General features: G+C 39.9%; 2 pseudogenes; both read right to left on the bottom strand.

Annotated features, from left to right (window-relative positions):
- Positions 1 to 6,898: 6,898 nt before the first annotated feature.
- On the bottom strand, positions 6,899 to 68,094 carry LOC139360939 (centriole and centriolar satellite protein OFD1-like; annotated as a pseudogene).
- Positions 8,673 to 9,144, bottom strand: LOC139360918 (ankyrin repeat domain-containing protein 37 pseudogene; annotated as a pseudogene).
- Positions 68,095 to 144,179: the final 76,085 nt, after the last annotated feature.

Here is a 144,179-nt window from a genome sequence, read left to right on the forward strand (position 1 = left end):
TAATTAAGAAGTGTTACCTTATTAAAATGAGCACCATTTTAAACCATTTTTCAGTGGTCTGGGTAAACAGTTTCATACCAACTATCTAAAATCTCATTTCAAACTGACCATACACTTCTAATCTTTTATTTTTACAGACTTGAAGATGTAATTTAAATTAGGGTTGGTATTTCATTTTTTTCTTATCTAAATCTTAGTTTTCTGGAATAATAAAGTTTGATGTTCAGCAAGAAAACTGCTTGAGTTTAACACATTTTCAAAAGAAACTTGCTTCTTCATAATTGTGTTCCAGACATTATGTGACTATAGGTACTATATGTGATGGTAAACTCTGTCTTGTTCATTATGAAATAATCTATATAACTGTTGGATACATCAGTCCTTTTCACATGGGTTGCTTAATACAGGATTAACTATGTATATTCATGTTAAGAGTTAATTTGTGATTTGGCTGTTATAACATATATGGGCAGAAATGTATTCAAAATTGAGGAAGGAAGCACATTTTTATCAGGAGGCTATTAAATTTGAACATCAAGTGTCATGTATCAGTGGATTTCTTTTTTTTTTTTTAAATTCAGAGAAGATCTCATCTGTGTAAAACAGCTATTCAAAAATAGCTTAGTGTTTTGTGTTCCAGGTGCATGACAGATTTAACTATTCTTTCCAGCAGTGGTGGTGCCATCAGAGTCCAGTGCTCTAGAATAGGCAGTGTCTCAAGCCTAATTTTACTTTTCTAATTCTGATAGCTATTACCAGAAATTTTTGAAAGCTTTGTTTAAGTAGTCTAATATTTTAATATAAAGAGAATTAAATTTTGCTATGTATAAATTTTTGTAACCTAACAGTGAATCAACATTTTCAATCAGTGCCAAGGGCTCCCTATAGTTCTATTCAAGTGTTGGAATAAATATTTGTAAATAATAGTCAATACTTGTGCATGCTTATTTTAAAGATATTTAGGTGAAAATAGTTGTGGATGTACTAAGACTAATGAAATAAAATTACAGCTTCATTTACTTGCCTTTTTACCATACATAAATCCTATCTTTCTTTGTCCTCAGTATGGTGTCACTATTGAATAATGTGCATAGTCAGGATTTGACATTGGTATAGAAATCAAGTCTGTGAGTGCTACTTGTTTAATTTCTGGAAGAATCTCTTCAGCAATTTAAGAAAATATTGTAATCCACTGGGCTGTATTGGGCATAAAACTGCTACCAGCACCTCTGTAGTTCTCTATATAAAGCAAAAATTTTTCTGACAAATTTTGCAACAAATAAATTCCATCGACCTATGTTGGGAGAAAAGCTGAGTGTTGGGAGAGAAGCTGAGACAGCGCTTGGAACATGTTTGAGGTCCAGGGTCTAAAACCCCTTGTGGCCTCTGGAATGTGTCTGGACTTGCTGACTCCTTGCTTCTAGCACTCCATTATCTGAAGTAGCCATATGTTTCAAAGAAAAAGCTAAACCATCATACCTGTAGCTCATTCACTTGATAAACTGCTTCCTTTCAACCCCCACATCCTCACAAGTGTTTCTTTCTTTGATCACCAATTGATAACGTGGGCTTCCAGAGCTCGGGTCCTTTGCAACCTCCATACTAGCATTGGCCTCCTGGTACCACTTTTTCTCTTAACTTGCCTTTTCTCATTCCTTTGACTCTGCTGGACTTCATAGACCCCACGGCCTGGTGTTGGATAAGTGATACAGGGGAAAAAATATCCTTCTTTCAGTTCTGTCTGGCAGGGACCTAAAGAACCATATATTGATTTTATTGCTCAGCTCCAAGAGGCTGTGTATAAAGCCACAACTGATAAAACACCTCAGGATGTTGTAATACAGTTTCTTGCACATGATAATGCTAAAGGAGAGTGTCAAACTGCTATTAGACCACTGAGAGGAAAGGCTTGTTTAGCTGAATATAGAGACTTACGATGGCATTGGAGGTAATTTCATAAGACTACTCTTTTAGCTCAGGCTGTGACGGCATTGAAAGTACGAAAGAATATGCCCCATTTCTTAGGCTCTTGCTTTAATTGTGGGCAATTGGACACACAAAAATGGAATGTAGAAAAGGAAAAAAAGGCAAAAGCTCCTACCATCAATCAACAGAGAAGTCCTGGTGTATGTCCCTGGTGTAAGAAAGCAATCACGGGACAAATCTGTGTCATTCTAAATTTAGCAAAGATGGACAACTTCTTTCAGGAATCGGGAAGATTGTCCTGCCTCAGGCGCCTCAACAAACTGCGGCATGTCCGGCACAGCCAGTGCCCGTACAAACATACAATCATTGTCCCCCGCCACAGCAGGCAGTTGGCCATAGACCTCTGCAGCACAATTCCCTTCTCCTTACTTCCTGGGGAGCCACCAAAGAAAGTCTCCACAGGAGTTAGGGGACACTTACCCTCAGGAACAGTCTATCTATTACTTGGAAGGTCTAGTTGAAATTTAAAAGGTGTCACTGTGCATACAGGAATAATTGACTCTGATTATACCAGAGAGATTCAACTAGTTATCCGTTCCTTGACTCCATGTTCTGCCTCGCCAGGAGAAAGAATTGCTCAGTTGTTGCTACTACCCTACATAAAACTAGGAAGCAGCACAATGAAAAGAACAGGAGGCTTTGGTAATACTAATCCAGCAGAAAAAACTGTATATTGGGCTAATCAATTGTCTGACAAAAGACCTATTCGTATAGCAACTATTCAGGGAAAGGATTTTGAAGGACTAATAGATACTGAAGCTGATGTCTCTATTATTGCTTTAAATCAATGGCCCTGACACTGGACCAAACAAAAGGCTTCCATGGGTACTGTTGGCATAGGACTGCCTCAGAAGTTTTTCGAAGTTCCTTAATTTTGCCATGTTAAGGGCCAGATGGCCAGGAAGGGACAATCGAACATACTATTATACCTATTCCTGTCAATTTATGAAATAGAGACTTATTGCAACAATGAGGTGCTGAAATATCTATTCCTATGGATCAATATAGTAATAATAGTAGACAAATGATGGAAAATATAGGATACTGCCCAAGAGAAGGACTAGTAAAAATAAAAATGGCCAATCAAAACCTTTAGAAGGACAAACAGATTGGACTGGATTAGGATATCATTTTTAGGAGTGGCCATTGTTGAGCCTCCAGCTCCAATTCCTCTTGTTTAGCTAACTGCCAAATCAGTTTGGGTGGAGCAATGGTCACTGAACATGAAAAACTGGAGGCTTCAAAATAACTGGTGCAGGAACAATTGCAAAAGGAACATATAGAGCCTACTTTCTCTCCTTAGCATTCTCCTGTATTTGTCATTAAGAAAAAATCTGGTAAATGGAGAATACTAACAGATTTGAGGACTGTTAATGCTGTAATTCAACCCATGGATGCACTGCAACCAGGCCTGCCCTCCCTGATAATGATTCCAAAATACTGGAACAACACCTGACAGGACAAAAGGAAAATAAAAAGGCTGGACAAGATATATGGTGGAGGGATGCACATACAAAGACCTGAAAAAAAGGAAAGAAAATTATATGGGGAAGAGGATATGCTTGTGTCTCTCCAGATGACAATCAAGTGCCTTGTGGGTGCCCATCAAACATCTGAAGATCTATCATGAGCCACAGCATCTAGTAGACCCAACTGTACCATACAAATTGAAGGTTTAAGGATTGCTTTCTTGCTATACTGTTGCATAAGAAGGATAAGCCTCGATTTGCTTTCTGTATGCCTTCTGTTAATAATAAAAAGCCTGCTTCTTATGATCAATGATACATTTTACCCCATAGTAATTAACCAAAGAAGCAGATGCTGAGTTACAAATGCTTCAGCAAAAAAAAAAAAAAAAAAAAAAAAGCCTTTGCTTCTGCTTCTGTTTCAGTAGATTTACTAATATGGGGGTGAGGGTATGTTTTTGTTTTTGCAGGAGATGAACAAACCATGTGGGTGCCCTCAAATATGTATGACCATGAAACAGGAGCCTGGAGGGACCCATGAATCCCAACCATGGACCAGGTTCCCTTAGTATGAGCCATGACCTAGTTGAATCTGAATGCAAAGATGGAACGAGTACCGACTGAAGTCATGCTGCTATCAACCCCCTTAACATGGGGACAGATCAAGAAAACTACACAGGAAGCTGAGAAACTGCTGGAGTGCCAGGGTTTTACCTTTTGCTGGGATTCAGAGATATAGCAGATGCTTAACAGACCAATGCTTTCTGACTGAGCTCCTCTCTATCCCAAATACAAGAGACCCCAATAGGTAGGCAGGAATATCATTGCTCCTATTCAGCATGAAGAGGTTACAGAAGACGGACCTTCATTCTTCTGCAACCCTTAAAATTAAGGGTCCTCTTGTAAAAGGAAAAGGGGAAATATATAAGAAGCATTCAAACCAGAGCAACTCCATTTTGAATAAGGGCTAAGAAAAATGAAGCTGGATCACCAACAGGCAATTATGGACTGCACAGCCTGCAATCGCCTTGCTCAATTAATTTAAAAACAAAAATAGGATCTTTTGGATTCAAAGTTATGTTACTTTTAAATGTCATCTGGAGGGTAGAGATGAAAATCTCACCCTTGATATTGTGAAACTGAAAGAGCAGTTTTCTGAAGCCTCTCAGGCTCATTTGAACCTACTCCCTGGAACTGATATTTTGAAGAAGACAGCCAATGGGTTGTCTACAATCAATCCTCTTAAATGGATTAAAACCACTGGAAGCCTTACGCTTATGGAGTTTGTTCTAATAATTACATGCTTATGCTGTCTCCTTTTAGTCTGCAGATATGGAAGCTGCTGTGGAGAGAAAGCCACCATTGAGAACAAGCAATGATAGCTGTGGCAGTTTTACAAAAAAGAAAAGGGGGGCATGTTGGGAGAAAAGTTGAGCATTGGGAGAGAAGCTGAGGCAGCGCTTGGAACATGTCTGGGTGCCAGGGTCTAAAACCCCTCATGGCCTCTGGAAAGTGTCTGGACTTGCTGTCTCCTTGCTTCTAGCACTCCCTTTATCTCAAGTAGCCATATGTTTCAAAGAAAAATGTTACACCGTCACAGCTGTAGCTCATCCACTTGACACACCGCTTTCTTTCAATCCCCACATCCTCACCACCTGTTTCTTTGTTTGATCACCAATAAATAGCATGGGCTCCCAGAGCTCGGGAACTTCGCAATCTCCATATTAGCATTGACCCCCTGGTCCAACTTTCTCTCTTGTCTTTTCTCATTCCTTTGACTCCACTGGACTTCATAGCCCGCATGGCCTGGTGTTGGGTCTGATCACCCAAACATACCTACAGTATTAACAAGGCTTAAACTGGGGCAAACTACAAGCAATAAAGATCCGTGTATAGTTGGTTATTTTTCAAATTGAAGGTTCAAAAGTCTATTGAAAGATTTACTCAGGAATCTAAAGAAATCTAGCTCTTAACAGCTACTCTCTTGAGTAGCAGAGCTAAATATGTTACTCAGGATTTTATTCCATAATCTGTTTGAACTCCTTATCTATCAACATGATTCTGAATTTGGATTCTCCACATCTGACATTTCTTAGTGAGGTCTTGCCTTTGTCACTATGGACACATGACCATTCCTAAATGAGGTGCTGACTCTGAATCATCACCCTTCATTTATGCATGGCAGGAGAACAGTCAGCAGCTCAATGAGTGTGCTATTTGTCACACTATTTACTACTTTCTATTTAAGTAGCATTTTGTGCAATTATTTAAGTCACATGAATCAACAGAGGAAAACTGTAAATAATAGATAAGATCACAAGAAGCCTCTAAATTATTCACAGTGATCCTGCCACAAAAATCTAAGACCCTCTACAGGTTTGAGTAGAATTTTTTTTTTCCAGTTCTGCCTTATAAAACTTGATTTTTAAGAGATAAAAATGACATCAATTTAGGGGAGAAGCCCTGTATTTATAAACTAATGAAATACTTAAAGCACATTCATTAAGTATGAGGATGAAAGGTTTCACAATAAAGATGCTATCTCAGTATGTTCCTGCTGCTATGACAAAATACCTTAAACTGGGTAACTTAGAAAAACCAGAAATGTATTTCTTATAGTGTTAGAGGCTGGGAAGTCCAAGTGTTAGAGGCTGGGAAGTCACTGGCAGGTTTAATGCCTGGTGAATGCCGGGTCTCTGCTTCCAAGATGGCTCTGTGTTGCTGTGTTCTCCAGAAAGGAAGAATACAGTGTCCTCAAATGGTGGAAGGGTAAAAGAGTTTAGTTAGTTCCATTGAGCCCTTTTATACAGTCACTAATCCACTCTTAATTGCCTTTGAAAGTCCCCACCTTTTAATTCTATCACACTAGGGGGTTTGAATTCCAACATGCGAATTCTGGAGGGACACACACATTCAAACCACAGACATCAAATGTAAAGACCAGAGGCAATATCATACTATTTCTAATGCCTAGAAAAATCTGTGTTTTTATGTTCAGGGAGAAAACAGAAATGTGCTAGGAAAAATGACCTCCTGTTTTACAGATGGCATCCCTATTCTGGAGAGGAAAGAGCACAGCTTTTGTGGAGAGGAAAGAGCACAGCTTAATCTTGCAAAATGTGGGCCCGAATTGACCAATAAGATACACTATACTCATTTAAAAATTTAAGACAAAAATAAAGAGGTTAAGAAACAGTTTTTTTTAAATTATTATTATTGTAATGAATGAGAAATTATATGACTGGAGAAGGGGTATCACTGGACTAGATTATTCTTGGTTCATACACTATAGTACCAAATAAAATTATGGGAAAAAAACACACACACTGGAGTACATGCAGATTTTTATTGAGAGTTTTGTCTGATGACAGATAAACATTTACAGAGAAGTAGATATTATGTAACTTCTCATCGTATGTGAGTTAGAAGCTGGGCAGCAAAAGTAGTTACCAAAAGTCATCTTGTTCTTCATGAGAAAAGCCTATTAAATTAAGGGAATGACAAAAATTATAATGTAAAAAATTTAAAAATTTGTGTCAGGTATATCTGGTATCCTCATAATGTTTTCAATTTCTTCCCTGGGGAGTTTCTGCCCTAGCTTATAAATTATATTAGGATCAGTTTCACAACTTAAGAAACTCAGTTGTTTTTATAGTCAGTAATTCTGACTGACTCAATAACTTCTTACAGGCAACCTCAAATTTCTAACCATTTCTCTTGGCTTACAAAATGAGAAAGTAACCCTCTGTGTATGGAACACAGTGTGTGGGGAAACCAAGTAAGTTTCGACTTTGTCACTAGATTGAAGCATGTCCATAGGGAGCCCTTTTGGACCACATTCTTGAGCTCCGATTACACAGTGGGGAGAGAAGAATTTTGAAATTAGGTATGCATTAATTGTATAAAATACTTTTCTCTAAGAACTATTTTTGAAATGCAAGTAATTTAAAAGCCTAAAACAGCAGTGACTTAAAATGATAATTCAGACTTATATAAAATATTAATATTAGTACTCATGTATTTGTTATATGATAAGTCTTTTCTTTCTTATTCCTAAAACAATGAGCCATCCCAACCTTTACAAACTTTGACAAATCAAAATCTCCTAAATATTTTCCCTTAAGCAAAAAGCTATACATTGGCACCTTATCTGCCAAATCCTGGTCTTATTCCCACTGGATGATTTTTATGTGTTTATCTAGAGAATTCTCTAAAGGATTTTCACTGTAAGCAGATTTGTCTTTCATTCTTGATTACTCATTCCTAATTCATTTTTTATTTTTAATCATTTTCCAATTCAATCTTCACTGATTCTTCAATCATCCTCTATAGAACAGATGGGTACTAAAGCAGAAAAATACACAATTAGATTTGTAAAATGTTTAAGTGTTTAAAAAATGCAGTAGTATAATCCAGATCCTTCTAGTATAGCCTGTATGCCAGTAACTAATGTTTAAAATTGCAGTCACTGCTATCATCAGTGGAAGACAAACAGGTCATCTCAATCAAGGAAAGGATTAATTTGCCTCAAGTGTCCTGTGTTTTAGACTTGAATTAGCCAGGAGTCCAGGGAACATTCATATGTTGCAGTAATTCAAGCAAGACTTAGCAAGTGTGTTAAGTGGACAGAGTAATCCATCTGCTAAGGCCAGAACCGGGACACAGAAGGGAAGAAGAGAACCAGAGGAAGGAAGGAGGCAGGGTACACCCCTGAAAGCAACTTTGGACTGGCAGTCACCTCCTCTCTTCGGTTCTTCTAGTGCCAGCTAACTGACATTGATAGCCTCTTCTTTAAACCCTGTTTTCAAAGCAACATTCTGAAGCAAAGCACCGTCTACCATTTTTTCCACCTGAACCACTGCACTTTTAATTACCAGGAGAAAAACATCTTGTAACAATTTTATTTCCTTGAAGACTACTAGGTGGTCAGCTGCAGTCCCTAGAGGCATTAGGGGTCCACTTTTGGTCTTGGTCATTAGAGTATATTCGGGACAGCAAATCCATCTGCAAAAGCAGTGGGCCGACCAGCTTCTATAGAAAGCTTCTCGCATAAAGAAGAGTTCCTTAGGAGAACACGACAGTATTTTCAGAGGCCTCAGCTAGTCTCCTTGCAAGGATTTCTCAAAGCATTTCATTTGAGAATAATATAACACAGACCACTCATTGGCTTTTCTTCAAATTTTCTTCTTGAATAAAATAACTTAGTGACCGTAAAAGAAATCAACACTTCCTATTCCCACTGATATTTTCTACACTTCCAAAACTTCATTTCTGTCTGATCACAAGATCACAATCATCCCTATCAAGTGTTCACTTGATTTTATTGTCTGCATACATTTAATTGTTTTAAGAAACTTGCCAAGGTCTGGAAATTCACACGACCAAGCAAGGTCTTCAGCTGTTTGCCCGCTGTTATTACATAAATCAATTTGGGCATCACTGACTACAAACAGGCTAAGGCACTCCAGGCTTCTAACTTTTGCTGCCTTGTGCAGTGGAGCTGCTCCTAAAACATCCTGCTCATTGAGGTCAGGGCCCAATTGCAGCTGCCAGAGAAGAAATCAACAAGGCTGCCTCCAGCAGTTAAGTGGACAGGTGACTGCTCACAGGGATCCATGGTTGTGTTTACTGATGCCCCTGTCCCCAGCAAATGCTTCAGACCATCCACTTCCAGGTTGTAATCGAGCAACATTTCCTGCCTACGCAGATGACAAGAGTCCTTGGAAGTGCAGAGCAGTGGGACACTTGCTGCACCACAGCACGTAAGACTATGCAGCCCGGGAGTACTCTTAGGGAGAATTTAAGTAAGGAGAGAATTTAAAGACCACTGGGGCTTGCTAGCCAGCCCATGGCAGCCACAGCCCAGTTCCCACCATGCCAGAGCAGCCCCTAGTCTACCTTTCTTACAGCCTTGTTTTAAGAATCGGATGAGAATGGACAAAATTTACCTTCAAAAATGATTCTTTATTATCAAACCCCTAAGCTGCACATTCTAGGCAGCCTTTCTCGCTGCTTGTATGATGAGGAGAGGACTGGATGCCTTTTAGGGCACCTGCCACTCCTCTGACTTCGGACACTAATTGACTCCCCTCTCTGAGCTCAATGTACTTACTAAACGTGTACAACAGACCAACTACTGGAGAAAATCCAGTCATATTTGTTACCCTTTCTTGATCCAGTTTTTCTAGTTCTATTCATTCCCTTTCTAAAGCTTCTTGTAAGTTACTTTGCCTTCTATCTTCTCTCTGCCTTTGTTCTTCCACTTGCTGTTTCTATATTTTTTCTTCTTCCTTCTGTTCTTCAACTTGCTTCTGATCTACGCCTAATAGGACAGAAAACAGAGATGCTTCTAGTATCAGACTCTGTGACCTGATTCAAGTCACTGTTCTCTTTTCATTGACTTCAAGTCCCCAACTGTACTCCTAGCCACTGCATCCCAATTTTCTTGACAGGGATGAATATAAGTCACCCTCATCATGGCTGACTCCAACTGGCATGTCTTCCCTCCATGTCACATGTTTTCATCTTCTTCACAGATCTTTCCCTATTTCCCAAAACAAAGACTGCATTTCTGCCTCTGCCTTTGATTATAATCCCTCCCCTGTCTTTAGGACCCTGACTGAGCCATTGATCCCTATATCTGTACACAGCAGTTTTATAACTCTTACTCCCATAAAGATGCTCAAGTCTCTACTATGCCAAAAAAACAGGGCAGAAATCACACCACTGCCCTCCCCCAGCCATTCCAACCATCTCACTATTCACTACCTACTTCATCCAAACAGATAGCAGCCCTTCTTTGGCTTTTAGGGATTACTTAGATGTGGATCCATTCCATATGTTTTCCTCTACTCCTGGTCTCTCTCCCTAGACTTGCGTCTACACTTCTAATACTTTCCTGCCATATTCATGTGGAAATCACTCAGCACCAGCTTTGTCCCAGGCATGACTGTCCCGGTCCTTTGATCATGCCCTTTTTTTTTTTTTGAGACGGAGTCTCGCTCTGTCGCCCAGGCTGGAGTGCAGTGGCCGGATCTCAGCTCACTGTAAGCTCCGCCTCCCGGGTTTTGATCATGCCCTTTCTATCCTCCATTCACCCAGCCAACCAGTGCTGGCATGTTTGCACTCCCTCTTCTGCAGCTACAAGAACCTTCCTCACTGTCTCCCTGGAATACTGAAGCAGCCCAGTCAAGGCTTTCCCTGAAGTCAGTCTCTGCCTTCCAGCAACCTGTGCTCATCTGCACCAGGTATTTCCTGAGGGGAAGATGTGGATCTTCTGTATAGTATATCTGCTCTGGTATAGTCCAATGCCATGGTAGTCTGGTCTCTGATAATGTACCTTTTTTTTCCAGATTGATTTCCTAGACCAGCACCAACTTTGTAGTAGAAATATTTCATCTGTACCAACCCACTCACTGCAGCCTGGCCATGACTGTATCTTCCTTGCTGGGCATTTGCCTTCACTGCCTCCTCAGCCTGTGGCACTTCCATTTTCTCACAAAGCCTGATATGCTATTGGAGATCCAACAGAAATGGCAGTTCCTCCTTATTCCTGAAATGAGAAGTAACCACTCCAGCAACTTACTTCCACAATATCATGTACCTGGTTTGTGAAAACCTATACATGCTTGTTTCTTCCACTTCTATTCCTTCCAGGGAAAGTCCATATTTTAGTAAATTGTCTGTGCCCCCTGCATCTTGGCACAGGTTCCTACTTCTCAAGGGTTTAATTAGACCTCAATCCAAGAGACAATTATGCTGAGCTTTCTCTGCTGGTTCTGACTCATAACCTATTTTTTTTTTAAACGCAAGCAATGCTAATAAGCAGAAAAATTCATAGGTTCACCACAGGACTCTGACTCTTTTGATGTGACTTGTAAAGTCATCAGCAGGGACTGAGTTAGTTTTATGAACAGGAAAGGAGCAACACAGGTTTTTCTGTCTGTCCAACTGCCATTTCTTCTCAATCCTTGTCACTGATTAAAATACCAGAGGAGACCGTTGATCATTTCCACAGGCAGAAATGTAACTTCCTCCCTAGCTACAAGAAGAAAAAAATGTTACTCCTAAATGAGATTGCTTTTTAATATGGAATACTAATCTCAAAATAGGAATGTTGTTTAAGTACCTCTTTATTAAAAAGTAAAGAGGAAGAGCAATCTACTTCTCTGCTGTGTTGTATATTTTGTACCTGCATGGTGATATTCAGAAATCTCTTTGGACACAATGGGAAAAAAAAAGGAAGTATGTCCACTGGGCATCTCACGTTAGAGATACCAAATTTCAGCCTTTTTCAATTCCTGTTGTGCCCAGATGAAGAGGTGAGTTGACGAATATAAAAATTTCTCAATAACAACAATGCTACTCACTATGCTGCTTAACAATTTTTAAAGCCAGGATTGTAATCTACATTTCATCCCAAAGGCAGAATACCTACATAGTCAGTTGATTTTCCTTATCCTTTCATGTTATTTGTATTCCCTTGCGCAGGCCTGTGACAAATGACTGCCTGTCAGAAACTCCCTCCTGTGACCATGACCCCTACTCCTCAGCTGCAGCCCCTCCCTGCTGCAGTCCTGGGTAATGGCCTCAGGAACTAGAAACACAGAAAGACAAGGGCTTGATTTGGTTCACTGTTGTATTCTCAGCCCAGAGGAAAGTGCTCAGCAGAGACAGGTTCTAGATCAAGTCTCACTGAGTGCTTTCCAAAGCAGATTTACTCTGGAATCCACAAAACCAAAACCTCTCAAAATCCCTTGACTCTTTCAATAATTCTACACATTCCTGAGTGCCATGACTACAACCAGGAAACTGCTAACAAGAGATTTTGGAGCTGATTTGGGGATGATTTTTTTCCACTGTTTAGGAGGGACTAAGAGGTGGCTTTACTTGGGAAAATTCCTTTCAGATTTGAGCATTAAATAGGTAAAGTCCAACTACTATGCCAGACACTGAGGAGTAAATGAAAACAGTTTTTGGGCCGCGCGCGGTGGCTCATGCCTGTAATCCCAGCACTTTGGGAGGCCGCGGCAGGTGGATTATGAGGTCAGGAGATTGAGACTATCCTGGCTAACATGGTGAAACTCCATCCCTACTAAAAATAATAAGTATTTCCTTGCAATGTGTCCTTTTCTCAGCACTGTCTTTACATGATCACACGGGAATTACTTCAGAAATGTCATTAACAACATGATAACACTACAATACTGTAAGCCAAGACTTTGACTAATTTACACCTACAAAAAAACCTTCAGCAATACATGAAATAATTCACAGAGTACACAGACTGGTATTCAGTAGACAACCCTGCTATTAGTTAAAATAAAGAACTTACTTGAGTGATGATATGAGATGGGCATAGCAGCTGAAGCAGCGTCCACATGAGGTACGTCTCCAGCAGGCAAGAGCTCGTTCATTTCAAGCTGCCTTGGCACATTCCCTGCATCTGCATGAGGCACAGACGATTTTTCTATGACTCCTTCCTTAACAATAACAGCAAGACAGAGGAGGGCCATGTGGGGGCAACTGACTAGAACTGCAGCCAAAGTAACTGGGTATGCCCTTTTCTAACAGGATTCTGTGAAGTTCCCAAGATAATGATGTTCCAATATATTTGCTGTCAGAGTGTTATTGTATTTGAAAGAATTAACTTTGTTTACAAAACTGGATTTCCCAACAGGAACATCAACAACCCAGTTAGAGTGAAGAATTCAACTGGCTTGTTGATAATCATTTGAATTGTATTGAAATATCAAAGATTTAACATCAGGACTTTAACAAATATTCACAAAATTTATTAAGCCCTCTCAATTAACTGTTCAAAATATTACACTTCCAGATTTGAAGACGATGTTTACAAAAATAACCAATAGGTTATATACAAATGTAAAGATTTCTCAAGCTAGAAAGAACCTTAGAGATGAAAGGCTCTACATGCTTATTTTTACATTTACAAAGAGGCTGCAAAGTGAGACAATCTAAGCCAGGGCCATAGCCAGGACACTAGTTTCTGGACTCTTAATATTCTTTTATCTCCACTCTTTTAATAAAAATGAGGTTTTCTAAATTTGAGGCAATGAACAGAATCAGTAAATTTACAGAAAAATAACGTCCTTGTATTCCATATAAAGGAAGAAACAAATTTTTTTAAATTACTTACTTTAAATTTCATAAGTTAAAAATTCCTTTATGAGCTTAGCTCAAACTTTGAAATTGTTGGTCATATCCAAATTTTTAAAAAGTAAACAGACAACTCTAGAGAGTTAAGGTTTCACTGCCCTGTGCCCGCCACTCCGGGAGGCCTAGGTGATTCTGTCACAGGTCTGTGACCTGCTGGCATTGAACAATTTATATATCTAAGGCTCCAGGACACCCCTGAAGCCAAGAAATGATTCTGTCTATTGTTCTGGGGGGAAACATCCTTGTGTTTTAAATTAAATTTCTCGCATGATTCTATGGTGGTGAGGTCAGGGTCAAGCATGAGGGCTTCCAGATACTTTAGTGAGAGGAACACTTAACATTCAGGGATGTGACCATAGTATTCTCTCCAGAAAAGTGGAAATGCCTGGACCCTTCCCAGCAGAATTTATGTAGAGATGTGATGTTGGAGAACTACAGAAGCCTTGTATCCCTGGGTGTGCTATCTCTAACCAGACCTGGTCACTGTCTGGAGCAAAGAAAAGAGCCCTACAATGTGAAGATTCATGAGACAGTATCCAAAACCCTCAAGCAGGTGACAGTGAAAGAAGGAGATGACGCAGGCAAGCGGACCAAAGGTAAACAAGTAAGCCAGACTTAACATGTAGTTTAGGAAGATTTGCTCCAATGAAAAGGTTGCATTTTTTTTTTTTTTTTCAGATTCAGAGAAAGGGACATCTTCTGTCTCATGCTTTTAAAGCCTCTAAGAATTATTTTCTTTAGTAGATCTCCCTTCAAGTTTACAGTGAGAGCCAATGACCACTTTGTCGCTTTGTCACAATCTGTACAGAATGTACAGATTGCTGTACAATCTGACTGCTTTCCATTGCTTTTGGAGACACAGGAATGTTTGTATTTTTCAGGAGCTCTATGTTAAAGTAGCTTTTTCAGATATTCTTTTTGCATGAGATCTAAAATGTGGAAGATAGGTGGTGGATATTTTGGGATTTGGGTTCAGAAATCCCAGGAGCTCCAGGGACAGACATTGCATCGTTCTCCTTAATAATTTTGAATCCTTTAGAGGTTGTAAATGGGATTCCACAAACATTCTTACTCAGCAATTTCATCAGAAAAACAAGCATTTTTCTAAATATGAAAAAAAGTAATGTTATTTTACTTCATAATGTTACTGTTTTAGTATAAACTGAGATTTGTAATTTAAACTTTATATGTGCATATTTTCAAATTAAAGTTTGAAGAACAGGTGTCCAACCTTTTGGCTTCCCCGGCAGACAAGGGCCACATATAAAATACACTAACACTCATGATAACTGATAAGCTTAAAAAAAAAAAAAGGTTCGTGCACAGATTTGTCACCACAGATAAGCAAAACAGTTGTATCATTCAAAAGCCTGGTTGCACACAACTAGTTGAAAGTATCCACTCACATTTTAGATTTTTAAAATGCCTTATATCATTAATGAGCTTAGAACATTGCTCAGCATATATTAAGCCATTATTATTTTATTGTTTAACAACTCTTATGATATAATCTTTTTTTTTATTTAGTAGGAAGCCTGCTGGGATTGTGTCATTGAGATATAGCTGAATATAAAAATGTGTAAGGTGATACATATACACACACCTACATATATTGTTTATGTGTATAGTCAGTTGATAGGTTCTAGGAAGCGTAACAATAATTTGATAGGCGTCTACATTGTGAAATAAAATATAGTCAAGTTGATGAAAACATCAACTTGTATAGTCAATTGATAGGTTCTTGGAAGCTTTAACTTGCAAGTGAAGCAACATATTGCTTAAGGAAACAAACTTTACCACAGTTTAATTGATAAAAACAAAAGATATCCAATGGCATATAGCAACATCGTTTCATTTAAAAAGGCAGTTTTCAAGGACCTATTTTGAACATCAAGTGAAGACTAACTATATGACTGTGTTTGTGTCACATGGATTTTTTGGATAAATAAAAATTATATATATATATTTAATATGTACAATACAAAAATTTGATATGCATATACATTGTGATATAAAACATAGTCAAGTTGATGAACACATCTCTTACCTCACATAGATAACCCTCTTTTGTAATAGGAACACTTAAGGTCTACTGTTGTGGTAAATTTTAAGCATACTTTACAGTATCACTAACTATAAACAATGCTATTTCATGATCTAATGGTAATGTACATTAGCTTTCTTAGACTTGCTCAGTTTATGACTATATTTGTACTTTTTGAAAACATCTCCTCATATTCCCACCCTTGGGCACTAACAACCACCCTTCCATTCTCTGCTTCTATGAGTTTACGTTTTTAGATTCCCCCTATAATTGAGAACATGTGGATTCTTTGTCTTTCTGTGTTTGGCTTATTTCATTCAGCATAATGTCCTCCAGGTCTATCCATGTTGTAAACGATTAAATTTCCTTCTCTCTTATGGCTGAATAGTATTCTTCTGTGTATGTGTGTGTGTCTGTGTTTGCATAAAAAAACCCATTTTTTGTCTATTGTAAACAATACTGCAATGAACATGGGGACTGAAGATACTTCTTCAAGGTACAAATATTATTTCTTTTGGTAGTAGTATGCCTAGAAGTGGTATTACTGGATTATCTGATACATCTATTTTCGTTTTTTCACTGGTTTTTATGATAATTTTATCAATTTATACCTCACTGACAGCATACAGGATTTCCCTTGTATGCATGTCTTTTGTGTGTGTGGAACAGGATAATCCTTTGCCTATTTTTTAATGGGTTATCATCATTATTGTTTTGCTTTGAATTGCAAAAGTTTATTATACAGTTTGGACATTAACTTATTATACATGATTTGCAAATATTTTTCTATCTGGTAGGGTTTAAATAATTTTTTTTTTCCTTTCCTGAGCAGGAGCTGTTTATTTTTATGCAGTCCCACTTGTTTATATTTTCTTTTGATGCTGTGCTTTTGGTGTCATATCTAAAAAGCTGTTGCCAAGACTAATATCAACAAGATTTTCAAATACGTTTTCTTCAGGAGTTTTAAGGCTTTGTGACTTAGATTTAAGTCTTTTATTTTGAGCTAATTTGGGGGTATGATAAAAGAGAGTAATCTAATTATATTCTTTTGCCTGTGGATATCCAGTTTTTCTGGCACTATGTATTGACAAGACTCTACTTTCTGCACTGTATATTCTTGGTGCCCTTGTCAAAGATTCATTGACCTTGTATGCATGGATTGCTTCTGGGGTCTCTACTGTGTTCCATTGTTTTTGTATCTGTTTTTATGCACACATTACATGCTTTTCAATACTATAATCTTTAAATAAAGTTTGAAATAAGGATGAATGATGCTCTCAGCTTTGTTCTTTTACAAGATTGCTCAGGTTATTTCAAGTTATTGGGTTACACTTAAATTTTACAATTGTGTTTTCTGTTACTGTGAAAAATGCCACTAACATTTTGAATCTGTAGACCACTTTGGATAATATGGAATTTTGATAATATTAATTATTCAAATGAAAGATATTTCTATTGATTTGGGGCTACTTTAATTTGTGTCATCAATATCTTATTGTATTTAGGGTATAAATTTTTGTATCTTTTTATATTATCAGTTAAATTTATTTTTATTAAACTTCTTTTATACTGTTGTAAATAAAAACTTTTTCTTTTTTTGTGAACACTTGTTGTTACAGTATGGAAATGCAACAAATATTTGTATGTTAGGCCAGCTGTGGTGCCTTATTTCACTAATCACACTGCTTTCAGAGTCTGAGGCAGGTAGATCACTTGAGCCCAGAAGTTTGAGATGAACCTGGGCAAATGAGTGAGACCCTGTCTCAAAAAACCCCACAGGCATTTTTATGTTTATTATTTATCCTGAGTTTAACAAATGCATTTATTAGTTCAATCAAACAGTTAAAAACAAGTAAACAGACACACCCATGAAAATCTTCAAGATAAAAAAATGGGGTGATATAGCTGTACTTGCTTTGCAGTTGCACCACAGAATAAAATGTCCCAATTTGTAACTGCCTTTCTTTTTATACCAATGGATATGTTTCAACAAAACTAAGCTTTCTAGATTTTCAACTTATACAAACTGGTATTTATATTGGAACTTATTTTCAAAAGATGATTCAAATTTCTCATTATCCTTAAAAGCTAGCTTGTGCATATTTGAAAATTCACTTTTGTCTTGAAGTTTAGCTTCTCCCTAGTAAAGACTAGATTGGAAGGATAAAACTCATGAATGTGAAGTTTTAATAATGGAAAACCCAAGAGCACGAGTGGCAAAAAGCCTTTTGTTACTCAAGAACAGGCTCCACATTTTTTTTTCTCTTTGTTTTATAAAGAATAGCTCTACCTCACCATCACCATGAGGCATTGTTTTCAGAAATTAATAACTGCTTACCCAGTTACACCTTGTACTATCCCATGCTGTGAAGTAGGTACTAGAGTTGTTAAAGGAGAATAATGTTTTTCTCTGAATGCTATACTTGAGAGTTTCGTTTCTCAATAAACATGAAACATTTGTGAAGAAAAATCCTGGACACTACTGAACCAGTTGAGGTTGCAATAGCACAATCTTGAGTGAACACAATAACCTAACTCAGCATATGTGTGTGTCTTATCCTTCATTTTGGAATGTCACAAGTACCAAAACAAACAAACAAACAAACAAAAAAACTAAAAAGAAACAACTGGCTGGGCGCGGTGGCTCACGCCTGTAATCCCAGCATTTTGGGAGGTCAAGGTGGATGGATCATGAGGTCAGGAGGTCAAAATCATCCTGGCTAACATGGTGACACCCTGTCTGTACTAAAAATACAAAAATTAGCCAAGCTTGTTGGTGTGTGGCTGTAGTCCCAGCTACTCAGAAGGCTGCGGCAGGAGAATCACAGGAACCCAGGAGGCAGAGGCTGCAGGGAGCTGAGATTGCACCACTCCACTCCATCCTGGCTGAAAGGGCCAGATTCAGTCTCAAAAGAAAAACTTAAAAACACTCCAGGGCCATGACTGGCACTTGTGGCAGAGAACTATATTAACATGCAGATGTTGAGGCTTGATCCCAGAACTTTGGAGTCAGTTCTCTCTGCTGTGGGGTCCTGGTATGGGTAGGAGTCTGCTCATGACTCACACCATAGGCTGGTGGACCCGCTGGCCTAGTTCCTAAAAACATCCACTCCTTACAGTTTCAACATCAGACTCCAGAGCCCAATGCCACATTTGAATTTATTTCAATGATACTCAAGTGAGAACCTAATCCAGGCAGGGCAAAGTGGTTCATGCCTGTAATCTCAGCACTTTGGGAGGCAGAAGTGGGCGGATTAACTGAGGATTTTGAGACCAGCATGGTCAACATAGTGGAAATAGCATTTCTAATAAATATATAAAAATTAGCATGGTAGGGCACAAGCCTGAAGTCCCAGCTACTTGGGAGGCTGAGGCAGGAGAAATGCTTGAACTTGGGAGGTCGAGGTGGACATGAGCCAAGATCATGCCACTACACTCCAGCCTGGGTGACAGAGTAAGACTCTGCCCCAATCACCTAAAAAAAAATAAAATAAAATAAAAGAAAGAAAGGACCTTATCTGTTTATATTTCAATGCCAAAATATTTTTTAAACAGAATTTTAATGATGTGTGAAATGGTTCCAACTTCAGAAATAACCTCCATTCATTTGCTTTCACAGATTTTGTACATTTGTGTTTTATCTTAATAAATTGAGTCTATTCACAGAACTATGAAGATGCTTATTAATACCATATTGCATGGTCTATATTTCCAGTTTAACAAATAAGCACTATCTATTTATTTGCTAAAAGCTATCTTTTTCCCTCCAGAAAATTTAGATTCTCAAAGATGAAACATCATTTTTAAGTCCTATTTCAAACACTATACAGCCACATGGTCTGCAACAATTTTCCCCCGCAACAACAACAATAAAAAATCCGAGTAAAGCAAGTAAAGGCTGGCAGAGCAAATAACCTGATTCCGCTGTAGCCAATCAATCAGAAAGTTGTACTTACTCCACCTTCTGTTCTGGGCTGGAGAAAAGAGGGATAGAGAGGCTTTGCCTCAACTCAGTGGGTGGTGGCTAGGGCATTCTGTCAGGACAAAGACTGACGGAAGCAACCTGTGATCTGCCCAGACCTAAGGTGCAGAAGGAAACCAGGCAACAATATTACCAATTGCATAAAGATACCAACTACTAAATAACTCTATTAGTGTGAAAATAAATTGTTATTCTTGCAAATAGCCAATTATGATGCAGAAGATCCACACATCTAAGCACCTAAATTAAACTGCAGTGGCAATAATAAAATGCATGAAATCAACAGGCAGCAAAGGAAAGGCAACTATCAGCCCCTAAACACCTCTGTGTACCAAGAAAACATTAGACTTTGCCAGTCAGTGCCACTGACCCTCACAACTCTGTATCATGGGCAGGGGCTTACCTTCCAGATACATTTCACTTTCAAGGCTTCTTTTCGCTTTCGGAAGCAAAGTGGAGGAGAGGTATCTGGAGGAAGTACCTCTGCATAACCTTGAGGCTGCACTGCCTGCCAGTGCTTCCGAGATGCCATTTCTTTCTTCTTTAAGTGTTTTCAGTTGAGGCTGCTCAGAGAAAACTCTGTTCTCTGCAAAAACATGTCTTTCTGGGGAACTGGAAGTAACGTTTTTGAAAGCTTCCTGCAAATGCAGAGATGGTGGGCTCTTTGCTGGTAGAGGACTTTTGGCGGAGTTTTTAATGACTCTCCAATGGCAACTTCTGAAAGCCTTTTCCAAGCTTTCAGCCACTTGCTCAAGCTCTTTGAGCCTTCCCTTACTGTGGCTAAAACATCAAGGTCAGAATCAGAAGAACTACCCTCCAACCATCCATTTGGATGATTTGAGATCGTTGATGCAACCACACCTGCTAGAACTTTTTCCTGTTTAAAATAATTTTTCAAGAAATCTTGATGCATGTGACCATTGCAAGGCACCATGTTGCCACTTGTTAATCCACTGACAGAATGATCGATTGGAGACTGCTTTGAACTGCAGTATACTTCATTCTATAGGGCTGCAGAGTACAGAAAACTAATTTGAAAAGTGAGTGAACAAGCCAGAGAAGAAAATTAATATACTTGTGTATATTTTTTTTTTGAAAAGAGGAGGAGAGTAATAATAAGGAAAAACTTACACATTAAACAGTTTCTGAAGCCATGGTAATAATAACAACTAACAACTCTTGAGAGCTTATTGTAGCAGCTACAGCTTCATATGTCTTTTGTAACATGGTATAATTTCAGAATCCAATTTTCAAATCCAAAATGGTGTGAGAGCCAAAAATTTATTCATAACTTATTTGGTGGCAAACCTAACCAGACTTGAACTAATTTAGTTGAAAAGTCTGACCTGCCTGAAGTGATGTAAACCCTTTTATTATCTTTGTTTATCCCAACATGAATATTCATACAGTTGACTAGAAAATAATTAATGCATTTCACTACAGCTGGCTGTTTAGAACTCACATGCTGTGGATTTCATGTGCTTTGAAATCCACAGCATACAGCTCGGATTTAAGACAAGGAAGTAAGGGCCTTCATTCACAACAACACTGTGTCCAAGGAACTCTCACTGCTTCCATTTTACAGATGGATAACTAAAGCTTACTGAGGCTGGGTCACACAGTTAGCACATCCAAGAGCTACTGGGCTTTCCTAATGCAAAGCCAGTGTGTGTGCCCCACTCTCCTACAATGCCTCTCTATGATGCTACCCAAAAGAAGCATGCCCTCAGCAATGCATGCACGTGAAAGGGTTCTACACTCATTCAACTATTTTTATTAACATGAGACTATGATTTCAGCTGTGAGAAGTTTCACAAACAGAACTGAAAGGAAAGGAGGAACAGAAAACAGTAAAAACAAGTAAAGAGATAAAAATAAGCGAAGTAGTGGTAGAAGAGAGCAAAGGGCTGATGAGGAAAGAGTGCAAATGGGAACCAGAAAGACTCAGAACGAGTATGAGAAATCAGTTGAATTTGTAACACATACACACTTTCTTTGAGCTTTAAAGCAACTAAAGAATAAGGCTTGTAAGCCTCAGTATCCTTCTTAAGAAGTAGGAAAGGGCAGAGATGCATTCACAGTGAAGACATAATCATAAAATGATACCAATAACCATTTCTTGAGTGTTTTTTATGTCTCGGGCACTGGACTGAAACCCACTTCATTTCATCTTTTACATCATGACTCTTTAGGTATTATTATCCTCATTACAAATGAGGAAACTGAGGCCCAAGGAAGTTAGAGTAACATGCCCAAGATCAAACAACTAACTTCAAAACTGGGGTCCGAAAGAACAGTTCTCTGATTCTAAGGGCAACGTTCTCTTTGCTAAACCACTCTGCTCCTCCTGTGCATGCATATGTCTGTCTATCATGGCATCTGTAAAACTACTGAATTGATGTTAACCTTGGGGTAACAAACAGAAAAGAAAATCCTAAGTTGAACGTGGAGACTTCTATGTCACCACCACGCCTTTCCCATTTGGATCCTGAGGCTCCCCCAAGCCATGAGGCACCTATGAAGCAAGTCACTTTTGCCAATGATCCAAATGGTATTACCAAAATATACAGAAGATTTTACTTCTAAGTTGGGATATGTTTCTCTGGCTTTTCTCCTAACACAATATTTACTTAATATTCAATAAATTATGATTATTATATTTTCACAAGCATCAGAAGTTTTATACACACAAAATATTTATGGATTAAAAATGTCCCTAACTTGTCTGAGTTGGTTTCAGTTGCAATTTTAAATCAGCAACCTGAACAGTTAAGCTCTTTACAGAAGCTTTGTATGATAGTGTCTGGGCCTTCAGCCGGGCAGAATGCTCAATCTGAAGAGACTAACAGGAAAAGAAATCAATGCAAAACAGATGATCACAACTTGCTTAAAAAGAAAATAGTTCTCTAATCATGCTTGTACTCATTTTGTCGAGAAGCTTCATGCCAGTAACAACAGTGTCCCTGTTTAAACACACACACACACACAAACAGAACACACAAGCAAAATTTTCACATCTTTTTCAGTCACATCAAAGAATTCTAGAACAGGCAGACAGCAGACACAGGGAATGTTTGTAACATTCCTTAGGGTGAGAATCAAGAGATAACAGTGGGTACAATCAGGCATTCTGAAAATTTTATGTTTAGGTGTGTTTGCTTTCTTTTCCATTTTTTTACTATTACAAATAAAAAGTCATATTATCCCTGGGGAATTTTCTCAGATGGGAAAGAATACCTTTAGCATATTTGGGGGAGCAATGTTTGATGTTAAAGTAAATCTAATTTACACTGGTGTGACTTGTGCCAAGCTTACCTATTGACAAAATGTACTGGTATCATACTGGAACTGGCAAAGAGCAATACTCACTTCATCTTGCAGTTGCTTTTGCAGAGCTTACCTGTGGTTTTCAAACTTTTCATACTCAGCTACAATAGCATTTTCTGCCTTCTGCAGTTCTTTCTGAAATACCTTAACCTCAGGAGCCACCTGAGCTAGACCTATGAAGGTTAAAAAAAAAATCCTAGTCATTATCAATCTTTTCTATTTCATTTAACAAAAACTGGTAAAAGGGTTTTAACGTGTTGTTCCTTTTCTTTGTACTCACCCAATAAATATGATATTAATTCTATTTAATCTCAGAGCTATTAATTCTATTTAATCTCAGAGCTCAAATCTATCTAATCTGAAAGCTCAGAGCAATCCTGACTCTCAGATTTCAGAACAAAGTAATTTAGTGCATTTTAATGAAACATTATTACTCTTGGAGACCTACTCCAAGTAAAAGAACTCTTTTAAATCCTCAAATTCACCTGAAAACCTGTTTCTCTCCTCTACCATGCACAGAGGTGCTCTCTATGCCTTCTACCTATTGATAATGGCCCCAAGAGCCAATAGGATCTGTGCATCTGTCAGCAGCAGTTGGGATCCAGGAAGAAAGCGATAGCTTTACTTCCATTACAGGAAATTTCCTAGAAATACATTGAAATGTAAAGTATCTGAAGATCAAAGAATTACTCTATTTCAATAATCTCAGGCCAATGTATACAAGAGTTCGGAGGTTATATATCAAGTAAAAGAAATATTATAAAGAGTAAAACTATACTGGAATCAAAAGAGGCTGGGTGCTATGGCTCATGCTTGTAATCCCAGCGTTTTGGAGACCGAGGCGGGAGGGTTTCCTGAGGTCAGGATTTCGGGACCAGCCTGGCCAACATGGTGAAAATCCATCTCCACTGAAAATACAAACATTAGTTGGGCGTGGTGGCATGCACCTGTAATCCCAGCTACTTTGGAGACTGAGGCAGGAGAAACACTTGAACCAGAAGGCGGAGGGTGCAGTGAGCCAAGATCATGCCATTACACTCCAGCCTGAGTGACAAGAGTAAGACATCTCCAAAACAAAAAATGGAAAGAAAGAAATAACAGAGGAGGAAGCAAAAGAAATTAGAAACTAGGTCCACAGAGTATAGAGAAGGTAAAATTTTTCATACTGAAAAATAAGGTATCTCATGGTTACAAGTAATGTGTATCAGAGGGCAATAAGTTACTTCCAACTTCTTGATGATTACAGATTTATCAAAATATATTGAAATAAAGTAGAATAAAATGTCTATGATAAATCACTGGCCTTTGTGAATACACAAAACATTAAACATTAAGGTTTCTCAAAAGAGAGGGAAGACAATCTTTTGTTAATTTTACATAATTAAAATTACAAAAAACTATAATGTTGTGAGAACAATGAAGTGTAAGCTGTACTTTTTTAGAATATAGGACAGGACCCAATTGGGAAGTTAATAACCTATATTGGAACTGAAAAATACAGCTCCTTTTCTCACCCAAACATCACCTTTATTCTTCCTTTCATCTTCAATCAGTCAATTACTCCTAATGAGGTAGTCGTCCTTTAGTTCAAGTTGACACCTGAGAATCAGAACGACTAAATATGAGTTCCTCAGTTACCTTTCTGGAAAGACTGATATCAATGCAGGAGCTTATCTATGGCACAGGCATACCTGAGGGCACTGAACATGACATTATGTAAACTTCAAAGTCCCTCAGTACTAAAGCCAATGATGTGACTTCCAAACATAAAGCGTTCACTAAAACCCTGCCTCTACCCTATAAGCTTCAACTATACAAAATGAGGAATCGTATTGTTGTAAGGTTACTGAAATCATCACTTTTCAGTTGCTTTCAACTGACACAAAGAGCAAAGAAGAAAATTAGACTTACAGAAAACACAATAGACTCTATCCCAAAGGATAATTAGACAATCACTTCCAATTCACCTGTACTATCTGCCCACTCCCAACCAACATAAGAACTTTGTGCCCAGGGAGTAGGAACGGTCTTGAGAGACAAGTGGCAAGAGAACTACTTTTGGATTAGAAATGCCCAAAGGCACATTTTCACAGATTCACTTCTCTGTCTCAGCTGTTAAAAGCTGCCCTTTTGGTTCCAAAAGAAAAAGGAAACACTCCTGTGGTGAACAGCCTCCAAAGTCCAACACTTGCCAGAGTCATACGAAGATTCACAAAGCCAGACAGACACCATGCAGACAGCAGAAGCTGTCACAATGGTAACAAAGAGTTCACTAGTTCCATAATTATATATTAGCTAATACACAATATAAAATTAACACACATATTTTAATTTATTTATTCCTAAAAATTTAGTAACTACAGCAACTTCCATGTAGCTGTTCTAGTATAGGAATTGACATAAAAGAAGTGTGTAAAATGCATCATTTCAAAATCGATAAAAAAGCTGCTGTATTTTTAAAAAATAGAATTTAAGAAACCCTTGTATGTACTATGTAATGAAGTATCAACGACAACTTATGAGTAAGACAATAAAAAAGAGGCCAAATAAATGCCAAGAGGACCTGAATTGTGTCTCATGGCACATTTACAACAAATATTCACTAGGCACTCTTTATGTGGCAGATGCTTTTCCATCCACTGAAAACTTACCATAGGGGCATGATGTCCTAGCACTGAGCTATTATCCACTGATACACAAAACTTAGAGTATAGAAAAGCCAAAGTAACCATAGTTGTCCTTATTCTCCTTTCCCTATATCACATTTTGCCTCACATACTTAATTTTAGTTCCCTTCTTTTGATTCTAGCTTTGCAGAATCATGAAGGAATGCAAGGCATATGGTCACTGACAAATACTACGACCACTAAATATAATTTATATATTGTTAGATATCCCCATCTTTGTGGCAGTATGGGAAAAGGTCACTAAAAGTGACTATAATTCAAATTTTACAGCTTATCAACTGTGCAAGCTGAGTAAATCACAAGGTACTCTGAAAATTAAAGCAAATCACAGACCTCAACAAACATTAAAGAATCCCAGAGAAAGAAAAGCAGAGCATGTACTTCTCTACACCTTATCTTTTTAAAATACCCTAACTCAAATGTAGGAAAGTATTGGCTATTGATGACAATATGTATTTTTTGTTCAAACACTAAAATTTGCATAGGATGTTAATCATAGACTACTTCCTCAGTTTTTGTTATGTTTCCACAAACTTAATTTAAACATATCACTCCTTCAAAAGTGCCAAACAATCACTTCAGAAGTTCACTCTTAAGCTCTTTGGTCATAGGTCTTCTCAAGAAAGTTTATATTCTGCTCCCCCATCCTAAGTGCCTCATTCACACTTTTATGTTTTTCTTCCTGGAGAATTTGGGTCCTGAAATTAGCAAAAGTATAAAAAGTAAATAAACTCAATAGCTAATGTAACGAATTTAGGAAAAAACATCAAGTGTTTTTAATTTAGTAGACTAAAACTGCTACCTGACTATTACTACTGGGAAGCAGAAGGAAAGAGCCAGAAGTCCTCAGTGTATTTTATGAACTGATCTAGTTACAGTGTATTGAAACTAGCAGAACCAGGGGGCTGTGGTGTCTGGCTAAGGGGTGTGTGAGAGTCTCAAGAGGTAAGTGGTTTCCCATAGAAGATAATTAACACTTAAACAATGGTTGCAGGTGATAAATGGCTACAATCAATTGTGGAATGAAAGAATGATCCTATTAGTTACAAAGCAACAAAAGTGTATTTATGTACTTGAGTTTTTTATAATGCTGTTTCTTACTGTGGGATTTAATTAATTAGTCCATACATATTTAAGGTAGAATAGTTGTTTTTGACATCTAGTACTATACCGGATGTAGCAAAGTGTGGTTGTTCACAACTATAATTGCAGTTTGTCAAAAGGCTGAGGCAGGAGAATCACTTTAACCCAAGAGTTGGATGTCACCCTGGACAACAAAGCAAGACCCTGTCTCTTCAAACAAAACAAAACAAAACAAAAACAAACAAAAATGAAAAACCCTAAAAAGCAAAAACTATTGATTAAATATTGAAAAATTACCAAAAGAGATGGCAAAAGATAGATGGATGTTCCAAATATGGAAGCCCAAATATGGGCTTTCAAATACTTAAGAATAGAATGATCTTCATAGTGAGACTTCAGATCAACCATAGCACCAATTCCCAAGCCAGGGAGGCGAGTTCACAGGTGCTGAGATCCAGTCAACCTGAGAAGTGCTACAAAACACTGAGTAGTCTAAGAGCAGTTAAAGACTCTAGGTATTAGCTCCCTCTGCTGGTAATCTAGAAAGCCATGGAGAGGTGAAAACTAGTTTATATGCTGATAGAGAGGGAATAGGAGCAGAGAAAATAGAGGTAAAGAGGTGATGAACTTTCTCTGCCCAAATGTTGTTTCTTTTTTTTTCCCATTCTTTTGATCAATTTACATTTTTATTATTGCCAAAAAGAGAGTAAGGCAGGCAGAGAGTTGAAATCAAACCAGTCAAACCTATACAAGTGAGAAAACAACTTTAGAGAAGATGGAGACAAATTCTTTAATGAACTAAGATTCCTAGACCATCTATGGGTGTCAATTAACAGCATATTTCCAGTGGAAAAGAAAGCTTCTTGCACAAACTATATACAGGTGAGCTTGCTGTCAATCCTAGGTAAGATCTGAAAGATGGAACATTTGTGAGCACTTAGAAAAAATGAATAACACACGAGGAGTAATTTCATCCAATGCAAGTAGAGTCAGACCACCATGCTTTGTTTTCTGAGCACAGAATTGGTAAGAGCTACAGGCCTGGAAATATAGAATTCAGTTACTTTACATAAACATACAAAATTATCAGACCTGAAGGACTGAAGTTAACTGCAAACATATGATCTGTTCAAGTATCAATAGCCTGTCCTAATTTTCTGTCTGGTCTCACTGAAGCTCGGTTATAGTATCTCATTCTGCCTTTCATCTTAATGTTCAATAGTTCAAAAGCAAAACCCTAGTGTTAGTTCCTCTTCAATTGTACCTTCTAATACTAGGTGATATAACCTTCATAAACAAGAACTCTATTTGTCAATAAACGATAGAATATTTTGACATATATTTTGTAATTCTTTTAAATCTCATTATTCTGAATATACAAAATAAGGGTGCATTACTTACAATTAAAAGCGTCAACTCTCTGAGTCAGCTCTCCTTCTCTTGCTCTTAGCAAGGAAGCTCACCTGAGGTCGAGTTTGAGACTATCCTGGCCAACATGGTGAAACCACATCTCTAATAAAATACAAAAATTAGCCGGGTATGGTGGTGGGCACCTGTAATCCTTGCTACTCTGAAGACTGAGGCAGGAGAATCACTTGAACACGGGAGGTTGAGGTTCTGGTGAGCTGATATCTTGCCACTACACTCCAGCCTGGGTTACAAAGTGAGAATCCATCTCAATAAATAATAAATAAATAATGAAAATAAACGAAAATCCCAGCCTTGAGTTGGAATCTTTAACTTTGTTGGAAAGCAAAGTTTCAACCTCATTCAACTAGATGTTCTAGCTGCATAAAAATTGACTCCTCTAATTACTGTTAAACTGCATTATCATACCTTCCTAACTTCCCTCATGTAATATATGCTACTTAGAAATAGAACATCTCTCAGTCATTTAAACAAACAAACAAACAAACAAACAAAAATTTAGACAGGGTCCAGCTCAGTTCCCCAGGCTGGAGTGCATGGTGAAATCTCTGCTCACTGCAACCTCTGCCTTTTGAGCTCAAGGAACCCTCCTGCCTCAGTCTCTCAAGTAGCTGGGACTACAGGCACACATCAGCAAGTCTGGCTACATTTTTTGTATTTTTTGTAGAGACGGACTTTTGCCATGCTCCCCAGACTTGTCTTGAATCTCTGGATTCAAACGATATGCCCCCCTCTACCTCTCAAACTTCTGGGACTAGAGGCATGAGCCACCACATCTGGCTCCCTTAACTAAAATTTGATAAGTTCTTCAGGAAGGAAATTGCACAAAATGTACATTCAGAAATGATACTCCAAAGAATGAAATCACCACGCATTTTACTGGTGGTGCTGTTTGAATGTTTCAGTTCATGCGTCATCCTGACTTAGAGTTAGCAAGGTCATATGAACTCCTAAATGAATGGATCACCCTTTTGTGCCGGGAATTGGTGGGTTCTTGGTCTCACTGACTTCAAGAATGAAGCCACGGACCCTCGCCATGAGTGTTACAGTTCTTAAAGATGGTGTGTCCGGAGTTTGCTCCTTTAGATGTTCAGATGTGTCTGGAGCTTCTTCCTTCTGGTGGGTTCATGGTCTCACTGTCAGGAGTGAAGGTGCAGACCTTTGCGGTGAGTGTTACAGCTCTTAAAGGCAGCCGTCTGCAGTTGCTCATTCTTCCCAGTGGGTTCATGGTCTGGTTGGCTTCAGGAGTGAAGCTGCAGACCTTCATGGTGAGTGTTACAGCTCACAAAGGCAGCGTTGACCCAAAGAGTGAGCAGCAGCAAGATGTACACAAACAGAGAAAGAAGAAAGCTTCCACAGTGTGGAAGGGCTCCCGCAGCCTTTTATTCCCTTATCTGGCCCTACCCACATCCTGCTGATTGGTCCATTTTACAGAGAGCTGACTGGACCATTTGGACAGGGTGCTGATTGGTGCATTTACAATCCTCTAGCTAGACATAAAAGTTCTCCACTAGCTTAGCTAGATACAGAGTACCAATTGTTGTATTTACAAACCATGAACTAGACACAGAGTGCTGATTGGTGTGTTTACGATCTCTTAGCTAGACATAAAATTTCCCCAAGTCCCCACCAGACTCAGGAGCTCAACTGGCCTCACCCAGTGGATCCTCTACCCAGGCTGCAGGTGGAACTGCCGGTCAGTCCTGAGCCGCGCCTGTACTCCTCAGCCCTTGGCGGTTGATGGGACCCGGAGCCACAGAGCAGGGGCCAATGCCCCTTGGGGAGCCCACCGTGGAGTGGGGGGCTCAGACATGGTGGGCTGCAGGTCCCAAGCCCTGCCCTGTGGGGAGGCAGCTGAGGCCTGGCGAGAATTTGAGTAGGGGCACCTGGCCAAACTTCCACAGCTGCTGGCCCGGGGGCTAAGCCCCTCACTGCCCTGGGGCAGTGGCGCTGGCCGCCACTCCATGTACCGAGCTCGCTGAGCCCGCACCCCTGCCTGCGGAACTCATACTGGCCCCAGAGCTCTGGGGCAACCCCAGATCCCGACCGCACCTCTCCCTCCACACCTCCTGGCAAGCAGAGGGAGGTAGCTCCTGCCTGTCAACCCAGAGAGGGGCTCCCATGGTGCCATGGTGGGCTTAAGGGCTCCTCAAGCACCGCCAGAGTGGACACTGAGGCCAAGGAGGCCCTGAGAGTGAGGGGTACTAGCACACTGTCACCTCTCAATCCCCTCTCTAAACAGGACACCCCAACTGCTGTTGGGAATTTGTCGGATGACTGCTCTAGCTACTTCCTGCTGGTTAGGGGCCATGAAGGGCCCCTGAAGTTGTAGTGTTTTCCAGAGGGGAGCTCTCTAGGCCAGTGAAAGTGCCAGCAGGTCGGTCCTGGGGTCCTCAGTAAAAGTTGTTAGTTGAGCTCATTTGGGGTTCCATTTGTAAGACCATCTGTAGCTTGATGGCCTCAATTCTAGCAGAAACAAATCTGACAAGAAGGTTAAGGATACAGGGCCCAAAGGCTAGTAATAGCAAGATGGCTGCCACTGGAGGTAGAAAGGGGAGAAGCCATGTTGCCCAACTCCAGGGGTTAGTGTAAGAATTTGAAAGGTGGCCGGGCGCGGTGGCTCATGCCTGTAATCCCAGCACTTTGGGAGGCCGAGGCGGGCGGATCACGAGGTCAGGAGATCGAGACCATCCTGGCTAACACGGTGAAACCCCGTCTCTACTAAAAATGCAAAAAATTAGCCGGGCGAGGCGGCGGGCGCCTGTAGTCCCAGCTACTCGGGAGGCTGAGGCAGGAGAATGGCGTGAACCCGGGAGGCGGAGCTTGCAGTGAGCCGAGATCGCGCCATTGCACTCCAGCCTGTGCGACTAAGCGAGACTCTGTCTCAAAAAAAAAAAAAAAAAAAAAAAAAAAAAAAAAAAATTTTAAAGGTATTGTCTGATTTCAGAAGCCTTTTCCTGAAAACACCAGTTGGCATCTCGTACTATCCCTGACTAGTTAATGTAAAAACAACACTCTTCCCCTTAGAAGGTGCAGTGTCCTCCTTTTTCAGCAGTGAGGAAATCTAGGCCTCAGCGGTTTTGGAGAGTCACTGCTGCTAAAGAGTGTATTTGGGATCATAGAGTAAAAATAGATTTTGTTATTTCTTGCAAATTGAGAAATCTTTTGAGAGTGTGTGGTAGTAGGATAATGAGGTAGATAACCCAGCTATTCTGGATTCCTAACCCTATAAGTAGGGGTATTAGTTGTATTGCTCTGTGCTGATGGACTTGATCTTTGAGGGGTACTGATAAAGTCTGATTTCCTGGGGCAATATTAATGTTGGGACTTAGAAAGACTAAGGTGCAGGTGCCTGTCCACTTAGTGGGGAGGCAGATACAAGTTGACATTCCACATAAGAAGAATATGCCTTGGCTGGGTAGGCACTGTTTTTTCTTTACTACTTCTATCTCTTTTTCTTTCTCTTTGACTTCTTCTTTGTCTCTCTCTTTCCTTTCTGCTGGTCTTTCCCTGCCTCTGCCACCCACTTATGCTGCTATTCTCCCCTCTCCTTCCCATTTTGATGATTTTGGCAGTGTAAGCCTGCCACCTCCTTGAGTTTTTGCACTGAGTGCCAAGCTCCATGATTTCCTTGTGGTATTTAATGGGAGTTCCCCCAGAAGTTAGAAACTGCCTTTCTTTCCATATTGCAGCATGGACATGTAGGATTACATAAGCATACTTACTATCTCTATACACATTTATTCTTTTTCCCTTTCCCAGTTCTAAGGCTCAGGTAAGTGCCACTAGTTCTGCTAACTGGGCACAGGTCCCTGGGGGAAGAGACTTACTTTCAAGTGTGGTTACATCACTAACTATGGCATAACCTGCCCTTTGTATCCCGTTCTCCACAAATGAACTTCCATCAGTATATAGGTTAAGGTCAGGATTAGCTAAGGGGACTTCTAACAGATCATCTCAGGTGGCATAAGTCTGGATTTGTTGGCAGTCATGCTCATTTGGTTCCCCATCCTCTGGGAGAAAACTGGCAGGGTTGAGGGCCACACATGTATGCACTTGAAGCACTGGTCCCTCAAGGAGTTGCACCTGGTATCTAAGCAGGTGGTTGTCTGATAGCCATAAACTTCCTTTGGCACCTAGTAAGTCATTTACATCATGAGTAGTCCAGACACTGAGGTACTTTCCTTGTATTATCTTGATAGCCTCTGACACTAAGACAGCCACCACCACAACTACCTGTAAATGATGAGGCCAACCTTTTGCTACTACATCAATTTCCTTACTTAGATGTGCCACTGGTTGTGGGGTTGTCCTACGAGTCTGAGTAAGGAATCCAAGAGCTATACATGCTCTCCCTGTGACATACAGAGAGAAGTTTTGTCCTGTGGGAAGGCTTAAAGTTAGAACTTGTACTAGGGCCTGCTTTAATGTTTTGAAGGCTGTTTCTGTCTCTGGTTCCCATTCCACTAGATGAATATTTGCCCTCTGGGTTTCCTTGATTAGAGTATAGAGGGTCCTGGCTATCTCACTGTATCCATAGTCATAGTCAGGAAAAGCCGGTAATTTCAAGGAACCCCCACAACTGTTTTAATGTCTTAGGGTGAGGATAAGCCAGCACAGGCTGTATTCATTCCTTGCTGCGGTCCCTAGTCCTCCTGGCTAAGATTAGGCCTAGATATCTGACCTGCTGTAGGCGAAGCTGGGCCTTCAACCTAGACAGCTTGTAGCCTTGATTAGCTAGAAAGTTCAAGACATCTAGAGTAGCCTGCTGGCATGAGGCTTCCTAACTGGTAGCCAAAAGTAAATCATCCACATACAGAAGGATCAGAGTGCCTGGACTTGAGAAGTGACCTAGAATTTGGGTCAGTGCCTGACTAAACAGGTGAGGACTATCCCTAAACCCTTGGAGCAAGATGGTCCACATAAGTTGGGACGTGTGGTCTGTGGGATCCTCAAAGGCAAAGAGAAACATGGAGTCAGAGTGCAGGGGAATACAGAAGAGGGCATCCTTGAGGTCCAGAACAGTGAACAATTCTGCTTCCTCTGGTATTTGTGACAGCAAGGTGTAGGGGTTGGGTACAACTGGATACAGAGGAATTACTGCCTCATTGATGAGTCTAAGATCTTGCACTAGTCTCCACTGAGATTTTTGTACTCCTAAAATTGGGGTGTTCCAAGGAATGCTGCATTTCCTTACTAAGCCTTGAGCTTTTAAAGTTTAACAATATCCTGTAATCCTTTATGAGCTTCAGGCCTTAAGGGATATTGCCTTTGGTAAGGAAACATGGTGGGATCTTTTAAACTGATTTGGACTGGGCGGGCATTTTTTGCCCTTCCACATTGTCCTTCCAATGCCCAGACTTCAGGGTTGATTCCCTCCTCAAGTAGGGGACACCAAATGGGTAACTTGTTCCCCATATTCACGTAGATAATGGCTCCAGTCTTGGTTAATATATCCCTCCCTAATAAGGGTGTGGAACTTTCAGGCATAACAAGAAAGGCATGTTAAAAGAGTAAAGTCTCCCAGTTACAACTGAGGAGGTGGGAGAAATACCTGGTTACAGGCTGTCCTAGGATTCCTCAGATGGTAATGGACCTTGAGGACAGTCGTCAGGACAGGAGATTAACACTGAGAAGGCTATGCCAGCATCCAGGAGGAAGTCAATTTCCTGGCCCTCAATGGTTAAGTGTATTCAGAGCACAATGAGGGTGATGACATGAGCTGGTGCTTGCCCCAGGCACCTTCAGTCCTGTTGTTGGATCATCTGGTTGGGGGCTACTGACCCACAGAACCCTCATCCTCTGGGGCAGTGCACCTTCCAGTGACTGCCTTAGCATAGTGGACATGGATGAGTGGTCAGCTTGTTTCTCATTGGACAATCTTTTTTAAAGTGTCCTAGTAAACCACACTGATCACAAAGCTTACTGGGTGATAGGCCTGCTCCATTTTCTGTCCTCTCTGAACCACCAAGGTTTGTTTGCCTGAGGGCCATGGCTAAGGCTGCGGCCTTTTTCTGATCTCGCTTTTCCTTTTGGGTCTGTTCCTCTTGGTCCCTATTATAGAACACTGAGGTTGCCCGGTTTAATAATGTCTCCAAATTTTGTTCAGGGTCCAGGGCTTGCTTCCGGATCTTTCTCCTGATATCTAGGGCTGACTGGGTAATAAATTTATCTTTTAGAATCAGTTAACCCTCAAGTGATTCGAGTGACAGGGGAGTATATTTTCTTAAGGCCTCCCATGTAGCCGCTCGAGGAAGGCAGAAGGACTTTCTTCCTATCCCTCAGTTATGGTGGACATCACTGAATAATTCATGGACATTTTCCCTAATGCTCTTTAGTCCTTCTAGAACACAGGTCAACAGATGTTTATGATTCCAGTCCCCATGATCTGAGTCAAGATCCCAGTGGAGATCCAAACTGGGGATGGCTTGCTGACTGGTAGGGAATTTGTCCCTTTCTTCAGCTGTCATTCTATCATTTACTTGACTAAGGTACCAAGTATCTCCAAACTCTCAAGCTGCAGCCAAAACCACCTTCTTTTCATTAAAGGGCAGTGTTTGATCTAACAGTAGCATGACATCTCTCCAAGCAAGGTTGAAGGTTTGCCCTATGTACTTATCAGGATCATCTGAAAACTTGCCCAGGTCTGCCTTGATCTGGTTTAAATCAGAGAGGGAGAAGGGGACATGTACCCGGGTTAGGTCAAATTGCCCTCCCCCTACAGCTTGAAGGGGACATAAACAATAGCCTGAAGGTTTTTGTGGTCCTTTGGAGATTTCTTTGTTTATTTCTTTCTGGGCAGGAGAGATTAGAGGAGGATTATCATTAATAGGAAGGGGAGCTATAGGGAGGCTAGGATATGGGGGTAAGCTAAGAGGTCCTCCTCTGGGATGTAAATTGCAAGCTTTGCATAGCTGTGTATTATTCTCCCTCAATGAAAAGAAAGCTTGGACATAAGGTATTTCACTCCATTTGCCTTCCCTCTTACAAAAAAAGTCAAGCTGTAGGATAGTATTGTAATTTGTACTTCCCTCAGGTGGCCATTTTTCCCCATCAGAGAGAGAATATTGGGGCCAAACAGTAGTGCAGAAAATAAGAGCCACCTCTTTTTCAGGGTTTGTGGGTCAAATTGGTCCCAATGACTTAGGATGCATTTCAAGGATGCGATGTTGATCCCTGAGTGTTTCCCATCTGAAAGATAAAACCATCCGCAGTTTTAGTTTGTTTTATTCCTCCCCCTGCCCGAGAACCTGCAACGGTCCCTGGACCCTGCTGATCAGAATAGTTGTCCTCACCAATGCAGCAGCAGAAACACTAGCTTTTCCCCCAGACCACATGGAGGACCAATGAAGGTCAGATCTTTCGTGGCCCTTACTGATGCATTCTCAAAAATCTGCACCCTTGCCTGTCCACCCAGACCACATGGAGGTCTGGACCAAGAAAAATCGGATTTAACGACTCTTACTGACACATTCTCAAAAACCTGAACCTGTTAGGGTCCTAAGCATTCTCCTGTTAGTATTGGGACTTTACCCCTGTCCTATAAAGATGTTATGACCCAAAATGAAGGGGAGGGCAATTCCCTGAGGGAGGGAAGGGATCTTTAGGGTTGGAAGAGTGACATCTTTTGTCCTTGCTTATATGAACAGGAAGGATACAATTTCTGAGGCTCCCCATATCCTAGCTTCAGGAATAGTTTTGTTAGGCCTGCTACTCTGAGGAGGGATCTTAAAATTCCAGATAGTCCGTCTTACAATAGGGATTTGGGCAAAAATTATGTCTTTCTGATTGGTGAGCCCAGGTGCCTAAAGAAGGTAACAAAGTCCTGGAGTTCATACTAGAGCTCATTCTTATAGGAGAAACTAGAAAAGCACCAGAGACAGGGAGTGATTTTTAGAAGCAGTAGTAACCTCAGAGAAGAGAAGCAAGAGGAAGTTTGTCTGGAAGGCATTAGGACCCAGGGGGCAAGGGTCAGGGTAGATAGAATAGACACGTGAGTCTCGCTTGGGTGACATGCCTTTGAGAGTTCCACTCATGGCCGCAGGCTCAACCAACTTGTTGTCAGGACCCCAGAGCTGCATGGCTTTCCTCTCAGTCGACCCACAGGTCAGCCCAGAAGTACAGGAAAAGTGGAAGCTGGTTCTAGGCAAACCAACGCTCCCAACTCCAAAGAGTCAGGGGTTTTAGAGAGCCCTTTCCCAGAAAGCCTGACACCCATGTCTTAAGTCCAGCAGCCGCACTAGTCACTTTTAACTGGCCGACAGGTGCCCGGTATTTAGCCTCTGAATTCTAAGGTAAAATAGGACAGAATAGCAAGCAAAAGGGGTCTGTTGGTGCTTACCGCTTGGCAATAGTCAACGTCCCAGTGCTTGAAGATAGGTGAAAGTCTCACCACGTGATGATAGGTGAAAGTTCCCTTGTGGTCGCCAAAATGTGTCCAGAATTGGTTGGTTCTTGGTCTCACCGACTTCAAGAATGAAGCCATGGACCCTTGCAGTGAACGTTACCGTTTTTAAAGATGGGATGTCCGGAGTTTGTTCCTTCAGACATTTAGATGTGTCTGGAGCTTCTTCCTTCTGGTGAGTTCATGGTCTTGCTGTCAGGAGTGAAGCTGCAGACCTTCACAGTGAGTGTTACAGCTCACAAAGGCAGCGTGGACCCAAAGAGTGAGCAGCAGCAAGATTTACTGCAAAGAGGGAAAGAATAAAGCTTCCACAGTGTGGAGCGGAACCCAAGTGGGTTGCTGCTGGCTAGCTTGGGCAGCCTGCTTTTATTCCTTTATCTGGCCCTACCCACATCCTGCTGATTAGACCATTTTACAGAGGGCTGATTGGTCCACTTTACAGAGAGCTGATTGGACCATTTTGACAAGGTGCTGACTGGTGCATTTACAATCCTCTAGCTAGAAATAAAAGTTCTCCAAGTCCCCATTAGCTTAGGTAGATACAGAGCACCAATTGATGTATTTACAAACCTTGAGCTAGACAGAGATTACTGATTGCTGTATTTACAAACCCTGAGCTAGACACAGAATGCTGATTGGTGCATTTACTATCCTTGAGCTAGACACAGTGCTAGACAGAAAAGTTCTCCAAGTCCCCACTATGTTAGCTAGATACAGAGTACCAACTGGTGTATTTACAAACCTTGAACTAGACACAGAGTACTTGATTGGTGTATTTACAAACCCTGAGCTAGACACAGAGTGCTGATTGGTGTGTTTATGATCCCTTAGCTAGGCATAAAAGTTCCCCAAGTCCCCACCAGACTCAGGAGCCCAGCTATGCTCACCCAGTGGATCCTGCACGGGGGCTGCAGGTGGAGCTGCCCACCAGTCCCGAGCTGCATCTGCTCTCCTCAGCCCTTGGGCGGTTGATGGGACCCGGTGACATGGGGCAAGGGGTTGCACCCCTTGGGGAGCCCACGGTGGAGTGGGGGCTCAGACATGGCGGGCTGCAAGTCCCCAGTCCTGCCCCATGGGGAGGCGGCTAAGGCCTGGCAAGAATTTGAGTGCACCTCCGGTGGGCCGCTACTGCTGGGAGACCCAGTGCAACCTCCGCAGCTGCTGGCCCGGGTGCTAAGTCCCTCACTGCCCTGGGCTGGCGGTGCCGGGGGACCGCTCCACGTGCGGGCCTCCAAGCCCCTGCCAGCACCTACTAGAACTCGCACTTGCCCAAGAGCACGGTGCAGCCCCGGTTCCTGCAAGCACCTCTCCCTCCACACCTCCCTACAAGCAGAGGGAGGAAGCTCCGCCCTCAGCCAGCCCAGAGAGGGGCTCCCACTGTGCCATGATGGGCTGAAGGGGTCCTCAAGTGCCACCAGAGTTGACAATGAAGCCGAGGAGGCACTACGAGTGAGGGCTGCTAGCACATTGTCACCTCTCACTTCCATTTATGTTTTCACAGAGCAACAATTTACTAACTACCCGTTGCAAATAAAGCAGCATACTGGGGACAGAATATAAAATTGTACACAGGTATAGGCCTCATTGCTAAACACCTCATGATTTAGTCAGAGAGAAATAATCACAATAAGATATGATAATTTCATAACTGAGGTAAATAAAGACTGCATGAAGGAATGAGGCCTAAATGCATTGCTTAGCGGGAGTCGGGGAATGCATCATTGAGGTGACATCCAAGCTGGGTCTTGAAAGACAATATAGTTTTATCAGGGAGAGAAGGAATTTGACATTCCAGGTGAAGATATACAGACATGGCGCTTTTTATGAGGATGACAATCTTCCTCAAAGCCTTCAGATACTCGCGTTAAAATAAACCGGAATCTAGTCTGTCATCTAGCTTGAATCTGAAGTTATTAGACTAAACACAATACAATCATCTCAATGATCGGTGCTGCCAACATTATAGCTGAAGAAAGTCCATTCCTCAGAAATGCTATATAAAAGTTTAAAGGGGGTGCCCGTAGCATTAAACAACTAGGTCTCATTTCAGGCCCCAAGCACGAGTTGCCATTAGGGGGAAGCCTTCCTACTTTTAACATCTGGTAGCAGCAATTCTGGATGTAGGCCAAAAACACTGCTGTAAATCCAGTCTGGTCTAAGACACACCCCTGGTCGAAAAGTATTACTTCTTAAAGGAATAGATCCAATCCCACTTGCCAACACAAACTCCTGCACTCATCATCCTCACCATCTCTTGCCTCACCAGTTACTTTCCTGGTGACCAGATCAAATGGCCCCATGGGTGACCCTTGTGACCCTGGTGATCTTTACCTTTGTTCATTTCCATGGTTCTGTCAATAGCATCACACTGTATTGGGTTTCTGGTTTCCACCTGAAACCTCATCCTGCAATTTGGTACTATTGGACTATCCTTATTCTTCCACCTGCCAGTCTCAATACAGGTGATCAGTCCTCTCTGCCTTAAAGAGCTGTTCTTCCCTTTCATGAGCTAGTCTATACCTCTGAGCTGCTCCTAAAACCCATAATCTAACTCTCTAATCTGCCTGAGAAAGATGGAGCTTATTTAGGTTGTGTTTCCCAGAAACCCAACTTCAGTATTCACCTCTGCAATTCTTGCCTTTCCTCAAGTCTCAGAAGAAGCAAATCTGTGTATCCTTTTCAAGGCTCATCCTTCTTTTTATCTGCACTCTTGGCTCCAGTGCCTGCTGTTCTTCTGAACCCTTGTTTCATCAGTTATCCCATCTCATTCCGGCATCTTGAGCCAATCTACTAATGGCTGCAGAATATACCCATACAGTAAACTATTTGTAAATATCACCTCTTGGTGCTTTTGAATTCTCTCAAGACTATTCTTTTCATGAAGAATGAGGGCTTCAGATTTTGCTTGTCAAGTCTTTCTCAAAAACATTCCGGAACACAGCTAATTCCTTCTCATAGTTTCATTTTGCTTTCATTTTAACTTTCACTATCTTGGCATCTTTAAAAAACTTCAACTGCAAATTGACCACAAACAATTAAAAATTTCAAGTATTATACTATAAAAACAGTAACAAATTATCTTACACAGCTAGGTTCCACATTAATGCTCTGTCCAAATATGTTACATTTATTTGATGTTTAGTTTTGTTTCTTTGAGTATAATCTCATTCACTGTATTTGTAGGACTCACTCAAATGTCAAACAAATGTCATTGGAAATAAAAATAACATTCACAAGAGTAGAGTATCCCATTCTTTATTAAAAGTTCTAGATATTTTTCGATATACATAAGATTAAGACTTTAGAAGACAAACAAAATCATCACTCTTGTTAACAGTAACAAGGTAAAGCTCATCTTTTGACTATTTGTAAATTTTGAATTTCTTCCTCAAGTTGCTCTTCTAGTTTTCTCTTATATTCATTTAGCTTCAGTTTTAAAGACTCACACTTGATAGGCTGGGGGTAAGCATCTGCAAACTGATTGTCTATAAGTTGAAACTTCTCAGCTATTAAAAAAAAACACGTCAAATTAGGACATAGAAGCATGGTCAGGTGTGTAAAAGAGGCCAGAGGTGCAATCTTGGTTCACTGCAAGCTCCTCCTCCCAGGTTCATGCCATTCACCTACCTCAGCCTCCTGAGTAACGAGGACTACAGGCGCCTGCCACCACGCCCACCTAATTTTTTGTACTTTTAGTAAAGACGGGATTTCACCATGTTAGCAGGATGGTCTCCATCTCCTACCTCGTGATCTGCCCGCCTGGGCCTCCCAAAGTGCTGGGATTACAGGTGTGAGCCACCGTGCCCCACCAGACCTCTTCAAGGCTGAGGCAGTAGAAGGGTGTGAATCCAGGAGGAGGTGCTTGCAATGAGCAGAGAGCCCTCCACTGCACTCCAGCCTGGGCCACAGAGTGAGACTCCATTACAGAAAAAAAAAAAAGTGAAAGAAAGACTATACCTAGGGAAATGCCTGAGGGTCTGCAATTTACTTTGAAATATACAAGAAATAAGACGGATGAATGGATGAACAGATAAAAATGATGAAGCATATATAATGCAAATGTAATAGTGGAATCTACTTGTCAGGTATGTAAGTGTTGACCAGAATTGTGTCAACTTTTCTGTATGTTTGAAAGTGTTCATTGTAACATGTTGGAGGAAAAACAAACCCAAGAATACAGTTTGAAGTCTGAAAATACCTAAGTCTCTTCCCTACTCTCTAAGTGCTAAGGCAGAGAGCTCTTTATTGGACTTTGGTTAAAGCTGACTTCAGATTCGAAACAATAACTTTAAAAGAATCAAAGATTATGTACTTCAATGCCTCCACTTTACAGATAAAGAACAAATTCCAAGATAGCTCAATAATAGACTAAATAACAGCATAGCCAGGACTAAAGTGAGATCTACTGACTCTTCCATTAATTAGTCCAGCAGCCCTCAAACCAACTATGCATCAAAATCAACCACAAAGAATCCAGGGTCCAATCTCAACCATGTATAACACCCATCAAAAAAGTATGTACAATGGGAAAAAGACTGGCAGAAGTAGATTATCACATTGATAGTGTTTGTCCCTGGTAGGCAAGACTTTAGACATAGTTTTTCATCAACTTCTCTGTATTTTCCAAAAGCTGTACAACATAGGTCTCTCCAGTCACATGGGGTCATTGACACTGGAAAGGTGACCAGTTTGAACTGAGATATACTTTAAATGTAACACACACACACACACACACACACACAAACACACACACACACACACACACACACACTTCAAAACTCAGTGCAAAATATAAACGCAAAGTATCTCATTAGTGTATTTTATGTTGAATACCTGTTGAAACAATATTTTGGATATATTGGTTTAAATATGTTATTAAAACAAATTTCACCAGTTTCTTCCTATTATTCTCAATGTAGCTACTGGGAAACTTAACATTATGTATGTGGCTCACGTATTGGACAACACTGCTTGTTAGTTAGCAAGTAATGTGTTTCTAATGGAATTAAATTTATACTTAATTAAAGGCATAGTCATAGAATACATTGTACAAATTACAAACTTATCTTCTTACAACTTATTCTCACTATTTAAGAGTAAAGACAGCCAAGAGTTCCATTAAGCACATCATTTTAAATGGCTACTCCCCATCTCTACTGAGCACAAAACTGAAGGTCAGGATGATAATGCAGACTGGCGTAAAGAACCAAAAGCTCTAGATCATGGATGGGAGAATTTGGACTCCACTCTCTGTTCTGATGCAGACTGAATATTTCCATGTTGCTCCACTTCTGATGACCTCAATTTCCTCAACTATAAAATGAAGCGATAAGCCAATAACTTCTCTAGTGCTTTGCAAAGCAAATAGTCTGCAGTCTTCTAACTTCGTACCTGTAAAGTTAAGACAAACCATGAGGAAGAACCTCTGAATTAAGAGAGGTGAAAGTCAACAGACAGAAAGATTATGGTCCTTTGAATCACTCCATGCTTTGACCAGCGGAGCCCTGGCATTCATGAAGCCAGGCGATGACACTGGGAAGCACTTCCTGGCCCCCCAAGATGATTCTAGAAAAAGTGAATTCCCTTGTTACCTGTAAGTTGCATCCCTCCAGTTCAAGGAACCACCACACAATCTGGTAAATCCAGTATCCTCCTTCATTCCAAATGAAAACAGCAGAACTGAAATTAAGAATGGAGGCTATAATTGCCTAGAGTATCTTACAACTCTCTTTAGCTCGATAATATTCTGTCAATTCTTTAAAAAAAAATGCATAAGGAAACCGAAGAAACACAATGCATACAGGTTTGTTTCAGAGCTTGCAGCCACTCTGAGTTTAGTCACTGTTTACACAATATTACTTTTATGACGTTATCATTCTACGCATCATATGCCTTTTTTTTTCTTTTCTTTTAGAGACAGTCTTGCTTTGCCACAAAGGCTGAAGTGCAGTGGAGTAATCACGGCTCACTGAAGCCTCAAAATTCTGTCCTCCAGCAATCCTCCCACTTCAGCCTCGCAAGCAGCTGGGAGTAGGGGCATGTACCATGACCCACCACGTGAAGCCAATTTTAGTTTTTGTAGACATAGGGTCTTGCTATGTTGCCCAGTCTGGTCTAAACTGATGATCTCAAGTGATCCTACTAGCTGGGTCTCACAAAGTGCTGGGATCACAAGCATGAGCCACTGTGCCCAGTCATAGCTTCTAAGAATAAATGTGAGGAAATGCCTTCCCAAGCATGCTACAAAACATGGAGGGAATAAGGATAAATATTTATCAATCTAACTACATGAAAATTGAAAATCTACAAATGGCATAAGGTAAAAAAACAAAAACAAAAACAAAAACCCTGCAATAATATGGGGGTATAACTGTTACAGGAGTTATTAAGAAATTATTATAAGCAGACAGAGAGACAAAGGGGTCCTTGGAAAATTTTTGTCTCTTTTAAAGCAACTCCAGAAGCAGTTCCTGACTAGAAGAAATGCCCTGGCTTTTAGAGTCGGGTTGGCAAACTTTGAGACACAAATGCCTGCCATTAGAAACTGGGTACACCAAAACATTGTAATTCCTGCCCTCTTCTCCTTGACCTTGCCACTCACATGTTCCTGGCCATATGGCTGCTCCCAAATATCCCAATGTGTGCAGAACATCATGGTGCCCTTCATCTACATAGTAAAACCTAGGGTGTAGAGCCAGTTTTTTCAGGGGCTATGTGAGTGACTGCCTAGTCAAACCAATCCCCGGAGCCCAAGAAAATCAGACATCACCTCCTCCAGCCTCTTTACATAACTTTGGTGCAATGGCCGGGAATACAAGGTACAGTCTTTGTCAAGAGTGACAACTGTGGAAGCAAGCTTAAAACCTGCCTCTCATTGTGACAGCTCTATATTAAAATAAATCAAACAAATCAATGGGCATCCATCAGCCTAATAGAGACAGTTAGTGCTGGCTGCCATACTAAAACATGGATGTGAGGACAAACATGGAGAACCCCCTGTTACACACGGATATTGAATTTCTGGCCAGGGCACACCCTGGCATGATTCAAAGGTCTCTGGCCTGGACACAGCATCCAACAGCCCATTCCAGGAGTTTGCAGAGAATTTTTAACTATTCTCTTGCAAAACTATTTTTCTCTAGCTGCAGCTTCTTACACTTTCTCTGTATGAAACATGTACAGATTTTTAGTCTAGGAACAGAGTTTTCCTGTTTCCCCTGGGGTGAAGCTACTTGCTAGCACTTCTCTGTTGAGGACATAGCATCTCTAAGCCAACATCGCCACCCAGTGCTAATGGAAATCTTCTTCGAGGCACGCTTTGTTCCTTTTTCACAGCAACACCACAGCTTTCTTTCACAGGGTTAGAAATCAGGCTCCAGGTCTCTAGCAGTTTCTTTTAGAAGTTTCTGGCTTTAGCAATTAGGAGTAGGATATTTTCTGTAGCCAAATTTTAGTCTCGATAGTGGCCCACTGGTAGGGAAATGGCCATTCCATTCCCATATTCCTTTCAGGCACCTATTCTGTCTCCTAGTAAGACAGTATGTAATTAGTAAGGAGACTTAAGTCCAGAAGTTAATGGGAACCATTTGTCTATGGATAAATGCTTTAGCCTGGGCCATAGTGGCAGGATATAGAGTTCCATCTAGCACACTTCTCACTTAAGGTAACCTTGACAAATTACGTGTTTTTTTTTCCTGAAATCCATTTCTTAAAAAAGGCACACAAGCAACACATGTCTAGGGGATCAAAGGGAAATAAAAGAAGATTAAGACTGCTTGCAGGAAGCATAAATAAGACCCCAAATTTAGTTTCTCTGGTGCCATGGCTTGGAGTGCATTAACATGTAGTCACTATTCATTTTTTTGTTTTGTTTTTTAATAGAATCTTGCTCTGTCACCCATGTTGAAATGCAGTGGTGTGATCTCAGCTCATTGCACTTCTGCCTCTTGGGTTCAAGTGATTCTTCGGTGTCAGCCTCCCGAGTAGCTGGTATTACAGACGCACACCCCAACGCCCGGCTAATTTTTGTATTTTAGTGAAGATGAGGTTTCACCATATTGGGCATGCTGCTCTTGAACTCCTGACCTTGTTCCCTACCTGCCACGGCCTCCAAAACTGCTGGGATTACAGGTGTGAGCCACCGCAACTGGCCAACTGTATTTTAAAGCACTTAGGTTCCATTGACTCTGAAACTGTGAAGAAGTGTCTTGTTTTCTTTTGCTCAGGAGTATGGCCTTCTTACTAGATCTTTGCAAGTGTTGCCAAATAATTCAGCCCATTTAGCAGTCATATTAGGCAGGTCCAAAGAAAAAAATTTCCCAAAATTAGAGAAGCAAGTTTCAGGGAAACTATCTGAGGATTCCCTTATCTGTGGCCCCTTTGATTTTCCTTCTCATCGCAGGGCCTTCCTCAAGTAACAGGAGACTTATTTAAATTTTCTGATGATCCTGATAGATAAATAAAAGCTTTCCAAAATTTAATTCAGGTATTTGATCTCTTATGAAGGACTGTTATGCTGCTCCTAAGCCAAACCCTCACTCCAGCTAAAACAGGCAGCTCTGCAAGCAAAAGAAAATTTTGGAGATGAGCAATCAGTCCCCTGTAGTAGGTTAAAAGGGAAAAGAGAAAATAGGAAAATAAGGAAGGCAAAGAAATAGGGGAAACACCATTCCTAATAGGAAAAGAGGCAATACCTCTTGACAGCCCTAATAGGAACCACTTCCTTTCGTGTTTTCCTTCTTTTGTGGTTTAATATGTCTTCTATCACTTTGTTAATGTTCATCCAACCTGGGAAAAGTTAATTTTCAAAACCTAAAATGCTTGGCTTAGAGTTGATCTAGGGGAAAGGAAACCCAGAAGCCTGATATGCCAGCAAAAAGGTAAAACATTTTTTCCAGCTGGGCTTTTGGCTTCTGTCTCCCTGCGCAAACCAGTAAAAGGAAACATAAGGATTATTGTTTACATTATCTGTAAATTTATATATAATAACAAAGGATTTGTGAGGTCCGTGTTAAGTTGTAGATTATTTGTTGGCTTTATATGTGTTTCTGTATGATTCTGTCAACGAAAGGGTACGTGAAGTCAGACTGCAGGCCCAGGACCCCATAAGCCTGTGGTTCAAGCCAGCCCAACTAAATGGCCAGCAACAAACTGGGCTACAGCCCTCCATCTTGTGTCTTGTTCTTGGGAACATAACCTGTAACCATGTGGCAATATTTTGTTTTAGCCTCTGCCATTTTACAAGGGTGGATGTATTCTTCCGCTAAGTCAGTTCCTGGATGAGGGCCACAAAATCGGATAAGCCAGTTTGTCAATCTGGCTGGCGTCAGCTAATCCATCAATGCCAGAGTTTACAAAATATCTTAAGCACTGATCTTGAGAGCAGGTTACGTATGGTGAAAATCTTGCAGCCTCCAGCTGCCTGACAGCTAAACCCTGGTATCTAATCTTGTGGCTATCTTCTTGGTCTAAACCCCAGGCAATAACGAAGTATATATTGGGAAGCAGCTGTTATCATCTTTGTTTTAGACTGTAGACTGTGTATCAGGTTCCTTCTAAAATTGGTCAAGCCTAAACCCAGTTATGGGCAAGGACAGCATGGGGGCAGGAAACAAAATTGAGTTGTTTGGGTCAATTCTTTTTCACTGTCTCTGTGACAATTTTGCCATGACAATTTCAAAACCTGTCTCATTTTTATAAAAATATCTTGCAAACTCACGGTTAAATAATAACCTAATTAAGGTTTGTTGGTTTCATCTGCGAGATTACTTTTTCTAAAGGTCAAAAGCTGAAAATCTTAAGAGCTTGGCCTGGCTAAGGTCAAGTAACAAGGAATTTTTAAGAAATTTTCTGAAAAAGTTTTCAGCTCCAATAAAAGTGGGTATTTAAGTTATAGATACATTAAAACTTTTTCTGGAAAAAAAGGCTCTTCTCTGCTCAGTCAACTGAACTATTTTTGTTTGTTTTTTGTCTAACCACTCTCAATGCAGGCATTAGAGGCCCTAAGGTAACTTACGATAGCATGGGATTCCTGGGGGAAAACAGAGTAGATGCCACAGACCTCATATTGCAAAACACACACACACACACACACACACACACCCACCCCCCAAATCACCATTTTCCTGATGAATCCTCTATAATTAAAAGGAGAAGTTTCCTCTCAAAATCAAAGGCTCTGTTCTGTTATGTATGGTGTTACCACTATTTTGGGTCTTGGGGATATCAAATTATTTCACATTACGAGAGAGCTTTGATGTGTAATTACTAAGTAGAAAATACACTGTATGGATTGGTTAATCATAGTTATATATCAGAAAAGCATGCTCTTGGCCACTTAATATATGTGGAAACATCCTCATCTCCCCGACTAAGAAACAAGGGTCCCATGGGTGATGGGTTAATTGCCTTCAGCTCTGTCTGCTCATTAGGTCCCAAAAAGGCATGCTACTGGCCCTGTTCTTCCAAGGGCTCCAAACTGAAGCCAGTAATCCAAATTTAAAACCTGGCAAATGAAAAATCTTGGATAAATCTTCTCTTTGTTTTACTATCTATGTGTTGTGTGTAATGTCTATTTAAAAAAGCTCTAATTAACTGCCTTAAAGAAAAATAAGCACTTAAGTGAAAGGTTTTTTAGTTCATGTGACTTTAAGAAAGAAAGTCCTAAGAATTATTGGCAAAATGCAAGTGTGTTCAAAATGCAAATAGGAGGTCTAAATCATACAACTTAGATATCAGGTTTCAAAATTTTCCAAGGTGATACGCTGCCTGTTTGACAGAGAGGTAAGGCCTGGGACACGTGGAGCTAGATGCTGGAAAATCAAACTTTATCTGCACTTCTGTCTGCATCTTCTATGATCCACACCTGGTATACAACTAAAATCACTTACTAGCCAGGGTTTTCACCAAAAATGAAAGTTGCTAAACATCAACAGTGAACGTTAACCAAACTCAAGCGGGTATTGTATGGTCTTTTCATAAACTGAGCATTGAAATAAAAGCCAAGACATCAAGGAAGTCTTAAGAAACTAATCTGCCCTTTAGAAAAATAATTATAAAAAGCTTGTAAATATTTCTCCTCATGGTCAAATTGGTTGAGATTAAATGAAATGATCTCTAAGGTTTTATTTAAACAAATTGGGGTTAACATTAACAAACTAATGCAAGGGTAAAATTTGGCTTTGGAAAGGATTTTCATGTAATAGCAATGGCTAATGAAAAGTTTTTGCCTTTTGAGCCATCACTTCGGCAAAACAAATAATTTGTGGCAATCTGGAATTCTATTTCATAAATCAAGTGTTCTAAACCTCTAACATTTAAGACATCCCAAAAGGAAGCTTCAAGTTTCAAAGTTGTCCTTCCTAATGCCTAGATTTTTGGATGGTTTAGAGGGCCTCTGAAACACTCAGAAAAAGAGGTATACAGGACGAATTTATTCACATGAGCTTGCCAAAATGATGTCCAATCTTGTTATATTTTAGTGAATAATACTAACATATGTTCCAAAATTGTATGGAAATTCTAAAATTCCAATGTCTAAGTATATGCTGTCAATCATAATTAAGGGTACAGTTATTGTAAACCACGCAGATAAACAAACTTCTTTGTCAGTCATGTTTTTAACTGTTAACTATCCTGGAAGCTTTTTCATTCACAGACAATGGTTTTCTTGCTTTGTTCCTTCTAAAAAGATGGTTTATAATTGTGCTATTTTAAGGACTTTAATAGGTATTCTCAAATGCAGGTTTTTAATAGCTTTGAAGATTGTAACATTGGAACAGGGAAAGAATGTACAGACCTCATAAAGAACTGATATATTTACAAATATCAAGCAAAAGAAGAGTTAACTAATTGGATGGCACTCAGAAAGTTAAAGCCATCTTTTTAACTTTGGTTTGGAATACTGATGGTCCCTGTTTTTGTTTTTTTTGTTTTGTTTTGTTTTGTTTTTTCAGAGTCAAGAAAACTTATTTTAAACTATTTATAGCCTTTAAAAGTTGAGTAATATATTCTCCTGTAATCAAAATTTGGAGTATGTTTGTTGTAAACTGTGAGTACTCTTAACTTATGGCAAGATAGTTGTTTGCATCAGTGCAATAAGAATCCATTTACTTTGTCCACTGAACAGAACTGGAAAAACCGGTTATTTTACCGTGAATTGACTAAAATAATGTGTTTCCCTTTGAGGAATCAAGGTTGACATGCAGAACCAATAAAACCTCCTTGGGGAGAACTGGCTTCATACCTTGTCTACACAGTCCCTGCACAGGGTTCCTAACCTGTGGTCAGTAAATAATGTCCCTTTCAAAAAGGTCTGGGAGTTTCAACTTTATTTGGGACCTCAAGAGGAGAGGACCAGCCAGCTCACAGGTATTTGAGGATACAAACCACGGTTGGGCACAGTTTTAAAGGTCTGACCTAACGTTATTTGTGGAACAGAGTTTCATCAAAGTTAACCCAAAAAGGCCTATGTAAAAATAACCATTCTTGCTGCACGTTATGCAAGTAATCAGTCCAAGTATAAGAATAAAGTTCATTCTATGAACAGCACACACAGTCCTGTCACAACTTTTTTTTTTTTTTTAACCAAAAATGAGGCCTGCAGAGAGAAATTGTGCTCTAAAACTTATAATACATTTATCATTAACTCCTAGCACTGAGAGGCAAAGCCAGCTGAGCTTCTGGGTTTGGTGGGGACTAGGAGAACTTTTGTGTGTGGCTAAAGAATTGCAAATGAACCAATCAGTGCTCTGTGTCTAGCTAAAGATTGTAAACACACCAACCAGCACTCTGTAAAATGGACCAATCAGTGCTCTCTAAAATGGGCCAATCAGCAGGATGTGGGTGGGACCAAATAAGGGAATAAAAGCTGGCCACCCAAGTCATCAGTGGCAACCCACTGGGGTCCCTTTCCTAGCTTTGGAAGTTTTGTTCTCTCACCCTTCACAGTAAATCTTGTTGCTGCTCACTGTTTGGGTATGCACTAGCTTCAGGAGTTTTAACACTCAACACAAGGATCTGCAGCTTCATTCCTGAAGTCAGTGAGACCAGGAACTTACCAGGAGGAACACACAACTCTAGATATGCCACCTTTAAGAGCTGTAACACTGTTGCAAAGGTCTGCACTTTCACTCCTGAAGTTAGCAAGACAATGAACCCACCGGAAAGAAGAAACTCTGGACACATCTGAAGGAACAAACTCCAGACACACCATCTTTGAGAACTCTTAACACTCACCGTGAGGGTCTGAGGCTTCATTCCTGAAGTCAGCAAGACCAATAACCCACTGGAAGGAATAAATTCTGAACACAGTACCATTAATTGTCTTTTAAGCTTTTTGTCTACCTTTTAGACTAACCATGCTTATTCCTGTGAATCAAGTGGTAATCTCTTGCAGCTTGGTAAAAACAAAAAGGGATGGGTAATTATCTGGATCAATATACTAGTTCTAGGGAGTTATCCTGCAAATTCTTCCAGGTATAAAATTGAATAGGGTGCCCATAACTTTGTTGGGGAAAATCAAATAAAGGAACTTCATAGACTTCCAAAAGTCTTCGATATCTTGGACTAACACCTCTAGTAAAACACAGGAAAATCTACAGTTACTTAAATATCAAATCAAAATTATTTAGAGGCTCAGGAAAAATGCAGCCTTCAGCCCCGGGTGACTACAATCTCTCTTTAATGAATTGCAGTCTACTTTATAAAATCAGTTAATCCCTGTATTAAACTCTCTCTTGCTTATACGTCTTGCATTAATATTTGAACCCTGAATACTCAACAGTATAACTCAAACTGTTTATCTCTTCCATAGAAGGCATCAAACTCCATATGGTGCTGCAAACTGAACCATGCATGGACACACTGTTCTTCTGAAGACCCTTAGATCAACCGTAGGAGGAGCCCTAGCTGCTGTTCCCCATTCGATGCCCCTTTTCAGCAGGAAGTAGCCAGAAAGAGTCATCGCCCAAAACCCTCTAACAGCAGTTAAGGTGACTTCTTCTGGGAATGGGGGGCGGGACGGGATATGTTATAGATATTATTAAGAAATGATTTTAAGCAGATAGAAGGGACAAGGAGCCCTTGGAAAGTTTCTGTGTCTTTTAAAGCAGCTCCATAAACGTTTCTTGTCTAGCTGGACAGCCAGGGCTCTTAGAGCCCAGCAGACAAACTTTGATATGCAAATGCTGCCCATAAAAAGTTGGGTCCATTCAAATGTGGCAATTCCTGCCCTCTTTTCCTTGACCTTGCCTTCAAATATGCCTAGCAACATGGCTACCCCCACATAGCCCCACGTATGTAGAATATCATGGTGCCCTGCATTTGCATATTAAATGGCTAGGGTGGGAGGGCCAGTTTTTTCAGGGGCTATGTGAGTAACTTGCCTGGTCAAATCAATCCCCTGAGCCCTATGCAAATTAGACATCACCTCTTCCAGCCTCCCCATGTAACTGGCTGGTTTCCCCACTGCTTGGGGTTTCCTTGTTCAGCTTTGGAAACCTCCTCCCTCTGCCTCAGTACAGGGGAGCTTCTTCCTTGTTTCCTCTTCCTTGTCTATTATACTCTTGGTTTCTAAAACCACTCCATGTGTGTCCATGTCATTTTATGCAGTTCAAATAGAGAAGAGCCCTCGTACTCACTCATCGGAGCCATATCATAACGAGGACTAAATTGAAGACATTTTCGTAATATGAAAGAGCTCTTAAAAATCAATTAATAAAAGAAAAATGGGGAAACGCATGGACGGTTTGCAGCAAAAAAAAATCAAAACGTTAAACAAAGGTGAACAAAATGTTAAACACAGACAAACAAAATCTTTATATGTTGAATGAACAGAAACAAAATCATAAATGCAAATTAATACAACAGAGAAACCATTATTTTTCCTATAACACTACTAAGATTAAAACTTTGATAATGCTAATATTGGAAAGAGAGTGGATGTATAGCGATGCTAATTCACTTGGAAGAGAAATTTGTCAGTGTTTATATATATTCAAAGTGTAAGTGCCCTTGAATGTAGTCATTCCACTTCTAGGAATTTACACAGCTATACTTTCACAAAGGGCACAAAGAGTGCACACTGCACGATGGTTACTTCTAATGGCCAAAAGCAAACAATAAAACAACTAAATCTCCATCAATATGGGGTTAAATACATTCTTTTAAAAATAATTAGTCTAAATATACTGCTGCAGAAAGATATATTGGTGAATATAAAAGCAAATTGCATACAGAATCTACAATATAATCCCACTTGATTGTGTGTTTTAATTACGAATACAGAGAGTTTTAAACTCAATTCTACAAGGAAGACCGATAAATAAAATTATTCATTCTAATTATCAGTGGAGAATGAGATTACAGAAAATGGGCAGAATTTGCCACTTTGCTATCATTGTGTATCTTTCTGAATAGTTTGAAACTTTGTTTTAAACCACAAGCCTAAATTATTTAAGAAACTTTTAGTTTCTTGGAACAAAAACCTTAGTCTGCTCAGCACCTTTCCTCTATCCCTACCCCCTTCAATGAGGGAATTACAGTTAGATTGTTTTGTCACAGTCTGCATTTCATCTTGGATCACCTCATCCAAACTTGCTAACATTAAGGTTCACTCTTGGTGATGTTAAAGTTCTATGGGTTTTGACATTCCATATTTGCATTCTCTTAACACTGTCTTCCATAGAGATGTTTTTAATTTCAATGAAGTCTAATTCGCCCACATTTTTCTTTCATTTATCTTGCTTTTGGTGTTATATCTCACATAGAATTTATCCTGTTTTTGTTTGGAAGTTTTGCAGTTTTGCATTTTATATTTAGGTCTAGCATTCATTTTTGTGCATGTGAATATCAAATTGTTCCAGCACAACTTGTGGAATTGAATTGTGTTTGCACCATTGTTAAAAAAGATCAACTGACTATATTTGTGTGAATATACTTTTGGAGTTTATAATTCTGTCCCCATTGATGTATGTGTCTATTATTTTACCAATTGAACATAAGAATCTTAACTTTCACAAAGCAAAGGGCCAATGTCCAGACTTTCTTCCCTCATCCAAATTCTTTCTTCCCTCATCACTTTCTGTGCATCATTATCTCTGACAGGAAATACTAGGAGTAGGAAGAATAGTGAGTAGAATCTTGGGGGAATCTACTGTGGCCATTCAACAGCTTAGCACCACCTGAGCATAGATATATTAGGATACAGTAAGACCACAGGTCTCTGAGTCAGGGAAGAGACAACAGTTAGGTAAAAAATACCTTGTTACAGATTTCTGTTGGTTAATTGCAGTCCATCAATTTTTAAAATAATTGTATTTTACCAGGAGCTATTTTATTGTTAGCTAAAGTTCTACCCAAATTTTGGCCCTAGGATGTTTGAAATGTCTGCTACTTAATGTTTTTCTGACTTCTAGAAATTATACAGGGATGCTAGATAAAGCAGGTAAGCGCTGTCAACCAGATGTCTTCCTGAACCTGATGCATTTAAAGAGGCTGTGTAGAGGTAGAAAAACAAATTTTAAAGATAATGTGCCTATTGCAAGTACACAGACTTTCTCTCTCTCTCTCTCTCTCTCTCTCTGTCTGTCTGTCTGTCTCTCGCCCTTTCTCTCTCTCTCTCCACATTCCTTCCTTCCTCCCTTTCTTGTTTGTGATGGCATCTAGCTCTGTCAACCAGGCTGTATTGCAGTGGGATGATTTCGGTTCATAACAATGTTCACCTTCCAGGTTCAAGCAGTTCTTCTGACTCAGCCTTCCAAGCAGCTGGGATTACAGGCACTTGTCATCAGGTCTGGCAAGTTTGTGTATTTTTAGTAGAAATAGGGTTTCACCATGTTGGCCAGACTGATATAAAACCCCTGACCTTAAGTGATCCTCCTGCTTTGCCCTTTGAAAGTGCTGGAATTACAGACACAAGGCAATGTGCCTGGCTCATAGATTATTTCTTAATATTTCTGAAGCCATATATTTGCTTTTGAAGTAACAGTTAAGCAATATACGCTAGCTATATACCTTAAAATTATGCTACCCAGTATGGTAGTCACAATGCACATGCAGCTAATTAAACATAAATTTAAAAGTCAGTTATTCACACTAGCCACATTTCAAGTGCTCAACAGCCACGAGGCTAGCAGCTACCACATTAAACAGCATAGTTATAGACATTTCCATCTTCACAGAGAATCACACTGGATGGTGCTTAGAACAGAAAATGTGGGATTATTTACCCTACTGAATTTCAGTAGGGATGGCCTGGTTTGAAGGAAGCCCAAAACGTCTTGTGATTCAATTTATTTATCATGTGCTAACATTACTACCAACAGCCTTGCCAGTTAACTCACAGACTTAACTAATGGCTGGCAGAAAGTAAGTACTCAAATGATTAAGTTCTGAATGGATTGATGAATTAATGCATGGATGGATGAATGAATGTTACTGTGGGGATGATAGCAAAACAGGCAACAGACAAAACCCAAGGATGTACCAACACAACGGGACCAGTACTAACTCACTAACTCACGGATTGTTTAAAGAGACCTAAAAAGTATACATCAAAGGCAAATTACAGGCCTATGTTTATACTACAAAGCCCATCATCAAGTCTAACCAATGGTCTGGAACCCACAGTAGTTATGGACTCTATGAATGTTTATTATCAAGGCCAAAATTAAGCCAATTTATCACGTCTGCATAAACATTTAAAAACAAAAGACACATAACACATTATTGAACCATATCTCATTCTTGAAGGGCATAATACATTTAATACTCTTATCAATTGTACTTGAGAGGGATATCTAGTATACACAGATGGTATAAAAATCAGTTTTTGGTTTTTTCTTTCAGAAATGTTCTCAACAGTGAATATTTTTATAAAGAGTACCTTTTAGCATATCCAGGGCCCTTGATATTGTCTGCTGTTTTCTTATTTGAGTATATAAAAGTTACTACAAAAATGGAAATATAGGCCAGAGTCGGTGGCTCACCCTTGTAATCCCAGCGTTTTAGGAGGCCAAGGCAGGAGGGTTGCCTGGGATGAGGAGTTTGAGGCCAGCCTGGCCAAGAAAGTGAAACCCCATCTCTATTAAAATACAAAAAATAAAAAATAAAAAATAAATCTGCCTGGTGTGGTGGTGGGTGCCTGCAATCAAGGCTACTAAGGAGACTGTGACAAGAGAACCGCTTGAATCCAGGAAGCAGAGGGTGTGCTGAGCCAAGATCATGCCATTGCACTCCAGTCTGGGCAACAAGAGTGAGACTTCCTCTCAAGAAAGAAAAAAGAAAAGAAAAGAAAAGAAAATTAGGTAAGGTATGGTTAGCAAGGAAAAATCAAGTCATTTAAATCAAATTAAATTTCTTACTCTTTTCCCTAAAAATTAGCTTCATTGAATTTTATTTAAAAAGTTACATAGAAAACTCTTGCTATAGTTTACAAAGATGTAGACTCCCACCTGTTTGGTTTACTTTATCAAATCCTGAAACCTGTAAAAAGAAAATATTTTACTTTTATTCAGCTATTTGCTCATACTCATAATTAACAAACCAAAGTACATTATAGAAACTCAGCAATCTTACCAGTGATTTGTAGAGACTGGAAGTAGGGTTAATTTTAATGTTTTGTAATAGATTCTGCATAGTACAATTTGTGTGTGTGTTGTTTTTTGAGATGGCGTCTCTCTCTGTCATCCAGGCTGGAGTGCAGGCAGTGGTTGCAGTGAGCCGAGATGGTGCCATTGCCCTCCAGCCTAAGTGACAGAGCTAGAGCGGGTCTCCAAAAAATACATAAGTATATAAATACATTCCTAATGTCTATAAATAAAACCTGGCTGCTTCTGAAGACATGCAGCATATCTAACACAGGAACAGCAAAACAAATTCATGTTCTCACTCATAAGTGGGAGCTGAACACTAACACATGGACACAGGGAGGGGACCACCACACACCCGGGCCTGTTGGGAGATGGGGGGCTAGAAGATGGATAGCATTAGGAGAAATACCTAATATAGATACAGGTTGATGGGTACAGCAAACCCCCATGGCACGTGTGTACACCTATGTAACAAACCCATATGTTCTGTACATGTATCCCAGAACATAAAGTATATATAAAAATGTTTTCATTTAAATATTTACTGAGGCCAGGTGCAGTGGCTCACATCTGTAATCCCAGCAGTTTGGGAGGCCGAGGCGGGTGGATCACTTCAGGTCAGGAGTTCTAGACTAACCCGGCCAAACGTGATGAAACACTATCTCCACTAAAAATACAAAAATTACCCAGGTATGGGGGCCGGTGCCTGTAATCCCAGACTACCAATAGGGGAAAGGGGGCAAAAACAGTTGTGGTAGGCAGCACTTTAAAAATGGATATTAAACTACCACAATCTTCAACAAATATGTTTAAGCAATCAAGGCTAATGTGGTAGCTCACACTGTAAACTCGCCAATTTGAGAGTTTGAAGACATGTGGATTACCTGAGGTCAGGAAAATAAGACCAGTCTGACCAACATAGTGAAACCCCATCTCTGCTAAAAACACAAAACTTAGCCAGGAGTGGGGGTGTGAGCTTTGAGTCCAAACTACTTGGAAGTCTGAGACAGGGGAATTGCTTGAACCCAGGAGGCAGAGGTTGAATGAGCCGAGATCACGCCACTGCACTCTAGCTTGGTTGAGAGAGAGAGACCCCATCCAAAACGAAAACAAAAACAAAACAAAACAAAACAAAAAATACTGTACTAAGATCCTTGTGTCCTTAAAACTTTGAAACCTGAAACTTTGGGATAATTATAAACAACAAAAAGAAAGTAAAAACCTATGAAGAAAACCAAGAGTGAAATCGAATGTAAACTTTAGACTTTGGACGATAATGACATGTCACCGTAGATTATGAATTGTAGCCAGTATACAACTTTGACAGTGGAGAGGCTGTGCATGTGTAGGATCAGCGAGTGTTTGAGAATTCCCTGTACTTCCCACTCAACTTTGCTGTAAACACAAACTGTTTTGAAAAATAAAGTCTGCTAAACACACATACACACGCTCATATCTACAGGTAGTTTGCTGAATCTGCATTTAAAATAGCAAAGTGGGACTAATGTTCAACAGTAATAGTGAAGAAATCTAGTTACAATAATTAGAAATGTACTAAAAACAAAAGGAAAGTCTTTTTAATATTTGAGACATTTACAGACTTTTTTTAAATTTTGTATTTCTCACATATAATTACAAAGAAGAGAAACACATTAAAAGACTAGGCAAAAAAAAAAAAAAAAAAAAAAAAAAAAAAAAAAAAACAGCTTATTTTAGAGCTGTAGGTTTACTGCCTTGCATTGTCACTTAAAAGTTACCTGACTGACCGCTCCAGAGTCTGGTTCCTCATCTGTAACACCCAAAACATCTGCAGAGTGCCTAACACAGTGCCAAGCTCACAGTGGACATTCAGTAGATTCTCGGTCTTACTAGACAACATGGAGGATAGATGGATCAATTTTAGCTCTGAAACATTTAGAGATTCTATAGCATAATTTTACAAAAGACTAAATGAGATGCCGAGAAATTAATTCGAAATTTAGTGACCCCTTGTTACATAACAAACATATTATGTGCAGGTACGACGTGAATGCAAAGAGGAATGACAAATGGACCTAGTTAAAAAGCACTTAAGTTACAATGTCGATGCAAAGAGGAATGAGAAATGGACCTAGTCAAAGAGCACTTAGTTCTAATGCAGCATTTAACAGTCATCAGAGGAAGAAACTGTTAATAAAAAAGGTAAAAACACAGACAATGAAAGACTTCACCTTTTCTTTTGCTAAGTCACTTTCTTATGATTATTCATAAGCAAATGAATAATCATAGCCACATCTTGGTAAGTGCTCGGCCAATGAAGAGTTAGAGGCGCCTAGTAAGAGGAAGCTCCCTTCCAGTGAAATAGACTGAGGCTGCAGTTCTCCATTCTATAGAGGGTGCATCAATACATGAATCTGCAGGTTGTGAAGTTGTGTCTAGCTCAAAAAAAAAAAAGGAAAGACAGACAAGGGAAAGAAATGACAGCAGAACTGTCTCAGTAGAAATATAGAGAGATTAGAGAGATACATTATATTCATTGGAAATCTTCCTTTATTTTCATAATGGTTCTAGATCCATGGCCAGAAGTTAGGAAGCTTCCCCTGCACACATCTCACCCAGTGAGAGAAGCAGCCCAGTGGGTTGTAGAAAAACCTTTCTTTCCCCATCTTCCAAGTGAAACTGGTGATTAGCCAGACCTGCTTCACTTCTTTAGAAGCCCATTTTAGCCAGCTTACGACTGGGATATGAAGTATAGGAAAAAATTCTGCCAGTTTATCGCACCTCTGTGGATTGTTGGATAATACAACCAAAACATTCAACAACAGGGGACTGCTACATACATTACAGAAATATCCAAAGATAAGCCTGTTGCCACAGAAAATAAAGATTTCAAGAGACTTTTAAGAAAACAGGGCAATGTTCACTCCATAGAACCTAAATTAAAATACGATATATACCCAGGAAATAGCCACATATTTTACACGTAAAATATGCTTTTGAAATGCACATTGCAATGAAAACAGGTTGAGCTAATTTTACTCCTGGCGGTTAATCCACATACAAGGTATACTAATAGATACTTGCTGCTCAAATTATATATTCAGACATTTCAATATAGTTTAAAGATAAATTTTTTCATTCCCCAAACTATTATTAAACACTACACCAGTATTTTCTATATGGTGTCAATGTCCCTCATCCAAATGTATTACAAACCCACTTTTTAATTTAGGAACCTGTAAGCCAGATTTATAAAACAAGTCTATCTTACTAAAATGTGTTCATTATATAAACGCTTCCTGCTCCTGTTTTATTGTCAGTTCAATTAACTATTTGAACATGCACCTTTAAGTCGACTCAAACTCAACATTTTCTCAAGTGTTTTCAAGAGACTGTAATATTTCAGGACAGAGTTATTTGGGAATATACTAATGTAATTCAAAAACACAATCTATGTATTATAGAATTATAAAAACCCAAACTTCGGATAAATTTAAATGTGAACTACCTGCTACAGTTTACACTTATAAAACTTATGACACATATATGCTTAAATCCGATACCTTGAGTGTGTCCAGTACACCCCAATCCTTCAATGTCTGGTACAGCTTTTTGTGCATCTCATCTTGATTCAACAAGTCAGACACAGGGAGCCTGTTGGACTAGAAGGCAATATGATTACAGGTTACTTGCGGGGCAGAGGGAATGTGAATGACTGTCTTCCTCTGTCGCCCAAGCTGGAACACAGTGGCACAATCTTGGTTCACTGCAGCCTCTGCCTCACAGGTTCAAGAGATTCTACCACTCCCAGCTAACTTTTGTATATTTAGTAGAGACGGGGTTCTGTCATGTTGGCCAGGGTGGTCTCAAACTCCTGACCTCAAGTGATCTGCCTGCGTTGGCCTCCCAAAATGTTGGGATTACAGGGATGAGCCACCATGCCTGACTGGAAACCTAGTTCTAACAGTTACTTTCTAGAGTAGCAGAGCTAAATATGTTACTTAGGATTTTTTTTTTTTCTAATCTGTTTGAACTCCTTATCTGTCAACATGATTATGCATTTGGATACTCTACATCTGACATTTCTTAGTGAGACCTTTGTCCCAGTTGACACGTGGCCATTCCTAAATGAGGTGCTGATTCTGGGTCATCACCCTCCATTCATGCTTGGCAGGAGAAGAGTTAGCAACTCAGTGAGTGTGATATCTCTCACACTACTTACTACATTCTGTTTAAGTAGCATTTTGTGCAATTGTTTAAGTCACGTGAGTCACATGCGTTAACAGAGGAAACTGTAAATAATGGTTAGATCAGATCATAAGCAACTTCTTAATTATCCACAGTGAGCCTGCCACAAATCCTTGTGAAAGACAGGACTAGCTGGATTTCCTAGGCGGACTAAGAATCCCTAAGCCTAGCTGGGAATGTGACTGCATCCACCTTTTAACAAGGGGCTTGGAACTTAGCTCACACCAGACCAATCAGGGAACTCATTAAAATGCTAATAAGGCAAAAACAGGAGGTAAAGAAATAGCCAATGATCTGTCACCTGAGAGCACAGTGGGAGGGACAATGATCCAGATATAAACCCAGGTATTCAGGGGGCCAATGGCTACTCTCTTTGGGTCTCCTCCCTTTGTAGGGGAGCTCTGTTTTCACTCTATTAAATCTTTCAACTGCGACTCTTCTGGTCTGTGTTTGTTACAGCTCAAGCTAAGCTTTCATACCCCGTCCACCACTGCTGTTTGTTGCCATCGCAGACCTGCCACTGACTTCCATTCCTCTGGATATGGCAGGGTGTCCACTGTGTTCCTGATCCAGTGAGGTGCTCATCGCCACTCCTGATTGGGCTAAAGGCTTGCCATTGTCCAGGTTCATCCTAATTGAGCTCAACACTAGTCACTGAGTTCCACGGTTCTCTTCCATGACCCATGACTTCTAATAGAGCTATAACATTCACTGCATGGCCCAAGATTCAATTTTTGGAATCCGTGAAGCCAAGAACCCCAGGTCAGAGAACACGAGACTTGCCACCATCTTGGAAGCAGCCCACCATCATCATCTTGGAAGCTCTGGGAGCAAGGACCACTCCCAGGTAACATTAGGACCCTCTACAGGATTAGTAGAGATTTGTTTTCAGTTCTGCCTTGTAAAACTTTTTTTTTTTTCTTTTTGAGACGGAGTCTCACTCTGTCTCCCATGCTGGAGTGCAGTAGCCTGATCTCAGCTCACTGCAAGCTCCACCTCCCAGGTTCATGCCATTCTCCTGCCACAGCCTCCTGAGTAGCTAGCACTACAGGCACCTGCAACCATGCCCTGCTTTTTTTTTTTTTTTTTTTTTTTTTTTGTACTTTTTTAGCAGAGACAGCTTTTCACCAGGTTAGCCAGGATGGTCTCGATCTCCTGATCTCGTGATCCACCTGCCTCGGCCTCCCAAAGTGCTGGGATTACAGGCATGAGCCACTGCACCTGGCCATAAAACTTGATTTTTATGAGATGAAATTGAAGTCAATTATAGGGAAAAAGCCCTATACTTAAAAACTAAAACTAATGAAATACTTAAAGCCCACTCATTAAGTATGAGGACCAAAGGTTCCACAATAAAGATGCTATCTCAGTATGTTCCTGCTGCTATAACAAAATATCTTAGACTGGGTAACCTATAAAAACCAGAAATGTATTTCCGAGAGTTTTAGAGGCTGGGAAGTCCAAGATCACTCGTTCAATGTCTGGTGAAAGCCCGGTCTCTGTTTCCAAGATGGCACATTTTTGCTGTGTTCTCCAGTGAGGACCAATACAGTATCCTCAAATGGTGTAAGGGAAAAAGGACCTAGTTAGTTCTGTTGACCCCTTTTATAAGGTCATTTAATCACCTGCAAAAGTCCCCACCTTTTAATTCTGTCTCACTGGGGGCTTTAAATTCCAAAGTATGAATTCTGGAGGGACACATACATTCAAGCTCTGTTACCCAGGCGGGACTGCAGTGGGATGATGTCGGTTCAATACAAACTTCACCTTCCAGGTTGAAGCGATTCGCCTGCCTCAGCCTTCCAAGTAGCTTGGATTAAAGGCACTTACCACCAGGTCTGGAAAATTTTTGTACTTTTAGAAGAGATGGGGTTTCAGCATGTTGGCCAGGCTGATTTCGAACTCCTGTTCTTAAGTGATTCACCTGCTTCAGCCTTCCAAAATGCTGGGATTAAAGGCATGAGTCACCACACCTGGCCCATAAATTATTTCTTAACATCCTTTAAAGCCATAAATTTCCTTTTGAAGTAACACTTAAGCAACAGATACTAGCTGTATACCTTAGAATTATCCTACCCAGTATGGTAGTCACAATGCACATGTAGCTAATTAAACATAAATAAAAGAGTCAGTCATTCAGTCACACTAGCCACATTTCAAGAGCTCAAAAGCCACATGAGGCTAGCATCTACCACATTAAACACCATAGATACAGACATTTCAATCTTCACAGAGAGTTACTCTGGATGGTGCTTAGAGCACAGAATGTACGATTATTAATCATACTGAATTTCCATAGGGATAGTCTGGTTTTCAGGCAGCCCAAAAGGTCTTGTGATCTGATTTCTTTATTACATGCTAAGACTTCTACCAAGAGCCTTGGCAATTAACTCACAGACTTACTTAATGGGTGGCAGAATGTGAGCGCTCAAATGATTAAGTTCTGAATGAATTGATGAATTACTGAATGTCCCTGTGGGGGTGACAGCAACGCAGGCAACAGGTTTACCCTTTGGTTAAAGGGTATACCAACAGAAAAGAACAATTACTAATTCACAAATTATTTTGAAAGACCTAAAGAGTAACTATATATGAAAGGCAAGTTGCCAGCTTACGTTTATGCTACAAAGCCCATCATCAAGTCTAACCAATGGTCTGCAACCCACAGTAGTTACTTACTCTATGAAAGTTTATTATCTAGGCCATAATTAAGGCAATTTACCAGGTCTGTATAAACACAGACAAACAAAAGATACATAACTCATTACTGAACCACATCTTATTCTTTTAGGACATGTTAATACATTTCATACTCTATAAATTGTACTTGAGAGAGATACCTAGTACACAAAGGCACTTGGCCTAAAAGTTACTTTTTGTTTTGTTTTGCTTTGTTTTTCAGAAATGTTCCCAGCAGTGGAAATTTTTTCAAAAAGCATCTTTTAGAGTGTCTGTCTGTAGGGTCCTTGATACTGTCTGCAGTTTTCCTATTTGAGTATCTAAAGGTTATTGCAAAAATGAAAATATAAGGGAAATGACCTGCAGAACAGGTGAACTGTTGTTTATAAGGTATGATCAGCAAGAAAAATCAACTAATTTAAATCAAATTAAATGTCTTATTCTTCTCCCTAAAAATTAGTTTCATTCTTTTATAAGAAAAAGTACATAGAAAAATCTTGCTATAGTTTACTTTATAGTTTATCCTAAGATGTAGGCGCCTACCTTTTGGTTTTCTTTATCAAATCCTGAAATCTGTTATAAGGTTTATTCAGCTACTCAGTTTAATTAACAAACCAAAATAGATTATATTAATTAAGCAATCTTACCAATAATTTGTAGAGAGTGGACGTAGGATTGATTTTAATGAGTTGTAATAGATCCTGCATGGTAAATACCTTAAGGAAAACAAAAATACCAATTGCACATAGTTTTATAGCAATGTTTAAATTACAAACTAGGATATGTTTCTGAATATGCAATTTAGAAATATTGTACAGAATAAATTAATAAATTATGACTGTGTGAACAAAGCAAAATTAAAGCTCTTTCTTACACTGTTAGTTGAATTACAATAAACACACGGAGGTCAAAAAGCTAAAATATCTTTCTTGATCATGTAATTAACCTCTAAGTACTTCACATTAAAGATGTTATGTCTAACCAGAATGACAGAAATGTGTAATACCTTAGAGATGTCACTGAAACATCTAATAACCAATGAATGCGTGAATGAGTTCTTGGGTCATTCAATTTCAATTTTTTTAAGTATTCCTCATTTAAAAATGTTAATAAACTAAATTTTTACTGTCATTACAACCATGACTAAAGTGTACCTAAAATATTGTTAAACAGACATTTTAGGTAGCTATTTATACATATTTCTCTACAGTATATATCATTTATTATGTCTACTCTGAGAACACCAGTATTTGTCTTCAACTGGATTTCCTTTAAGAAAATACTCTACATGGGCACTTGATATTAGTAGAAACTGTTAAGTTATATGAGTGGGATTAATTCCTGCTATAATAATTATACAAATAATTATTACACAATAGGCAAAAGTATAAAGTGATTAAAATTTTAGAGAAATAGGTATCAAAAATGAATTCCAGGCCAAGCACAATGACTCACAGCTATATTCCCGGCACTTTGGGAGGCTGAGGAGGGAAGATATCCTGGCATCAGGATTGAAGACAAGCCTGGCCAACATGATGAATCCCCAACCCTACTAAAAATACAAAAATTAGCTGGGTGTGGTGGTGTGCACCTGTAATCACAGCTACTTAGGAGGCTGAGGCAAGACAGGCTTGAACCTGGAAGACAGAGGTGGCAGTGAGACAAGATCGTACTATTGTACTCCAGTCTGAGTGAGAGAGAGAGAACCTTTCTCAAAAAAAAAAAAAAAATTGAGTAAATACATCCCTAATGTTGATAAATAAAATTTGGTTGCTTACAAAGAAATTCAGCATATCTAACACGGGAACAGAAAACCAAACACTATATGTTGTCACTCATAAGTGGGAACTGAACCATAACACATGAACAAAGGGAAGGCAACATCACACACCAGGGCCTATCAGGGGGTGGGGAGCTGGGGAAGGGATAGCAATAAGAGAAATTCCCAATGCGGATGATGGGTTGATGGGTGCAGCACACCACCATGGCACTTGTATAACTATGTAACAAACCCATAGGTTCTGCACATGTATACCAGAACTTTAATAAATAAAAATAAAAAAAGTTTTCATTCAAATACTGTACTAAGGCCAGGTGCAATGGGTCACACCTGTAATCCTGGTGCTTTGGAAGGGTGAGGTGGGTGGATCACTAGGAGCCCGAGACTAACCTGGCCAACACTGTGGGACATGGAGCACCATCTCCACTAAAAAATACAAAAATTAGCCAGGCATGGGGGCATGTGCCGGTAGTACCAGCTACTCTGGAGGGTGACACAGGAGAAATGCTTGAATCCTGGAGGCAGAGGCTGCAGTAAGCCCAGATCACATGACTGCACTCCAGCTTGGGTGACAGAGCAAGACTCCGTCTCAAAACAAAAACAAAACAAAATATTGCACTAAGCTTCTTGTGTCCTTAAAACTTTGAAACATGAAACTTTGGATGATTATAGACAATGTAAAGAAAGTAAAAACATGTGAACAGTACCAAGAGTGAAAGCTAACATAAACTATGGACTTTGGGTGACCATGACATGTCAGGGTGGGAGGGTTATCAATTGTAGCATATGTACCAGTTTGATGCAAGACGTTGATAGATTTTTTAAAATTACATATTCTTCACTTATATAATTGCAAAGAAGAGAAACATCTGCAGATTCTAGTGCAGAAAAAAAGGGCTCATTTTAGAGATCTAGGTTTACTGCCTCGCATTATCACTTACAGTTTACTTAATTCATCTTTCTAGAGTCTGGTTCCTCACCTGTAACACACAAAATATCTGCAATGTTCATATTAAAAATGCCAAGCCCACAGCACATATTCACCAGATTGGTAGAGTCTTATTAGACAACATGGAGAATAGATAGATCAATTTTAGCTCTGAAACATTTAGAGATTCTGTATCACGACTTTACAAAAGACTAAATGAGGTGCCAATAAATTAATTTCAAACCATTTGTTGCATTTCAAATATACTATGTGCAGGTACAATGTGAATTCAAATAGGATAAAGAAATAGGGGTCACGCCTGTAATCCCAGCAGTTTGGGAGGTTGAGGCAGGCAGATCCCAAGATCAGGAGATCAAGACCATCCTGGCTAACACGGTGAAACCCCATGTCTACTAAAAATACAAAAAAAAAAAAAAAAATAGCCGAGCATGGTAGCGGGCACCTGTAGTCCCAGCTACTCAGGATGGTGAGACAGGAGAAAGGTGTGAACCTGGGAAGCAGAACTTGCAGAGAGCCCAGATCATGCCACTGCACTTCAGCCTAGGCAAGAGAGTGAGACTCCATCTCAAAAAAAAAAAAAAAAAAAAAGAAAAGAAAAGAAAAATAGACCTAGTCAAGGATCTCTTGGATATAACGCAGCATTTCAGTCAGCAGTGGCAGAAATTGTTAATAAAAAAATTCAAAAGATAATGAAACACTTTACCTTTCATTTTGCTAAACCACTTTCTGGAAAGAAAACAGAAAGTGAATAGTCATAGCCACTTCTTTGTAAGTAATTAGCCACTAAAGAGTTAGTGGCCCCTAGTAAGAAGAAGCTCCCTTCCACTGAAATGGACTGAGGATGCAGTTTTCCATTCAATACACGGTGCATTCACACACCAAATAGCTGGTTTTGAAGTTGTGTCTAGCAAAGAAAGGAAAAAAAAAAAGAAAATGAAAGAGAATAGAAAGGAAGAGAAGAGAAAAGAGGGAGGGAAGGAGGGAGGGAGGGAGGAAGAGAGGAAGGGAAGGGAGGGAAGGTAAGGAATGTAGGTTGGTAGGAAGGAAGAAACAAGATAAAGAAATTTCAGCAAGATTGTCTCAATAGAGATATACACAGATATGTTACATTCATTGGAAACCTTCTTTTTATTTCCATAATGGTTCTTGATCCATGGCCAGAAGTTAGAAACCTCCCCCTGCACATGTCTTACCCTGTGAGACAAGCAGGTCAGTGCATTCAAGAAAAAGCTTGCTTTCCCCAGCTTCCAAGGGAAACTGGTGGTTAGCCAGGCTCACTTGCAGACTCTTCATTTCACTTCCCTAGAAGCCCATTTCAGCAGCTTACGATTGGGATATGAAGTATAGGAAAAAATTCTGCTAGTTTATCACACCTCTGTGGGCTGTTGGGGAATATAACCAAAATATTCAACAACAGGGGATAGCTACCTATATTGCAAAAGTATCCAAAGATAAGCCTGGTGCCACTGAAAATGAGGATTTCAAAAAAGAAATTTAAAAAAAAAACAGGATAATGCTCACCTTATATAACTTAAATTTAAAAATGATATATACACAGGATATATGTACATATTTTAAATGTAAAACATATGCTTTTGAAATGGATATTGCAACAAAAACACATTGAGCTAATCCTACTCCTGGATCTTGATCCACATATAAAGTATACTAATAGATATATGCTGCTTGAATTAAATATTCAGACATTTCAACATAGTTGAAATACGAAATTGTTCAGTCCGCAAATTTTTTTTTTTTTTTTTTTTTTTTTTTTTTTTTTTTGAGACGAAGTCTAGCTCTGTCGCTCGGGCTGGAGTGCAGTGTCCAGAACTCAGCTCACTGCAAGCTCCGCCTCCCGAGTTCACGTCATTCTCCTGCCTCAGCCTCGCCTGGCTAGGTATTTTTTTTTTTTTTTTTTTTTTTTTTTTTTTTGTATTTTTTAAGTAGAGACGGGGTTTCACCGTGTTAGCCAGGATGGTCTCGATCTCCTGACCTCGTGATCCGCCCGTCTCGGCCTCCCAAAGTGCTGGGATTACAGGCTTGATCCACCGCGCCCAGCCCCCAAATTATTATTAAACGGTACACTAGTACTTTCTATACTGTGTCAATATTCCTCATATAAATGTTATTTACAAACCCATTTATTAGTTGAGGAACCTGTAAGCCAGATATGTAAAACAAGCCTAACCTTACTAAAATGTGTTCAGTCTTCCTGCTCCTATTTTATTGACAGTTCAATTAATTATTTGAGCATGCCTCTTTAAGTCGACCCAAACACAACATTTTCTCAATGACTTCAGGAGACTGTACTATTTCAGGATAGAATTATTCAGGAATATAAAAATGTAATTCGCCAATACAATCTATGTATCATACGATTATTAAAACCCAAACTTTAAATGAATGTAAATGTGAACTACCTGTTACAGGTTACACTTGTAAAAGTTATGACATAAATACGCCTAAATCCGATACCTTGAGTATGCCCAGTACACCCCGATCCTTCAACGTCTGATGCAACTTTTTGCGCAGCTCATCTTGAATAAACATGTCAGACAAGGGGAGCATGTTGCACTAGAAGACATAATGGTTACAGGTTACCTGGGGGGCAGAAGGAGGGAACGTGAATGACTGAAAACAGACCAGTGGCCTCCAGGGAAGCCCTAAGTGGCCAGGCGGGAAAAGGGTTTTAAGGGACACCAAGAAAACTTTATTTCTGCCTGTCCCCAAGGAGGGGCAGGTATGTCTTCCTGAGCCATTATCAGAGGTCAGCTTGCTCCCTAGCCGCCTTGCTCGCCCCGCCGTGGCCCAAGTGGCCTGCCCAACCCGGGCTGCACGATCAACACGACGGGAATCGCTGCCCTCAGGGCCCTGCCTCTGTCCCGGGGGAGGAACAAGCATGCTGAACGCTCTCTGCCTTGCACTCTCAACTAGGTTTTCTTTTCTTTTCTTTTTTTTTTTTTTTTTTTTTTTGAGACGGAGTCTCGCTCTGCCGCCCAGGCTGGAGTGCAGTGGCCGGATCTCAGCTCACTTCAACTAGGTTTTCTATCAAACACGAGAGCTTCCTTTCTTCATGTTTCTGAGGCATGGGCGAGGAGCGTGACCGAGGCACAATTCAAAGGCGGCTGGAGGGCAGGGACCCAGACACCAAAGGCAGAAGTCGAGGAGACAGGACTGCGAGTTTACAACCCTCACATCCCATCCTGCCCCTCCCGGAAACCTACCAAGCACAGCCCTCCTGGTTAGAAGAGACAGAGCAGATGCGCTTGGTTGCCTAGCACCGGCCGGAAGCTCCACCCAGACCTCACGAGAACACATGCGCAAGGGGTCCTGGGAACTTGTCCGGTGGAAATCCCGGCTGAGGCTGCAGAGGGCGGGTTTCTAGGGTGGGACTGACATTGCGTTTACGTTGTGGGCCTCTTGCTGCAGGTGGGGAATGGAGCTAGTGGGGAATGGGCGTTTTGAGACCGTGGGGTACTTAACAGGCCCTGCATGACTGCGGAGGTTGGTGCTGTTTCTCCACTCCTCCCTGGGGTAGCCGCGCCGGACCTGCCAGGCCTTGACCGGCTCCTCCATGGAGCCAGAACTGCCACCTGCAAGTGTCCGCCCTCTCCGGGGCTTGGCTTTGGCGGTTTACTGGGTCATTCAACTGACCCGGTGCTTCCTAATGGCGCCACTGTTGCCTTTTGGAGCTGGAAGATTCTTCGTTTTGGCAGGCTGTCCTGTGCATTGTAGATTCAGTTGAATCCTGTTTCATCAGTACCACCTTCTCCACTAAACGTGACAACTAAAAATGTCTCCAAATATTGCCGTATGTCCTCTCAGAAGCAAGATGGCTCGGGGTTCACATCCACAGAGCTAAACATTTTTGAGTGCCCACCCGTGTGTGTTGTGAAGAAAGGTGAGCCCTTTCTCACAATGCTTAAATGTAATTCGAATGAAAAGGCACCAAACGTCTCAGTATCAATAATGAAAATATTACAGCCAGAGAATTGAGCAAGAACTAAGATAACATTATACGCTGAGTAAGGCGTTTAAAGAGGAGGTGGTTAAAGATCGAAGTGATCCAGATCATCTCTTGAAAAAAGTGTGACTTTGTCAGGGCTTTCATGGGTATGATTTGGGTAGTGGGCAAAAAGGGGAGCATTGCAGGAAGGGGAAAATTGAGGACAGGAATTAAAAACAGACAAACGGCCGGGCGCGGTGGCTCACACCTGTAATCCCAGCACTTTGGGAGGCCGAGGCTGGCAGATTACGAGGTCAGGAGAGCGAGACCATCCTGACTAACACAGTGAAACTCTGTATCTACTAAACATGCAAAATAAATAAATGAGTAGATAAATAGATAAATAAATAGGCTGGGCATGGTGGCTGGCGCACGTCCTCCCAGCTCCTCGGGAGGCTGAGGCAGGAGGATGGCATGAACTTGCAGTGAGTGGGAGCTTGCAGTGAGCCAAGAAATCGCCAGGGAACTCCAGCCCAGGCAACAGAGCAAGACTCCATCTCAAAAAAAAAAAAAAAATTCCAGGACCTTCTTGGAGGCAGTGAGGGATCTACCCTGAGTTCAGAGTGGCTGGGAATATAAGCCTGATAAATTATCTAAGTCCTGTGAGGACAAATTTGGATCAGTGTCAAGAGTGACAGGACTTCTTAGGAGACAGAAAACGTATAGGACTTTGTTGGAAATAATCGAGGAGGAGAAGAGACTTACTTAGTTGGATTTTAAAGAATTGGGAAGTTTTGCAGGCAGAATCAGGGAAAACATTCCAGGCATGATGAGAGAAATAATAGTAGCTCTGAAGTGGATACAGTAGATGTAAACTTAGGTGAAAAATAAGTAAACAACTCAGCTCTAGCAGAGGTGAAACAGTAGGGCTGGGAAAAGACATGCGGATCAATGTGGGAGTCCGTTTTGAATACCAGTACATGATCATGTATCTGAGACGCATCAAGACTTTTGAGTGGAATAATGAAATGATGAAAACAGTGTTCTAAAAATAGGTTGATAGGCTGTAAATGTTGTTAGGTAGAATCACCAGTTCACTGTTTAGAAAACTAAAACAATCTGTGTCTGAAGACTCCCTCACTCCCACTCCCACCCCAACCTTCGATCCCACAGTTGAATATATGCGTATAATTAGATAAAGTGTTCTCCAAAAACTAGCGTAACTTATAGTGGTGGGAGAATTGCTTATAATGTTAATACGAAAATGTCACATTAGAGACCTACCATTAGTATTCATACTGTCCCTCTTCATTGTAATAGACATGTCCCATCACACACCAGTTTAGTCTCATGACCCCAGGTCTATGGAACGACTTGAAACCAGACTGTCAGAAGCACCAGGCCGTTTTTCTTGAGGTTATTCTACAGAGGCTGTAAAGAGGCTTGCTACAGAAATGATGTCTTTGGAGCTGGAGTCCATGAGTTTTATCGTGCACTTGCCTGCAGCTTAAAATAAGAGCAGCTACTTCCAAGTTCACTATGCATCCTCCCACTCTCACACTGGTAGTGTTCTAGCCACCCCTTAGATTTTAGTTTCCAGTGACTTCAAATGAGCAGTCCTAGGCTTGACCTATGGTACGATTTGGTTAAATAAGTCTGTCTAGTCCAGAGGCAGCAAATACTTGGCCCTCACGTAGGCACTGCAGTTCCCCAAATCCACAGGGTACATGGGTAATTGATCACAGCATTCTTTCATACTGACCACACTTAGTCTCAGAATTTTTCTCAGCATCAGTTTCTGGCAGTCACTACCAGTTATTAGAATTAGCTCACAAGAGGAAACTCATTTGCCATCCCGACCTAAATCTTTTTTCCATCAGACGGCTTATCGTATGTAAAGATAGGACTATGCTGTGCCTCCGTCCCTTTCCACTCCCAAAAAAGTTCTCCTAGCCCCGTTTAAACACGCTCACGTCCTTCAGTTGTTCTTATCTCCTGACCAGAGCATTCACTGGCTTCAATGCTGCTCTCCCCTCCTCTGTAACACACACAGGTCTGAGTTATTGATCATTTTACAGTAGATTCCCCGAAATGAATACCTTCTCCAAGACGATATGATTCCCAGAACTGAGTTCCTTCCCCAAAGAGGACAGGCGCATTCTCCCTGATCTTGTTCTTAATAACACCCAGAATTGCATTAACTTTGTTGACAAACTTATCAGACTTTTGCCTCTACTGAGCTTGCAGTAAGTTAAAATTTTTGGGCTGATGTAGATGAACGTTCTTAATGTAGGTTTCTTTTGTCCTGTTGTTGTACAGTTTATTTTTAAGTCCATGCACAAGGTTTTCTTTCTTATTCCCTCAACTTCAATCTTGTTAATTTTTCCTAACTCTCATAGCCATGAAGATCACTGTGGCTCCTAACTTCTACCTTCTAATAATTAGCTGTCCTGGATGTTATCTTTGGATATGATAAGTTGTCCCCATTCAAGTTCTTGATTTAAATGCTGAGCTAGACTAGGTTAAAGGCAAACTCAAAGCGTTCCTAGAGGCCACACATTGACAAGAAGCACCCAGTGTTTTCCGAGTATTGACACTCAAGTTGGCCATGAGCCATTCCTCATTCAGCAAATGATGAGTGCTTTTTGGGTCTCTGGCACTCTTGTAGCTGTAGATATACCACAGTGACTGAGACAAATGGGGTATCTGCTCTTGTGGAGGGCAGCATTCTAGCAAGACTCTGTATTGTCACCCAGGCTCCAAGTCTCCAGTTTGTTCTTAGGTAGATACCAATGTATTTCACCAAATGACTTTCTGTTTACCTACCATATCTGACTTCAGCGCGCACACACACACACACAAAAGTTAAGTCTGGCATGACTTGTTCTCATTACAACCATGTGTATGTGAAAGAAAAATAATCTGTTTTTATCTTGGGATTCACATTAAATGAGTTATCGCATACTGAAAATGCCTTACATGGCATCCAAAGGATAAGAGGCTTTTAATACATGTTTCTGTTGGTGTTTAAGTCACTTTGAATGTACCTGTTATAGGCTAGGAGGTAGGTCATTTGTCGTCTATCTGAAAGTAGGAAATGCTTTTAACCTGGCAGATAATATGGCACTTTTCCTGCAATTTCTCAAATGTCACTGACCTGAAATTAGTCAATCATGTTTGTTAATCCAAGGTATATAATTTGCCAGGACCTGATGACTTGAATTTATTGAAATGTGTATTGAAATTTCTTAATATACCTATATCTCGAAGTTCATAGCCTGCCTAGGTTTGTTTCTCCGTGCTTGCTGTTTAAAAAGTCATTTATTATCCTTTGGGTGTATACTCAGTAAATGAATTGCTGGGTCAAATGGTATTTCTTGTTCTAGGTCTTTGAGGAATCACCATGCTGTCTTCCACAATGATTGAATGTACACTCCCCCCAAAAGTGTAAAAGCACTCCTATTTCTCCACATCCATGTCAGCATCTGTTGTTTCCACACTTTTTAATTATCGCCATTCTAACTGGTATGAGACGGTATCTCATTGTGGATTTTGTGTGTATTTCTCTAATGACTAGTGATGATGTGCTTTTTTTGCATATGTTTGTAGGTGCATATTTTTTTTTATATAAATATCTGTTCATATCCTTCACTGATTTTGTGATAGGCTGTTTTTTGTTTTGTTTTTTGTTTTTGTAAATTTCAGTTCCTTGAAGATTCTGGATATTAGCACTTTGTCAGATGGATAGATTGCAAAATTATTATCCCATTCTGTAGGCTGCCTGTGCACTCTGATGATAGTTTCTGCAGCACTGTTTAGAGTAGGCAAGACTTGGAACCAACCCAAATACCCATCAATGATCGACTGGATAAAGAAAATGTGGCACGCATACACCATGGAATACTATGGAGCAACAAAAAGAATTAGTTCATGTCCTTTACAGGACGTGTATGAAGCTGGAAACCGTAATCATCAGTAAACTACCACAGGAACACAAAATCAAACACTGCATGTGGTCATTTTTAAGTGGGAGTTGAACAATGAGAACACGTGAACACAGGGAGGGCAACATCACACACTGGGGCCTGTCGGGGGATAGGGGCAAGGGAAAGGAGAGCATTAGGACAAATTGCAGCAAACCACCATGGCACGTGTATACCTCTGTAACAAAACTGGACGTTCAGCACATGTATCCCAGGACTTAAAATAAAAGAGTAGTAACAAAGAAAGTAAAAGGCTCTCAAGTTTTCTTTAAAACATATGTATATCACTCATTTCTGCCTATATAGGTAAATATATTTGGCTACTAGTAAAATTTACAGTGCTATAATTTCATTTTTTTTTTTTTTTTAGTGTACCTGGATTACTTATGCAATACAGAAGAAACAAAAGGTTTGTTGTTTGTTTCTTTTGTTTTTTAACAGTGAAAGTGGAAGGTAAACAGATTAGTATCCTCCATTATTTCAGTGTGTACCTGGTGCTTCTCCCTGCTTTTCCCTATCATAGCCTAAAAAGCCCCGCTCTCTCATGTATGTGTGTGTGTGTGTGTGTGTGTGTGTGTGTGTGTATATATATGAGACACATTTAAACTCTCCATAGATCTTTTCCCTTTGGATGCTAGGTTCACTACTTGCTGGTCCCATGGTCCCGTGCTTGTTTTCATCACTAGTTGGTGTCTTACTTCTTACATCTTATATGTAGATTCTTTAAATTTAAGATGGTCAGAGAACTCTGCATATCACCAACTTGATTACTTTAGTATTCTCTTTCTTGAAAGCCCAAGTTGCCCTAGGCACCAGGGACAGCTGCTGTTTCCACCACAAGTGAGAGTCCTGGCTCCCTCTCATTAGCCATGAAGCCCAGTTCCATGTTCTGGAGAATATCTTTATGGGCACCTTAAAAAACTTTCACTTCTCACAAAGTTGATATTGACCACCTGAACACAGACTTTGTCATGGAGCCTCGGAAACCTCTGAGACCTCAGCACTGGAACTTTCAGAAGGCTGTCTGCATTGCTGAGGCTACTTAACACCAAAATGTTACCATGTGTGTCATTCTTGAATTTCAAGATACTCTGAAAATACTGTCTAACCTGCAGCCCCTGCCCCCAACCTCCAGTTCCATTCTGCAAGCACTGAGCACTTACTGTGTACCAGTTTCTGTGTTACAGTTTGGGGATACACAGTGGAGAAGACGCAGCCTGTTATTCCTCACACTCTTATCCGCATATTGCTCCGCACACCTTCAACTTGGTGCATCGTATTGCGTCTGCGCAACACCGTTTCCGCATATTGCTTCGGACACCTTCAACTTGATGCATCTTATTGCCTCTGTGCAATACCTTTTCCACAGTGTTTTCAAACACATGCCCCCTGGCAGATAAATTCCCTTTGTCCCCAGTCTCTTCATAGAATGTGCCTTCTACTCATTTGCTGACCATTACTTGAGTTTCTTTCCTTTTCTCTCATATCTGCATGTTTTTCCTGTTTTGACCTATGTTAGTTTCCTATTGCCGCTGTTAGAAATTATTACAAATTTAGTGGCTTAATGCAAGACAAGTGTATCATTTTTTCTGTAGCACAGGAGTCCAACACAGGTCTTGTTGGGCTAAAATCTAAGTGTTCTCAGGACTGTGTTCCTCTTGGAGGCTGTAGAGGAGAATCTGTTTCCTTGTACTTTCAAGCTTCTAGGGGCCTCCTGCATTTCTTGGCTGTGACCCCTTCCTCTGTTTCCAAAGCCTTCAACATCATACTGCTTTGGCCGTTCTTCTGTCACTTCTCCCTGACTTTCATCACTTGCTTCCATATTCTACTTTTAAGGCTATTTTAATTGCACTGGGCCCACCTGGATCATCCAGGGCAATCTTCCTAGTGTTAAGGTCAACCGTTGACCAACCTTAATTCCTTTCTGCCATGTGCCCTAACCTATTCACAAGTTCCAGAGATTAGGATGTGTACATGTTAGAAGAGGGGCCATTATTCTGCTTCTTCCACTCAGCTAGATATTTGGAAACCATCCTAGATTCTACTCTTGTCCTCAATTTCTCAATCTAATCCCAAATTCTCTATAACTGCCTACTCAACACCTCTGGGCCAACTCTTCCTTGGAGATGCTTCAAATGCTCTTATTTAAGGCAGTGGGAAAACCGAGCAGACCATGAATACACACTCATGCCAATGCAGATGTGTCGGTCATGGCAGTTGCTTTATTTTCATTATGTATTGGAATTCTAAGTAATACTTGTGTTGTGGGTGAAGGGAAGGTGGAGGAAGTCACAGAACGTTTACAAAACGTTTGGAATTAGTCTCAGCATGGCTGCTCATGCCTGTAATCTCAGCACTTATGTAGGCCAAGGACTGCAGACCCATTGATCAGCCAGGAGTGGCAGACCAGCTTGGGCCATATGGCGAAAATCTGTCTCTTCTAAAAATGCAAAACTTAGCCCGATGTGTTGGTGCATGCCTCTAATCCCATCTACTCAGGAGGCTGAGGCAGGAGAATCTCCTGAATCTGGAAGTTGGAGATAGCAGTGAGGGAAGATCGCACCACTGGCTTGGAATCATTGCTCTAGACCTGTGCTGTCCAATAGTGTAGCCACTAGCTACATGTGGCTATAATTTTGTAATTAAAATTAAGTTAAAATTCAATTATACAGTCACACTGGCTACATTTCTAATGCTCAGCAGCTCCCATGTTGGACAGCACAGGTTTAGAACATTTGAATCCTTGCAAAAAGTTCCACAGATTAAACAGTGCAGAATCCTAGTATATGTCTCACCTTTTCCTGATACCGTCAAGTGTTTGCTTAGTGATTGCAGCTATTCATTTCCTGAGACAATGAGGTCATATTCCCCAGGGTTTTCAATTCTTCTGCTTCACCTGTCAGTTTTTCCTTTCAGAACTGAGTAAAAAATTAGAGCCTTTCTTGCTTCTTCAGTGGTTTACAAACTCAATATCAAATTGGCAGCTCAAGGCAAGCCCAGACTCTATACAAAGAAAGCTCTTATTTTCTGCCCATCTAGGTAGTTGGTAACAGCGCCCTCAATTGGTCTTTGAGTTCCCCTTCTGTCTGTCTTCCTGCTGACTTAAGACCATGTTTCTTGCCCATTTGTAGCTTTCCATATAGGGGTGAGTGTGGGGATGCATGTTATCTCCCTTGTACCTACACACACACACACACGCACACACATACATATATTTATTTCTGCTTGTGTGTGTGTGTGTGTGTGTGTATGTGTGTGTGTGTTCACTGCTGCTGCTGCTGCTTAAATGTTGAAGAAAGTAACAAACCCTCCTCTTGGCAAACTTCATCTTTGAAATCTAGTCTAGCACAAATTCATGATATCGTTGTCTACTTTATTCAAATTTCAACTCTCCATCCTTTCTTCCATCACCTTCTCTGGAGAATTATTGCCAGTTCATCTAGTTTTGCACAGCTTTTATATCATTCCTGCTTGTCTTTGTTATCTACATTTTCTATCTCAATCTGTATCTCATCTTTGTCTTAAAGCAGGGTCAAACATTTTCTTTAGAGGATCAGATAGTAAATATTGTTGGCTTTGTGGGACAGCTGGTCTCTGTTTCAGGTGCTTAACTCTGCCATTGAAGTGTGAGAGCAGCCTTTGATGGTAGCAAGAAGCGGGACAAGGCTATACTTCCCCACATCTAATAGTATTTTAAATTCCTCTTCATCATGCTGAGAGCCTCCTATCTGCCTCCTCTTCCATGGTCGTAGCCTTCCACTCCTAAAGTTAAAAGTGCCAGCTGTGCCTTGATTTCCTTTATATCATGTGTCATTCATTTGTCAGTACATATCAGTTTTCTTTTGATTTCATTGTATGTAGGTGAATTAGCAGAAGACCCAGTGGGGCTTGATGAGTCTTGTCTTCTAACACACCTCAGATGTATGTTCCAGGACATTGAGTCCTGGTTTACTTGATTTCCATCCTATGTTGAGAAGTTACTACTCACCACATTCCACTGTGCACATGGCCTTCCCTGTTATTCTAGATAACATTAATTGAGCAGGTCCTGTGAGTCAGAAACTGTTTCAGGTACTTCACCTTCATTAGATTGTCTAGTCCTCCACCATAAGGTGCACCATAAGGTGCTACAATGTTACCACAGTTTCACAGAGGAGAAAACCCACATTAGGCGATTAAGCGCTGCTTGTGCTTGCCTGTAAGTAGCTGAGCTAGATTGAAACCTCACTCTATTTGATTTCAAAACTCTTGTGTTAAAAATACTCACTGTTGCCGGGCGCAGTGGTTCATGCCTATAATCCCAGCATATTGGGAGGCCGAGGCGGGCGGATCACCTGAGGTTGGGAGTTTGAGACCAGCCTGACCAACATGGAGAAACCCCATCTCTACTAAAACGTAGAAAATTAGCTGGGCCTGGTGGCACATGCTTGTAATCCCAGCTACTCAGAGGCTGAGGCAGGAGAATCGCTTGAACCTAGGAGGCGGAGGTTGAAGTGAGCTGAATTCATGCCATTCCACTCCAGCCTGGGCAACGAGAGCGAAACTCTGCCTCAAAAAACAAATAAAAAAAAATTAAAAAAAAATTACACACTCTGGGTTTACCATGGCATATATTCATCCATGGTCCCACCTATCCATCATTCATCTATTTCAAATGTGCAAGAAGCTATGAAATCATTATATTTTTCCCCCAGTTTCTTATAGTTTTACTTCTTTTGCCAATCTATTTAATTTTTAATTTAATTTTATTTTATTTTTGTTTCCTTTCTGAGACAAGGTCTCATTCTGTCACTTAGGCTAGAGGGCAGTGGTACTCTCAGCTTACTGCAGGCTTGACCCCCCTGGGGTCAGGTGATCCTCCCCTGTCAGCCTCCAGATTAGCTGGGAATATGGGCACACAGCACGACACCTGGCTAATTTTCATATTGCTGATAGACATGTATCTCTTGTTTCACCCCGTTGCTTGGTCTGGTCTCAAACTCCTGGCTCCAGCAGACTGCCTGCCTCAGCCCTCCAAAGTGCAGGGATTATAGGCATGGGTCACTACACCTGGCCCAACCTCTTGCACTTAGTTGCAAGGTCTCTCAATGCCTCAGAATGTCTTTTTTTATGGATTATTTCTTCCACCTTTTTTAGAATACAAAACTTCCTTTCTTATAAATAGCTACATCAGGGGCATATCGTAGTCTCTTGCATTTGCAAAAACTGATAGCACACATATTTCAGGTTGAAGTCTGCAGTCTGCAGATCAGTGCTAAAGTGCCTTTCCTTTCTAGGTAAGTGACATGCGGTAGAGTTGGTTTTAGCTTCCTTCCAACAGATGCCTCCTGGAAATTTCTAAGGAAAGCTAATTACTTCCGTGGTCTTCTCACCACCCTGTATTGTCGTTAACTTACTGCCGACCGCTGTTAAATTTTCTAGGTGTCAGTGCTGGTGCTAACTGGTCCAGTCCAAGTGAAGCCCAGCTTACTCCACCAGACACTCAGGGTCTCTTGAGCTGAACGTGCCATACTTTCAGATCATGAGAATGTTCTCTTTGTGATTTCATGTTAGAGGTCTTCTACTTTTCTTATGGAAATTCATTGGATTCTACAGGAAATATCACAGTTATATAATTTGTTTTTTTCCAGAAGCCACATATCTTCACTAGTATACAGGAAACGGTGCCAAGTTTAGTGCCATGTTCTTCTGCGATGTCAGGTTTAAGTTAGAAAGCAAAACAGAAGAATAATTCTACACATCCCCTTAGTCAGGTTTGAATTTCAATATTAACTAATAAAATATGTACTATTTACTGCTTAATAAGGACCCATATATTTAAGAGCATGTCTAGGAGCTTGTACTTTGTAATTGTTCACACCATGATAATCCAGTTATTGAAATGGATTTTTTTTTCCAGCTTGGAAGGCAGAATCCAAAAGCATGTGAAACCTCAAATTTTATAAGAATTTTTATGCCATTGAAATGATATGGTGTAATATGATTTTAGAACTGGAAGATAAGGATGCGTGAGGTAAATGAATTCCATCACAATTAGGTGAGGCTTTCTCTGGAGTCCCATAGACTAAGAGAAGCCAGCCATGGAATATCCTTGGGGTTATTGATTCATCCTTTAATTCAGCACAGACTAGCATGATGCTCTGGCTTTCCCCATGATACTCAGTTCACTATGTCACTCATCATGAATTGCTGCTGCTTGAGCACTTAAAACATAGTCCACCTCTGGTAGGTTGCTGCCTTGAAATGGCATCCATGAAAGTCCAGGCAGTTTTCATGATCATGTTTTTCATCAGGACCTACTGGTTTAAAAAAGAACCTCAGTGATCTTCAGTGGCACTTCCTGGCTGGGTAGTGCATACATGCTTCCCTCTCCGGTGACACACTGGCCATGCACAGGAAGCTCCAACGCAGCACCAGAGGTGATGACACCTGACTTTCTCACCAAGAATAGTTCCAAAAACCAAGCTTGGCCCAAGAATAAGTTGTCATTCAGAGTTAAGAGTCCCATAGAGCTTTTATATGGAAGAAAATTTTTGCAATCTACTCATCTGACAAAGGGCTAATATCCAGAATCTACAAAGAACTCAAACAAATTTACAAGAAAAAAACAAACAACCCCATCAAAAAGTGGGCAAAGGATATGAACAGACATTTCTCAAAAGAAGACATGCATACAGCCAACAGACACACAAAAAAATCCTCATCATCACTGGCCATCAGAGAAATGCAAATCAAAACCACAATGAGATACCATCTCACACCAGTTAGAATGGCAATCATTAGAAAGTCAGGAAACAACAGGTGCTGGAGAGGATGTGGAGAAATAGAAACACTTTTACACTGTTGGTGGGATTGTAAACTAGTTCAACCATTATGGAAAACAGTATGGAGATTCCTCAAGGATCTAGATCTAGAAGTACCATATGACCCAGCCATCCCATTACTGGACATATACCCAAAAGATTATAAATCATGCTGCTATAAAGACACATGCACACGTATGTTTATTGCGGCACTATTCACAATAGCAAAGACGTGGAATCAACCCAAATGTCCATCAGTGACAGACTGGATTAAGAAAATGTGGCACATATACACCATGGAATACTATGCAGTCATAAAAAGGATGAGTTTGTGTCCTTGGTAGGGACATGGATGCAGCTGGAAACCATCATTCTCAGCAAACTATCACAAGAACAGAAATCCAAACACCACATGTTCTCACTCATAGGTGGGAACTGAACAATGAGATCACTTGGACTTGGGAAGGGGGGCATCACACACCGGGGCCTATCATGGGGAGGGGGGAGGGGGAAGGAATGGCATTGGGAGTTATACCTGATGTAAATGACGATTTGATGGGTGTTGATGAGTTGATGGGTGCAGCACACCAACATGGCACAAGTATACATATGTAACAAACCTGCACGTTATGCACATGTAACCTAGAACTTAAAGTATAGTAATAATAAAAAAAAGAAGTGATAAAAGGCAAAATATGAAAATAAATTGTAAACAAGGCATTATTCCACATATATTATCATAAAAATATATTTTTGAACTCATAAAGATTAAGCAAATATTGAAGACAGTGAAAACTGAAGGAAAGGAAGCATAAAACCTATTTTTTTTAACAAAGAGAAAAACAAATCTCAAAATGAAAGAGATATGCTAGAAGTTATGTTTTTTTTGTTATGGGGGCTAGAAGTACATTTTACTTTTTAGAAAAAAAAATGTCAACTAACTGGGTCCTTCTGAATAGCTACAGAAAGTGTAGAAATATGGTAATTAATGTCAGCAGAAAAAATGAAATTTTTTTAAAAAATGAATGACTGCAAAAACTGTAGAAATATGGTAATTAATGACAAAAGTCGGAAAAAATGAATATGAGTAAGAAAACTGAATTGGTATTATTGAAAAAAATGTTTAAGGTGGGAAGAATGAGAGAAAAACAAAGGCAGAAAGAGAGGAGGTAAAGGCAGACTAAGAAAATCTTGGGTAAATAAAAAACTGTCTAATCAAATATCAGTTATGTAGATAAGAAAGTAATCATGTTTAATGTAATCTGTTTAAGCTTGTGTGTTAAAACATAAAATATTCTAACATTAGATGAGAAAAATATTCTTTTACCTAGGAATAATGCCATTGAAATATCAAAATCAAAATTTTAGAAAACATTATCAAATATTTATTAAATAAGATAGGCCACTGATATTATATTGGACAAAGATAATTTTAGGATAAATGCAATAAAGAGGGACAATAATTGATAACATAAGATGTGACAGACAAAATATTAAATATCAAAATATGGAAAAATTTTAAAGATAATATAGCAGTCACACATTTGAATACCTTAGTAGGATTGTCTCAATATACACCTGAAGCAAATTTCATGGTTATCTATTTATGTTGACAAATTCCAGTTGCAGTGAGATGTGCTTAATATGTCATTCATCTAGACTGATGAGTAGACAGACATTTAATTGTTAACAGGAATACTTTGCAATTAACAACACAACTTTTGCAATTATATAAAATTTCTACCTCCACTCTTAAGGAGTAAATATATATCTTACCTACTGTATACATTCTGTTTATCCAGAAAACATTCTTTTTTAATGTGCTTTCAGTGTCATATAATTGAGGTTTCAAAAATAATATTAAATTAAAAATAGAATTACCACATGATCCAGCTACTCCTGAATATGTACACAAGGGATATAAAATTAGTATGTCAAAGAGATATTTGCACTCCCATATTCATGTCAGCATTACTTACAATAGCCAAGCTCAGAAACAACCCAAGTGCTCATCAGCAGATTAAAAGACAAAGTATAGCACATATACACAATGGAATACACTATACAGTCTTAATAAAAGGAGAAAGTTCTGTTATTTATTTATGACAAAAGAATGGAATTGGAAAACATGCTCAGTGAAATAAGATAGGCTCAGAAAGACAAACACAGAATGATAACAGTTATATGTGAAATCTGAAAAACTTGAACTCATGAAAACAGTGAATATGGTGGGTGTTGTGGCTCATGCTTGTAACGCCAGCACTTTGGGAGGATAAGGTGGTTGGATCACATGAGGCCAGGTGTTTGATGCCACAGTGGGCCATAGCTGTGCCATTGTACTCCACGCTGGGCAACACAGCAAGACCCTGACTCTTTGAACAAACACAAAATGTAGTTAGAGATTGAAGTGTAGGATGGTGATGAGAATGTATAGGGAAAGGGGCGATGTTCGTCAAAGGCTAAAAAATTTCAGTAAGGAAGGAATTCTAGAGATCTGTTGCACAGAATTGTGATCACAGTTAATAAATGTACACTTCAAAATTGCTGAAACAGACTAGGCATTGTGGCTCACGCCTGTACTCCCAGCACTTTGGGTGGCCATGGCCAGCAGATCACTTGAGGTCTGGAGTTCAAAACCAGCCTGGCCAACACAGTAAAACACCATCTCTATTGAAAATACAAGAATTAGGTAGGTTTGTTGGCATGCGACTGTAATCCTAGCTACTTGGGAGGCTGAGAAAGAAGAAACACTTTAACTGGTTCACTGGAGGTTGCAGTAAACTAAGGTTGCACCTTTGTACCCCAGGCTGGATGACAAGAGCAAAATTATCAGAGGAACTCATCCTTGACAGTCAACGTGGGTTCTTTTCTATTTCCGTAAGTGTCAGCTGGTCTGAGAAATAAAGGCAAATAGTACAAAAGAGAAATTTTAAAGCTGGATGTCTGGAGGAGACATCACATGTTGGCAGGTTCCGTGATGCCCCCTGAGATTTAAAACCAGTAATTTTATTAGAGATTTTCAAAAAGGGAGGGAATGTATGAATAGGTTGTGGATCACATAGATCACATGCTTCACAAGGTAATAAAATATCGCAAAGCAAATGGAGGCAGGGCAAGATCACAGGACCACAGGACGGCATGAAATTAAAATTGCTAATGAAGTTTTGGGCATGCATTGCCATTGATAACATCTTATCAGGAGACTGGGTTGAGAGCAGACAACCGGTTTGACCAAAATTTATTAGGTGGGAATTTCCTCATCCTAATAATCCTGGGAGCACTATGGGAGACCAGGGCTTATTTCATCACTTTATCTATGAATGTAAAAGACAGTCACCCCCAAAGCGGCCATTTTAGAGGCCTTCCCTCAGGGATGCATTCTCTTTCTCAGGGATGTTCCTTGCTGAGAAAAATAATTCAGTGATATTTATCCTATTTGCTTTTGAAAGAAGAAAAATATGGCTCTGTTCAGCCCGGCTTACTGGCAGTCAGAATTTAAGGTTTTCTCCCTTGTTCCCTGAAGATTGCTGTTATCCTCTTCTTTTTTAAAGGTGCCCAGATTTCACATTGTTCAAACACACATGCTCTACAAACAATTTGTGCAGTTAATGCAATCATCACAGGGTCCTGAGATGACATACTTCCTCCTCAGCTTACAAAGATGATGGGATTAAGAGATTAAAGACAGGGATAGGAAATCACAAGGGTATTGATTGGGGAAGTGATAAGTGTCCATGAAATCTTCACAATTTATCTTCTTCTGCCATGGCTTCAGCTGGTCCCTCCATTTGGGGGCCCTGACTTCCCACAAAATCTCTGCCTTTCATTATATATAAATGTGCCATGGCAATGAAGGCTTGTTCGTTCTCTCGATTTTGATGCAGGATTCTTTGACTGGCCCAACACACTAAAAGCAAGCCAATTAAACAGAGAAACATAATTCCAAAATTTACTACAGTGGAGTCCCCAGTAGACTTAATCCAAGTCATGGGGTTTAACCCATGAAGATTTTATGCCACCTGATATAACGCCTCAGCTCCAGGCACAATGGATCAGTGAGCTTGGCAGCCTTCAAAAATTTGTTTCTTTAATTTAGTTACATCCAATGATAAATTATCTTACCTACCCCGAGGGTGTCCTTTGACAATTTTCCACAAATTATCAGTCTTGTTATAGGAATATGGGGTGATACAGAAATCAGAAGTGTTCCAATCGCACTGCATTGCGTGTGATGTTTGAGATTCACTACCTGATCTCCAAACCAAATAACAGACTGTCTTAAATAATTAATTTGATTAGCCAATTTTTGATCAATGCCTTGTTGAGAATTCCACATTTGGGTGGAATTGGCTTGCCCATCGTTAACAAAATGAGCAATTTGAATAGATTGATGTAAGACCATTCTGGCAGTGGTGGCCAGTGCAGTGATTGTAATTAGACCCATGATCACAGCGATTAAAGTGAAAACAAATCTCCTAGATCTTTTTAGAATTCACTGTAACACTTCATTAATTAAATTTATTGAGGGGGAGGATTCCCAAGTTCTGGACAAAGTTACCAGAATCCAGATTCCTTCTCAAGCTCAAACCAACGTTACTTTCCCTGGAGTCAAAATGGGAGTTAAGACAAGTCAGGAGGCAATAGCAGGGACAACAGACAGAATAATTTCCCCTTCCCATACTCTCAGTCCAGACATGGCAATAGCCAATTTCCAAAGTTCTGGATGTTCTGGGCTCAGAATGGGAAGTATCATACAAGGTCTTGTGGGAGTAATGCCTTTATCTTCCAATTTTAAGAGAAAGAATGAGCTGAACCTCCTATGCAAAGTATAATGATAATTCTCATTCTCCAAGTAAGAAATAAAAAAAAAGTAGTGTCCAGGAGTTCCTTTCCACCAGAGGAGCAATTTTGTAAATAGCTCTTTGCTGCCCAGTCTATTCCTAAACCATACGAGTCATTTTTTAATATTACTGCATGTGAGTTAATACAGTTTTCCGAAATTTAAATTTTAGATAGGCCCTCAAAATTTTTAGGGTGTGGTTTTCCTGTAGGTTTAGATTGAAAGTATGTGGTATCTCCCATTACTCCCCCTTTCATTTGTTTTAAAGGAGAAAGGGAGAAGCCAGAGACAAAATGTCCCAGTTCCACTGTAGCTGATTTATCCGGAAGACAAGCAGCCCAGACTTGAGTTTCTAGGTGGATACAACCAAGTGCATGTCTGAGGCACACAGGTGGGTATTTATAACCCATGGTGACATTAAATGTATTGCCTTCTTCTCCTAGTTGAGCAGGGCAACAGTCATCTGTAGTTCCAGGCATCCACACATTATTTTTAGTGCAGATTTTTGCAGAAGCATTCATCCAGGTGAGAGGTAGAATAAGTGGAGGAAAAGGCACAGAAGCCCAATAAGAATAGTTACGTGTAGCAGGTAAATCAGTGTGAGAGAAAACTGCTGAGAAAGTATAAGGATGATAATCATTAAATAAAATCGATTGTAAGCAAGATTGAGTGCTGAAGGAGGAAGAGAACAGAGGGATGTTATTTTAAGGCTAATAGAAATGGTGAGATTTTTAGGTTTGTAAGGAGAAAAAGAAAGCTAATTAGAAGTGGGATTAGTTAGATGGTTCTCCATTGTCATCAGAGAGGATTGAATCAGACCCATTGTCATTTGGTGTGCCTGTTTCTGAGGAGTTGGCATGGATCTCACCACAGCTGAGGGAGTTCTCTGACACTGATGTCTTTTCCCTGTGGTTTTCATTGTCAGTATTTATCTGAAGCTTGTGTCTCTTGGTGGGTACCCAGACAGGGGATTCATGATCTCCTGGTGAAACACAAGCATATCCTCTTAACCACGTTATAATTGTGCCAGGTTCCCAGGTATTGGTTTGGGAGTTTTTCCATAACTCTAGCTTGCCTTCGTTTGGGGAGAATTTTTGGCCTGTATAATGGCGTTCGGCTGCAGTAAGAGCATTATTTTTAGGAACATTTAAAATTTTTAAAGTAAAAAATGCCACATGTAATTGGGAGTGAGAGGTAGTTAATCATGTTTTCATTGTTCACACTGTTTGGACAATTGGGTTTTTAAATGCAATTGGCCCGTTCCACCACAGCCTGTCCCTGAGAATTGTAAGGGATTCCAGTAAGATGAGAAATTCCTCACTGTTGCATAAATAAATCAAAAGCCTTACTTTATCCAGGGGCATTGTCTATATTTGATTTGGAAGCACCATAACTGCAAAGCAAGAATACAGATTTTTTTTTTTTTTTTTTTTAACATGGGCCATGCCTTCCTCTGTTTGGCAAGAAGCCCAGATAAAACTTGAGAAGGTATCTACAGAAACATGTACGTATGACAGTCTGCCAAAGGAGCTAACATAAGTCACATCTATTTACCATAAAGCATTAGGAGTTAGGCCTCTGAGATTAACACGAGGTTACTGATTTGGATGTACGAAGACCTGGCACTGAGGGCAGTGTGAACAATGAACTTAGCCTGTTTCCAGGTAAGGGCAAATTTATCTTTTAATCCAGCAGCATTGACATGAGTGAGATTATGGAACTCCTGAGCTTCCTGGGTTGTAAAAGACACCAAACAGTCTACTTTATGATTACTGGCAGATATGGGTCCTGGTAAAATGGTATGAGATCTAATGTTTGTAATATAGAAAGGGTGTCTATGTTGGTGAACCACCTGTCGTAACCTGGAAAATAATGAAGCCAATTCAAAATTATCAGTATGTTTGATAGCAGCAGTTTCTATATTTTTAGTGGCATGTACAACATAAGCAGAATCAGAGACAATATTTAAAGGTTTGGGGAAATCCTGTAAGGTAGTAATCACAGCAATTAACTCTGCCTTTTGAGCAGAAGTATAAGAGGTAGAAATAAGATTGTCTGTAGGACCTACACAACCAGCATTGCCATTACTGGAGCCATCAGTGTATACTGTAATGGCCTCACGAATGGGCTGATCTTTGCTTAATCAAGGGACCACCCAAGATGTCATTTTTATAAAATCAATTTTTTTTGGACAGTGATTATCAATAACTGCAATAAAATAAGTCAAGTGAACTTTCCACAGTACGGAATGTTGAAGGGCAACTTGAACTTCAAGCCCATTTAAAGGAACTACAATGGATCTAAATTTTACAATGGAACTAAATTTGGATCAAATCCAGAAATTTGAAGTATTCTACACCTAGTCTGTCCAGTTAATATGGCTATTTGATCCAGATAGACAGACAAAGTTTGTCATACAGAATGAAGAAGAAAACACCACTCCACTAAATCATTATGTTGAACAATTAGTACCGTGGGGAGAGCGTAATAAAGGGAAAATGAGAAGCTGAAAATGCTGAAATGGCTGTACTGTAGATGATTGGGCGGTCTGGATTCTTTGTGAATTCCAGTTCTAGTAAAGCCTCAGGGGTCAAAGTCCTGGGACTGTGGAGATTGAAATCTCCCCGCAGAATAGAAAACAAGTTAGAGAGCACATAGGTCGGAATACCTAAAGTTGGTCTTAAATAATTAATGTTACCCAAGAGTTTTTGAAAGTCATTAAGATTTTCAAGGAATCGGCCGGGCGCGGTGGCTCACGCCTGTAATCCCAGCACTTTGGGAGGCCGAGACAGGCGGATCACGAGGTCAGGAGATCGAGACCATCCTGGCTAACACGGTAAAACCCTGTCTCTACTAAAAAATACAAAAAACTAGCCGGGCGAGGTGGTGGGCACCTATAGTCCCAGCTACTCGGGAGGCTGAGGCAGGAGAATGGCGGGAACCCGGGAGGCGGAGCTTGCAGTGAGCTGAGATCCGGCCACTGCACTCTAGCCTGGGTGACAGAGCGAGACTCCGTCTCAAAAAAAAAAAAAAAAAAAAATTTCAAGGAATCTCTCCTAATTTGAACTTATTGTGGCTGAATGAATTGTTTATCGACTACCACTCCTAAATATTGAACAGGAGTGATCTGTTGAATTTTATCCTGAGCAATGTGTAATCCAGTCTCTGTAACATGGCTGCTCAAAATTTGATAACAATCAATTAATTATTTATCAGTGGAGGCAGCAATGAAAATACCATTGATATAATGAAGAATATAGGCCTGGGGAAATTGGGCTCGAACAGGTGAAAACACTAGTTCAACATAAAGTTGGCAGATTGTTAGGCTATTCAGCATTTTGTGAGGAAGTAATTCCCATTTATAATGAGCTGCAGGCTCCTAACTGTTGATAGATGGCAGAGTAAAAGCAAATTTTTCACAATCTGATTTATGTAAAGCAATATAAAAAATCTTTAAGATCAATAACTATGAAAGGCCAATTTTTAGATATTAAAGCAGGGGCAGGAACACCAGGTTGGACAGCTCCCATAGGTTTAATTACAGCATTAATGGCCCTTAAATTGGTTACCATACACCACTTGCCTAATTTCTTTTTTACTAGAAACACAGGAGAATTTCAGGGGGAAAGAGAGAGTTACACATTTCCAAGTTGTAACTGTTCAGAAACCAATTGAATGAAAGCCTCCAGTTTTTCTTTCAAAAGTGGCCATTGCTGAATCCAAATGGGTGTGTCAGATTTCCATTGTACAGGGATAGGATCAGGAGGTGTGGCAGCGACCACCACTAAAAAGGATAACCTAAATCTGCCCTGTATTCTTTTATAGTAACTGGGAGGGGTTTAGTAATCCCTTCATGCTTTGGAATGAGACTGAGCCCAGGAAAAAACCACATGTTTTCCATCATATGCTGACTGGTAGCACTATAAGAGTTATGTGGAATGTTAATTTCAGCCCCTCATTGTGCCAGTAAATCTCTACCCCAAAGATTAATGGGAATTGGTGTAATATAGGGCTGAATTGTACCCTTTTCACCATCAGTGCCAGTGCAAGGCAAGATAAATGTGCAAGGTAAACTTCACCAGTTTTTCCAACACCTACAAATCCCATGTTAGTAGGATGTTTAAGCCAGGAGGAAGGCCATAAACTAGAGGAAATAACAGAAACATCAGCACCAGTATCTAGTAGGCCCTCAAACTTTCTTCCTTGAAAGTGTATGGTGCAGGTGGGCCGTTGTTTAGAAATTACATTAATCCAATAAGTTGATTAATGTATTTTCCACTTTATTGGAAAAGTGCTGCTTTTCACTGCTGGAGCCCATCCCAGGGCCATGTGTCTTATCTCTTTTGTTTAAAATGGTATTAGGCAGTACAAGCAATTGAGCAATTGACTCACCAGCCAAAATGGAAATAGGAGTCCTGGCAGACATGATTAAATAATCTCATCAATGGAATCAGAATTAATGAGACCAGTATGAATGATGATACCTTTAGCAGAGACAGATGCCCTACCTAACACCAGACCCACTGAACCTTGAGGCAAAGGGCCAGTGACCCCCATGGGGACAGTTAAAGGCAAAGAGTTAGGTAGTAAATTCAGAGGAATAACACTACAGAGGTCAACTACCCCGCCACCTACCATGGAGATAGACAAGCATTTTACTGAGACAAAAGGAGAGACTGGGACCCATTTGGGTTGGCTACAGATAAGTTTGTTTGTGCTGGGGGTTGTGTTGGGACCACTTGAAGTGGAAACACAATATTGGTCTGAGTCTGAAGCATCTCATTTGATGTCAGGGCCTGGGACCAGCCCTGCTCCCCGTTTCCCTGGTGTTGTGGCAGGTGGTTTCCATCGATATTTTACTTAGAGCGGCAATTACGTGCCCAATTTTTACCTTTGTGACAATGTGGACAAACAGTAGCAGCAGCATTTGGCCATGTTTGTTGAGCCGGTGTGGCCGCTTTTAAGTTTTTAACAGTGCAATTTTCGAGTATGACCATGTTTACCACAATTATAGCAGGCTCCAAGAAAAGAACTAATGGGACCAGTTTCGTTGGTATCCTTCATGGCCCATGCCCACAGAATAGCTTGGTGGGTGTCTGATCCAAGGCCTTCACAAGCTTTAATATATGCAGGCAATACCTCGTGATCAGGTAAATTTTGTCTTTGGATGGAACACATGGCCATTTTACACTCATGGTTTGCATTTTCGAAAGCTAACATACAAAGGAGAATACCTTGAGCATGCTCATCAGAGACAGATTTTTCAACAGTATCTTGTAATTTCACTAAAATATCAGGATATCATTAAAAGTGACCTTGTTTAACCATGGTTAAAGAAACAGGAGCTTGGCCTCGAGAGTGTAATTTATCCCAAGCTCTCATACACACCTTTGTTACTTGTTCTATGGTAAAAGCACCAATGTTTAATTGGGCATAAGTATCAGAGAAATTTTTGGAACCTGTGATCTGAGCGTGAGTAACTACAATGCCGTTAGTCTGATTTAGTTGAGCCTGCAAACGAGCCTCTTGTAACCACCAAGTATGAAATTGTAAATGCTGAGATGGGGTCAGAACAGCTTGTGCCAAAAGATCCCAGTCTAAAGGAAATAAAGTGACCTAAGTACAAAAAGTTTGTAATACCATTTAACATGAGAAGAAGTAGGACTATGCTGAGTACAAGCATAGTTAAATTATTTTAAAGGGGTAAGATTAAGAGTACATAATGGCACATTTGTACCCCTTGGAAAGTGTGTGGGTCTAGGGCGACCAGGTAAGTCCATGCGTCTAATCCACTTGTTTCTTTGTTTTGGCATAATAAGCATTATATTGAAGTTTCAAGAGTAGGCATCTGAGATGGAGCAGCATAGAAGTGACAGGAAAAGCATGTATAGATAAGGGAAACTGAGGGTGAGGGGGTCAGACTGGAATAAAAGTGTGAGAAAGGGGGATTGGGGGAGCAGAAGGAGCACAAGTATACTGGTGATTACTGGCGTTCATGTGTGAAGAAGGGTATAAAGAAGCAGGCTGAGTGGATGGCAAAGTGACCAGTTGAGGAATCAAAAAGACAGCAGGGTGAGGGGCTGAAGTGGATGGGGGAGCACCTGAAGAATTATAGGTAAATTATAGTTTGGTCCTGGAGCCATGAGATGACTCCAGAGGTTTGAAGAGAGAATTAGCACATATGTGGTCCTGGGCTGTGTGAGTCACAGCCGTGGGAGCTGCAAGTACTGGCTATTCATGAAAAGAAATAAGATCATCAGGGGGGTGACAGTAATGCAGAGTCACCAGAGATAGACATTGAATTCTCAGCATTGTCAGGTGGGGGAGGAGTAGCTGAAGGGAGAGGCTGATGAGATAACAAAGGCTGTGTGGGAGAGGAAGGTTGAGGAAGAGGTAGAGGGTTGTCAGATTCAGAAAACTGAGGTAACTGTAGGGGGTCACAGGATTGGTATGTCATCAGGACGGCACATACCAAGGCCCAATCACCCCAAACAGTGACGGGAACATAATTCCCCATGGAGACCAGTTCCCTGAATGTTGCACCAACATGATCTCATAGTTCTACATCTAAGGATCCTTTTTCAGGAAACCAAGGACAGTATTGTTCCACTGTCCTGAATAGAGTGACCATATTTTCCATAGGCACTCAAGCACTGCCCTGTTTTAATAGGAGTTTAATATAGCAGAGATAAGTATGGTATTTAGACTCCACGTGACCCACAGTTAACCCAGACCATACATAGAGTACTCACCAGTTGTAAAAGAGTCGAACACATGTATCTGTGGACCACAGTGATGCTATTTGGTCTGCACCTACCAAAGGGAATCAGGTTCCCACATGTACTTAGGAAAAAAGAAGAAACCACGTTTGTACATCAGATATTAGGGGAACCCACCCCTGATAGTCAACGTGGGTTCTTTTCTATTTCTCTAAGTGTCAGCTGGTCTGAGAAATAAAGGCAAATAGTACAAAAGAGAAATTTTAAAGCTGGGTGACCGGGAGAGAAATCACATGTTGGCATGTTCTGTGATGCCCCCTGAGCTGTAAAACCAGCAAGTTTTTATTAGAGATTTTCAAAAGGGGATGTAGTGTACAAATAGGGTGTGGGTCACAGAGATCACATGCTTCACAAAGTAATATAATATCACATAGCAAATGGAGGCAGGGCAAGATCTCAGGACCACAAGATGGGGTGAAATTAAAATTCCTAATGAAGTTTTGGGCACACATTGTCATTGATAACATCTTATCAGGAGACAGGGTTTGAGAGCAGGCAATCAGTCTGACCAAAATTTATTAGGTGGGAATTTCCTCATCCTAAGAAATTAGGGAGTGCTATGGGAGACCAGGGCTTATTTCATCCCTTTGTCTATGACCATAAAAGACAGGCTCCCCCAAAGAGGCCATTTTAGAAGCTTCAGGGATGCATTCTCTTTCTCAGGGATATTCCTTGCTGTGAAAAATAATTCAGTGATATTTCTCCTATTTGCTTTGAAAGAAGAGAAATATGGCTCTGTTCCGCCTGGCTCACTGGCAGTGAGAGTTTAAGGTTATCCTCCTTGTTCCCTGAACATCGCTGTTATCTTCTTTCTAAAAGGTGCACAGATTTCATATTGTTCAAACACACATGCTCTACAAACTGTGCAGTTAACGCAATCGTCACAGGGTCCTGAGGTGACATGATATCCTCCTCAGCTTAAGAAGATGATGGGGTTAAAAGATTAAAGACAGACATAGGAAATCACAGTGGTTTTGATTGGGGAATTGATAAGTGTCCATGAAATCTTCACAATTTATTGTGAAGCAATAAATCTAGTAAAGAATATATATATATATACACACACACACACATATTGGAGCAGCATAGAAGTGACAGGAAAAGCATGCATAGGTAAGGGAAACTGAGGGTGAAGGTTTCAGACTTGAATGAGTGTGAGAAAGAGGGATTGGGTGAGCAGAAGGTGCACAAGTATACTGGTGATTACTGGTGCTCATGTGTGAAGAAAGGGTACAAAGAAGCAGGCAGAGTGGATGGCAAAGTGACCAGTTGAGGAATCAAAACAACAGGAGGGTGAGGTGCTGAAGTGGATGGGGGACTTATACCCAATTAAACAAAGCCACTCTTGTCAAGCAATCTTGACTCTGGTCAAGCAATCTTTCTTCTTAAGTCTCCCCACTACCTGGGACTACAGATGCACACCATTACACCTTTTTTACTGGCTTTTTATTGTTGTTGTTTTGAGACAAAGGCCTCTTACATTTTAAACCTGTAGTTTCAATTAAATCAGCCAGTGCTATGACCTCTGGATTCCTACGCATGGTGCCTTTTTTTCTTATGAGTCTACCAAGATCAAGAAAGCTAAATTCAAAACTTGCCCTGAACTTCTCTATACTTCACATGTCTCCCTGACATCATTTTATGTCCAAAAATACATCATCTACATAACACAAAAACTCGGGATATTTCAAATATATTGTTTTCCCTCATCTCTTTCATATTTTACCTATAATAAATTTTGTATTATCTACCATTTACAGATGTTTTTCTTATTTCTGTTTGTACATTCCAGTTGAGGTCATCGTTCATTTTTCCCTAAATGATAGTATCAACATCTTAATTGACCTCTTGCTTCTGCATTACCATGTTCAATTTGTTTCATTGCACGTCTAGAATCATTCCTGTTTTTAATAAACATCTACTTTTTCTTTCTTTCTGCTTTACTATTAAATTGCTTCACAATGTGAGGAGCCATTTCAGTCTTATTTACTGTTACATGCATAATTTTAGGCTAAAATTCAGAGATATAGTAAGGTCTCTATAAGTGTTTAATATTTTAAGTAATAATAACAATTTGTAATTTCAGTATTAAATTTTTGAATACCAATTCTATAGATTATTATAAAACAAGATTTTGACTGAGTTGCTATTTTTTCACTGACTTCTTCCATTTTTATCCACCCTAGCTATAAGACATTTAGAGGTGAGGACTTGGCATATTCTTCTCTGTAATTGAGAGTCTATTATATGAGTAAAAGAATGTACAATGACCATTTAATTAATATAATTAAATGTTTAAATATTTTTATTACTTAAATTTATTATTACATTTTTCATTTAGATTTTTTATCATTTAAAATGTAAATAGTACAGGAAACAAACATGGGAAAATCTCAAGTGCTTCATTATTTATTACTCTTTTTATCATAGAATACACAAGCCATCTCCTTACTGGTTAGAGCCATAGTTCCAAGACAGTCATAATATTTCATCTTTCATTTCCCAATAAAATTTGTGGAGTGTGTTTTGGACTTCATAGCGATATGCCTACAACTACCAAATGTAATTATTTTTTCTTATGAGGGTATGATTCCATAAGATGAATGTGATATTATCTTAAAATATCAACCTTACATTTTATTATATGTAATATATAAGCTGTATATTATGTAGTCTAATTATATCATTAATTTTTTACACTCAAATAGCTTACAGAATGTGAGATTAAACAGGCCCAAGATGGAACTTGATCATTTGTAATAACTAAGATACTGTGGTAAAATAAACTAACTGAACTCTCAGTATTTTTGGAAAATAATAAAATTATATCACTTAACAGTTATTAACAAAAATGTATATTTCTAAACTATTTCCTATAATAACAAAAAGAAGATGGCTCTCATGATAATGATAGAAGCAGCCTTGAATGCAATCATACTAAACAGGCGGGGCATAACAGCTCAGGCCTGTAATCCCAGAACTTTTGGAGGTTGAGGTGTGAGGATGACTTGAGGTCAAGAGCATCGCCAAAATGGTCAAAACCCCTCTCTACCAAAAATACAAAAATTAGTCAGGCATTGTGGTGCATGACTGTAATCTCATCTCTTCAGGAGATTGAGGCAGGTGAATTGCTTGAACCTAGGAGGCAGAGGTTGCAGTGAGCAGAGATCTCGCCACTGCACTCCAGCTTGGGTGACAAAGTAAGACTGTACTTCAGAAAAAGTCTTTGTAAACATTGGAAAGTAAGGAAAATTTAAGAAAGTTTCTATTTTATACTGTCATTAACATTCATTAGTGTAAATTTAAAGGGTATAAGGCAGAGGAAAAAAAAAATTGAACTTGACTTCTCGGAGCTCTGGAACTAGGGGGTGTTTAATGAAGAAAGATCTTACCCCTGAGTTTTAGCAAGACGGTGTGTGGCATTTTAACTGCCCATCATCACCCACTCCATGACTTCATGGCAACAGTTAAGAAGATTAAATTCTAGGTAAAGCTTTTGATACATGTTGGGAAAATGCGAAGCTTATCTCAAAGAATTGTGGTTGTCATGGCCAAAACCCATTTCTACTAAAAATACAAAAACTAGTCATGCGTGGCATGGAGCTCCTGTAGTCCCAGCTACTCAGGAGGCTGAGGCAGGAAAATTGCTTGAACCCCAGAGATTGAGAATATGGTGAGCCAAGATCATGGCACTTCATTCCAGCCTGGGTGACAGAGTAAGACTTCGTCTCAAAAAAAAAAAAAAAGTCCATTGTGTGATTTGACCTGTCTCAGGGTCTCAGGTTCCATTTAACATTATTTGCTCAAAGGCTTTTCTTTAGCCCACATCAGAGCTTTCTTGGGGGAAGAAGTTGACTCCTAGGAGGCATTTGTGCAAAAGAAATATACTAATCAGAGCCATATGAAGCAAGGGATAACAATCAGGTCAAGCAGGGCACAAACAAAATGCCTGTAAGTCAGAGGCTAGGGAAGGACATTAATGTGGAAAATCAGCTTTAAAAAACTCTCAGTGAGTTGTTGTTGTTTGTTTTGGTTTGGTTTTAAATAGAGACAGAGTCTTGCCCTGTGGCCCAGGTTAGATGTCTGTGGCATGATCAGGGCTCTCTGTGGCATGATCAGGGCTCACTGCAGCAGGTGGGAAGATCACTAGAGCCCATGGTCTTCAAGGTCTTCTCTGTGCATGCTTCCAGTACTGAACATATGGATATCCATTTCACTTTTTCCTGACTTTTGGCTAAATTCTGGAGTTACTCAAAGAGTCTATCTGCAAAGTATGAGCAGTTTTTCTTTTCTTTATTTTCCCCTTTTCCTTTTTTTTTTCTTTGAATGTTTTCTAAAAATGTGACAAAAACAGTATGTGGCCAATAGGATGACAGAACACAGGTTAAGTGGTTATACATGAAAAAGAATGGAGAGTACAAAAATAGCATTAGAAGGTTGCTATACAAGTAACCCCAAAACTAAGCAGTTGCGGAGGGCAGGAATCTGTTTTCCAGATATGCTGAATGATATCCAAAGTGTTGTGTTCAACAATAAAATACAGGGCATTCAAAGGGACCAAAAAATGGCACATTCAAAAAGAAAATGCTGAAAATAAATGGTACTTCAAGCCCAGTCATGGTACTTACTAGGCAAATATTTTCCTTCACTTGACTTTAATGTTCTGAAAGACCTAAAGGAAACAAGGAGATCAGTATTTCAAAAATGGAAAATACCAATAAAGACATATACATTATTTTTGAAAATGAAATCAATACTCTGAAATTAGAAGGATTTAATAGCATGCATGAGCATGCAGTAAGCATAATCAGGAAACATGAAAATTGATATCATTCAGTCTAAGGAACAAGAAAGCAAAAACAAGAAAAACAAACAAAACTAAGGTAGACAAGGGACATCATCAAGTATATCAACATATTCATAATGGTATCCCCACAGGAAAAGGAGAGATAAGGATAGAAAGAATATTTGAAGAAACAGTGACTTAAACTTCCCAATGTGCTGCTAGATACAGATCTACTTATCCAAGAATTTCAAAAGAAAAAAATACTCCAAGATGAATAAACCGAAAGACGTCCACACTGAAACAAATACACTGAAATTGACAAAAGACAATACAAAGAAAACTTTAAAAGAAACAAGTCAGAAGTAAGTGATCACGTGCAAGTAATCCTCAATGACATTAACAACCAATTTCTCATTAAAATTTTTGGAGGAAAGAAGTAATTTGGGTGACATGTTTACAGTGATGAAAATAAAAACGAAGTCAATCATAAACTCACTATCTGGCAAAATCCAACTTCAAATTTATGGATAAGTAAGGCATTTCCAAGCAAACAGAAGTAAAGGGAGTATATCATTACTAGATCAGCCTTTCAAAATATGATGAAGGAAGTAAGGAATGAAAGAACAATACACAGTAACTGTTGTGGAAATAAAGAAATAAAGAACATCAGTAAAGTAACTACACAAAAAATATAAAAGCAAATATTATTGTATTTGGAGTTTTGGTGATTTTTCTACTAGATATAAATGACAAGAGGTAAGGCACAATATTTCACACCTTTAATTTCGACCAAAGTGGGAGAATTGTTTGAGTACAGAAAATTGAGACCAGCCAAAGCAAAAAAAGTGTGACCCTGTCTATACAGAAAATGAACAAAATTAGCTAGCCAGTTGTGGTGGCACACACCTCTGGTCCTAGTTACTTGTGAGGCTGAGGTGGGAGGATCCCTTAGCCAGGGAGCTTCAGTCTGTAGTGAACCATGTTTAGCTTGTATGACTGAAATCACATCTCAATAAAGTAAAATAAAAATAATAAAGATGACAAAAAATAAAACAATAATTATATATCTGTACTGTTAGCCTATATTGTATAGCAAGCAATTTTTGACAAAAAAAAAAAAGCATCAGAATGTAGGAGCAGCAGTATGGGGAAATTTTTTTTTATTATGTCAACAATACATTCACAATACATTCTTATAAATTTAAGATATTAATTATAATACCCTTAATGACCACTAAGAAAATAACTGTTAAAATATACTGAAAAGAAATTAGGCAGTCAAAATGGTACCCTAGAAAACTAATCAAATGCAAAAATGAGAAGTTTTCAGAGGAATTGAAGAATAACAACAATGACAAAAGAAAACTTGTAGAAAACAGGGACAAAAATAGCAAAATAAATTCTTTCTTATCAGTGGTTAGTTTAAATGAAAATAAACTCCAGTTACAAGTCATGACTGATAGAATAACTTTTTAAATGTTTTAAAAGGGAGGAAAAATAATTATGCAACAGTAACCAAAATACAGCTAGATGAACTAAGCAAGTATAAAAAATGTTTAATTCATTAAGAAGATCTAATACTTACATATAAACCTAATAATAAATATTCAGGATATATAAACAAAAATGACAGATTTGAGGAGGTAGACAGCCCTGCAATAATACTTGGAGATCTCAACATCCCACTTTCAACAATGGATGAAACCAAACAGAAGTTCAATAAGAAAACAAAGGTCTTGAACAGCAATGTAAAAAAAATAAGGCTATCAGATATATACAAAACACTCCACAAGTTGACTACACATTCTTCTAAAGTGCATATGCATCTTTCTCCATGCTATCTCCAGAAAAGAATTGATGGTAGGCCATAAAGCAAGTCTTATTATATTTAAAATTATTGAAATCCCACATAAAAATGCTTTCTCCAACCACAATGTAATAAATTTAGAGACCCATTTTCTTTTTCTCTTTTTTCTTTCAGATGCAGTGTGGCTCTGTCACCCAGGCTGGAGTGCAGTCACGCAATCTCAGCTCACTGCAACCTCCACCTAGTGGTGTCAAGCAACTCTTCTGCATCAGTAGCCTGAGTGGCTGGGACTACAGGTACATGCACCCATGTCTGGCTATTTTTGTAATTGTAGTAAAGACAAGGTTTCACCATATTGATTAAGCTGGTCTTGAAGTCCTGACCTCAGTTGATCCACCCACCTTGGCCTTCCAAAGTACTGAGATTACATGTGTGAGCCACCCTGCCCAGTCAAGACCCATTTTCTAAAAACAGAAAAAAGTGTAGTATTTGGAACCTAAATAATACACTCTTGAACAACCTATGGTTAACTGAATAATCTGCAAGGAACTAAAGAATCCTTGCAGATAAATGAAAAATGAAAACATACTAAAACTTCTGGAAATCAATGCTGAGAAATATATAGTTGTAAACACATAAATACAAAGGAAGAAATTTAAATTTAATAACACAAATTTACACACAAGGATATGGAAAAAGCACAAACTAGAGGAGAGTACTTTTACAAAAAAAAAATGGCATAATAAAGGAAGCTGGTATCATTCCCCCCTGCAAACCTAGTCCCCCCAGAACACACTCAGGAAACTGCTAACAAATATCTAGAGCAGAGGTTATCATTGGCAATACCCAGAACTCAAATATGAGAGTGAGACAGCTCCTTAGGTGGCAGAGAAGTGAAGAAACCAGGCAGATGGTAAGAAAGTTAGGCTTTTATATTCATGACACTCCTCCCTTGGTCTCCTGGCAAGCAAGTGTGAAAAAACAAACAAAACAAAACAAAAATTCTGTGGCTTATTGTTACTACACTGGATATAATAAAGTTGAGGTGGATGACCAGCTTCCCCACCACTTTTGATTCCCTGACAGGAGACCTATTCCTGCCTAATCCACAGGAAACCTTGTGAATATCTTAAAGAGGAAAAATTTCTGAGGATGACCAGGAACAAAGCAGAAAGCTAGGACTACCATATCCAACCTAGATATCCCAGCTACAGAGATGCGCAAGCAGAGTGCCTGCACAGTAGTGCCATGAGGTAGGAGGTATATTTCATAATTTCCCTGAGCACAAACCCATAGCCAGCCTTCCCACACTATTAGGATATGCCTTTCAGGATCTCTCAGATAGGGGAGTGGCAGTCTTCTGAAGTTTGCTAGAGTTAAGGCAAACCTAGGCTTAAGGAACCATCTACTACCAGAACACAGGCACTGACCAAGCCAAAAGCAAGCAAACAAAACTCCCGCAATAGGTATGTTGTAAAGAAACATCAAAGCAAACATATTAAGTAACATTCAAAATAAGACAGAGAGAAGAATGGACTAAATAACCCGTCCTTCAATAAAAAGATATAGATATATAACCACAAGAAATGATACCAAACAGGGAATCATAATCTTTCAAAGTGAACAAGTCAATAAACCATTGACCAATGCTAACTAATGAGATGGCTGTCAGTGAATTCTGTGATCAAGAATTCAAAATAGCCATTTGTCATGAAATTCAGATCTCTAAAACAATAAAGAAAAGGAACCAATAAGCTTCTGAGAGAAATTTTTAAAAATTGAATAAAATTATTAAAAAATAAAAAATTTCTGGAACTAAGAAATACATTAACTGAAGTGAGAAATTCAAGAGGCTCTCAACAGCAGAATAGATCAAACAAAATAAAGAAGCAGTGAGTTCTAAAGCAGGTTATTAGAGTCAGATATGGTGGCTCACAACTGTAATCCCACCACTTTGGGATGCTGAGGTGGGTGGATCACTTGACGTCAGGAGTTCAAAATTACCCTGGACAACATGGAGAAACCCCGTTTCTACTAAGAATACAAAAAATTAGCTGTGCATAGTGGTGCACACCGATAATTCCAGCTACTCAGGAGGCTGAGACAGGAGAATCACTTGAACCTGGGAGGTAGAAGTTTCAGTGAGCCAAGGTCATGCCTCTGCACTACAGGATGGGCAACACACTGAGACTTTGTCTCCCCCCCCAAAAAAAAAAAAAAAAAAAAAAAAAAAAAAAAAAAATTAAAACACGTTTTTAGCAAATTCACAGTGAATGTAATAGAAGAACAATGCAAAAGAATGAAAAATACTTACAAGATATACAAACTTACCTCAAAGGAGCAAATCTAAGAACTAGTGATGTTCAAGACAGAGCTCAGCAAGAGGAAGGTATAGTGAGGATATTCAAATGAATAATAACAACTTTCAAAAATGGGAGAAAATTATGAATGTACAGGTTCAGAAAGACCAGAGACTACCAAAAATATTAACATTCCATAAAACTACTCCAAGGCAAGTAATAATCAAACTCTCAAAGATTAAGGAATAAAGAGGATTCTAAAAACAATAAGGAAAAAGCGAAAAATAGAGAATGTTGGCCGGGCGCCATAGCTCAAGCCTGTAATCCCAGCACATTGGGAGGCCGAGACGGGCGGATCACTAGGACAGCGATCGAGACCATCCTGGCTAACAAGGTGAAACCCCATCTCTACTAAAAAATACAAAAAAAAAAACAAAAAAACAAAACAAAACAAAACAAAAATAGCCGGGCGAAGTGGTGGGCGCCTGTAGTCCCAGCTACTCGGGAGGCTGAGGCAGGAGAATGGCGTGAACCCGGGAGGCGGAGCTTGCAGTGAGCTGAGATCCGGCCACTGCACTCCAGCCTGGGCGACAGACCGAGACTCCGTCTCAAAAAAAAAAAAAAAAAAAAAATTGTAGAGAAGGTTTTAAATAATTCAGCAAAAGTATTGTCAATAATAAGTTTTTAAGGAAGGCACAATATTAAAATATGTAAATTGTGGTATCAAAGACTGAATTCTAAGGGAGGGTAACAGTCTAGAGTTATGTGGCCAAAGTTATCAACTTAAACCAATTGACTATTAACTATATTATGTTTTATGTGAGCCTTATGATAGCCATCAAACCAACAAAAAATTACAGTAGCTACACCAACGATGAAGACAAAGTAATCAATTTTTTTCACTGCAGAAAAAATTTAAAAGACAACGAAGTAAGAAAGGAAAAAAATGAGGTATGAATCAATCAGAAAACAAGTGACAAGATTACAGTAGTTAGAACTTACCTATCAATAATTATCTTGAATTTAAATGAATTAAATTATCCAAAAAAAGACATAGAGTGACCTAATGGATTTTTAAAATGACATCCAACTTCATGTTATCTACAAGAGACCCACTTAAACTTGAGGGACACACGTTGGCTGAAAGTGAAGAAATATCAGAAGATAATCTATGCAAATGGAAATCAAAAAAATTAAAGGTGGTTATCCTCATATCTGATAAAAGAGATTTCAAGTCAAAACCTGTTGTAAGTCTAAGAAGGTCATCATTAATGATAAAGCAGTTAATTCATCCAGAGAATATAACAGTTATATACATATGCACTGAACATTGGAGTACCTAAATATTTAAAGCAAAGATAAACAGACAAGAAGGGAAAATGACAATAAAATAATAGTAGGGAACTGCAGTACCTCAATTACAACAAAAAATAGATAAACACTACAGAAAATTAAAAAGAAAATACTGAATTTACATTGTAGTTTTAATTATATGGACCCAACAGGATTAGAAAGAACTTTCTATTCTGTAGTAGCAAAATAAATATTTTGCTGTAACACAGAGGAAAGATTCTCTCGGACAGACCGTATGTTAGGCCATAAAATAAGCCTTAACAAAATTAAGAAGATTAAAAGCATATTTAATATTATTTCAGACCATCATAATAGAAACTAAAAATCAGTAACAGGAAGAATCTTGGGAAAAAATCATGAATACACGAAAATTTAACAATTGCGCCTAAACAATCAATGGATGAAAGGAAAAATAAAAATGAACATTCAAAGATATATTGAGATAAATCATAGTGGAAAGAAAATGTAGCTAAACCTATGGTGTTCATTAAAGCAGCTTTATGAGGGAAGGTTATAGCAATAAATGCATACAATAAAAAAAAAAATTCCAAAGAAGCACCCCCACATTGTACCTAAAGAACTCAACAAAGAAAAAACCAAATCCAAAATTAGCACAATGAAGACAATAATAAAAATTAAAACAGAAATAAATTGAATAGAGAATCTAAAAATTACAGAAATAATCAATGTGTCTAAGGAACTAGACAAAGAAAAAATTAAATCCAAAATTAGCACAATGAAGACAATAATAAAAATTAAAACAAAAAGAAATTGAATAGAGAATCTAAAAATCATAGAAATAATCAATGAAATTCAGAGTTAAATTTTAGGTAAAAAAAAATCAACAAACCCTTAGCTAGACTAACTAACGAAAAGATAAAACTGAAAAAAATTAAAAATTAGATAACAGAAATTACAACAGATATGTTAGAAATAAAAAGAATCAAAGGGAATTATTCTGAACATTTATATGATAACAACTTGGAAAGCCTAGGGAAATGAATACATTCAAAATAAAATAAAACCTACAAAGATTGAGTTAGGAAGAAATAGCCTAAATAAATTAATTATAAATGAAGCCTGAAGAAGTGACTTTATAAAACTTTCCAACAAAGAAAGCCCAAGACCAGATGGCTTTAGGGTTGAAATCTACCAAATATTCAGAAAAGAATATTAATCATTTTCAAACTCTTTAAAAAAAGGAGTTAAATCACTTTGGGAGGCCAAGACGGGTGGATCACGAGGTCAGGAGATCAAGACCATCCTGGCTAACACGGTGAAACCCCATCTCTACTAAAAAATACAAAAAAAAACTAGCCAGACGCGGTGGCTCAAGCCTGTAATCCCAGCACTTTGGGAGGCCGAGATGGGCGGATCACGAGGTCAGGAGATCGAGACCATCCTGGCTAACATGGTGAAACTCCGTCTCTACTACAAAATACAAAAACTAGCCGGGTATGGTGGCAGGTGCCTGTAGTCCCAGCTACTCAGGAGTCTGAGGCAGGAAAATAGTGTGAACCCGGGAGGCAGAGCTTGCAGTGAGCTGCCATCCAGCCACTGCACTCCAGCCTGGGTGACAAAGACTCCATCTCAAAAAAAAAAAAAAAAAAAAAAAAAAAGAGAAAGTTAAATGTAATGCTTCCAAATATATTTTGTGAGGCCAATATCACTCTGATACTAAGGCAGACAACTACCTCATAAGAAGAGAGAACTACAGGTCAGTCTCTCTGATGAACATTGGTGCAAAATATTAGCAATCTGAATCCAACAATGTGGCAAAAATATTATACATTATGGCAAAGATTATATATCCTTGGCATGCAAGGCTGGTTTTTTATATGTACAAATACATCAATGTGATTCTTCACATTAACAGAATGATAGATTAAAAACATACATATATCCCAATTAATGAGGAAAAGGCATTTGAAAAAGTCCAACAATTTTTCCTGATTAAAAAACCCTCAACAGTTTAGATATAAAAAGAAAGTTAGTTTTTGTAATAAATGCCATTAAAAAAAAACAGCTAAGATTATAGTCAACAATGTAAAATTGAATGGTTTTCCAGTGAGATCTGGTATAACACGAGGATGCCCACTATCACCACTTGTATTCAATATCGTACTGGAAGTGCTGGCAAGAATAATCAGACAAGAAAGAAAAACAAAACGGCATCCAAATAATAAAGCAAGAAGTAAAATTACCTCTGTTTGCAGATGATATGATCCTGTATGTGAAAACCCCAAATATTTTATTAAAAAGCTGTTAGAACTAAACAAAAAATTCAGTCATTGTACACATAATTAACTAAATGATAAGTCAAGAATCTCACCTCATTTTAAGCACATCAAAGAAAGTAAATACTTAAGAAAAACTTATACCAGGAAGTAAAAGATCTTTCCACTATGAAACATTGATTAAAGCAATTGAAGAAGACACAAATAAATGGAAAGATGGTGCATGTTTATGGATTGGAAGAGTTACTACAGTTAAAATGTTCATAGTATTCAAAGTAATATCCAGATTCAATGCAATCCAAACAAAATATTAATGACATTCTTCACAGAAATAGAGAACAAAATATCAAATTGTACATTAATATAGAAGACTCTAAAGAGTCAAAACAATCCTTGAGAAAGAAAAATGAAGTAGGAAGAATCACACTGGCTTATTTAAAACAGTCATGAAAACAGAAATATGGACCAATGAGACAGAACAGAGTCCAGAAATCAATCCAAGCATATACAGTCAATTAATTTTTGAAATGTCCACCAAAAGGACATCATGAGAAGAGGATCACATCTTCTATGCGTAGTGCTGGGAAAACTGGATTTCCATATGCTAAAGAATAAAATTGGACCCCCATTTTACATCATACACACAAATCAACTCAAGATGAATTGAAAAACACTGAATTTTAGACTACAACCTCTAAAACACCTAGAAGAGAACATAGGGGAAAACCTCCTTAACATTGGCATTCACAGTAATTTTTTGGACATCCCAAAAACTGAGGCCACAGAAGCAGAAATAAATGAACAAGGCCACATCAAATATAAAAGCTTCGGCACAGTAAAAAAAGAAAAAAAAGAAAGAAAAAAAAAAGGAAATCAACAAAATACAATAGCCTAAAGATCTGGAAAAAATGTTTTCAAGCTATACATCAGATGATGGGTGAAGATGTAAAATTTATAAAAACTTGTACGACTCAATAGTAAGAAAACAAATGACCAGATTAAAAAATGAGCAAAAACTCTTAATAGACATTTCTTCAACGAACATATAAAAAATGGGCAACTGGTGTATGAAAACATATTTGACATCATTAATAAAAAGGAAATTATAAAGCAAAGCTACCATGAGACATTACCTAACTCACATCGGGATCGCCAATTACAAAAAGCTCCAAATATTACAAATGTTAGCCATGATGGATAGTAAATGAAACTCTTGTACACTCTTGTCAGTAATGTATACCATTATGGAAATAGGTATGGAGGTTTCTGGAAAATTAAAAATAGGACTATCATATGTCCTACCAACTCTTCCTTCATGCACATAACTAAAGGAAATCACCTTATAGAGATATCTGTACTCCATGTACATTGCATCATTATTTACAATAGCTAAGATATGGAAACAACCTAAGTGTCCAGTACAATGGAATATTATTTAACCCTAAATGGGAATGAGATCTTGACATTTGCCACAGTATGGAGGAGTATGGAGGAAATTATGCTAAGTGAAATAAGCCAGACAGAAACAATAATATTTTATAATCTGATTATACGCAACAGAAGGGAAGGTGGTTCCATGCTTTTCTTTTATGAGAAGCTAATAGAGCAAGAACTCCCTCATTACCACAAGAACAGCACCAAGCCCTTCATAAGGATTCCACCCACATGTCCTAAACATCTCCCACTTAATTCCACCTCCCACCCTGGGGATCAAATTTCAACATGAAGTTTGTAAAGTCAAATATTCAAACTATACAAGTCACTATGTGAGATTACAAATATATTAATTTGCTTTACTATAATAACCATTTAAATATCAATACGTAGCTCATAGCATCATGTCTACACATGAAATGCACATAATAGAATGCAAGTTTTAAAGCTCAACATTATATTTAAGTACTCATACATCTAATTTTATTAAACATATAATTTAACATGTATCACTTAAAAATGTGAATTGCAGGTTCTTCTTGTTTCTTTTACCCACTTCTCTGTACCTTACAATCAGCTAGTTCTCTCAGTGCTGTGCACCCTGCTCCTGGGACTAAGCCCAGGGTCACCTCAGGAAAGAGAAAGGCACATTCTCAGATGTATGAGTCTTGTTTGGGAACAGCCAAGGTCTAAGGTGCTCTCTGATTGCAGAGAGGTTTTGTAGAGCACAGGTGGCACAGTTCTGCAGGCGCTGCCACTCCAGGGACTCAGGTTGGCCTTGGGTGTGCTGTCCTGGAGGACAGCAGGGACCCACCTAGGGGTATGTGCACGTGCAGCTGCATAGATGGCCTGGCCAGGCATTGGGACAACCCAGACAGTACATGCTCAGGAGACATTCTCTTATCCAATTTGCTAGTGCACTGAATTCCATATCTGCTGTCAGTGGAGAGGTTAGGCATGATTCCCACCCCCGTTCTTGGTGGGATGATCTCTCAGACTCACCTCTCTGACTCCTGCTCCCCCATAAGTTTTGTAGTACTGGGGCAGGAGAACTTGGAGATGAGCTCTACTGTGGAGCAGGTGTTCAACTGGTTTTCCAATTACTGGCAGCTCACAACAGCCCTTTGCCAGCACCTAAATCAAGCCCAGTAGGCCAGGGCAGAAGACCTGAGTGCAGAGAGAGGGTCCCCACTTCCTGCAGCCCTCAGGCGACCCCCATGTTGACTCTGGGTGTGTAGACAGACTTCTTTGGTCAGATGAGTTTTTCAAGGGCCCCAGTTTCCTTGTGGTTGGGGAACTGATTTCTGACAAAGTCCAGACCTAGTTAATCACATTAGTTATAAGGACAGCCCTCCCTCAATCAGTAGGTTTAGGTCTTCACTCTGTGGGAGTGAGATCACTAAGGCAGAGGACCTGAGGCTCAGAATAGGCCCAAGCAGGGCTTTAGCTGCCCCTCTGTATTTTGAGGTCTCTGTGTGGCAGGGCAAACTCTTAGGCTAGAGACAAGTGCATCATGTTTCCAGAGGAGTGATTGGTGAGTTGATTTGAGAGACGGCACAAGTTCCAAAATTTAGGATGTCCTGGGTTAGTAATTATGGGTTTTTGGTTGAGACCAATGACAAGACATGAGACAAAGAAAGAATTTTGGGGTGGCCCTGTGGTGATCCCTTTTCCAGACAGTAGGACTGCTTGTACCTACTGGGAAGCAGGCTGGGACTCAAAGCCCATGAAAGCTCCCCTAATCTGATCGCTTTGAGGGACATTAAGAAAATGGGCCTCCCCAGTACCTCAGAAAATGCTGTTTTCCTTTTACTGGAATGGATATGAATATTATGTGCTGAGAATATTATGTGCTGAGGTTTGGATTATAGTACAGCAAGATTCAGAAAACCTTGTGAACCCTCAGGAGGCATCACTGATCACTGGGTGGCTTGGAATACAGCAGAGAAAAAGTTATCTGGAGCTGAAAATGGCCACTAGGTCTGTAACACATAGTTAGATAGGCATGAGTGGGGCAGCAGAGGGTTCTTCCTACGCACCCACCAGAAATATCAGGTCATTGGGTGATGGTTGGACAGTTATAATATTGGCTCTCTGAAAATAATATTTAGCAGCTGGAGTCAGGGAGAGACAAGTTCCTCCTGATCCAGAACTGGTAACATTAAAGTGATAATTAAACTCACGCACCAAGGAGGAAGAGAAAGGACTTCCAATAAAATCTCGGATATTGGGTGAATGAATCCAGGTGTGCACAGTAAGAGATAAAATGGCAGAGTATGACTTTCTGGGGTCATTGCACCAAAAAAAGTAAGGAAACCTCAGATGGGCATGCATATAACTACTTAAACACACTGCTTATGCTCACTTCCCAAGGGTAATGAGGGCATTGTGCCTGTGAGCAGCCCACACTAAAGGAAGAATCATAGAAAAGTGTACATTAGTGATATTTAGAATATGAGAAGAACAGATGTCCTCTTTCTGACCCCTGGTAATTACTAATCTGTTTTCTGTCTCTATGAACTTACTTATTCTGGACCTTCATATAAATGAAGTCATACAGTATGTGATTTTAATGTTTAGCTTCTTTAAACACAATGTTTTTGCAGTTTCTTCTCATTGTAGTATTAGTGTCTCAATCCTTTGTACAGCTAAATATTATGCAATTGAATGGATATACTATATTTTATTTTCTTATTATTTATTGGTGGTCATTTGGTTTGTTTCCACATTTTATTTATTGTGAATAATTCTGCTATAAATATAAGTGTACATGTTTTTGTTTGAATACTTGCTTTACAATTTTTTGTGTATATATATGGGAGGGGATTTGCTGGTTTCTGTGGTAATTCTAAGTTTAGCTTTTTGCAGAACCACCAATCTATTTTCCATAGCAGCTGAACTATTTTACATTTACAGTTCTCCATTTCCACATCAAGCCTTGTTAGTTTGTTTTTTAAATAATAATAACAGTTATAAGGGGTGTGAAATGGTGTCTCATTGTGGCTTTGATTTGCATTTCCCTGAGGTGAGTGATGTTGAGCTACTTTTCATGTGTTATTTGTGTTTCTTTGGAGAAAAGTACTTTCAATTACTCTATTCATTTTTTTAAATTGGGTTGTTTGTCTTTATGTTCTTGAGTTGTAAGAATTCTTTCTATATCATGGATACTAGAGCCTTACTCTTAGATATTACTTGCAAATATTTTGTCCTATGGTGTGGATTTTTGATTTACTATTCTGATAGTGTCCTTTGATGCACAAAAGTCTTTAGTTTTAATGAAGTTTATCTATTTTTTATTTTGTTTCCTGTGCATTTTCTGTTATATCCTAGAAATCATTGACAAATTCAATGCCAATAAGCACATGAATGTATGCTCATCATCACTAGCCATTAGCTAAATTAATATCTAAACCACAATGAAATTACTACTTTAAAGCCACTGGAATGTCTTAAAAAACAGGAGATTTGGAGAGTATGTGAAAAGATTGGAACCCTTGTGCAAAACTGGTGAATGTGAAATGGTGGTGACGGTTGCACCACAACGTAGCATACTTAATGCCACTGACTTGTGCTCCTACAAATGTTTAGATTGTTAAATTTTATGTTATGTATACTTTACCACATACAACAAAGGCTTCCTGAGAACTGGTCCTGAAATAGTTCCATGTGTGATGAAAGAAGATCCTTCTCTCCTAGAGTAAGAGGCTGTTTATTTACATTGGTCCTGTTAGGCAGGAATCTAGACCCAACATGGTGGTGTTACCCGGCGTAGCAGGCCTTTTGTTAAAGACTCCCTTCACCCTTGTACACACCTGCAGACTTACGTATATCAGAGGTTCCAGCTGGGCAGCTACACTCCCCCATGACCTGCAGTTCACCTTCATTCTGCAAGTTCGTAAACCGCAGTTTTGGTTGACAGTTTCCAAAGACCCCTTCCCCGTGACCCTTACTCAACTCCTGCCCTCGTAGTTTCAAGATCCCTCAGGCCCTGTTTGCACAACCAGCTTCCCTACCCCTCAGGCTATAAGAAGCCCCTACCCTCCTCCCTCAGCACGACTTCCTCAGCCCACAGTTTTGGACCAAGGAACCTCGCCTGCAAGCCCTAATAAAAGCTATTCTCACTGCCATTTGCCTTGTGTCTTTGTTCTCGGTTCAGCTCCAGCCTCAGTTTACCCTTACATTTGGTGCCAAAACCCAGGAGTAGACCCCCTTCCCAGACCCCTGCCAGGTAGGGCAGGCTCTCCTCTCCCCGAGCCAGGATCCCCTCCTCAAGCCTGGAGCCATCTCACCACATTTAAGACTCAATTCTATCACTGTTGGGTAAGTTACCCCCCGTCCTGAAGGCTCCCTCAGGGAGTCCCTGTCTGAAATGCATGGCCCCGTCAGGTGCTCTCTGTGGTCAACTGTGACCTTGGCACCAGGAACTAGGAGACATCCAACCACCCTGGAAGCCACCGTACTCCGCACTCTGCGTGGCAGTGAGAGGACGCTCCCATTGCCGCTGGACTGCCAGCCTTAGGACCATGGGAACTACCCTGTCCAAACCAAACCAAAAATCCCCTCTGAGGTGCCTCTTGGCTAATTTCCAGACTTTAAGTCTCAGCCAAGACCTAAAACAAAAGCGGCTCATTTTCTTCTGCACAGTAGCATGACCGCAGTTTAAATTGGATAATCAGTCCCAGTGGCCTGCAGAAGGCACTCTAGACTTTAACATCATCACAGATCTGACCAACTTCTGCAAGAGACTAGGCAAATGGTATGAGATACCCTATGTTCAAGCCTTTTGGGACTTGTGTTCTCACCCAGATCTCTGCGCCCAGTGCTCGTTAGCTCAGGTCCTACTCACAGGATCTCTTCCCTCGAGCAAGGAGAGGGATGATTCCTCCTTTTTCTGAGCCTCCTGACACCTTATCCTGGCCACCCCTCTGGTTTCCCACCCAACTTCCTCCTTACCCTGACCTAGCATTATCCCCGTCCTCGTCAATGCCTCCCCTCCGTTCCACCTTTCCTGTGCCCTCACCAAACCCGATAGATTCTGTCTCCCCTACCTCCACCTCCTCCCCCTCCTTGCCTGTCTCAGCCCATACTCGGTCTGGGACCAACCTCCTGTGTCCCTTTCAAGAGGTGGCAAGTGCCGAAGGAGTAGTCCGGGTCCATGTGCTGTTTTCGCTGGCAGACATGTCTAAGATTGAAAAGCGTGTAGGTTCTTTCTCGACCAACACCACTCAGTATTTCAAAAAGTTCAGATACCTGTGCCAGGTGTATGACCTCACCTGGCATGATCCCCATGTCGTTATGACCTCATCCCTGTCCCCTGAGGAACAGGAGCATATACTAGCGGCAGCCAGGCAGCACGCTGACCAGGTTCATTTAACTGACCATGCCATGCCAATTGGCACTGAGGCATTGCCCTCAGCCGAGCCCAACTAGGACTAGCAGGTTGGTCAGGCAGGCCACCGCTGCTGAGATATGATGGTCCAGTGCCTTCTTGCTGGCATGCAGGCAGCCTCCAATAAGTCAGTCAGTTTTAATAAGTTAAAGGAGGTAGTCCAAGGCTCAGATGAAAATCTGGCTGTTTTTCTTAACTGACAGACAGTCACTTATTCAGTACACCTGCCTTGACCCTGCCTCCCCTGCAGGAGGAACCATCTTGGCCTCATATTTCATTTCTCAGTCGGCCCCCGATATCCAAAAAAAATTTTAAAAGGCAGAGGAAGGCCCTCAAACTCCCATCCAAGATTAGTCAAACTGGCTTTCAAGGTCTACAACTCCAGGGAGGAAGCAGCTGAGGCCCAACGACAGGCTAGGCTAAAACACAAGGTACAATTCCAAGCCCAGGCCTTGGTAGCAGCCCTGAGGCTGGCCAGCTCCAGAAGTTCCCAGAAAAGAGGTACTACCCGAGCGCTACCTGGTGCCTGCTTCAAGTGTGGCAACAATGGCCACTGGGCCAGGCAGTGCCCTCACCCAAAGGAGCCAACTCGCCCCTATCTGAACTGTCGGAAGATGGGCCACTGGAAGTCAGATTGCCCCGACCTAAGGACGGTCGCTGTGCCTCCACGTGATGACCCTCCTCCAGGTATTGGAGGCGCCTTCCAGCTCCTCGACACCGACGAAGATTGAAGAGGCCCAGACTTGGGGATCCCTCTCACTCTCACCGAATCCAGGGTTATGCTTCAGGTAGCAGGTAAGTCCATATGGACACGGGGGCTACCTACTCTGTTTTGCCTTCTTTCAGTGGCCCCAGTCATCTCTCCACTGTCACAGTCATGGGAATTGATGGCACTCGCTCCACCTACCGCCAGACTCCTCCTCTGTCTTGCCGCCTGGATGGCTCTTTCTTCTTGCACTCATATCTAATCATTCCTTCGTGCCCGGTCCCCTTGTTAGGACAAGATCTCCTCTCCAAGCTAGGGGCCTCAGTTCACTTCTGACCCAACCCCGCCGCACACCTCAGGTTCCTCTTACCCCTTCTCTCCCCTGACAAACCCCACCAGGCTGACCCCCTACTCCCGTTTCCAGTCCCCATTAACCCTGAGGTGTAGAACACCTCCACCTTGATCATTGCCTAGCACCACACTCTTGTCCGCATCCAGCTAAAAGACCCTTCTAAGTTCCCCTCTAGACCCCAGTTCCCTATCTCCCTTGAACACTGACAAGGACTAAAACCCATCATCACACGCCTGCTCTGGCAGCACATTCTAGTTCCCGCCAACTCACCATGTAATACTCCTATCCTGCCTGTATGGAAAAGCTCTGGGGCTTCAGCCCTTGTACAGGACCTACACCTCATCATTGAGGCAGTAGTCCCTACCTTTCCAGTTGTTCCTAATCCATATACACTCCTCTTATATGTTCCCCCTGACACCACCCATTTCATTGTCCTTGACCTGAAGGATGCCTTCTTTACCATCCCTCTTCACCCAGACTGCCACTTTCTGTTTGCTTTTACATTGGAAGATCCAGACACTCATATTTCTTCCCAGCTGACTTGGACTGTTTTGCCTCAAAGGTTCCATGATAGCCCCTATTTTTTTGGACAGGCACTGGCACAGGATGTTGTCCTCTGTCCCCTGACCCACAGCACATTATTGCAATATGTAGATGACTTATTACTATGTAGTCCTTCCTAGGAGTGCTCCCTTGCAGATACTGCTACACTTTTAAATTTTCTAGGTGACCGAGGTTATCAGGTTACCCTGGCTAAGGCTCAACTTTGCAGCCCTTCTGTCACCTACCTAGGCATACTCCTCACACCCACTACAAAAACCTCACAGCAGATAGAATAAGCCTCATTGAAACTCTCCAGCCTCCTCAGGATGCGGAAGAGATCTTGTCCTTCCTAGGACTGGTGGGCACAGTGAGTCTTATCCTGTGGCCCGACTCAGGATCTTTAAGGCCTACATCAAGGTTGTAAGCAGCCTCGTCAGCCTGGTCTCTGACATCAGAAAACAGGAGGAAGCCATCCCCGCTCTAGCCCAGGCAACAAGCCCCAGGACAGCAGCAATCCTTTTTCCTGGCTAACCTTAGTCAGGAAAGGGGCTCAAGTGGTACACATGGCCGAGGTACACAACATCTCTCGTTGTTTCTTGTGTGTAGCCTTGAATAAGCCCCCACTGGTTGCAGTACCCTCACCCAGCCCTTCTAACTCCTCTAACCTAACCCCCTCCTTTCCCCTTCCCGGCTGAACACTACATCAATGAGTCAGGACTAGTAGAAACCAATCTCCTCACTCTAGAAAAGATTCAGGAAAGACTCCACCAGAAAAACCTTGGATCAAGGCCCTCACTTAGGTGGTGGCAGTCGTCTGTGGCTGGTTAAGTCCTACTCTTTCTAAGCCCCTTACTAATCATTTGCTTCTTGCTACTCATAGCTCCCTGTGTCCTCTGCTTCATCCAGGACTGCGTGAAAGAAGTCTCCCAGGTCACTTTCAGTCAGATGCTGCTCCACCCCTATACCCGAGTTCCGACCTCCAAAGAACCCCACGACGACCCATACCAGCAGGAAGCAGTCAGATAAACACATCGCCCCATTTTCTTATTAGAAAGAGGTCGGAATGTTAGGCAGGAATCAAGACCCAACATGGCAGCATTACCCGGCATAGCAGGCCTTTTGTTAAAGACTCCCTTCACCCTTGTACACGCCTGCAGACTTGCATACGTTAGAGGTTCCGGCTGGGCAACCACACTCCCCCATGACCTGCAGCTCACCTGCATTCCACAAGTTCATAAACAGCAGTTTCGGTTGGCAGTTTCCAAAGACCCCTTCCTCGTGACCCTTACTTAACTCCTGCCCTAGTAGTTTCAAGACCCCCCAGGCCCTGTTTGCACAACCAGCTTCCCTACCTCTCCGGCTGTAAGAAGTCACTACCCTCCTCCCTCAATGCAACTTCTTCGGCCCATATCTTTGGACCGAGGAACCTCACCGGCAAGCCCTAACAACAGCTATTCTCACTGCCATTTGCCTTGTGACTTCGTTCCCGGTTCAGCTCCAGCCTCAGTTTACCCTTATAGGTACTATACACTCCTGGCTCTTCCACACACTTAGCATGACCTCTTCAACCAGACAGAGTCCAATTCCAACAGGCCCATTTGTGCCTCTGGCCAATATCCTATTCCCCTATTCAACTCACTCCCTGACCCCTACAAACCACTGTACGTCACAGGTCTGTTTACCATCTCTATAGAGTTTTCTATACTGTCATAGAAATGTGATCATACCACATGTGATCTCTTCACACTGGCTTTTTTTGTTGTTATTGTTTTTTAATTATTCTATAATTCCTCAAAAAGAAGCCTGCATATGTTGTACCACAGAAAACTGATGTTAATAAAACATAGTCTAAGCTCTACTTAGAAAAAAATAAAAAAAATTATGCTAGTACATATTGTTGCATTTATCCTGTAATTTTTTGTTAATGATTTCTACAATCAGATTGTAAGCTGCAGTTAATGAGACAATGTGCTGAATTAGTGTGATACTTTACTATGTAGAGATATCTTTCAGCCAAGTGACTCCTATACAGATGCCTGCGGGGGTCTGTCCCACTGATGCCTGTGGGTGTCTGTCCCACAGACCCTTATCCAACAATGGATTAATAAAGTACACTGACACCCAGCTATTCTGCTTTGTCTGTTCAGCTGAGTGTCCAGGCCATGGACACACGCCAGGTAGAATGCTGTAAACAGTTGTGATCATGTCCTGACCAGCTAGAGAGACTCACATTTTCAGTAAAGATTAATTGACAAAGGCTTGAGTCAACAATACTAAAGGGTAATTGACATTGTGGGCTTCCCAAGTTGAAAGCTATTAAGCACCCATGGTAAATCAAAGATTAGACTTAGGACTGATCACATGAATAAACAAGCTAGTTAGATAAATTTCCCAAATTCCTTTGTTTCTATTCTAATTTGTTTAAGGGGATGAGGCCACCTTCAGCCAAGTTTATTACTGGAGCTTATGCAAACCCCCCAGGCCTTCCAAGAAGGGTTGTGTCTTATAATTTTCCCCACCATCCTGACTGAACTCCTACAGATGTCAAAGCAGCAACAGGAATTTATAGAGTACAACTAGTTTCTGCAGGAATTGGAAAAAAACCATTGATTTCAATTTCAGTATGTATTTTGCAATGTTGAATACTTGACACATATTAGAACTCTAGAGGTTTTACTTCTTAAACCTGCTTATTCAAAAGTGAGCCAAAATATGAAATCACATGTTTTTCGTCTGTAAGTTTTACTTCACCTTTCACAAAACCCTCCACTGCCTCAGATTCACATTTGAAGGGAAAGAGTTATTTATTAAAAGATTCCTCACTGTTCTTTTCCTTTTTTGCTTTTAGACGTAACAAGTAAAAGTTCTGATAATTTCAACAGTGCACACTTTAAATAATAATAAAAGCCAGTAGTGATCTCACAAGATAGGTGAATAGGAACAGCTTTGATCTGCAGCTTGCAGTGAGACCAACCCAAAAGATGTGTGATTTCTGCATTTCCACCTGAGGTACACAGTTCATCTCATTGGGACTGGTTAGACAGTGAGTGCAGCCCATGAAAGGCAAGCAGAAGTAGGGTGAGGTGTTACCTCACCCAGGAAGTGCAAGGGACGAGGAACTCCTTCTCCTAGCTGACGACAGCCATCTGGGGCTGTGCCACCCAGCCCAGATACTGCAGTTTTCTCATTTTTGTAACCTGCGGAACAGGAAATTCCCTAGTGTGCCTACACAACCACAGCCCTGGATTTCAAACACAAAATTGTGTGACGCTTGGGCAGATGCTGAGCTAACCTCAAAAGATTATTTTTATACCACAGTGGCACCTGGAACCCCAGTGAGAGAGAATCATTCACTACCCTGGAAATGAGGCCGAAGCTAGGGAGACAAGTGGTCTCACTCAGCATGTCGCACTCCCATGGAGCACAGCAAGCCCAGAACCACTACTTGAAATTCTTACTACCAGCACAGAAGTCTGAAGTCAACCTGGGATGATCAAGCTTGATGGGAAGAGTGGCGACCACCATTACTGAGACTTGAGTAGTGGGGATTTCCTCACAGTGTTAAGAAAGCTGCCAGGAACTTTGGCCGGCATGGAACTCACTGAAGCATGGCAAAGTGGATGTGGCCAGACTGGCTCTCCAGATTCCTCCTCAATGGGCAGGGTATCTCTGAAAGAAAGGCAGCAGCCCCAGTCAGGGTCTTATAGGTAATACTCTGATCTCTTTGAGATGGACTACCAAGGGGAACGGGCCATTTGAAAAATCAATGAATCCAGGAACTGGTTTTTTTGTGAAGATTAATGAAATAGATAGACTGCTACCATAACTAATAAAGAAGGAAAAGAGAGATGAATCAAACAGACATAATAAACAAGGACAAAGGGGATGTCACCACTGATCCCACAAACATATGAACTACTATCAGAGAATATTATAAACACCTCTATGCAAATAAACAAGAAAATCAAGAAGAAATAAAAAATTTTCTGGACACATATACTTTTCCAAGATTAAATCAGAAAAAATTTGAATCACTGAATAGACCAACAAGTTCTCAAACTGAAGCATCAACTAACAGCCTACCAACCAAAAAAAAAAAAAAAAAAAAAAAAGCCCAGACAAGACAGACTCACAGCAGAATTCTACTAGACATACAAAGAAAAGCTGGTACCATTCCTTCTAAAAATATTCCAAACAATAGAAAAAGAAGGACTCTTCGCAAACTTGTTTTATGAGGCCAGCATCACCTTGATACCAAAACCTGTCAGAGACACAACAAAAAAAGAAAATGTTAGCAATATCCCTGATGAACATTGATGTGAGTATCCACAACTAAATACTAGCAAGCTTAATCCAACAACACATCAAAAACCTTATCCACTATGATCAAGTCAGCTCCATCCTTAGGCTGCAAGGCTGGTCCAACATATGCAAATCAATAACCATAATCCGTCACATAAACAGAACCAATGACAAAAAACATATATCTATAGATGTAGAAAAAGACTCGATAAAATTCAATATCCCTTCATCCTAAAGACATTCAATAACCTGGGTATTGATGGAACATATCAATGAGAGCTATTTGTGAAAAATCCATAGGCAATAGTATACTAAATGGACAAAAGCTGGAAGCACTCCCTTTGCAAATACAAGACACAAGGCAGAAGACAATGATGGCCTCCTTCACCACTCCTATTCAACACAATATTGAGAGTTCTGGCCACAGCAATCAGGCAAGAGAAAGAAATAAAGTGTATTCAAATAGCAGTAGAGGAAATCAAATTGTCCCTGTTTGCAGATGATATAATTGCATATTTAGAATACCCCATTGTCTCAGCTCAAAAACTACTTAAGCCAATAAGCAATTCCAGCAATCTCATGCTACAAACTCAATGTGCAAAAATCACAAGCATTCCTATACGCCAATAATAGGCAATCAGAGAGCCATATGATGAGTGAACTCAAATTCACAATTCCTCCAAAGAAAATAAAATAACTAGGAATACATCTTACAAGGTATTTGAAGGACTTCTTAATGGAGAACTACAAACCACTGCTCAGGGAAATAAGAGAGGAAACAAAAATACGGAAAAAAATGTCCATGCTCATGGATAACAGGAATCAATATTGTGAAAATGACCATACTCCTTAAAGTAATTTACTCATCCAAAACCACCCAAACTTTGACAATCCTGACAAAAACAAACAATGGTGGAAGGATTCCCTGGTACTGGGAAAAATGACTTGCCTTATGCAGAAACCTGAAAATGAACCCCTTTCTTGCACCCTATGCAAAAATTAACTCAAGATGAATTAAAGGGCCGGGCGCGATGGCTCAAGCCTGTAATCCCAGCACTTTGGGAGGCCGAGACGGGCGGATCACGAGGTCAGGAGATCAAGACCATCCTGGCTAACATGGTGAAACCCCGTCTCTACTAAAAATACAAAAAATTAGCCGGGCGTGGTGGCGGGCGCCTGTAGTCCCAGCTACTCGGAGGCTGAGGCGGGAGAATGGCGTTAACCCGGGAGGCGGAGTTTGCAGTGAGCCGAGATCGCGCCACTGCACTCCAGCCTGGGCGACAGAGCGAGACTCCGTCTCAAAAAAAAAAAAAAAAAAAAAAAAGAATTAAAGACTTAAACCTAAAACTATGAAAACCCTAGAAGAAAACCTAGACAATACCATTCAAGACATAGGCATGGGCAAAGACTTCATGACAAAAACACCAAAAACAATTGCAGAAAAAGAAGCCAAAATTGACAAATAGGATCTAATTAAACTAAAGAGCTTCTCCACTGCAAAACAAAGTATCATTGGAGTGAACAGGCAACCTACAGAAAATGGGACTTTTTTTTCAATCTATCCATCTGACAAAGGTCTAATATTCAAAATCTACAAAGAACTTAAACAAATTTACAAGAAAAAAATCAAAAAGTAGGCAAAGGTTATGAATAGCCACTTCTCAAAAGAAGACATTTATGCAGCCAACAAACATGAAAAAAAAAATCTCAGCATCACTGGTCATTAGAGAAATGCACATCAAAACCACAGTGAGGTACCATCTCACACCAGTCAGAATGGTGATCATTAAACACTCAGGAAACAACAGATGCAGGTAAGGATGTAGAGAAATAGGAATGCTCTATACTGTTGGTGGGAGTGTAAATTAGTTCAACCATTGTGGAAGAGTGTGTGGCGATTCCTCAAGGATCTATAACCAGAAATATCATTTGACCCAACAACCCCATTATGGGGTATACAGAAGTATTTCAGAGGATTATAAATCATTCTACTATAAACACACATGCAAATGTATGTTGATTGCAGCACTATTCAGAAAAGAAAAGACTTGGAACCAACCCAAATGCCCATCAGTGATAGACTGGATAAAGAAAATCTGGCACATATACACCATGGACTACTATCCAGCCACTAAAAAAAAAAATGAGTTCATGTCCTTTACAGGGACATGGATGAAGCTAGCAACCATCATCCTCAGCCAGAAAACCCACCACCTATTCTCACTTATAAGTGGGGATTGAAAAATGAGAACACATGGACACAAAGAGAGGAACATCACACACTGGGGCCTGTCAGAAAAATAGGAGGCAAGTGGAGGGAGCCCATTAAGACAAATACGTAATATATGCAGGGCTTAAAACTTAGATGATGCGTGTATGGGTGCAGCAAACCACCATGGCATTTGGATACCTATGTAACAAATCTGCACATGTATTCTAGAACATAAAGTATAATTTTTTAAAAGAAAAAAAGGACAGGTAAAATGACAGCTTAAATAGTATCCATGACTTTATGATGACTCCCAACTTGGTTTTTACTTAATTTTTCTGTGTTTTATGTCTTCAGGAAAGCAAAATAACAATGCATTGTACCAAACATTTTAAAAGAACATACAAAATAGCAATTGGAGCCAATTATTTTATTTATTTATGAAGACAAGTGTGGATTGAAAACCAGCTCTGCTAATAATACTTCTCAGGGTCTCAAATTGCTTAGGACAAAAATAAAACTTCCAACTTAAGGACACTTGGCAACCTCCAGAACTTTAAGAAAAGAAATAAAGTACTCAGCTTCCAGCTCCTTCTGGGAGAGCATCATGCCCAGTGCCTTGGGGAAACTTGGGCCCTGGAGGAAGGACTTAGGTTGGGTAGTTCAGGACAGTTGGCAGCCACTGCTGCTTGCCATGGGAAGGCTTGGAGTCAGCCTTCAGCAGAAGCAGCAGGGTCTCAGCAAGCAGTGTTTGGTGTGCCTGTTTTCCATCTCTTTATCTTTCTTGGTGAGGTATCTGCCCAGGTTTTTACATTGGAATTGGATTGCTTATCTTGCTGAGCTTTAGAGTTTCTATGTATACTGCATATATAAGTCACCTTTCAGATGAGTTTGCTAAATTTTTCAGTCTGTGGCTTGATTTTTGACTCTCTTAAGTGGATTTTCTTTGGGGGTGGGGGGGTAGAGTCTTGTTCTGTCACCAAGGCTATAGTGCAATGACCCGATCTAGGCTTACTGCAATCCCCACTTCCCAAATTCAAGGGATTCTTCTGGCTCAGACTGCTGAGCAGGTGAGTTTTCAGGCCCATGCCACCACTCCCAATTATTCTTATTCTTATTTTTATTCTTATTCCTTTATTTTTATTCTTATGTATTTTTAGTAGACGGGGTTTCACCATGTTTACCATGTTTACCGTGGTGATCTGGAACTCCTGACCTCAGTTCATCTGGCTGCTTCGACCTCCAAAAGTGCTGAGATTATAGGCTCAAACTGCCATGCCCAACTGTAACAGAATGTTTCACAGAGTAGACATTTCCATTTTCAATAAAGTCCACACTATCCATTTATTTTTCTTTCATGGACTTGCTAATAACGCATTACAAACCCCAAGCCCATGCAGATATTTTCCCATTACAACTTTGCATTGCAAAATTTTAATTTATGGGTATTTTTGACTAATTGTTTTAAATTACAACGTTTGTGTCTATGTTCTTTTGTTTCTATATAGTTTCCAGTTGTTCTGTTGCCACTTGTGGAACAGACTTACCATTTCCAAAAAATAGTTTTTGAATTTTTACAAAATCAATTGGCTTGGGTCTGTTTTGGGGCTGTTTATTCTGTTCCACATATCTACTTGCCTATTCAAATCATCAGTGCCACACTCTTGTTTATTATGGTAGCTTTAGTGTAAGTATTCATATCCAGATGTGTAAGTCTTTTAGCTTTGTTCTTTCTCAGCTTTATTTTATGTATTCTACTTTCTTGATATCTTTGCCTGGAATTTGATTGGGATTAGGCTAAAATAATAATTAGCATACTTCTCTAAAACAAGGAACTTCTCTGCCTTTATTTATTGGGAAAGGGTCTTGTGGTGTCACCCAGGTTAGAGTGCAGTGGCATAATCTCAGCTCACTGAGATTCTCCCACTTCAGTGCCCCAAGTAGCTGGGACCACGCCTTTACAGGCGTGCACCACTAAACTCGTCTTATTTTTTATATTTTTAGTAGAGATGGGGTTTCATCATGTTCCCCAGGCTGGTCTCCAACTCATGGGCTCAAGTGATCTGCCTGGGCTCAAGTGATCTGCCTGCTGCAGCCTCCCAAACTATTTGGATTACAGGTGTATGCCACAGTACCTGGCTTGTCTGCATTTACTGATATTTCTTTTGATTTCTCTCAGTGGTGACTCAATGTTTTTTAATGAATTTTGCATATTTTGTTATATTAATACTTAACGGATTCAATTTTGGGGGTACTCTGTAAATGGTGTCCTAAAATTTCAAATTCCAATTATTCCTATTCATTATTGCTGATATAGAAAAAATCTATTGACCATCTTCTTTGCTTCTTAGCCCCATTCAACGTATGGGGAGGTGGACTCTATTTCACTTCCACTTCCTGAGATTACCGCCTAGATTGATCCGCCCTGACTTTCAGAGATTTTTCCAGCTCTACCATGAGGGGGTGCATGGAGCCCATACAGAGATCCTACAAACTGACTCTGAGCAGTAGGGCAGCCATCCAGTGGTGCGGACAGAGCTTCCTTCTCCTCAGGACACACCCACGAGGGGCTGTGGTTTCCAGGTAGCTGGGGACACCTGTGGCCATGTTCATGGTGAAGACTAAGCCTCCTTCTCCTCAGGAACCGCCCAGAAGTGATCACAGCTTTGGGACACCTGGAGACACCTGGCACCGCGTCCATGATGAGGAGGAAGCCTCCTTCTCTTCTGGACCTACACAGAAGGGGCTGTTGCTACAGGACACCTGGTGCTGTGTCCATGTGAGAATGAAGCCTTCTCCTCAGCACCCGCCCAGGAGAGTCAGTGGCATTGAGACATCTGGTGGCCAGGTGAGGAAAAGACGCCCTGTCTGCAGCACCCAGCAATGAGGAGGGGCGCTACCCTGGGACTTATTTCCCAGCCCTAGCCTCTAACTCTGACTTTACAAAAGTGGCCCTTGAGTGAGGCTGTGGCCACGCATCGTCATAGCTACCGAAGTGTGGTTTGCAGATGATCTAGGATTGCTTCTGGGGAGAGATCATCACACAGAGAAAGAAGAGGTGCTGAGTTGCACTATGGTGAGGGGTGGAGGACAGGAGAGACATCACAACCTCCATCAACATTTTTATTCTTGCGTTAATAACTTATTTTTGTTACAGCGCTGAAGTAGTTAAAACAATATAGAATTTTATTTTATTTTTTATTTTATTTATTTATTTTTTTTGACAGAGTCTCACTCTGTTGCCCATGCTGGAGTGCAGTGTCACGATTTCTGCTCACTGCAAACTCCGCCTCCCAGGTTCACACCATTCTCCTGCTTTAGCCTCCCGAGTAACTGGGACTACAGGTGACCACCACCATGCCCAGCTAATTTTTTTGTACTTTTATTAGAGAGGAGGTTTCACCCTGTTAGCCAGGATGTTCTTGATCTCCTGACGTGATCCACCTGCCTCCTCCTCCCAAAGTTGCTGAGATTAGGGGTGTGAGCCACCTCGCCCAGCCAACTGGATATCAAATTTTAACAAGAAATTTGTAAAGACAAATATCCAAACTATAGCAGTAACTATGTGAGATTACAAATATGTTAATTTGTTTCAGTATCGTAACCTTTTAAATATCAATATGTAACCCATAACATCATCCTACACATGAAATGCAGGTAGAATGCATTTTTAAAGGTAAACATTATATATATATGTACTCATACATCTAATTTTATTAAACACATAATTTAAACATGTATTACAGAAAAATTGGAATTGCAGATTCTTCTTGCTTACTTCACCCATTTCTCTGTCTCTTTAATAAGCTTGTTCTCTCAGTGTTCTGCAGTCTGGTCCTAGGACTGAGCCTGGGGTCACCGTGGAAAGAGAATAGCACGCCAGCATGCCCAGCTACTTTTTTTGTATTTTCAGTAGAGACTGGGTTTCACCTGTGTTAGCCAGGATAGTCTGGATCTCCTGACCTCGTGATCCACCTAACTTGGCCTCCCAAAGTGCTGGGATTACAGCTGTGAGCCACTGTGCCTGGCCCCTCAGTCTCTTTTTCTGCTTTATGCCCTTCAGTTGAAGTCTTTCACCTGAGGAGGCAGAATTGATGTTGCTGCAGACCTGGATAGATGTGTTGCCAGTAACTCAGATACCTTCCACAAATAAAAAGTCTAGAAGCTGGTAGACAGTGTGGCTGGAGTATGTGCCTGGAATGTGGTTGGTTAGGTCCCAGGAAGTTCTGGACTGTGGAAAGATTTGAACCTCAGGCTAAGGGCACACCATGGAAAGAGAAATCACCCTGCTGAGAAAATGCTGGGGATGTTTGTTGTTGTTGTTGTTGTTGTTGTTTTATTGAGGTAAAATTCTCATAATATAAAATTAACTGTTTTTAAATATATAACTCAGTGACATTTAGTACATGAACATTCCTGTGCAACTACCACCTCTTTGTTCCAAATTGTTTTCATCATCCCCAAAGGAACTTTTCTACCTATTAAAGAGCTACAACAAAATCTATTCTCTTTCTGACACCTGGCAACTAGAATTCTGTTTTGTCTCTATGGATTTCCTTATTCTGGATATTTATCTAAAGGAAATTATACAGCATGTGGTCTTTTGTGTTTAGTTTCTGTATTCACAATGATTTTGAAGTTCCTCCACATTGTACTATTAGTGTCTCAGTATTTTTTACAGCTGAATATTATGCCATTGTAGGAATATATTACATTTTGTTTTTCTGTTATGTGTTGGGGGTCATTTGGTTTGTTTGCACATTTTAGTTATTGTGAATAATGCTGCTATGAACATGTGTACACATATTTCTGTTTGAATACCTGTTGTACGTTATTTTCTGTGTATATATGAGAGGGAATTTGCTGGGTTCTATAGTAATTCTATGTTTGACTCTTTGCAGAACCACCAAACTATTTTCCACAGCACCTGCACCATTTACATTCATATTTCTCCATTTCCTTGGCAACACTTGTTAATGTTTTTAAAATAATAATAGCAATTATAATGAGTGTGAAGTGGTATCTTACTGTGATTTGTATTTGCATTTCCCTGTGGTTGTGAGGTTGAGCATCATTTTGTGTGCTATTTGTGTATCTTTGGGGAAAAGAATTTTTAAGTCCTCTGCCCATTTTTTAAAAAATTAGATTGTTTGACATTTTGTTCTTGAGTTGTACGAGTTCCTTCTATATCCTGGATATTAGACCCTTACCATATATATGAGTTGCAAATATTTTATACTACGGTGCTGGTGGTCTTTTCATTATCCTGATAGTGTCCTTTCATACATGAAAGTTTTTAGTTTTCATTTTCAATTTATCTATTTTTTCTTTTGTTTTCTGTGCATTCGGTGTCATGCTCAATAAATAATTGTCAAATCTATGCCAATAAGTACATTAAAAGATGTTCAACATTACTAACATAAATAAATATCTAAACCACAATGAGATTACCACTTAAAACCCTTAGAATATCATTTTTTTTTAAAAAAGGAAGTGTTGGAGAGTATGTGGAGACATTAGAACTCTTGTGCATTGCTGGTGAGAATGTAAAATTATTGTGATGGTTGCAGAACAATGTGAACATACATAATGTCACTGAACTGTACACCTACAAATGTTTAGATTGGTAAATTTTATGTTATGTATATTTTACCACATACAACAAAAGTCTCCTCAAAACTGGCCCTCATAGAGTTTCACATGTTATAAAAGAAGAGCCTTCTCTCCTAGGACAGAAGTCAGAGGCTTTTTATTCATGCTAACACTACACCCTACTGGCTCTTCCACATAAGCAACACAATCTAACCAATCAAAGGGAGTTCAGTCCCACCTGGCCTATTTTTGCCTTTTTCCATCATCCTATTCCTCTATTCAACTCAGTCGCTGTCCTTACAAACCACTGTACATCACATGTCTGTTTACTGTCTCTGTAGACTCTTCTATAATGTCATAGAAATGGGATCATACAATATGTGATTTTTTTCAGACTGGCTTTTTGTTATTATTTTTATTATTCTAGGATTGGTCCAAAAAAGCATCCATGTGTTGTGCCACACAGAAAACCAATTTTAAAAAAACCTAGAAAAACAAACTCTAGGCTTGGATATGGTGGTTCATGCCTGTAATTCCAGCACTTTCAGAGGCCAAGGTGGGCAGATCATGAGGTCAGGAGTTCGAGGCAAACCTGGCCAATATGGTGAAACTCTGTCTCTACTATAAACACAAAAATTAGCCGGGCATGGTGACACTCACCTATAGTCTCAGCTACTCGAGAGGCTGAAACAGGATATTCCCTTTAACCCAGGAGGCGGAGGTTGCAATGAGCTAAGAATGTGCCACTACATTTCATCTTGGTACAGAGCAAGACTCCATCTTGGAAAAAAAATGTACTGTAAACTCCACTTAGTGAAAACTAAGAAAAATATGCTAGTATACATAATCATTTATTCTGGTATGTTTCTTAATTGCATGGTTACTACGAAGAGATAGTAAATCATATCTCATTAGACAATATGGTGAATTAGTGTGATGCTTCACTATGTAGAGATTCCTTTCAACCAAGTGATTCCTTTACAGGTGTCAAGGCAGCACCAGGAATTTATACATTACAAAGTAGTTTCTGCGGGAATTGACAAAAAGCACTGATTTCAATTTCAGTACATATTTTACAATGCTGAATACTTGACACAAGTTAGAAGTCTGGAGGTTTTGCTTCTTAAATCCGCTTCTTCAAAAGTGAAATCACATGTTTTTTGTCTGTTAGTTTTTCTTCCTCTTTCACAAAATATTCCAGTGCCTCATATTCAGATTTGAAGACAGAGACTTATTTTTAAAAGATTAAAAGAGTTTTTAGTGTTCTTTTTCTTTTTGTTTTTAGACATCACAAGTGAAACTTCTGGTGATTTCATCAATGCATACTTTGAGTAAAAAAAGACAGGAAAAATGACAGACTAAATAGTGTCCATTAATTTATAATGACTCCCTATTTGGCTTTTACTTACTACTTTAATGTGCTTTCTCTCTTGAGGAAAGCAAAATAACAATGCATTGTTCCACCCATTCTAAAAGAACTTCCTAAAAACAACTGCAGTCAAAACCTTTATCTCTACATGGATACAAATGTCTGTTGAATACCAGCTTTCCTAAAACTTTACAGTGCCTCAAGTTTCTTAGGACAAAATAAAACTTCCAACTTAAGGACACTTGGTGTCCTCCAGAACTTTAAGAAAAGCTGAGAAATAAAGCAGCTAGCTTTTGACTCCTTCTGAGAGAGCTTGTCTAGTGGCCTGGAAGACCCCTGAACTCTGGAGGAAGTTCAGAGTGGGTGTATGTGGGGATAGTCTTTGGAGCCACTGATGCTGTAGCAACCACTGCTTCTCTCGAGGGGATGGCTTGAAACCTCAGGCTTCAGCAAAGCAGCAGGGACTCAGCAAGCAGTGTTAGGTGTTCCTGTTTCCCATACCTATATCTTCCTTAGTGAGTTATCTATTCAGGTCTTTACCTTTTCATTGTGTTATCCTGTTGATTTTTAGAGTATCTTTATGTATTGTACATACAAGTCACTTTTCAGATGTGTTTGTTATATTTTTCTCAGTCTGTGGCTTGTTTTTTCATTCTCTTAACAGAATCACACATATATATGATATCTGTATATAGAATGATATATATGATATCTATGTGAATACACACACACACACACACACATATATATACACACACACTTTTTTTAAGATGAGGTCTCATTCTTATGCCAAGGCTGCATTCATTTATATTTCAGTGGTGTGGTCTTGGCTCACTGCAATCTCTGTATCCTGGCTGCAAAGAATTATCTTGCCTCAGCCTCCTGAGTAGCTGGGATGAGACATCCCTGCTATGACACCCAGCTCTCTGTCTCTCTCTCTCTCTCTCTATGTATATATGTGTGTGTATGTGTGTGTGTCTATATATATATAAAATGCATTCCCCAAGCAACACAGTGAGAGTTATTGTTGCAATTTTGGTTGTATTTTTAAAAAATTATCAATTTTATAATGTACAGGGCTATCTCATTATTTTAATTTGCATTTCTCTGATGACAAGTGTTGTTGAGCATTATTTTATTGTTGACTTTTTGTTGTTATATTTATATTGTTGCCCCCAGAAAAGCATGCACGTGTTGTGCCACAGAAAACATTTTTTAAAACGTACTCTAAGCTCTACTTAGTAAAACCAAAAAAATTTATGCTAGTACATATAGCATTTATTTTTCTTAAATTCATGGTTTCTATAATGCTATACTAAACTGTAGTGAATGAAACAATCTGCTTAATTAGCATGATGCTGCACTATATAGAGAACACTTTCAAACAAGTGATTCCTTTACAGATAACAAGGCAGCAACAGGAATTTCTAGAGTACAAATTACTTTCTGTGGGAATTGGCAAAAAGCACTGATTTCCATTTCACAATATATTTTGCAATGCTAAACACTTCACATAGATTAGAAGTCTGGAGGTTTTGCTTTTCTAAATCTGATTTTTCAAAAGTGAACCAAAAGGTGAAATCACATGTTTTTGGTCTGTTAGCTTTTCCTCACTATTCACAAAACATGCCACTGCCTCTGATTCAAATTTGAAGACAGACTTATTTATCAAAATATTCATCACTGTTCTTTTACTTTTTGCTTTTAGGTATCACAAGTTAAACTTCTGGAATTTCAACAGTGCATGCTTTAAATAAAAATAAAAGCCAGCAGAGATCTGGAAAGACGGCCAATTAGGAATAGCTCTGGTCTGCAGCTCCCAGTGAGACCAATGCAGAAGGTGGTTTACTTCTGCATTTCCAACTGAGGTACACAGTTTACCTCATTTGGAATGGGTAGACAGTGGGTGCAACCCACAGAGGACAAGCAGAAGCAGGCCTGGAAGACCCCTGAACCCCTGAAGGAAGTTCAGAGTGGGTGTATGCGGGGTGTTGTCTCACCTAGGAAGGACAAGAGACTGGGAACTCCCTCTCCTACCCATGGGAAGCTGTGATGGACTCTGCTATCTGGCTCAGATACTGTACTTTTCCCATGGTTTTTGCAACTCACAGACCAGGAGATTCCCTAGTGTGCCTATATTATCATGGCCCTCAGTTTCAAGCACAAAACTGTGTGACTACTTGGGCAGACATTCAACTAGCTGCAGGAGTGTGTGTGTGTGTGTGTGTGTGTGTGTGTGTGTGTGTGTGTGTGTGTTTGTGTGTGTACCTCCGGTGACACCTGGAAGCCCAGTGAGACAAAACTATTCACTCCACTGGAAAGGGACTGAAGTCAGGGAGCCAAGTGGTTTTACTCAGTGGGTCCCACTCCCACGGAGCCCAGCAAGTTAAGAACCACTAGCTTGAAATTCTCATTTCCAACACAGAAGTTGACCTGGGATAATCAAGTTTGGTGCAGGGAGGGGCGACTGCTATTACTTAGGCAAGAGTTGGTGGTTTTCCCCTTACAGCATTCAGGAAGACATCAGGAAATTTAGACTGCATGGAACTCACTTAAGTGTGGCAAAGTGGATGTGGCCAGACTAGTTCTCTAGATTCCTCCTCACTGGGCAGGGCATCTTTGAAAGAAAGACAACACCCTCAGTCATGGTCTCATAGATAAAACTCTTATCTCCCTGGGAGAGACCACATTGGGGAAGGGACAGATTTGGGCACAGCTTCAGCAGACAAATATTCCTGCCTGCTGGTTCTGAGGAGGGCAACAGATCTTCCTGCATGGTGGTCATGCACTGCTAAGGAACAGACTCTCTCTTAAAGTGAGTTCCTGACTACTGTGCCTCCTGAGTGGAGGACACCTCCTAGCAGGGGTCAAAAGACACTTCATACAGGAAAGCTCTGGCTGGCATCATGTAGGTACCTTTCTGGGACACAGCTTCCAGCGGAAAGAGCAGACAACAATCTTCGCTGCTCTGCAGCCTGTGTTTGTGATATTCAGGCAAACAAATTCTGGAGTGGACCTCCAGGAAACTCCAGCAGACTTACAGAACAGGGGCCTGATGTAAGAAGACAAACTAAGAAACAAAAAGCAGTAACATCAAGACAAAGCACAACCACACAAAAACTGCATCCAAAGGCCATCAGTATTAAGATCAAAGGTAGATAAATCAATGAAGATGAGGAATAACCAGCACAAAAGTGCTGAAAATTCCACAAACCAGAATGTCTTTTCTCCTCCAAATGATCACAATTTCTCTCCAGCAAGAGCACAAAATTGGATGGAGAATGACTTTGATGAATTGGCAGAAGTAGGCTTCAGGAAATGGATAACAAACTCCTCCAAACATGTTCTAACCCCAATGCCAGGAAGCTAAGAACCTTGACACAAGTGTACAGGAGCTGCTAACTAGAATAACCAGTTTAGAGAAGAACATAAATGACTGGATTGAGCTAAAAAACACAGCATGAGAACTTTGTGAAGCAAACACAAGTATCAATAGCTGAATCAACAAAGCAGATTAATATCAGAGACGGAAGATAAATGTAATGATATAAGTGTGAAGACAAGATTAGAAAAAAAGAATGAAAAAGAAAGAACAAAGCTTCCAGGAAATACGGGACTGTGAAAAGACCAAACCTATGATTGATTGGTGTACCTGCAAGTGATGGGGACAATGAAACCAAGTTGAAAAAAACACTTCAGGGTATTATCCAGGGGAACTTCGCCAACCTAGTGAGACAGGCCAACATTCAAATTCAGGAAATATAGAGAACACCACTAATTTACTCCTCAAGGAGACCAACCCCAAGACACATAATCATCAGATTCTCCAAGGTTGAAACAAGAAAAAATGTTAGAGTAGCCAGAGAGAAAGGTCTGGTTACCTACAAAGGAAAGCCCATCAGACTAACAGCAGATCTCTCTGCAGAAACCCTACAAACCAGAAGAGAATGGGGAAAGAATTTTTAACCCGGAATTTTATATCCAGCTAAACTAAGCTTCATAAGAGAAGGGGAAATAAAATCCTTTACAGACAAGCAAATGCTGAGAGATTTTTATCACCACCTGGCCCACCTTACAAGAGCTCCTAATGGAAGCACTAAATTTGGAAAGGAAAAACTGGTACCAGGCACTGCAAAAACAACCAAAATAGAAAGAGCAACAACAATATAAAGAAACTGCATCAACTAATATGCAAAATAGCCAGTTAGAATTGTGATGACAGGGTCAAATTCCCACATAACAATACTAAACTTAAATATAAATGGGCTAAAGGTCCCAAATGTAAGACACAGACTGGCAAAATGGATAAAGAGTCAACACTTGTTGGTGTGCATATTCAGGAGACCCATCTCATGTTCAAAACCCTAGTCTCTGATACAACAGACTTTAAAGCAACAAAAATCAAAAATGACCAAGAAGGCCATTACATAATAATAAAGGAATCAATGCAAAAGAAGAGCTAACAATTCTAGATACATATGCACCCAATACTTGAGCACCCAGATTCACAAAATAAGTTCATAGAGACTTACAAAGAGACATAATAACAGTGGGAGACTTTAATACCCCACTGTCATTATTATACAGATCAATGAGACAGAAAATTAGCAAGGATACTCAGGACTTGAACTAAGCTCTGGACCAAGTGAACCTAATAGACATCTACAGAACTCTCCACCCCAAATCAACAGATTATACATTCTTCTCAGTACCACATAGCAGTTATTCTATAATTAACCACATAATTGGAAGTAAAACACTTGTCAGCAAATGCAAAATTCTCTTACAACACAGTGCAATAAAATTAGAACTCAGGAAAAAGAAACTCACTCAAAACCACACAACTACATAGAAACTGAATAACCTGCTCCTGAATAACTACTGGGTAAATAAGGAAATTAAGAAAAAAATAAGTAAGTTATTTGAAACCAGTGATAAAGATAAAACCTACTAGAATCTCTGGGACCCTAATATAAAAATAAAAAGAAAAGAGGGCTGGGGGCAGTGGCTCATGCCGATAATTCTGGTGCTTTCAGAGGCCAAGGTGTATAGATTACCTGAGTTCAGGAATTCAAGTCCAGCCTGGTCAACCAATGTGGTGAAATCCCACAAAAATAGTCTGGTGTGGTGGTGTGCACCTGGAAGCCCAGTTACATGGGTGGCTGAAGTGGTATAACTGTTTCAACTCAGGAGCCAGAGGTTGCACTGAGCCAAGACTGTACCACTGCATTCCAATCTGGGTGACAGAGTGAGACTCCTTCACAAAAAAAAAAAAAAAAAAAAAAGAAACCTGAAAAGCAAGAGCAAATTCAAAATGTAGCAATAACTAAGGACACAGCCAAACTGAAGGAGATAGAGACATGAAAAACCCTTCAAAATGTCAATGAATCTAAAAGCTGGGTTTTTGAAAAGATTAATAGAATAGAGAGAACACCAGTCAGAATAACAAAGAAGAAAAGAGAGAAGAATCAAATAGACACAATAAAACAGGATAAAGGGGATGTCATCACTAATCCCACAGAAATACAAAATACCGTCAGGGAATAGTATAAACACCTCTATGCAAGTAAACTAGACAATCTAGAAGAAACAGATAAATTTATGGACACATATACCTTCCCAAGACTAAACCAGGAAGAAGTCAAATCCCTGAAGAGATCAATAACAAGTTCTGAAATTGAGGCAGTGATTAATAGCCTACCAACAATAACAACAAAAAGCCCAGTACAAGAGGGAATCACAGCTGAATTATACCAGAGGCACAAAGGGGACCTGGTACCATTCCTTCTGACAGTATTCCAAACAAGAGGAAAAGAGGGACTCCTCCCTAACTCATTTTATGAGGCCAGCATTATGCTGATACCAAAACATGGCAGAGACACACACAAAAAAGAAAATTTCAGACCAAGATTTTTGATGAACATTGATGCAAAAATCATCAATTAAATAGTAGCAAACTAAATCTAATAGCACATCAAAAAGCTTATCCATCACAATCAAGTCAGTTTCATCCCTGGGATACAAGGCTAGTTCATCATATGCAAATAAAAAAATGTAATCTATCACATAAACAGAACCAATGAAAAAAAATCGCAGGGTTATTTCAATTGATGAAGAAAATGCCTTCGATAAAAGTCTACACTCCTTCATGCTTAAAAATTCAATAAACTAGATTTTGATGGAACATATCTCAAAAAATAAGAGCAATTATATGGCAAACCCATAAGCATTTTCATAGTGAATGGGCAAAAGCTCGAAGCATTCTCTTTGAAAACCAGCACAAGACAAGGTTGTCCTCTTTCATCACTTTTATTCAACATAGTATTGGAAGATCTGGCTAGGCGAATCATGCAAGAGAAAGAAATACAGCGTATCCAAATAGGAAGACAGAAAATCTAATTGCATCTTTTTGCAGATGACGTGATTGTATATTTAGAAAACCCTATCCTGTCTACTCAAAAACTTCTTAAGCTGATAAGCAATTTCAGCAAATCTTAGGCTATAAAATCAATGTGCAAAATCACAAGCATTCCTATACACCAATAATAGAAAAACACAGAGCCAAGTCATAAGGGAACTCCCATTCACAATTACTACAAATAAAATAAAATAACTAGGCCAGACACAGTGGCTCATGCCTGTAATCCCAGCACTTTGGGAGGCTAAGGCTGGTGGATCACAAGGTTGGGAGATCGAGACCATCCTGACCAACACAGTGAAACTCCGTCTCTACTAAAAACAAACAAACAAAAAAATTAGCCAGGCGTTGTGGCATGTGCCTGTAATCCCAACAACTTGGGAGGCTGAGGCATGAGAATCGCTTGACCCAGGAGTTGGAGATTGTAGTGAGCCCAGATCATGCACTGCAGCCTGGCAACATAGTGAGACTCTATCTAAAAAATAATAAATAAATAAATAAATAAATAAATAAATAAATAAATAAATAAATAAAGTAACCAGGCAAACAACTTACAAGAGATGTAAATGAACTCTTCAAGAACTACAAACCACTTCTGTAAGGAATAAGAGAGGATACAAATGAATGGAAAAACATTCAATGCTCATGAATAGGAAGAATCAATATCATGAAAATGACCATAATACCCAAAGTAATTGATAGAGTAAACACTATTTCCATCAAGCTACCACTGACTTTCTTCACAAAACTAAACTATTTTAACTTTTATGTAAAATAAATAAAGAGCCCATAGAGCCAAGACAACCCTAAGCAAACAGAAAAAAATTGAAGGCTACCTTACTTGAAACAATACTACAAGCGTAGAGTAACCAAAACAGCCTGGTATTGTTACCAAAACGGATATATAGACAAATGAAACAGAACCGAGATATCATAAATAATGCCACACATCTACAAACATCTGATGTTCAACAAACTTGACAAAAACAAATAATGGGAGAAGGATTTCTTACTTAATAAATGGTGCTGGGAAAACTGGCTAGCCATAAGCAGAAAACTGAAACTGTACCCTGTATTTATACGATAACAATTAACACAAGATGGATAAAGACTTAAATTTAAAAGATAAAACCATAAAAACCCTAGAAGAAAACTTAGGCAATACCATTCAGGATAAAGGCATGGCAAAGTCTTCATGAATAAAACACTCAAAGCAATTGCAACAAAAGCCAAAGTTGACAAATGGGATCTAATTTAACTAAAGAGCTTCTGTACAGCAAAAGAAACTATCATCCAAGTGAAGAGGCAACCTACAGAATGGGAGAAAATTTTTGCAATCTATCCATCTGACTGAGGCCTATAATCCAGAATCAAAAAAACCTTAAACAAATTTACAGGAAAAAAAAGCCATCAAAAAGTGGGCGAAGTATATAGAAAGTCACTTGCCAAAAGAAGACATTTATGCAACCAACACATGAAAAAAACTCATCATTACTTGTCATTAGAGAAATTCAAATAACCACAATGAGATACCATCTCACACCACTGAACATGGCAATCATTAAAAAGTCAGAAAACAACAGATGCTGGAGAGGATGTGGAGAAATGGGAACACTTTAACACTTTTGGTGGGAGTATAAACTAGTTCAACCATTGTGGAAGACAGTGTGGTAATTCCTTAAGGATCTAGAACCAGAAATACCATTTGACCCAGCAATTCAATTATTGGGTACACACCTAAAGGATTATAAATCATTCTACTATATAGATACATGCACACATACGTTTGTTGAAGCACTACTTGAAATAGCAAAGACTTGGAACCAACTCAAACAGTCAGCAATTATAGAGCGCGTAGAGAAAATGTGGCACATTTACACCATGGAATACTATGCAGCCACAAAAAAGGTTGAGTTTATGTCCTTTGCAGGGACATGGATGAAGCTGGAAACCATCATTCTCAGCAAACCAACACACGAACAGAAAAACACTGTAGGTTCTCACTCATAAGTGGAATTTGAACAACGAGGACAACACCGAGGCCTATAAGGGTGTTGGGGGTGGGGGTGGGGAGCAAGCAGAGGGAGATCATTAAGACAAATAACTAATGCATGCAGGGCTTAAAACTTAGATGATGAATTGTGCACAGCAAATTGCCTTGGCATGTGTATACCTAGGTAACAAACCTGCATGTTCTGCACATGTGTCTTAGAACTTAAAGTATAATTAAAAAAAGAAAATAAAATAAAAGCCAGGTAAAATGACAGCTTAAATAGTATCCATGAAGTTATGATGACTCTCCATTTGGTTTTTACATGATAATCTTACAAGCTTTGTGGCTTCAGGAAGCAAAATAACAATGCATTGTACCAAACATTCTAAAATAACTTACCAAAAAGCAATTGGAGTCAATTCTTTTATCTCTTTATGGAGACAAGTGTAGGTTGAAATCCAGCTCTCCTAATACTTGGCAGTGCCTCAAGGTTGTTAGGATGAAAATAAAATTTCCAACCTAAGTACACCTCCATAACTTTAAGAAAAGCTGAGAAATAAAGCATCCCACTTCTGGCTTCTTCTAGGACAGCATGCCCCATGCCGTGGGGATGCTTTGGCCCTGGAAGAAGGGCAGAAGTGAGGTAGGTATTTTTGACAAAAATCAGTGAACTTCAAGTCTGCTTTGGGGTTATCTATTCAGTTTCACTTATCTACTCATCTATTAAATCATTAATGTCATACTCTATTACACTAGCTTTAATATAAGTATTCAGATCCAGTTGTGCAAATCCTTTAACTTTGTTCTTCAGAGTCTTATTTTCTATATTCTAGGTTTAGGAAGAGTTTGTTGATGTCTTTTCCTGGAATTTGATTGGGATTTTGCTGAAACAATAATGAGTGTACTTCTCCTAAACAAGAAACTTTCCTGCCTTTATTTATGTATTGAGAAAGAGTCTCACTGTGTCACCCAGGTTGGAGTCCAGTGGCATGATATCAGCTCCCTGAGATTCTCCCACCTCGATACCCCAAGTAGCTGCAATCACAGGCATGCACCACCACCCTCATTTTTTGTTTGTTTGTTTGTTTTTTGCTTTTGTTTTTGTTTTTTAATTTTTGGTAGAGATGGCATTTCACCCTGTTCCCCAGGCTGGTCTCCAAATCACGTGATCTGCCGTTTTCAGCCTCTCAAAGTGTTGGAATTACAGGCCTATGCCACCATGCCTGGTCTAGCTGCATTTCCTTATATTTCTTTTGATTTATCTGAACAGTGACTCGTTTTCTGAATGAATTTTGATTTTTACATTTAGATTTAATGGATTCAATTTTGGAAATACTATAGTAAATGGGTTTTAATATTTCAAATTCCAATTATTCCTATTCATTATTGCCGATATAACAAAAATCAACTAAGGTTTGTCTATTGACCATCTTCTTTGCTTCTTCTTATCTCCATACTCATCAAGGTATGGGAGGGTGGGAAACAAATGTGGGTTGAAAATATATTTCACTTCCACTTTCTGAGATTACTGCCTGGATTAACCCACCCTGAACTTCAGAGATTCTCCAGGGCTACCATGAGGGGCGAACAGAGACACGCACAGAGCCGGAGAATCACCTCACTGAGGAGCAGAACAGTATCCCAGGGCTTCCGACAGGGCTTCCTTCTCCTCAGGACATGCCTGGGAGAGGCCGTGGCTTCAGGGTATGTGGGGACTCCTGAGGACATGTCCATGGTGATGATGAAGCCTCTTTCTCCTCTGGACCGCCCAGGAGAAGCCATTGCTTCAGGCCAGCTGGTGCCATGTCCACGGTGAGAAGGAAGCCTCTTTCTCCTCAGGAAGCAGCTGGGAGAGACCGTGGCTTCGCGGCACCTGCGAACATGGGTACAAATCTACAATGAGGATAGAGCCTTCTCTCCTCTGGACTCGTCCTCTCAGAATAGGGTGGCCAGGTGAGGAAAAGGCTTCCTGTCTGCAGTACCCAGTGCTGAAGAGGGAGTGGTGCCCTGGGCATTACTTTCCCAGCCCTGGCCTCCAAAGCTGACATTATAAAACTGTTCTTTGAGTAAGTCTGTAACCATGCATCCTCACAGGTACCAAAGTGTGGTTCTCCGATGATCTGGGCTGTTTTCTGGGGAGAGATCCTGGTACAGAGAAAGGAGAGGTGCTGAGCAGTGCCACCATGACAGGCCATGGGAGACATTACACACTCCAACAACACTTTTATTCGTGCTTTAATGGCTCATTTTTCTCACAGCCCTAAAGGATTTAAAACAATATAGAAAAATTTTTAAGTAGGCATAATAGAGTTTGAATCATTACTTTAGTTTACATAAATGATGTGTGCTTTGCCAACAATGTTTTTTTTCTTTTGTCAAGATAGTCACGGTTTAATTGGGAGTGAATTTGTAATGGCACTGAAAATATCTCTGTTTTATAAAGATTGCTGTCCTACATTAGCTGAGATACTAACCATATCAAATTTTGATATTTTGCTATAAAATTAATTGCAGAAAGTTGCCCTTCTGTTTTCTCATCCTTCATGATTTTAAATAAAATCAGAACCTATTAAAGGTCAATTGGTACTCAATTGTGAGCCTGTATGGTTCAAATGTGACTGCCAGTGAAAGCCTTGGAAATATGAACAAATTTCCCAAGTATGTCCTGTTGCAAGCAGAATAGACATTTATTGAACGCTTACAAATAACTATATTGCCATGAAAATAAGAACATTTTATGATATCCAAAATTCTGGAGGAATAAGCAGGGAGAAAAAAGATACATGTGTGCATGAAAGGAGTCAAACTCTGTAAAATATCTAAAGAGATTTATTCTGAGCCAAATATAGGTGACCAATGACCCATGACACAATCCTTCTCAGAAGATCCTGAGAAAATGTATCCAAGGTGCTCTGGAGACAGTCTAGTTCTATGCATTTTAGGGAGACATGAGACATCAATTAAATACATGTAAGATGTACATTGGTTTGGTCAAAAAGGTGGGACAACTTGAAGTGAGCGATGGTGCGGGGCTGGGCATTCAAGTTATAGGTATATTTAAATATGTTCTGATTGGCAGTTGGTTGAAATAGTTATTATCTATAGACATGGAAACAATAGATAGGAATGACTGGGTTACAATACATATTAAGAGTTGTAGAGACAAACTTTTATCAGGATGAAGACGACTCCATGTAGCACGCTTCAGAGAGAATAGATGGTAAATATTTCTTGTCAGACTTAATTTCTGTGTTGATGTTAATAATGGTCAACTTCTAAATTTCAACAGGGAAGAATGTATAACAAAGCATATCTGTCTTTCTTTCCTGTCGGGACCTAAATCAATTTAGGCAGGCCCTTGGCCAAAAGGAGGGGACCTATCAGATGTCCGTGGTGGGCAGGTTGCAGGGCTGGGGAACTTAAAATTTTATTTTTGGTGTGCATGTCTTTCACTCTGTCTACGAAAATGTAATATATTAAATAGTTGTGAGTTATAGATAGCCTAAGAGGAGAAAGTGGGGTTTCTTAAACACAGAAAAATAGAATATTGAAGAATCAGCAATTTGCCAAACAAACAAAAAAAAGCCATAAGATAATAGTTCTTCATCAGTTTATGAAGTACCATGTAACCGATTCCAGTCTTGCTTGATTTTGTATTAGCAGTTATATGAGCCCATCGGTTTCTCAACTAGAGTTCTGGATATCGTTACTCAGTCTCGTGATATAATCATAAAGTTATTGAAACATTGACATCAGATGCTTGTGACCAGAGGACCCATTATAGGTTTATCCATGGGTTTGAGAGGCAGTCTTTTGTTGGAGACAAACATTCTGATCTGTAACCAATGCAGATGCAAAAGGAAAAGCATGAATTGAAATAATAAGTACCTGTAAATAAAAAAAGGTGTAAAATGGCCATGAATAAAAATTTAATCAGAGCTCATTATGTTAATTGACAAGAAAATTTGTTTTCTTCTGTGGCATGCAACATTTAAAATAATGACCGGAGTTATGACTCATGATATTATACTAGGACATATAATAGATAGGTCATTCACAAATTTCCAAGAATTCCATGCAGTTTCCAAAAATAAATAAATAAATAACATTTTACCAATACAAATATAACTTATGGAATATTAAGCATATTTTTCTATTTGCATATTTTATATACTGCTTATTTGAAAGTGTCTGTCATATGTTAGCATTCCAGAGTGGATTAAATAATTTATGAACACACCACCCCAGAATTTTTAGACGTGTATATTTCCTCATAGTACACTCTCTCATTATTGTAGAAATAATTTTTTAAATGGACCAAAATACCTTTACTCTCTAAAAATTAGAAGATACACCGCTGGAAGTCGTGGCTCATGTCTGTAATTCCAGCACTTTGGGAGGCTGAGGTGGGTGGATCACCTGAGGTCAGGAGTTCGAGACCAACCTGACTAACATGCTGAAAGCGTTTCTACTAAAACTACAAAAAAATTAGCCAGTCGTGGTGGTACATGCCTATAATCCTAGCTACTCAGGAGGCTGAGGCAGGAGAATCACCTGAACCCAGGAGGCAGAGGTTGCAGAGTAAGCCAAGATTGCGCTATTGCACTCCAACTTGGGCAAGAAGAACAAAACTCCATCTTGAAAAAAAAAAGAAGCTACAAGTGTATACGCTTCAACTTATGTTTGATAATTACAGTTTTAGTATTTTATTTATAAATGATCTAGATATTTAATAAACATATTTTGTTTAGCATATCTTTAAAGTTACAAATTACCAGAAAGATTTTATTAATTAATATTAGGCAGGTTTACTGTAACACATTATTATTACAATAACGTTGGTCATAAGAATGACAACTGAATTAGAATCAAACTATAAGTTTTAATATTTTAAGTATTGAGTGAATATAATATCAATTTGTTTGAATGGTAAGTAAATACAACAAAAATATTGTCTGTTTTATATTTAATAGTGACAACTCTGAATACATACTTGTTTTATTAAGCAAAAAATACTACATTAGTTTTATTTACTAAAGATTTTTCCAAATAATTTCCACTTGAAAAACATTTGGATTAGTTCCTATATTTTCTGTGAGTTTTAGAAATATTTAACTTGTAAGTGCTATTTTTTCCAAGCCAACTGAGAACAGAGTACTTCTATATGATTTTACAAATTAATTTTGCATTGCCATTCAGAGATGTGAAAATATCACATGTAAAAAAACCTATACAAACATACATACAAATATATCTAAATAGAGATCTTATAGAATTCATTCTAAATTTGTAGCCACAAATCAAGCAAAAAGATTGTAATGTCTAATTTTAGGTGTTCGCTTGACATGATTAAAGGATACTCACACAGCTGGAAAATACCATTTCTGGATATTTTTGAGGGTGTTTCTGGAGGTCTCCACCCACCCTACATTATTAATTATTTTTTCTGCTATGGATCAGCTTTGGTGTCATGTGTTAAAACTCATGACCAAACCCAAGGTTACATAGCTTTCCTTCTATGCTTTCTTCTAGAATTTGTACAGTTTTACATGTTAAGTCTCAGGACTATGTTGAGGACCTTTTCGTACGAGAAGTAAAATTTGCATCTGCATTCATTCCAATAACTGTGGCTTCCAGTTATTGGTTAATTCATCATTTTTTTTAAAAAAACAAACAAACAGGATAATAGGGTCCATTTCATTTTGAATTATCAAAATGATGTCGCAGAACAATCTGAACTCTGCCTTTATTTGATGTCTCAGGCCACCCAGGAGGGGGCGCATGGCTGCCGCACCATGCCCACGTAGGTATTGCAGTTCCACTATTCTCCCGCACGGGGGCGCGTGAGCACGCCTTTTCAGACACGGCGTACTGGGGTGGGTGTTCAGCGTCTGCTGCGGGAGAGGACAAGAGCTGCCTTCCCTTCAGGACACACCCTAACCCCTCTGCCTAGCTCAGGGACAGCTGGAGGCAGAGTCAAGTTAAAAACCTTCTTCTGACTGTTGGGGATCAAGGGCCTAGTAAAATAGCTTTGTGTGGAAAATTAGAAATAAAAAATCTTACGGTTTTTAGTGCTCCCCAAGGTCCGTTCCCACACTGAAGGCGTGGTGGCCACAATGCAAAGTCAAAGCCATGCCCTTTGACACAAATATAACATTCTTCAGAAAAGTATAAGATCTGTAATACAAATTATAACATCAGTAAACATAACACCCAAAATACAGATGTTACATTCGTACTACAAATGTAACACCTGTAATACTAACACACTTGTACAAGTGTTAACACTTCTAAACAATGAAACACTCATAATACCAATGTACCATCCGTAATAAAAATATAACAACCATAATACTAACACTCATGATACAATTGGAATACTCATAACACCACTATATGATCCATAATCCAAATAAAACATCCATAATACTGATGTAACACCTCTAATGTCCTGACACCTGTAATGCAATGTAACACTCATAATATCAATATACGATCCACAATACAAATATAACAACTGTAATAGTGATGTATCAACTGTGATGCTGATGTAACACTTGTAATACTAATATAACACTCATAATACTAATATAACATTTGTAATACATATAGAACACTGATATAACACCCATAATTACTTTTGTTAACACTCATCATACACATGTAACACATGTAATACATAACATTTCTACTCTTACCAGGGCCCTTAGTTTTACGTCTTCCACTGAGCTGGATTTGCGTTGGATTTAGCCTCATAATGAAGTTTGAGGTTAGTGCCTCTGCTTTAGTGACATGGTATTGACACAGTTGTTTTTAATAAAAAGTAGTTTACTTCTCAATAATTTCATATTTCAAAGAAATTTGAAATAGCAATTAGTATACTTTATCCTTTTTTTTTTTTCCAGATTTTCCAGTGGTTACTGCTGTGCTAGATTTGCAGCTTCATGCAAAATACACCAGTGTGTTTTACCAAAAGTGGGAACACTCTTTCAGGTTGCCATCACATAACTACAACATCAGGTAATACACTGTCTCTACATGAAAGTCCAATCCACAGACCTATTTCACTTTAACACCAGCTTCAGCTAGGAGAAAATTGTCTCCTTCCATGCAGGCCCAATTTTTGTTTGTTTTTTTTCCTGGAACTGTTCCAGAGACTCTCAGTTTTCACAACTTTGACTGAGGTAAAGAGCAATGATAACTCCAAGCCAGGTCTATCCAGCATTTCCTCCAGAACACATGCAGACCTTGCATTCCTAGCTGAAACACCCTGGCATGGTGCTGTACTCTCCTCAGTGCAGCCCACCTGGAGACATACAGATCCATCCTGCCACTAATGGTGATCTCACTTCGTAATGGCTAAACAATTACTTATAAAGAAAATTTCATCCTGTTGTGTCCAGAATTGGTGGGTTCTTAGTCTCTCTGACGTCAAGAATCAAGCCGCGGACCCCTGCCGTGAGTGTTATAGCTCTTATAGATGGTATGTCCGGAGTTTGTTTCTTCAGAAGTTCAGATGTGTCTGGAGCATCTTCCTTCTGGTGGGTTCGTGGTCTCGCTGACAGGAGTGAAGCTGCAGACCTATGCAGTAACTGTTACCTTAAAGGCAGCGCATCTGGAGTTGTTCCTTCTTCCCGATGGGTTCGTGGTTTCGCTGGCTTCAGGAGTGAAGTTGCAGACCTTAGCCATGAGTGTTACACCTCTTAACGGCAGCATGGAGCCAAACAGTGAGCAGCAACAACAGTTACTACAGAGAAGGAAATAACAAAGCTTCCAGTGTGTGGAAGGAGACCGCAGTGGGTTGCCCCTGGCTGGCTGGGGTAGCCTGCTCTTATTCCCTTATCTGGCCCCACCTGCTGATTGGCTCATTTTACAGAGAGCTGATTGGTCCACTTTACAGAGAGCTGATTGGACTGTTGTGACAGGGTGCTGATTAGTGCATTTACAATCCTCTAGCTAGACATGAAAGTTCTCCAAGGTTAGCTAGATACAGAGTACTGATTAGTGTATTTACAAACTCTGAGCTAGACAGAGAGTGCTGATTGGTGTATTTACAATCCTTTAGCTAGACATAAAGCTTCTCCAAGTCCCCACTAGGATAGTTAGATGCTAACTAATCAGAGTACCAATTGGTGTATTTACAAACCCTGAGGTAGACACAGAGTGCTTATTGGTGTATCCACAATCCCTTAGAGAGAGGTAAAAGCTCTCCGTGTCCCCACCAGACTCAGGAGCCCAGCCGGCCTCAGCCAGTGGATCCCACACTGGGACCCCAGGCGGAGCTGCCCGCCTGTTTGTCCCTGAGACTCCAGAGGTCAAGAATTTGCATTCTAGCAGGAAGGAACAGGGGGAGTCATTGCGTTCATGGGGTACATGGATGCACACCTGCCCCAAATCCTGTACCAGAGTTGTAACATAATTACATTCCCTCAACGCATTTCAATATTTAAATATTAATACTTCACCTCTTTAGATATCTAAGCTTACTTCACTAGTTGTTCATCGTACAGGTAAGGAAGTTTACAAATATTTACAATGTTACATAGATTGACAAGATGTGGGCTATGACATTTTGTCAGTTAACTATACCAACGAACAACATAATATAAGTGTTTAAACCTAGAATGCCTTGTAACTACTAATACCAGGTTAAGGAATATTGCAAGATAATAGTCTGTCCAATAAATTGTTTTGTAATTTCAATAATCAACTGTGTCATTTTTTTTCTTGAGCAGTAAGATTTGTTTGCTAATTATTGCAATCATGAACTTTTATTTCATTAATCATTTTATTTATAAATCGAGAGTGATCTCATCAATGATCTAAAAAAAATGAATCATTTCTTTATTTTAGAAACACCACATTTTCAACTTCACAGTTATATATCACAACTGCTGTGACTTTAAGTACTTAACTGAACAAAGCCTTAGAAAATTAGATAGGGCTAGGCACCAAATGAACGGGTTGAGCGAATGCATACAAAATCCCTGAGAAAACCAAGAACATGTGTCCCTACAAGCTGGAGCAGATAAGAGTGCAGGCAGTAGAGTGGACTGAACCGGAGAAGGAAACAGGCAGGAGCACTTGGGTTCTGCAGCCATGGTGGGTTCTGTGGTCCTTGTTCTAAGGTTAGTGAACAACTATTGGCAAACTTAAATCAGGAGAGCGACAGTGAGAAGTGACAATGTGCTAGTAGACCTCGCTCTTGGCACCTCCTCGGCCTCCGCGTCCAAACTGACAGCGCTTGAGGAGCCCTTCAGCACACCAGTGCACTGTAGGAGCCCCTCTCTGGTCTGGCCAAGGCTGGAGCCAGCTCCCTCTGCTTGCTGGAAGGTGTGGAGGGAGAGCCACCAGCGAGAACCGGGGCTGTGCCCGGTGCGTGTCCAGGCCAGAGCGAGTTCCAGCAAGTGCAGGCATGTGCCTGGCTTGGCTGGCCCCACACTCAGAGCAGCCAGCCAGCACTGCCAGCCCAGAACAGTAAGGGGCTCAGCATCCTGGTCAGGAGCTGCAGAGGTTGCACCGGATCCTCTAGCAGTGCTGGCCCGTCAGTGCTGTACTAAAATTCTCGCTGGGCCTTAGCTGCTTCCCCCACGGGTCAGGGCTCAGGACGTGCAGCCTGCCCTGTCTGAGCTCCCGCCACCCTCTCCGTGGGCTGCTGCTGGCCCAAGCCTCCCTGACAGGCGCTCCGGCTGTTCTGTAGCGCCAGGTCCCATAGACAGCCCAAGGGCTGAAAAGCTCACTTACACACTTATTGGGATTGCATGCCTACAGACAGATAGGTCTCCTCCCAAGTAAGAGCTGCAGAGACATCTCAACAATCTTCCCAGGTAGAAGCTTCCCAGATAGAAGCTACCCACTGTGAATTTCCTCTCTACTAAGGGCTTCAGAGATGTTTTCACAATCTGCCTGTCTCCTGAGACTGATCACTCTGGGTCTCCTATTTGCTGAGTGTTGCACAGATGAAGGAATGTCCTCTTTGTAAAATTGATTTACCCACTTTGTGTCCCATGAGAGCTCTATTTTCTCTCAATAAAGCATCTATTTACCTTGCTTATTCTCCAGTTGCCCACTTACATCATTCTTTCTGGACATAGGACAAGAACTCAGGACTAACTTAATGGCACAACTAAAAGAATAGTAACAGAAATGGGTCAGAAACCCTCCAACCTATAGTTGTTGCATTGTTGGTTACCAGAATTAAAAAAAAAAAAACTAAACAGGAATAGA

The sequence above is a fragment of the Macaca nemestrina genome, chromosome Y (genome assembly GCF_043159975.1).
Source record: "Macaca nemestrina isolate mMacNem1 chromosome Y, mMacNem.hap1, whole genome shotgun sequence".
In the NCBI taxonomy this organism is placed as follows: domain Eukaryota; kingdom Metazoa; phylum Chordata; class Mammalia; order Primates; family Cercopithecidae; genus Macaca; species Macaca nemestrina.